A 144,179-nucleotide genomic window follows, 5' to 3' on the forward strand; every position below is an offset into this window, starting at 1 on the left:
CTGTCTGATTTTGCCATGCATTTCTTGCATCTCCTTTGGCACATCATTTAATCTGTGTTTCCTTCTGTGTTTTGCTAAGAGTTTATTTTCTGAAGATTATTGGCTTGTTAAAATGGACTAGTGAATCATGAGCATTTATAAGGGAATGCTGTTAGTTCCTTTGGTATTTGTAAGTAGCCTCAGATACGGAAGGGATGGACCACTTGATGCTTTAGGGTAAGTAACTGCTGGGGCACCTGACAAACAACAATAGCATTGCTGCTTTACTTCAGCAGAGTTCGTCCCTTTTCCTGAATGCTTATGTTGCACAAGCAATTGCTGCATTGCACTGCATCAGCACTGTTCCTAATCCTGATTTGGAAACATCAACTGTTAACTTGACAAAGTGTGACACATGGTATGTTGAAGTGTTTTCAGCTGCACTAACACAACAAATTGTAATGGCTCCAGAAGAGCCATTTCAGTTGATTGTGTCATAAACTACAATCCACAAAGAAAAAGACATGTGGCCAACCTGAATAAAGCATCATCAAATCACAAACAATAGGTTAATGGTCACAATTTTTGTCCTCATTTTTAGAAAAAGTATTTTGCAGGAAAAAAAACCCTCTAATTTCTTGAGCTTTTGCCTATGATGAATCGTAAGTCCAGCCCTATGGCACTTACCAGTTTACAGTATTTCACTCATTTCCATATGTACAGTGTGTGACTTTATTCTTCATACTTCCGCTTCAAAAGATGGACTTGGCACGTGTTCTTGGTTTAGGTCAAAATACAGGCTGTCCCACGTAATTGGTCTTTCTCCAGCTTTTGTGAGACACAGGCCTATCACTATTTAAGGAAGACTCCTGTATCGTTTCCCAGACCAAGTGCTAGCAGACACAAGCTTAGTGTAACTTCCTATTTTTTTCCTCCATTGGTTAGTTCATTAGGAAGAACTACATCTGCTTGACAGTAGTGCAAGTTTTCCACTTTCATACTTAGGCTGATGGTACACACGGAGTGAATTGTAACCTCACTGAGACCATTAACGTTTCAGAGTAAGTAAATCAGGGTACAATATCTGACTTAATGAGACTAGCCCCTAGGTCATCAATTCTGTGCATTGGCTGCTTTTTCTGTTGCCTATGTACCAGTCAAAACCCACAAGGAGCTATCGTGTTTCCTTAGAGATTACTAACATTAGATAAAGATTGCTGGCCGTGACACTTAAGTGCCTCAGCAAGGATGTGCATTATTTGTTAAGCACCTGGAACTTGAGTGACTCTGTGGAAGGTACCGAGCAGGACAGTCCTTTCCCCAAATTTACAGCCTCCTGAATAACGATAGCAAAATGCCTTACAGCAGGAGCCCTAGAGGAAAGAGGTGTGCTAGTTTTGAAAACACATTTCTTTTCAAGTATTCTTTACGTTAATATCTAACTTTTTGCATCCTTAAGGCAGTAACTTCTGACTAGGAAGCATGCCAGTTTTCTTAGTAAGTTAACTCATTCTTTCTTCTAAAACCATCAGTAGCAAACTATAGTTGGTTATTTGCTATCAGAAATGAAATCCTCTTAGCTGCTCATTTTGCGTACCTGGCAAATAAAGACACTAGTCACGGGTTTTGTGTGTATTTATGTATATGCACATCCACAGGCAAATACGTATCTTTTTTTTGTTACATCATAGTATATGGGGTAAAATGCACTTAAAATGAAAAACAGTAAGCCAAGTATTTGTAGCAGTACTGCATGGCAACAGTGCAGTATCTAGTTGCTTAACAAAAATGCTATGTAAAGATTTTTCCATCGAACTAAGAAACTGGGTAAGACTATGCCTAGTTAGCATTAAGTTCACATTAAAGAAATGCACAGTGCCCGAGTAGAGTAACTTACACTGTAGACAGGCCATCTAAAATTCTCTTTCTCTCTACAAGGGACACTAGAACAGAATACCCTGTGAACATGCTCAAATAACTGAAAAAAACCCACCCTACCAGTCAACTGGGGAATTTATATCCATTCATCTTAACCTGATACTGATACTTCCTCAGGCACGCACTTAACACACAATTGCCCACTGCTTTTGACCATCTTCAGCCAACAGAAGGGCTCAAATATAAAATCACAGAAGCTAAAGATGAAAAGACCTAGTCAGCCAATTTGTTAAACCATTTGCTGTGTTATTTTGGCTCCCTATAGTATACTGTCAAATACACTTCTGAACATCACTTGGACTTTTGATGTTATTTGGATTCTGAATGGCTTTGGCTTCACATACAGATGAATGGATTACACTCATCCATCCATGGGTTATTCATCTGTTCTGTTCAAGAAGACTCAAAGACAAGGATGTTGCCCAAATTAAACACTTAAAGTGCTTCTTAGGTCTTCTGAGAAACCCCTTCATTCCCACTTACAGATGCGATTTTCTATAGAAAATGAGTAACTTTTTTTTTTTACTTAACTCGTCTAACTATGATTTATGAACATCAAACACGCAAGACAGGCTTATTTTACACATTATTTACTCAGAACAGAACACTGATGGGAGAAATAAATGAGATAGACAAGATGATCCATAGTCAGAGACATGACTTGCTTTATGCCACAGCTGGGAAGGCAATCCGGGCCTCACGCATTACAGCCTGTTGACCTCAGAAAAAGAGATGGAATGCATTTCAGATCGGACAACTGGCACAAGACACACAGAAGGGCTGCTGATGCTGTCATCTGCGAAGAAGCTGGCTGACTGGCCCTAGGCTGAGCACCCGCCTGCCGCCCAAGTCACCTGTTGCGTCGCCGACCGCGCTGTGCCCCCCGCCCGCCGGCAGCGGCACACCTGCAGGGCAGCAAAGCGGGCATGCGGCGGCCTCGGGTGTTAGGAGCCCGCACAGTGAATACCAATCACTCCCCGCCCCGAGCCAGCCGAGGCCGTAAGACGTCCTCTGTCACCGGGGCCGCAGAGCTCTGCAGTACGCGTTTACCTCGAGGTGACTGAGCGCCTGCCCCAACACTCGCGTTCCCCCGCTTTGCCGGCGCCAACCCGGCCTGCCCGCCCGGCAGGCACCATCGCCCTTGCCCCGCCGGGCGCCGGGCGGGCGGAGAGCGGCGGCGCTAAGCACGAAGCCAACGGCCCGGCGGCGAGACCCCCGGCCCCGCCGGCGCCCCCCGCCTCACGCCCGGCGCCCAGACCCGCCGGCAGGGAAGGCCAGGCTGGGGCCCCTCGCTGCCGCCGTATTCAGCGCGGTTTCCCCACCCGGGGCACCGAGTCTGCCCTCGCCGGGGCTCCCCTGGGGCGGCGGCCGCCCGGCCGGGAGGCCCCTACCTCAGGGACAAGGGGCTGCCGTGAGGGGCGTGAGCGGCGGCTCCCGTGTCCACCGCCCGCCCCGGGAGCCGCTAGCGCAGGGTACGGGCAGCCACCGCCCCCGTGCCGTGCGGCTCCGCCAGGGGAGGGGCGCGGAGGGCGGCGCGTCCCGTCCCGGCCCGTCCCCCCGCCGCCGCCGCCTCCACCTGCTGCCGCTGCGCCAGTAGCCGGCTGGGGGGAGCCGCCCGCCTCATCCCCGCGGGGCCCCTTTGTGCTGCTGCTCCAGAGCTGCCCTCAGCCAGGCGGCGTCTGCGACACGGCCCAGGCGCTGCGGCCGCCCAGAGTCACCCCGCGGAGGGAGAGCCGCCGCCTCGCCCCCCGCTCCGCCATTGCTGCGCGGGCCGCGGCGGAACGACGCCTCGCCGCCCCCCGAGGAAGGCCGGGAGCCGCGGCGGTGAGTGGCGGCGGCGCCGCCCGCCAGCCCGGCGGCCGCGGGCGGCCCCAGCCCCTGCCCCTGTGAGGGGAGGCCGGGGCGAGCCATGGCGGGGCGCGGCGGGGGGAGCGTGCGGGGGGCCCTTGGGCACGGCCCCGCTGCGGGGGGCGGGCAGCGGGGGCGCCGGGTCGGGGCGAGCGGGGGGTGTGGCGGGGACCGGGGCCGGGGCGGGGGCCGCCACCGGAGCCCCCCCGATCCCGCGGGCCGAGGGGCGATGAATCGCCGGGGCCGTGCGGGAAGGCACCGCTCGGCTCAGGCTGACGTGCCGGGGGGTTGGGGTGCTTCTGGTTTTTTGGTGGGGTTTTTGGAGGGGTTTTTGTTTTTTAACTTTGACAATAAAAGCCCTGGCTGCCGTTCTTACTTACCCAAAACGTAACCGAGGCACACAGCGACCAGCCCCTAATTTTTTCCCAGCCGTGAGGTATTTGGGGTTCCCCGGCGGCTGGGGACAGGGCTCATGCATTCCGGATTTCTGACATTTTGCGTTTCTGTGCGTGTGTGCCTGTGTGTGCCGGCAGAAAATCCCTCTATCCTGGAAGAATGGTGAAACTGGGGAATAATTTCAGCGAGAAGAGCACAAAGCAGCCCCTTTTGGAGGATGGATTTGACACCATCCCCCTGATCACACCCCTGGATGTCAATCAGCTCCAGTTCCCACCTCCCGATAAGGTACAGTAGGCTTTAGTTTCCACCCTGGAGAATCACACCCAAATCTCAGGCAAACAACAAAAGAATAGGTTACGTGTAATGAGCAGCTTAGAAATGTCAAGAAATACAGGGTGTTTTAAGGCATGCCAGTTCCCTCTGGAGAAAAAAACCTAACAGTTAAGTGAATGAAAATCAGTAGTAGTGATTCACCTTTAAAAAGTGGTTGGAGATGTTAGCAATAAACATACATAGATTTTAGTCCTGCTGTATGAAATATATAAACATGCAAATGCAAGCTTCTCTATGCTCTATTGTTATAGCCCTTCCTGTTCTGTCTTCTTTCTTCTTTTTTTTTTTTTTTTTTTTTTTTTTTTTTTATCTGGAAGGTACTGTGTATTCTCTGTGAATGACATGAATTTGCTCTCTCCAGAAAATGCCCACCTAACGGGGGGATAAAGCAGTGCTTTATTTCTCTGCAAGATGTGCATGGGCAGGCTGGCCACAGAGAGAAAAAACTTCCATGTTCCTTCTGCGATTCCATAGGAAATTAATACTAGCCCCAGACAAGCTGAAATAATGAGATGAGAACAGGCCACTGAGTTTTTGCCTTGGCAACTTAGTTGGTTCAAACCCCTCCAAACAGGCAATTCAGGTGCTCTGTAACTGGAAGGGTATAGTCAGATGTGCTGCTTACAGGTTGGAAGGGAAATGGGCACCCTGCATTCCTCATTACACGGCTTGATTACTAAGGATTTAGGAAGGTGATGTGATAGCCTGTAAATACATTTATTTTCCTCACAATAAAGAATTCAGTGTTACTTACAGGTAAGGCATACAGTAGTAAGATACTTTTTCAGCTATTTCAGTATCCTATTTCACTAGGATACTTGCAAATTTCTTGCTACACATCTGGCAAAAAAGCTTTGCAGTCTTTGAAACATACAGAATTTACCTGGGAAATGGTCAGTAACAGCTTCATGCTGATTTTCATTTTTGGCATTGTGTCTTCTCACAATTATACTTCTAGATAAACTGATAGCTATACATTCCTCATAGCTCAAAAAAAATCACATCATCTTATTTCGGGTTGAAGAATTTTGGCATGTAGAATTTGCCTCAGCAGAGTGTTGCTTGTAGACAATAAAATAAATTTGTGACCTCCACTTTAATTGCTATCCACATTATTCTGTGTTGTGTGTGGTGACCAGTTGGCAGGCATAAATGCAATAAGCCATAACAGCTGTTAGAGAGCCTGAGGGTCCATTTTCTGCCCTTGGTTACATGGGTGTAAATCTTGTAACCAAGGACAAAACTGCACCCTAAGGCTTTAAAACAAGTTAAGTCTTACTGTGCCTGATGAGCCTGCCAACTGGTGACTGGATTTAACCAATTACCAAGGACCAGTGACTGCAGCGCTAAGCAGGAGTCTGAACTAGGGACCTGTATGGTGCTCGCTTTAACCTGAGCAGAGCTTCTGTAGTGAACCCAGGAGGTTCTGTGCCAGCCCGATTGCTCCTGGTAGAATGGGGTGGAACTCCTCCCACCTTCGCAGCATTTGTCTTGAACAAAAGCAAGTGAATAACTAGACTGGAAGCTTAAATAAAGGACTTGGATTGCCTCCTCTATGCTATTTGTATATTAGCTTTTCTTTCCTTCTGTGAACATAGAGGGGAAAAAATACGATCATGTATTTATTGGTCCTACTGGCTTCATTCTGTAACTGGTTAGTCATGTCGATGTATATTTACTGGTTGCTGCAGGCTCAAAGGCAGTAGTAGAGCAACTGATAAGAAAAAAGGAAACTAAGTCAAGATGGACACACAGATCAAATTCTGAAGTATGAAGACACTCATGTATAATGAATAGGAGTGTATACTTCATCTATCTATGCTTGTTACTCACTTACAAGGCTCCAGTGTGGCAGTGAAGCATAACTTCTTGAACAGTAGTGACTACAGTGCTAAGAATTTGATGGTTTTGACAGCTTCTAAATTAAAGGGATGAACTGATTTAAATTCATATTTAGGTATGTTAAACAAAAGAAGACATTACATAACCAAGTAGATAGAACTGTACGTTCAGTGTCAGCTGAATGTGATTTGAGTTGCTTGAGATTATGCAACGTAAAGGGGGAGGAAGGGAAGTAAAATGCTAAAAAGCGTTCCAGAAATCTTCAGGCAGTTTACTTCCTTGATGCTGTTGGGCAGCTGTAAAGTTAAATAGTTAATAATTATTATCTTACTAGTTATAGCTGAAAATAGGTAAAGTAGTTTCTCAACCTGTGTCCTGCACGTGTATGTGTAATGCTGTAAAAGCATTTAATAAGCTTTGTGGTACTGAGTCTAGGTACAGTTACACATTCTAGATACCATTTCAGGGAAGGAAGGAGCGGGGAACCCAAAGCTTTAGTTTCAGTGCCTGGCTACCTGCAAGTGCCACAGTCTTAACTTCAGAGTAGTGTAGCTGCTATTGATACCATGGGCTGCGCTGAAGATAGAATTTGGTTATAAAAATCTAGAAGAGACTAGATTAGAGTCTAGAAGAGTCTGTTTATTCTTTGAAACAACAGAGAAAATCAAGCAAATCTTAATACCACTGTCAATACAACAAGCTGTACCCTGTCTTGAGAGTGATACTTTGAAAAAGATCCTGAAAAATTGCAGAAGACAAAATGAGGCAAATAGGTTAGGTATGTGAAAAATTCGTACAATTAGAATGCCTAGGAGAGCACGAGATATGACTGACGTAATTAATATTTTAGGAGTACAGCAAGGTGCTATGTAGTGTAGCTTGGGGCAGTAGCTCATAGGAAGGAATAAAGTGAAGTTAAAGAGCCTTGGGTGTTTCAAGAAATCTCATTAACTCGAGGGTTTATGTGCATCTTTCTGCTTGCAGTTGGTGAATGAGAAGTTAGATGTTAAAAATAAAGAGTGCCAAGAGCTGTAGTCTAGCACATAGTGAATAGCAACTAGATGGGTCATTTCCTACTCTTAAACTCAAAATCCTGCCTTCACAGAACATGGCTACCGGCAGCATCATCGTCTGCTAGATTTCTGTGGGTACTCTTCAATAATTCTCTCATCCTATTTGTCTCCAGTTTGAAATGCCGTTAATGGGATCTCCTGAAGCACATGGAGGTGGCTATTTTCAAAATGTACAAAAGTGGGAAGCTTCATGATTTGGATTTGAACTGAGTAGATGTTTGCCTAGTATAGCAGCACAGTGCCACCACAGCTGAAAACATTGAACACTTGTGAAACTGTTGCATAACAAGTCTTTCTGTAGGTCCATCAAAACCCGTTTGAGAGATAATTTTGTTGATGATTGCTATGACAGAAAAAAATAACAACTTACAGCTTCCGAAAAAGAATTACACAAAGCGTGTGGGGGAATTCTGTGCTAGATGCGCTTGTAAGCAGGTAAAAGAGGAGTTAATAAAATACTTGTGGCTAGTTTCAACTGACAGCTTTTTTTTTTTTTTTCTTTTAAAAAAGGTTGTGGTCAAAACAAAAACAGAATATGAACCTGATCGCAAGAAGGGAAAGTTCCGTACTCCTAAAATAGCCGAATTCACAATCAGCATCACTGAAGGGGTTTCAGAAAGATTTAAGGTAAGCAGTGAATGACTCACTTGTGTTCACAGAAGTGCTTAAAATCAATTGCTGATTGTAGTCAAAACTGGGTATAACTAACAGAGTGGCTGCTGTGGGTAGCTAAACATGAGAAAAATAAATTCAGCATTATAATAGTTCAGTATTCAGCAATTTCTTGCATCATTATTGCTTGTAACCCCTCACTGGCAGATGACTTCAGAAAGCACTTCTGTCAGCGTGTGTGTTTCAGAACGTGGCCAGCCAAGGGTGTATGTGGTGGTCTTCATGCAGGTAGCTCTTATGACGTGGATAAAGCTCCTGTTGGTTTTGAAGGACAAGAACCACAAGAGTCTTTATTTTCTTTCTGGTTCTTATTTTTCACTGTGGCCAAACCATTCTCTTAAAAGCACTGTCATAGTCCATTATGTATTTTTTTATAGTTAAATGTATGACTTGGCAGCCTAGGGATGTATACCAGAGCTCTTTGCTATCAGTTTTCCGGGTCCAGCTGTATCTCACAGCTTGGTGACGACTGGCAGTTCAGCAAGAATCTGACTCGGATTTACTCTTTAGTGTCCACACCCCTAATACTCTCTTCCTAGTCCCAGAGGAAAGCTGAGAGTTTTAACTGGTGCAAGGATTGAATTACCTTTCCCCCTTCTCACTGGAGGATAGGTTTTTTTGCTCTGTGTAAGTAAAGCAAAGCAGGAAAGTTGGCACTTCCAGAAGTGGCACTTCTGTGAAGGTTTGGATTCCCTCCTAACCTCTGTTTGCATGATAGTAGTTTTAGGGCACACCCAAAGAATCTAGTTCTTTTGTGCCTGACCAGTGGATCTAAAAGCTGCTTCAACCCAAGCCCACCTTCGACATACACAGCTCTTTGTGGAACTGGAGTGTTCTAAACAAAGTGAAGGCTTGAGCGGTTAGACTTCAGGCTACATTTGCAAAGGGACTTTGCAGAGTGTTGCCAGGACAAATGTTTTAAGTGCAGGTCACCTGGTGGAGTCTTCAGCTGTACAGTGAAGCATGTAGGTTCCCAGTGAGCTGTGCGGGGAACCCCCAGATAGCTAATAAGAGATGTTATGGGGTGTGACAGGGATTTATTAAGGAGGTAAGAAACCTAGTTCCCGTTTTTCTCTTCCCTGATTTAGAGCAAGGACATCCCATCCCTCAAGGAAAATGCTACATTTTGACTAACGTTTTCTCCTGCTGGCACCATAGTACCAGTTCTTGAGAGTAATCCCCTTTCTCTCAGGTGAGGGTTGTGCACACTGTTGCTGTAGGGTAAGGTGCAGATGGACAGCTCAGAACAAGGAGGACTTAGGTCTGGCTGTCTTTTGTTCGTGTCTTGGTCACGCTAAGGTGATCTGAAAATGCTTAACGATGTTGTAGAAGAGAAAGGGGAGAAAGTGTTTCATTCAAGTACCCTGCTAGGACTTTCATTCCAAGCAACTGAGCAGAACCTATACCTGAGGAATTTTGCAGTTCCCCACTAGCTGTAGGGACTAAAGGATTTCATCGCTCAAATCTTAAATTGTAGATAAGGAAGGGTTTTTAATATCTTAGTCACATCTAAATGTTTTGTGCATCCCTTTGTAGGTCTGGGTTCTTTCCGTGTTTGTTGGGAGGGCTGAGCAAATGAGACCTTGGTGAACAACAAATAAATAGTTTGTGCTGTTGGGTAGTCTTGTGTAATTTGTATAGCTGTACAGTTAGAAGCCTGAGCATTTTTTCGTTGTGTTTTTATATACCTTTGGATGGCATAGTTAAGTATCTTTTAGATACTACTTTATGATGATCATTCTGGGATTAATCTCATGCTACAGGGTTGCTAGGTTTTGCTGCTAGGTAACTACTGCATCAGAGAGAGGTTTCAGTAAGATTTGGCATCTCTTGGGAATTGCAGGGTGATTCACACTGTGGCTGTAAGTCTAGGCTTCTAAAGAAGATCGTGGGGGTTGATCAATTAGGAAAACTGTGGTTCAGTTAATTGAAAACAATAGTTTCATGCAAAACATGCAAGTCCTAAAAATGTCCCTTAATCTCTATGTAACAGTTTTAGAATTGATTTAATCTGCTTGCAACATTTTAAAGAGAACTGACTGGTTCTCCAGCAGAGATGATTGTCATATTCACCACTCCCAGTAGTAAATATTACATGAATAATTGATGAAATTTCATAAATATGTAGATGAAAAGTACTGATTGTGTGAGGTTTTTCTCCTGGGTCCTTATTAATTGTGAACCATCATGGTAACTGCTGCTGTTGATTCTGAGAGAGCAAAAGGATATTTGTTTGAAAATTAAATATTTGCTGTAATTATTAAAGGCATTATTTAAATGGTGGGATATTGACTTTGGCTTGTGTTCATGAAAAAAGCTTCAGATGCCATTCTAATGACTAATATTGTACATCATCAATGCATAAGCTTGCCACAAGACTTAGCCCAAATGCTGTGCTAAAAATAAAAAAAAGTCAGTCAGTCATATTTACAAATAGTTCACATGTGTATTCTAAGATGTATTTCTTAAATAAGGACAAAGCAGATTGCATTTCTGGGATTCAGCAGTGCAGATCATCTAAAGCTGTTCTTTTTGAGAAATTGTACATCATAACAAATGAAGCAACTCCAGCATGTGCATATGTCATGTAGATCATTTGGTGTTTTAGCAGCTGGGTGAATAAGAAATTGTAAAAACGTATTTTCTGCATTCAGTCCACATTACTACAGTTATTACAACAGAGCTGAGAATGTTTACAAAGAAGACTGCAAGTATAATTTTCCTGTATGAAGCCACATTCTGAATTCAAATCAGAATCGGTCAGAAGAGTGTGAAGACTTCCTGATTCTGAGAACCCCGTCTTAATTTAGTTTTATGGCACTAACCACACCAAGGAAGATATGATTTTTCACTGAAGATTATTTTCGATTGAGAATTAAAGTCTTGCTTTTGTTCTTTGCATGGCATAGGCTAGTGTGGGAAGTTGGTCCTTCACATCTGGAAAGCAACTTTGAATGGGGCAGGTTTTTCTGTCCTGTAAATTGTCTGCTGTACAGAATAACACAAGGGTGGACATACCATTTCAAAGGAGTCCTATGAATCAGAACATAGGAGGAAGCTATTGCAGGAGTAAATTGATGGTATCAGTTGCCCAAGGCCAAACCTTGTTTCCCCTGTTGACAGAGCAGCGTTTTTACAAACTCCACTTGGATTTTTGTAGTGGGATTTCTGTTCCGACACCCATTGAACTGGGCTACAGTTGACAGTTGTGCACAAACACACCAATTTATAAAAATGTCTGTTGTATGAAAGCATGAGATTTTTTCTCTCTTTGGGGAAACCTGAATAAGAAACATTCAGCATTATTTTGAAAACAAGTATGTTTCCCGATAAATTTCAAACCCTTAAATACACTCAAGCTGTAGGATGCTTTCAACCATTTGGTTTATTCAAAGCAGTTCAATTCTTCAGAGTTTATCCTTGGTATCTCTACGTACAAGTAACTGCAGAGCCAAAGCCTCAAGGTTATTTCTGTGGTAAGACCATATGGTGCAAGCCACGTACTATCAAGCAGCAACAGCTGTTGAAATGTCTGCATGAGGTTACAGAAAAGGAATCGAGACTTCCTTTGAAAATCAGTTCTCGCAGTTTTACCTGGTTGTTTTAAGACTGAAAAAAATGTATGCAACATATATTTAAATATTCCATTTTGTGATCTGTCTTAAAGGGGCATCCTTTAAAACTTACTTCTGCCTCAAGACTTTTTTACCTGTTCTTAATAATACCAGTGATTATTATTGCTGCAGAAATAATCAGAGACAAGGAAAATACCTCTCTCTGTTTCTGTGTGTTTACTCTGTGTGTTAAATAGCTCTCTTTGCTTCCTCTGTTAGGTGCATGAGATGTCAGCTGATGTCTGTAAAGGGTATCACTTCCTTAAGTATGTTCTGTGTCTGTCACTTAGTGCTGGAAGAGTGACAGGTACTTACTACCATGAGTAGTTCTGTTTTCTTCAGTAGAACTACTCACAGGGCTGAAGTTGCTCACAACTATAAGCACTTGGCAGGCTTTTAGTTTTTCTGTTGTTATTCACACAAGAAAATTAAAGGGAGATCCTTTCAATGTAGCTGCTATTTTATTTTTAAAGTAATTGAGGTAAGTAAAGGCACTGCATGGCAACTGTCATTTTCCAATTTTTTTAAAATGTTTGATAGTTCACTGATATGACATTGACAATCCTACTAAATTTTTGGTTAAAAGGAATTTTTTTACAGTCAGAGCTGGAAGATTTAAGTAAAGTGGATGCCTAACAGCGGCTCCCCTGCTTTAAGTCAGATGTCCTCTGTCACTGTATCCATTAGAAATCCTTTTCTTGGAGCAGAACCAGTGACACTGGTGACACAGAAAGCATTTTGGGTCTCTCCAGATGTTAATTAACACTTCCATAGACTTTCCTCTTCTGTAGTAATCTTTTCCAGCCTTTCTCCTGGCCTCAGTAGTACCTTTGGGATTTGTATGGGAAGGTAACAATGTTCTTATCTCAGGGCCACAGGGTTGTTGAACTCCTTTCTCAGGTCTCAGTAGTTAAGAAGCTAATACATGGTGCCATGTGATGGAAGATAATGGCAATGTTGTCATGAACAGCTGTGTTAAGCCAAAGTGCAAGACTCTCAAGGCCACTGCCTTGTTATCTGTTTTTGTTAAGCCATGGTGCTAGATGTTCAAGGCCCTGCCTTTTAAAGTGTTTTTGTCTAGCAGTATCTCCCTCAGGTTTCATTAACAGACTCACTTGCAGGCTGCTTCTGTTGTCTTGCACTGTCGCTGTTAATAAGCACTGGGTCTGTAGCTTTTTTTCAGTTACTGTCCTTCATAAATTTGTCTGCCTTGCTGCTACTTCCAGTCATCTCCAGGTAAGCAGCCAAACCAGTTCTCTCTTCCTCTTTGTCATCTCTGTTTGAGGACAGTCTTTTATTTCTCCTGTTTTTTCTGTACAGTCTACCCCAAAACTGTAATTTTCTTTGAGGACAAAGGTTTGATAGCAATGTTCTGGTGAAGAAGTTAGTTTAATAGATAGATACGAGTCATGTAGCTAAGTGTGACACATGATGTTAGAAATACTCTTCTGAAATGAGGCACCTGGTTGTCTTTGAGTCACCAGTCATCTTGTGTGTGTATGTATGTATGTATGTATATTCCTATAGCAAGTATGGGAAGTTGTGCCGAGTTTTTATGTATAATTTGGATTGCTTCACAAATGAATACGAGTCAAATGTGTATGTAGATGTGAATGTTCCTTTCTTTTTCTTTCATGTTACCATTTGCTTCAAATTGAACATTTCTTAATCCTTAAGTGCATTGTTTCAGGCGAATTTTTCATGGCCCAAGTAACAGCAACCAAGAATGTAATTTTGGAAAAGCAGGAATGTTAGGGGAAGTGGAGAGCTGATTTCAGTGTTCTGTAACACACTGGTAGAGGGCATTGTGCAGCTGGAGATGCAGGATTTTAGTGGAGAGAGGTGAAATGGAGGTCACGGCCATTTGCAGGGAAGTCAATGGGATGTTTTACAAATTTTATTCTGTGGGATGCAGCCAGATGCAATCTATTGTAATTACAGCCTGCCTGCCTAAAATTCTCTAGTAGTTTAAATTGGATAGCAATAATCTTAATTTCCTGTCCTAAATGGTTGTACAGAGTTGCTGTATTTCATTCCAGAAGGCTTTGCATTTCACTGGTGAGCAGAGCATAAGGTGGTTGTAAATCACTTCATATGAAAGATGCTCTATAAATGTATGTCCTCACTCTTGTCGTTTGGTGCTAGCACCAAGTCTGTGCCTAGCACTTTACAGACAAATCAGAAATGAAAGTTGTGTTCTCAAGAGGCTGCAATTGAAATAGATAACGCATAGATGTAGAGCAGAGATAAAATGTGACCAAGTGCCAGTGATTGAGCAGTGAAAATTACTGCCTGTCTTCTTAGTTCCATTTAGTTCCACTTCTCATAGTAACAGGAATGCTCCTAGGTGGGTTGTGTGCTGAAAGGTGCGCAATGGAAGGAAAAGTATGAAGGAGGGCGGTGCAAAGCAGCACAGTAAGAGTGGGTTAATGAAAGAGTTTCAGGCAAGAAGAGGAGACATGATGAGAAAGGTGGAAGTGAAGGCAGAGGAAAACCAGATGGCACCCAGGCTTCAGTAGGACAGTGGGATACTGGCAAAATGGAAGGAGATGGAGGCTTTAAGACAAGCAAAAGGGGAGACTTGTGCATGCCTTGAAACATGGCTTGTAATTTGTTCTGAAAGGTACAGGAGCCAGGAAAGAGTCTGAAGAGAAGCAGGCATAGTTGGTACAATTGATGCATTTTTCTGTAGTGTTCCAACTTGAGCACAATAAATGTTAGGGAAGTGAGGAAGGAGGAGACTGCAATAGCCAGGCAGAGAAAATAACATCTTTCAGTGTTTTGCCACTGTAGCAAAGTAGGGTGGACTGACTGGGGGAGGATCTAGCAGATGTTGATAATAAGGTCTTACCGTGATCTGTTTATATGTTAGTATAGTTGTCAGATAAATGCTTACAGAGTCTGAAGATGGTATTTTTTTGCTGTGGGTACACTTAGTTCATTCATTAGTCATCTCTCGTTTTGATTACTGTAATGGCTTCTGGCTAGACATTGTCCTTCTTCTGCTCTTCACTTGCAATCTATTAAAAAATCTGCCACATACATAATATCTTGTCATCTTTTCTGTTCACTTAGTTTTGCTGCCAGATCCCCTTAAAACCAACTTGAAAGGACACTGTCAAGAATGAAAACAAAACCACGCTTTTGGTTCCTAGTTAAAATAAATGATTTGTTGTGCTATCTTGTAGTTATTTCATAAAAAGTATTTTAAAAGCTCATCATGTGGTGTGACAGTCACCTTGGAGTTCTGCAGGATGTACATGGCAGTGAATGATCATAGCAATGCAAAAGACTTCTGCTCCCACTGTGTGGGGCCCTGCAATCAGCCCGTTGGCTACCACAAAGAGAAGAGATTCAAGATTTCCTTCCAGAAGAGAGGGACTGGTGATTGTGCATGCACTGCATCCTCTCCTGCCACAGAGGAAGAGGGCAAGTTGCTGCTAGTGCCTCAGTAGGAAGAAGAGAATCACTTCTCTTTATTCTTTAGTGGATGTTGAAAGTTGCTGTGAAAGAAAGCATTAAAATGGCAGTTTTGGTAGTGCTTATGGTCTAAAGAGCACCTTGTCGGCTTCCCTTTTTCCATGCTTGTATTTCTGAAAGGCATCTGGGAGGAGAGGGCTCAGAAGGTGAGGCAGAGAGGTAGAGGCAGAGAGGTAGAGCTGTGTTACTGGTGGGGGAGGGAAGCTGACTGCCTCAGGCTCAGAAGTGAACCTGGGAGTCTGACAATTGTGGACCATCAGTGGTGGGGTTATGAGAATGAAGGAAGATGGCTGTTAGAACTAAGAGGAGGATTTTCAGCTTGTAAGGGAGAAGTGGTTTGGATTAATAGGTGATTGCGATCACCTTGGAATCCCGTGATGGATTTCTTTCCATCTGTGTCATTTGTGTGTGCGACTGTCCTTTACTTAAATAAAAGTTACTTGTATCCTGAAGGATGGTAACAGAAGGGAGCTTCTCTTCTAATAGGAAGGAGACAAGAGCTTACTTGATTAGGGATTTGCAAATGGAGTGTGATTGCAAATTATTGGAGATAATGAGAGTAAAAATTTACATTTTAATACCAAAATTAATAACATTAGGAAATAGTGTAACAGAGAGAAAGATTCCATCAGAATTCTGAACCAGGAGCCCTGAGAGCTCTTTCTAGTGGCTTACTGTGTGGCAATGGAAGAACCATGCTGGATATGACCTGTACGAGCAGTGAGAACTCACAGCTCCACATAGGTCACTGAACCAGCTAAATGCTCCATGTCTCAGCAAATCAGCTCTGAGGTTGTCAGGCTCCAGCAATTCATACAATGTTGGGCTTTTGACCTCTTTCAAAAAACACAGTTACTTTCCAAAACAGTTTCAGAGCCTTGGAGAGAGTGATCCTGCAGTGATTGTGGAAATATAAATCTTTTCCTATTGTCTATCTCATATTTGATCTCAACTACAAAATTGCTCGTTAGCTTTACAGTATGGTCCTAAAGCCTCATCTGTATGTCAAAATGGTGACAACTGGGAGATAACGTTACAATTCTACTATCCCCTGCTAGTAGGATGGCCAGGGAATAAGACTAAAATGCTTTGAGATTTGAGGATATTTTCCAAAGCATTTAAACTGTTTACTCCTATCTGTGGAGGAGACAAATGTGAGCTCAATCGATCTGAACCATAGCAATCGTTCTGCTTGGTGTCCGCGTCCCGTGACACAGGGCTGTGCGGCTGGAGAGAGCAGCCTGTTTCAAAGGCTGTGTGGAATATATCTTGTAGGGCATGGGTAGCCTCAGCAATAATCCCATCTGGATTTTATCTTTTCTATCCCTACTTGCTAGTCTCTCTTTGCTTTCTTCTGCAAGGGAAAGAGCAGTGACTGTCAGAGCAAAAGGAATGGTGTACCTTACACCTTGAGTCAGTGGGAAGTGGTGGGAAGTGCATGACCCAAAACCTGCAACTTGGAGCAGGCTCTGTGTGTGTTGTAGAGCTGCTGGGCAGGGTGAAGGCTTCGCCCTCCTTTCTGGTTCCTCATCTTCCCAGGCTGCCCAGCAGCAGCTGGAGCTCCATGGGGGAAGGCAGCCTTGGGCCCATGGCCCCGCGGGCAGCCAGGGCTGTGGACCTGCACTGGGGCACAGGCATGGTTAGGGCCCCTTGGCCTGGTGGGGCGGGAGGACCCTGGGCATCTGCATGTGGGAACAGTGTGACGCAGGCAGCGCATGGGACTTAGAGATACCAGCAAGGCATTAGGGAGGTGGGACAAGGAGCCCCAAGTGGGAGCGAACTGCGGGCTTAGAGGGGAAAGGTCGGTTTTTCTAGAGCCTGGAGTGCAAGGAGAATTTTGGGAGGAGAATAGACAATAAGGTGGTTACAGTTGTGGGGCGTGGAAAACGCTGGAAGATGGGATACAAGGTTTGGGCCAAGCCAGAGTGTGAAGGGCCCTGGCCATGTGTGTGGGTGGGATAGCTGAGGAAACGCAGGCAGGGGCCCCAACCAACCATAGAAGAAAAAAGGGAGAGGCCTGATTAGAAACGTACGAGAAGGGCTGAGCTAGGGCATAGCTTGGTCAGGAATGGGGCGGGGGAGTTACCTTGTTCCTTACTGAACTGAGCCACAGAAAATGACCAGAAAAGAAAATGCGCTTTATCTCTTGGATTCATGCAGCACATACTGAGACATGGACACGTGAGCAGGAAATACGAGGTTGGCAAGACAGAGTGATCTATCCATGTTAACTTCCATGTATGCAAACGAGTAATAAACTTGGGGAAAGACTAACTAAATTTGAAAATGGATCTCGGTGTGAGGTTTTTGGATGGTGATTAAGAATATGGTTTGGTTGTGTTTATTTTTTGTAATCTAGTGATGTTCTGAGAACGTTGCTATTAACCAGAAAGGTCCTTTTCTCCATATCTCATTTCAGTTGGCATTGTTACATTAATATATATATTTCTTCTGCTGAATTACTTTCTGATCTGCAGTTTTTCTTGTTTCTCCTCTGGCCCTCCTTTGTTTTGCTTATTTTCTATCTATCAAAAATCCTTACAAAATCTTTGGCTTCAGCAGCACACGATACTTACCAGCCTTGTTTCAGCCAGGAAATGTAGCATTTGCTGTTGTCTGCCCATGGTGAAGTTCCCTTCCCCAGCCTGAGCAGTCCCTAAAAGTTCATCTCAGTCCTTCATTGTACTTACTAGTCCTGCTGCCACACACAGTTTGCAGTGTTGCAAATCCTGTTAGTTCTGGGGTTTAGCATAAAGGGAGTGTGCGGTGGATTTTTTTAACCAAGAGGGATAGCTACAATTTTTTGTTCCTTTCTGAAATACTAGATTATTCTTGTTTGCATAATTGACCTTGATGTGCCCACGTTCTGTTTTTAGGAGATATATACAGCTGGCTTACTTGTCTTCCTTTAAAAATTAGATCATATTATACTTTAATTAATTAATCACATAATCTTGTTTGTTTCTGTTTGTTGTAGCCCATGCTGGCTTCTTTCTAACTTGCCCCCCAGAAAACAAGTCAACCACTCTTACTCTGTAATCTCCTTGAGCTACTCATTTCTCTGTCAGTAGTTGCTTTAAAATAATAAAACCACACACCTGGGACGCCCTCCTAGGTAATTAATGCTATTTGCTGAGCTCACTCTTTCCAGAAAAATGGGTCTGAATTAAGAGAGCTTTGCAATTTAACTGCTAGGCCAAAATCTTGGGCTTTCTCTTGTCAATGGGTAAGTTAATTCTAGAGGTAATTCTGTCTCCCATCTCACCTAAAAGGCTGTGGGTCTCCAGCTGCTTGGTTTATTCCCGGGAAAGGTTAGCTTGATACTGACACTGGCTTCAGATTCAGCTTAAGGTGTGTCTTGGATTTTCCGCCAGACCGAGTTCGGGACCAGAGAGGTGCTTACGGCCACAGTAAAAAGTCAGTGCCATGTAGGGCAGTCTGTAATGGCTTCTCTGTGAGCACTGTGGAGAGATGTGGAACAGAACTCCTCGAGGCTAGCCCTGTGTTGAACATGGTGTATTCCCTTACGGATCTGGCAGTGAACTACTCCTGTACAATCTCTGTGTGATGAAGAAGTACTGTTTCAACCTATAAATCAAGGGGAATTGAGCAACCAAGCATGCAGACTACTGATGTAACTGTCCATACATTCATAGCAGGCAGACATTACTTTTTCCATGCCCTGCCAAGAATCACCTATGCATTATCTGGATGACACCTGTGCTACTTACTGTCACCTGCCTCTATTCCTGGACAGGCGCAGGGAAAATAAACATGCTTATCAGCTGACATAAACTAGACTTACACTTACATCATCCAGATACTGAAGAAGCGGGAGACCCAAGCTACCTCTGCGTGTCCTGGCCCTGTGTGCACTGAACAGAAGAAATGCAACCAAAAAAGCCTTTGCCGTACAGAGGCAACGGGCCACTGACCAGATGATCTGCTTGCCTTCTGAGAAGGGGGAGGTAGAGGCACTTAAGTGCTGCTTCCTTGTTCTCCCTCAGTAATTAAGAAACCGGTTTTATCTTTTGCTTGGTTTTACTGTAAAGTGCATTCGTTGCTGGCTTCTGCTGCCTGCAGTAACAAACAGCAATATACTAAGCAGTGCATTACTAACATAAGCATGTTTTATTTTTCATTACAGGTAACTGTGCTGGTTCTTTTTGCCCTTGCATTCTTAACCTGTGTTGTATTTCTGGTAGTCTACAAGGTTTACAAGTATGATCATTCCTGTCCAGAAGGATTTGTTTTCAAGGTAAATTGCATACACATTCTAGAAAAATAGGAGAGTATGTAATATTCTTCACGTTGTTTTCTGCATAACCTTGATTAAGTCATGCTGTATTGCATAGAAATTGGTGTTTGTTTTCATAGGTTACTGTGCTTCCTGCTATGTTTCTTTCTACTTATTTTATAATTGAAATTATACTACTGCAGTGTTTTCATAATGTTCTTATTTTGCTAATGCTTTAAACATTGAAAATACAGCAAAAGTCCCAACACCAGCATCCTTCAAACTTACTTCATATGCAGTTGTCTGGAAAAAGCTCTCATTTATTGGGGTATATGGTTTAATGTTGCATGTTTGTCCCAATTCATGCGTGTTAGGAAAGCAGAGAATGTTAAAACCTGGAGAAAAAAAAATTACTCTGGAATATGTGTCAAAGAAACAGTAGAGTGATGTTCTCATTAAGAGTAGCAGAGTTACCTTAGGGTTATTTTTGTAGAAAGAACTTCTTGTTCTAGAACAGTGACCTCTGAGCCCTACTGCCACAGGCCAGAAGTGATGCCAAAAAAGGGAAAACACATTTATTGGAAAAACTACTGGTTCTAACTGAAAGGGAGGCTGGGGCTCACATCATTCACGCGAGATGGTAGTGCAGGCTCCTCAGCGATGACCTGGGCTGCAAGTCAGAAAAGTAACATTGATTTCTCAGTTTAAATTTAGCAGGGTTGAACTTGGCTGTAATTAGATAAGTAGCAGTGATGATGGTGTTCTTCCCTCTTAATTTTTTAAGACTATTTGCTCACGTAATGAATCAAATGGGTACCTAGTATGATCTTTGAAAGGATTTCAAAAGGAGTGGCTCCCGCAGCACTCCTTTGACAGTCCTGTTCAAGACTGTCACTTCAGGCACGTAAGTATCTTACAAGAAGCTGGTGCAAAATTAGTGATGCCCTGCTGGATTAACTTAGCTCCAAGCATTCAGTTTTAGGTTACTGCTTTCCCTTAGTTGAAGGGCAAGAGATACTGTAGTTAGAATATTTGGCTGTAACTCAGGAGATCCAGCTTTTGCTTCTGCTGTTGTTTTTTTGTGTTGTCTCAGAAAAGCACTGAAACTCCTCTGTGCTTGTCTCATGGGACAAAGCCTTTTTTTTCTCCTAAGCTTTCTCTTGGCTTTGAGCAATTTGGAATATGGACTGTATGTTGCTACCGAGCCTGTCTTGATGTTATCCTGACTTGACAAGAATGGCCAGTTATTGTGCTCTTGTTGTAATCCTGGTTAACAGTCCGCTGCTTCCAGTTCCTTTCATACCATGTTGTTCCCTGCTTTGAATTGCAGCCTTCTGGCTTCTTTTGTCTTGTCTTCCTAGTGTCGCAAATACTTAAGGAGAGGATGTTTTCCTAGCTGTATTTCGGTTGCACTGTGAACAGTCTGGTGGGCTTCTCTCCTTAGGGCCCTGCATTTGAAATAGAAGTCCCATGATTTGTTTTTAAGGTGCAGCACATACACAGGGCGGCGTCGGTGTTACTCTCCCGGTGTTGGGTGCCAGGAGACACAGCATCTTTAGTCATGTAACTCCTCAAGAGTTTTACAGGATAAACACATCAGCAAATGACACAAGGCCTGAAGTTACTAGTGTTCATGTGAATTCATATTTTTTGCCTTTGCATCTTTTTTGGGAGAGTCTGTAATACATCATGGCATAGCTTGGCACAGATGTCCTAAGAGACATGAAAAAGTCTTGTCACCTTGTGACCAGTGTCTCTGTGGACTGGCTTTGTCCTTCAGGTGGACTCAACAACATTCCCTGGCCTGGATCTCCCCAGACTTTGGATGCTGGTGTGATTTCCCCTGGTTAAGGGCAAAGGCGTCCCCTGCCTCAGGAAGCCTGGTACCATGGGAATCTCCGCATAAAGGCTGAGCTACCGCAGCTCTGAGTCAGACTCACTCTTCTCTGCTTTGATGCTCTCATACATGGAGCAGTTCCAAAGGTTTCAGTGTTTTCAGCCTTTCTGCTGTCCTACACACCCAGTACTTGAAGCTGTGCTTAAAAAGGTGCTCATCTTCCTTGGTATAGCAATCTTAAACTGCTTGAGCCTTGAGTTTGTGCTTGCTGAAGCCTTCTGAGACAGCCCTGGTACTGCTGTTGTGTAGATCACTCCTCTGAAGTACTCATTACAGGGTATTGGTGAGACTCACCAGAGCTTTCCTCAGAGACCTGAGTGCACTTACACCCTGAAGGAATTTCTCCAGGGCATCACTGTGTTCCATACTCTTAACCTGTTACCTGTTAGCTTTCGTTGCCACAGCACTTCTGCTCTGTCAGGCTTGTGGACAGTGCAATGAAGTAATTTCAGGGCATTAAAGACAACACCATCATCTGTTAAGTTTGGAATTACTGACCCAGCAGACTTAATGTGACAGAAGATACTATTTGTAAGTGAATACCACTGGGGTCTTCATGTCAAAGGGACAGAAGGAGTCATCTTAATACAGTCAGAGACTGGCAGCCATGATTTTCTCTGGCATCGAAGTCTTTAACCCGTAACTAATTTCTGAAATAGAAAGGTTGTGAAAGAAACAAGAGACTGGCAACTCGCTGTGGAGCTCCTTGTGGCCTTCTGTATTACTTCTCTCACCTGGGAACCATGGAAACAAATAAAAAGGATGGAGAGAAATACTCTGCATAAGCTGAAGCTGTCAGGCAGGCGGCAGGATGAGAATCGGCACCAGTTCATGTCGCTCAGTCACCCCCGAGTGCTGCATAGCTTGCCTCGATTAGGAGCTAAAGTGAAGGGGGCTGTCCTTGGGCAGAACAGAAGGAGCAGTGAGTAAAAGAGGAGGTTTTTCCTGTCTTCTCTAGAAACATGAAATCCTGGCAACAAAAATGCAGTCAAGATGGAGACTCTGCTGTGTGTTTCTTTAGGCTGTTCTGTCAGATGTTGTGCATGTTTGTGAATACAAGAAATAACATTACTGAGTCATTTTACCTCTTAGAAAGAAAATTGCTTTTAAAAGGCATTTTTTGTAAGCTGGCAGTAATCTTAGCTTGTCTTCAGCACTAATAATTGTATTTGCTTGAATCTCCTTGGCAGATTTCATGAGATCAGTGGATGGTATTCCTTCCCCCATTTTAAATATTTAGAATTGTGACTACATCCCGTGACTGGGTGAAATAATCACTACAAAGATGTCTGTGTCTAGGTACTTCTTAGTCATTTTATTACATCAGAAGTAGTGTCAGTTATCCCAGATAAAGCATGGATAATCCTTCCAGAAGATGACATGGTTGCTGTAGGTAAACATGCATATCAAATAGCTCTATTCCAGATTCCTGGATGATTATTTTTTTAATCTAGGCCTCAGTCTTGCAGCTGGTATATACGATGATTATGACCATGGGGAGACCTCTGTTGACTTACACAGTGCTGAACAGGCACAAGTGTCTGCTTAGCTGGGGTTAAATCCCATCTGCTTTGTAGTGCTACTTCAAACAAAACTGTGAGGGAAGATTTGCCCTGGCTGCTGTGTTAACGAAAGATAACAAATAGACGGGAGCTGGATGGATGTGCTAACTTCGAGCACTGCTGTGAGTCCGACACATATTGAGGCTTCTGTCACAGGCGGGTTAGAGCCGATGAGGTGTTAACTCCGTGGGAGGGCTGTTGGTCTTGTAGCAGCGAATCTTCTCACAGCAGCCAAATTTGCCACAAGACGCTATTTACTGGCGGCAGGCAGGTTCGTAAGACTACCCGTAGGCCTGTTGTTTTGGCAAGTCTTCCTTTTTTCTTTCGTACCTTTTGATGCTTTTTTTTCACTCTTTTTCACATTTTTAGGATGCAAAATTTGTATTGTCAGGAATTTTTGCTGGATCTTCCCCCACTCATTTTGTGCTTTATGATTTAAACCACTTGAAACTGTTGTTACTGGTGCTTATTTATGCCACTTTCCTTTTTTTTTTTTTTCCTGACAAGGACAGGAGTCAACCCAAAAGTAAATGTGGACATGTTTGAGATAAGTGTCCGGTCCTAAAAACTATTGACATTTTTGCATGTGTTTTTGTGGTCAGAAATTTACAATATTAAATTTTGCTTGCCAACTGCTATGAGAACAGTAGCAGTTCAAAGTTGCTGTGCTATAGTGTTATAAATTCTAGACTTCTCGTGGAGGAAGACCAAACCGCCTATTCTTTTTAAGACTGCCATAATAGAAATTATTAAACTTAATTTTCCTAAAGATGCGGCTACTCATGGCTTGTATTTTAGAGGATCAATTCAGTCATCCATACGGCTGCCCCAACACTGAGGTGTCAGGCAAGACTGCCTGGGCTGGCAGATATGGCAGAGGACCTGTGGAGAGACCCGTGACCTACTGGAGCAAAATCTGAGGGGGTCGCAGGATCCAGCTGCGTCATTTTTTCCTTCAGTGCAGCTTGCTGCTTCGTAGGCTTGTGCCGCATCGCTGCTGGAACGGTTGCTAGATGATACCTGCTGACTAATGCACTGCATGTGTGCATTGACTTTGGTTTTTAAGATGACAGCAAAGTTTGGATCCCACTTAGTATTTAACTCTCTAAATCATGTATTTCCCTTTCAAAAGCTCTGAGCTTCTAGCAGTTTCTATGTAGTGCTCTTACACTTCTGGGAAATTAAATAATGTAGTCCCACAGCTGAAGATAGCTTTTGAAAAGCCTTCTGTTGGCTACATCTTTTTGACAATCAAGAGTCCAGTATTTTGTACGTGTGTACACACTGGCCACCCATGATGTTTTCCCTGTATGTCTTCTTATTTACTGGGCTACAGAACTGTTCATACCTTGGCAGCAAAACACATCTGTATTAATTTCTGTCCCTCAGACTGAAACCACTGTATTAAAGCGCCTGAAGCGACTCTGACAGTAGGATACAGACATCTGTAATCGCAGACCAAACAGGTGGAATAAGGTGGGGAGGAAAAACCAGCGAAATATGGCTGGAACTAGAGATTGAGTGCTTTTAGAAAAAATTCTAGGCAAGTGTGTTTCGTGTATGTTAATTATTCTGGTGTATAAACCTGGATTGGTCTTCCTGGCAAATCACTCGGTAGTTTTAAGGATGGCAGGGAAGAACACTTTAAGCACAGTAGGACAACACTGTAGTTAATTGCCCTGTGTTGTATGTCAACTCACAGAAATTGAACGTTGGCTGAGACTAAAAGGAAAAGAAGAAAAAACTTAACCTCCTTTCTGTGTGTATGGGGCTGTATCTGTAATCTAAGTAATGGATTTTCTTTTCAGAATAATCAATGCATTCCAGCTGGGTTGGAAAACTACTACTCCGAACAAGACTCCAGTGCTCGAGGGAAATTTTACACAGTCATAAACCACTACAATCTGGCCAAACAAACCATCACGCGCTCAGTGTCCCCGTGGATGACAGTACTGTCAGAAGAGAAACTATCTGAACAGGAGACTGAAGCTGCTGAGAAATCAGCCTAGTATGATAAGCTAATTATTAACACTATGTCATTTGAAGGTAACTAAGGGACTTTAAGGAACTTTTCATTAAATATAATCATGGATAATTTAGAGGTTACTCATGTTTATGGTGCAATTGCTTCTGTTTGCTGATACTGCTTTGCAAAAAAAAAACCAACCCAAAACTTGCTGCAGAACATTCATGGGCATAAACCAAGGTGCATATCAGCATTGCTTTAGAGCTTTGACACCATTTTCAATGTTAAAAAAAAATCCGATGTTAGATATGTTCTTGCAGTTTATTGGATACTGACAGATTTCTTCAGTGGATTTTCAGGGCTTGGACCTTAGAGAAGTCATGTGTTCTGTTGTCTGAATTGATACTTTATTTATACATTTTCTTACTCTTTGTCACTTTGCAAACTGAAACACCCCAGCCATAACCAGAGTGATCTCTTGTTTAGCTGAAAGTTGTATTTAGTATTTAGTTGGCTGAAGCAAGAATAATAGTCAGCATTGATGGCAAAGGCATAATGTAATGACTTGTACGGAGAAAGAAACTTGGTAGCATTTTTCTTACATTTTCTTTACTGTTGTTTATTTGTAAATGATAACAAAGTTCTCTGCAACAAGGCATGCTCAGTGTTTTGTTATTGCTGTCAACAGGATTTAACTGCATTTCCACTTTGGCTTTAGCATCTTGGTAAGGATGTGCACTGAAAACACTAACTAGCTAGACATTATGGAAAACCACGGACAGTTTTAGTGATGGATGTTGAGGATAGCGTAAAAAAAATAAACAGTTCAGGCTGTTCAAATGAGAAATGACATCTTTTGGTCATACTTAAGAGGCAGAAAGCCCGTTCACAGTATGTGTGGTCCATTATGTAATCTGTTGGATACAACTGAGGGAGTAATATGTCTAAATTTTCTCTTCTGTTGCATTAACATTTTCCCTTTTTCTTAATTAGAAGGAGCTTTCAGTTGATGTATGCTTTGCAGTTGGATAGTTCTTAAAACACAGAGCATCACAAGTGAAACAATAGCATATTAGTTAACAGCACTGGCTGTTCTAAAGCTACATGTGAAACAGAGCGAAGAGTAGAACTGTTTATGTATGGCTTGGGAGGGGGAAAGATGTAGAACATAGTATTGTGGATGCACGTTAAACTTCCATTGCAATTACAGACTTACCTATTCTTTGTGTGAAACCATGTTTTCATTTTTATTACAAATCTTAAATACATATTACAAAAGACATCTTAATTTAAAAGCTGGACAAAAGTGTGTGAAGCATCTGGGCAAGTCAGTCACCTTTTTGTTCATGGAGAGGTTGAATCGGACAAGGTGCAGTGGACATGTCAAAAGTTTGTTAGGTGGTTTTTTTTGGTAGAAACTACAAAAATGAAGGGAAAAGATCAGGGATTGTTTCTCAAGATCCATAGTAGAACAAGTATGGTCAGCTCTGATTTTATTTTTCTCCAGTAGAACTGCTTTATCAACAACCTTTCCTACCCATACAGCAAAAATAACCATTACTGCTGAATTTTCCAGGTTTGATATGAAATGTGCATTACACAGTATATCTGTAAAAGGCTTTATTAAGTCATTATGGTATGTGGAATGCATAAAAAGCAATAAATTATGTGCCAAATTTTTCTTTGCATTTAAAAATTTCAGGCTTTTGTTAAGAAGTTCAAAATATACCATGTTTGCATTTTCTAATAGGGATATGCTTTATTGCATGTAATTAATTCATATGTAACTTTGACATTTTCACTCTTTGCAGAGTAAAGATTAAGGAGGATGCTGCTTGTTGCATATAATGTATAGAAATATACATTTCAGAAGAGAGATAGTAAAAGACACATTTCATATCAACGTATTTACAGAGGACATTCACATTCTACAAGATGGAAAGATCTGTTCCCCGAGACTGTCCTACATAGAAACTATTAATGATACACGTCCTTCCCTTAAATTCAGGACAATAAAAACTTTAATGCACAAGTAAATACTGATGAGAAACAACTTATTTCTCTCTCTCGTAACAATAAACATTTAAAAATACTAAGCTTTATCATCTAGGAGAAACAGATTGCTTATGCTTCTTGAAGTCAAAAGCATTTTTTTTTTTGTCTGCTTTAAGAGGAGGCAGTTAATTGATTCATGTTTACAGCTGGTTTTGAGACTTTTCATTTTAGTTATCAAACCGCTCCCAATTTTAGTACTTGGAAGAGTTTGGCTTCAATATTGTCTATCCTTTGGCTTTGTTCCAACATCCCAGAACACCCGTTTCACTGCACAATCTGTATTGTTATTCTCTCTTTTCATCTAGAAGTAAAGCTCTTTAGTTGACTTTTTATCATTAGTACTACTATTAAATCAATGTGATCTCTGACTCAAGTAGTTTGAAAGGATTTGAAGTAGAGGTCATACATGTGCGAAGTGTTGGCTCTGTACTGAAGTGGTATGGTTAAATAAAAGCCTGAGGCAGCGTAGATGCTTTTGCACAGTAACAGTTTTCTCTTGATCTGGTCTGCACACTGGGAGCTGGACTTCAGACATCACAGATGTGTGGGTGACTGATGCAACCATTGGTTTTGTTCTTCTGTTGGCTGTCGTCCAGCTTGTAGCTTTCTTACCAGCTCTTTCAAAGGTTTCTGTGTTCTTTGCAAGATTAAGTGTGGTTTTATGTTCGATAAAGGGATTTAAAACAAATGCTATCAGCTCCCTCTGCACCAATGGATATATACGCCTGCTTATTTATTGGAAAATATGCCCATCGTAGCAGTATGAAAAAAACCCATAAAATATACAGATATACCATATATCCTACTCCACTGGAAAAAAAAAAAGCTCAAAAGTTACAAACAAAGCATGTAGGCAGTGTTATATTTGTAATTAATTATCGTACCAGTCCAGGAAAAGCAAGGAAAATGAACACATCACAAGGAAGAAGAGGATCCATACTCTAAATCCAGCGTTGTTTTTGATGGCCTGTGAGGAGAAGGTTACCTCCGTTACCATCACCAGTAAATATAGAGTAGAATTTCAACAGTGTCAACACAGGATGACTTCTAGTGGCTTCACACTTCCCTCTGACAACAGAAAGAACAAAACTTGCCCCCAGTTTTAAGTGAATAAAAGTCAGGTTGGCTATACCTTTTCAGATTTATCACACTAAAATTTATCTCAGAATCTTAAAAACTGGTCATATAAAAAATAAACCAAAAAAGCCCCCCCTAAAATCCCACACAGTGGAACTCAAAAACATTAAGAACTACACCAAAACGTGGATGCCTAAAGGTCAATTTTAAGTTCCAAAACTTAAATTCTGTGATTAGAAATAAACATTCTAATAAACATATTCTGACTAAAAAAATAGCCCCAAAACCTGACAACTCTTTCTGGAAGTTGATTTAGCACTATCAGTCATGTATTTCAGTCTTGGAGCAAGGATAGCAAGTATTTTTCTGGGATTCTCCTTCCCAAAACTGAGACTGGCATATAACAGAGGATTTCTTTTTCCCCCTCTCATTTTTCAGATTTACACATGGAATAATTTTTTTAATGTGATACAAACAATGTGAGTATTGAGGTTTTGTATTTTTCACCTTTCTCTACTGTTTCTCAGCGTGGTTTCAGATGTGAAACCTACAAATGTGAAAAATTAAGCAAAAAAAAAAACCCCTTCATGCCATGTTTGTTGCACTTTTTACGAGAGCTGAGCAGCAGGTAACTAAGTTATATATTCTATGTGCTTTCAGGAGGGAGAAAAGAAAAAGAAGAAAAAAAGAACTGAAGCGATTCACTCACTAGCCTAATTTAGGAACTGTTTTTATTGAAATCTCAGTTCCTGAAAGGAAACATCATTTCATTCTAATTAGTGAAACAATGGGGTAGATTTGTTTACTAGCAGCATGGGTACTGTGCTGAATGCAACTCAAAGAGACTCTTCTGGTAACACTCAGCATTTAACTCCAGTTTCAGCAATTTCAGCGCACTTTTATTCATAGTCTGCAATTTCCGCACCTCCCTTTTTTAATAAGAAAACTTCACATATGCTTAAATTCATGCCAGGTGACTTTCATATTTAAAAAATAGGCGAGGCCAAGATTTCTGCAGACCTGTATAGCTACTGAAATCATGGTTAGCGAGACAAGCAATGCTAATACTGGGAGCCTCAGCTAATTAGGACAATTTTTCCAAAATCATGCCCGGACACCCCAACACGCGCTGCACTTGTGCCATGGGTGAGCTTGCACATGCTGGTTAAAGCAACACTTGGGCAAACCTGAGAGTTAAGAGAAACAAGCAACACAACTTTACCTCTCTTATGTCTTCATTGCCTTCTTTGATGTTCTCTGTTGCGCCCACGACTAATTGATGGATATTGTCAATATCAGTTTCCTGTTAAAAAAAAACAACCCAGCATTGAGAAACCAACAAATGTTAAGAAGAAAAGGACATGGGAAACAAGCAGAACTCAAAATCTGGTATTGTTAACATCTATGTTTCAATGATGCAAAGGTATAGAGACAACTAAGTTGTAATTTCTTTGCCTGTGGTTTTATGAGCCTGAATGGAAGCTATCAAGATCAATGGGAAGTCTCCCATTTATCTAGAATCAAATCTAACCTGGCTGATGCTTGCCAGCTCTTTCTGGAAGAGGTGCCACCATTTCCAGAAAAGGTGCTGTTAACTAACACATTTAACAGGACACAAGTTCCGAGGCAGAGTGATCATTCTAACACATACGTTGCATTTTTCATTCCCAGTATGCACTAGGAAGTAACAACAGTATCTTGATTTTGCATTTGAAAAAAACAAACAAAACCAGTTTCCTTCACATTTGCATCAAAGATTCACTATGTTTACGTCTTGCATGCAACCAAGACCAAAATCCCCCCAAGAAAATCTTCAAGCTGTATTTGCTGCTGTAGCATTAAATTATACTAACCTGTTGCAGGACTTTTTCAGTGAATATCTCTTGCAGTCTGGAGATTTCCACTACTTTTCCTTCAATTTGTCTGGGCAAAGAACAGAAACACTCCATTAGAAACCACTGCAAACATTTCTTGCTTCTGCAGGTTCAGGTTCCCAACGCGGTAAGCAGGCTATTCAGAAGGCTGCTATTTTGTTAGCTGCTGTTGGGCAGCAGTAGCCAGTGCCCAGTGCTCAGACAGTCCATGGCTGGGAGATGACCAGCCCACAGGGAAGCTCTGGGAAAGGCACCACCCGGAAATTCTCAGCTAGCTGCCTCCACTGTGAGCGGACCGCCTGTCTGTCTGCCGCCTTCTAATGTAACAAAACCCACGGTGGACCCTAAGTAGTTAATTGTGACATACCCTTTTTACAGGCTAATAGGAAGCGTGGAATTCGCCTTGCCTAGTACTAACCCAAAAGTAAATTTCCAGCTTGAGTTAGCCGTTCAGGTTTTCCGCGCAGCAAGCGGCGAGCAAACAACCCCGACGCTGCCATGAAGACAGGTCTGTGCACGGGGGCTGGGGGCTGCACCTCCCTGCCCTGGCTGCTTGTCTGTATATGCAGCAGGCAGTGTGATAGGAATGGAAGACTTAACTTTGTAAAACTTAGGTTGAGACAGAACGTAACCTTCCAAACGTAACCAGTCCTGTGTTGGACAGTTTGTGCATCACTCAGAACCATCTTTACACTGTGGGACAGCACAGTTAATGTAACACAGTGCATTTCATGGACGCTCCTGTTTTGTCCCTCCTACGACACCTCTGGAGTTCGCGCAGCTGCGTGTCGTGGTGGGTGTTGTCCAGGTTACAGGACCAGCACGTGCAGCGGTCTGTTAATTCACAGAAAACTGTACCTGACTTCGTCAAAGAGATTATTCATTTCCCCAACAAGTCTCTGGTTCTCCTGTTCAAACTGGAAGAAGGGAAGAAGGAAGTCACACACGTGAGTTCACATGCTTGGATGCTGGGAACTTTCTTCAGCCCCCACCCTGATCAATCAGTTTCCACCTTTCCTGGCAATCCATTGACAGTACATAACTAAAAAGATCTTTAAGAATTACTAACAGCAGCCTAAATGAACAATATCGATTTGCTTATTTGTAACCAGTCACTGTAACAGTCGTCTTTCTCCTCCAATTAACGAAACTAACCCCCAAATAACTTGAAGATTTTGCTCACGTTACTTCACAGTAACAAAAAAATACAGTTGATGAAATCTGTCCTTTTTTATTATTTTAGAACTTTGAGTGCGGAAAGCTTTCATGCTTGTGAAAGCATGATTCTCTTCATGACGTCTTTGCACTTTCCTTCACATTATTCATGTACTGCCCATGGCATGAAGAGCTTTTAGATTTTGCAACGGATCTAGTACTTTATACTTTACAAATCCATTGGCTTTAGTTATTCCAGTAGACCTCTTCCATTTAAAACTCGTGAGTAATCAAGGAAACGTTTAAATAAACTTCTAGCACTACATTTTTCAAATACAAGCATAAGTAGAATTCTTTATACAGGAAAATATGCTTTGCCTGTTCAGAGGTACTTGCCAGGTCATTTGGGATTCATTACAGAACAATTGATCAGGCAGCAAGTACAATGACATGATTTGCTGAAACAAAACCTGCACAGCCACAACACAGCTGAGAAGGGTGTCCCATGTCACAGTGGAGCCTGTTGGAAACCGCATTGTAAGGACTCTGTTTTAGAAATAACCCTTTAGGACATACTGAGCTGGGATTTTGTAAGTGCCTGAATGAGCCTGACCCTGCAGCCTGGCAGCTCCCGTGGGTTCCAAGCCCGAGGGGGGCTGCAGCGTGCCACTGCCTGCCCCACAGCCAGCCGGCTCCAGGCAGTACGCGCTCGGGGAGCTCTGTGGGCTGTTCCAGCTGAAAGGCCCCTGCCTCGGCGACACCAGGGCACCTCCTATCAGAAGGGTCAGAAGTCCTGTTTCGGAGGAGGGAGGGAGCAAGCTTATTCAAGGCATTCTGCCAATTAATTCTACACAGCCAAAGCCTCGTTAACAGCTGGACCTTTGCGGTATGAACACAAGTGACTAGGTCTTTGCCCTTTTCTCAAAGCTGGGAAGGACCTGGTCTACGCAGTTATACAGAAACAGCACACAGGAGATATATTTCTACTGAAAACCTTACCTGCTACATGCCTCTGACAAAGCCAGGTGATGCATGCAGCAGCGCGAAACACCAGAGAACAGGGTTCAGAATGCAAAGAATTTGACACGAGCTGTGCAAGACAGCAAGCCCTGTTCTAGTTCAGTTCATCTCCTTATTTTGAACTAGCCTACATAACTCCATGGGATTTTGGCATAATTCAATCACATTATAATTCCATGAGCAGTAACAGTGCAGCAGTCCTCTCTGCCACCTTGCAAGGTCTCATTATCCTTCTTAAGACAGAGCAGTGTGTTGTCCAACTTGGTTTTGCTCGCTGTCTGAGCAAATGGCCAATGCTTAAGCTGGCAGGAAAGGGAGGTGTTGCCCAGAGAAGACAGTAAGCATTTGAAAACCGTGCAAAAAGCAAAGTAAGGAAGGAGAGAGAAAAGGTCTGAATCACAGAGAATTACCGTAAGAGTGAGGGCCCTGTTACATCAGTGAAGGCAAATGGGCATCCTGCTTTTAAGGGCAGGGCTACTGAAACAGCTGAAAACGAAGCACTTGGTATTTCAACACAGTTTGTCATTAAGATGCAACATGAAAATTACGACGTACAGTTCATCTGACCCATAGCTTCTTTCACAGTCACGTCTGTAGGAGTACATACATTTAACATCACTGCGCTGCCACGTTTGGTGATGATCTTTGGCTCACCACTGTGACCCCAACCCAGCCCCAATCATGCCACCAGCATCTCCATTCCAGGTCTTTTAAGATTTTCCTTATACAGATTGTGTAACTCCTTGTGCCCATTGCTTCAGAAGCAGATATACCCTTTGAAATGATCCGTGATGTTCCAGCTGGAACTTCTGCCCTATCAAGTACGTTCATAATACGAACGCAGAGAAGAAATAGAAGTGTTTATACTACTTAGGATGCAGTGAAAAAGACTTAGTGCAGCCACTGAGGAATCTGTCCTGCTCCTCTCTCTCCCCTCAACATAATACAGTCCTAAGCAAATGCTGCTGCCCATCTCATTTCATGGTAGGACATTTTAGCTCACTAACCACCTTTTCCTCCTGAGTTTTCTGGTAGATTAGTAAACTGAATCCCACCACAGGACCAGATGATAGGGTTAGCTTAAGGGAGAGTAGAGAGCAGGAGCTGAGCAAGACTTTTGCACTGCCACAGAGCAACACAGAAAAGCAAGAAAATGAGAAAAGGCAAGCCATCTTTCATACCCTTCACCTTCAGTCCCTCCTCCTCACTCCCCACACTATTGCCGCTGCCCCCCACGCTTCGTGCTGTAACATTTTTCATCTTGCTTCAGGCCCATCAGGGCCTCAGAGAAACAGTACCTGACTGCCAACAGCAAATGAATTGTCAGGCTGCATGACTTAGGGGGAAATGGTTACTGGGTTAAAAATCAGGAATCTGTAGGTTTGATCTGGCAGAAGTGAGTGTGAAATGACAGGCATGTTTAAAGAAGGGTAACCGTGAATCTCACAGAAAAAGGTTTACTCTTATGACATAGGCAATTTATGTCATGAAGAATAATGAAAAATGATTTTTTATTTCTTTTAAAATACAAATTTCTTTTTGTAGTAGAGGTTCACTGTCTACCTGATTGGCAAGAACAGCTTTCTCTCCTTGGTTAAAGGACTCCACAGAGTCACAGAAGAGGAGGAAGGCTGTTGGGCACTGTCACATCCACTGTGGGGTAGAGGCCTTGAGGAAAGAGCCTAGCTCCATGAGTCGAGAGGCAACAGAGAGGAACATTCTGCACAGCTCCCTGAAGTCCCAGTGATTTCCACCCTAAAGGTCCAATGGTTTTGTTGAATAAACAAGTATCAGTGTTGCAATACATTTAAGCGTCATTGTCACTGCTGCCTGCAGTGTCCCCTATAGAAGAAAGCATTTGTTAAAATACAATTGACTAATATAGTGATACTTAACAGCAGTGGATGGTTAAAGTTATTTTATCGCTGCAATCCTTTATGTTCACACCACCCTATGTCTCCGATTTTAGTGGAGTCACCTCAGAACAAAGCCAGGGTGCAAAGCAATGAAAGAGCCACAGGATTTAGCACTGAGCCAACTGGTTGGTCCTTAAGTGACTAAATGGGGCCACCAAGCTGTAATTGTTTTTCTCACTTCCGTAAGGATAAGTATTTCGGCACAAATATTCAACATTAAAAAAATCCCTATTTTGCTGCCTTAGTATAACTGTGAAGATAACTAATTTAGAAGGCAAATTTTCAATAAAGAAACAGTGAATGATTTTAATCCCTTACAAATAGCACAAATCCACTTGAGAAAGTATTCTTTAAAAATTCCCTTTGATATTTAAAACCCTCCACTGGCACAGACTGCCTTTTAAACTGCTCAATGATCTTTGCAATTTGAAATCATGGCTGATGGACCGCTTGGCGCAGACAGCAGTAAGATATGCTAAAACAGTCAATTGAACGAAAGGTTAGAGCACAGAACACATCATATACCAGTGTGTCACAAAGGGATTTACATGATGGGAATATAAACCAAACCAGCAATCAGTACAGCTCAGTGATTTATGGCTTACTAAAGTAGCCTCTTTTATGACAGTGAAATATTCTGTTACCAAAGTATTGCATTAAGTGACAAACTGCTCAAGATATGGCTAAAAACCTAATGCGTAAAAGAAATAATCACAGTTCTTTTTTGTTATCCCATGGGTTAAGTCATTATATGTACTGTACCTGAACTTAAGACAAAACCCAACAATAAAATCAGGGAAAATTAGCTATTTTCACAACTCAAACAGAAAAGCCAGATTTTTTTCCCACTCAATGCAACCACAAGGCATGTGCTCACAATAAAAACCATTAATATACCTGTACTCAGGGTTATAAACTGAAATTTACTGTGCAAATCACGCAATAGCCTGCAAACATTCTGAACAACGTAAAGCTCTCTCCTGTGGGTAAAATACTGATAGAAATTCCTGCTGTAGTGATATGATGGGGATTTAATTCCTTATTTTACCCACAGGAAGGATCGTGGAACCACGACTGAAAACTGTTAAGTGTGATTTGACACAACACATTCCAATTTAAAACCAACACAGCAGTTTCTACACTGTAATTGGCCCTCTTCTGAAAACTGCTGGATTTCCCAGTATTTTAAATGCGGTCGGTCCATGCTTCACAAATCAAATGTTCAGAAAGTAGAAATTCACTGCTCTGTAACAGCAAACATAATGCAGAGAAGAAATAATTAACTGTCCTTTAGTGAATAAATTAACTAAAGTGGTGAGGGTTTGTTATGCGTTTGTAAAGACCCTTTGATTCCTGCGTTAAAAGTACAATGAAGTCATGAAATATCAAGTTAGTATGAAGGATTTATGTGAGCAATGAAAAAAGCAATGAACATTCATATACTCAAATTGTTCCCCAGTTACACCTGTATTTACACCCTGGACCCAAATTTACCTGCAAATTAGAATAACAGATCCAGTGACTTTAAAGTAGGTTAAGAGTGAAATTCTACAGTATCCAGCTTTTACCAATAAAGGCCAACTCTTAGCTATAAGTTTCGTCAAAAATGCACTGAAAGAGCAATTTCGCAGTGGAATAGTCACCACATACATCACTAGCCTTTAGTAATTAGCTAATTACAGTGTTCATAAAACAAACACACACCATACCCCCAAAAAATCACGTTAGGTCCACAGACCAGAGCAATGGCTTGCTCAGCCTTGAGCATCAACATATCAGTGGTAACGTTTACATTTGAAACCCTGCTGTGCACATTTACATATTATATAAACATACAACACACTGTTTACAGTTTGACAACTCCAATAACATGCAATCCAATCCAACGGTAAAAAAATTACCTGGCAAGAAATGACCCTCACTGGGGGGCATTAACTGTAACTAGAAACAATCGGCTCGCTTTCTACTTGACAACTGGCGGAGAAAAGAAAAAGATGCCTGTATTAACACTGCCATACATGCTGACTCACTTCTCCTCTAAATCATAATAAATGTAAACTCCTACCATGGCATAATGTGGAAGTAACTGATGCTTGTTAATTTTTAGGAGAGGTAGAAAGCAAGCCTGTATTTCTTCACAACAGTGCCAGAGGCATAGACTCATAGTGTGAGAAGAAGCTGAGATACAGACAGCCCTGACTACTGGGGTTTGTATTGTCAGCCTGCAGCGAGGTGCAACAGGAGGGAGCAGCAATTGGGGAGATCAGAACCACAGCAAGACTGAACAGGAGATTCAGATACCCAGTCCAGAACCAGCTTTCTGCAAAACTTAGAATAAATTATAAGCGGAGAAGTGGCTTTTCCAGCATTAACTTCCCTTTGTATGCTTTTTTCAATTCTAGGTTCCCAATATCAGTACTAAAACACAAGTACTGAGAGTATATAGAAATTTTTTTAAAATTGTAAATTCACACATGGAAATTTAAGAATAAAATATGGCACAAGAGCAGCAATCATATTTCAGTGTATTAACATATATATACAGGGCTTCAAAGAATGCTATTTTTATTTTGGTAGCATTTTGATCTTCTGCTTCCCTAAACAGACTAGTAAATTTGTCTCTCTTTTCCCATGAAGCAGATTGATAAACTTAAAGCTGAGATCTGAAGTTTCCAGCACGTCATTTTTCTAGGCTTAATCATGGCACTGACATCAAGGCACTGTCATACACTATAACTTTTCTTCCAAAATATAGGCAGAATATATATAACTAGGAATAAGGACATATTATAGCCTGTCTGAACTAAATTCGTTTAATTTGGAGCATCAGCGTTATTTTTATACCCCTTTTCACAGGAAGCGCAACTCCTGAAAGCACAACAGAAGTAAGTCAGTGTAAAACAACCAATAAAAGTTAAAAAAAATATACAATAATAAAAAAGAAGCATAGCACAGGAAAGCTCTGAATGGGTAAAGAATAATAATGGGTTTTAAAAAAGATGTCTTTTGGTTCTCCCCTAGGAAGAGTTGTCCGAATGCCTAATAAGAAGCAGTTTAGGATTGGAGATTTAGGAGTCCAGAAATCCTTCAAACATTAAACTATGAACATCGATTTTTCTCTTATCTGGGGCCTTACTCTAAAAAGTATAGAAGGATTGCATGAAAAAGAAATGTGCTTATTCCCAAAGTACCATGGCAAGGGTTGTAACGTGTTTAAAACTTAATTACAGTGTAAGGCCTGCAAAAAGCAATCCAACATTTAGTAGTCATTTATTAGTAAGCCCTGTCAGAGCCATCACTTCTGATGCTTGTTTCCTCCTGATCCTCTGGAAGCTTACAGCAAGGGGGCTAATAATATTGTGCCTAAACACAGAAGAATGAAAAAATACAAAGAATTCTCTTCAACAAGAAAACAGAAAGCAGGAGTAATCCTTTAGATTTCAGACTGGCACTCAAGAACAACGTGAGAGCATCAAGAGCAGCCTCTGAAGAACCTTTTCTCTTTGACAAACCATACCATAATTATGTGCAGCTTATGCATCACTTCCCATCAGAGATGAGTATTGTGTTTGGGAACATCTCTCATCACTACCAAGGAAGCTTCACATATTCATACTGCAGCAACCCTCTGCCTTAGTAAAGCTCACCGCTTCAAAAACTGCACATCTACTAGCTAGTTATAAATCTGTTTTTCTTTCTTTATATAAAACAAGGAGATGCAAGCTAACGTAGAGAGGTTTTCTAAGAATTTGGAGCCATGTGCGAAATGATAAATTTTAGGAATATCAAAAAGTCTAAACAGATAGGTTGTCAGCAATCATTCCCATGTCAGAAATTCTGTATTGCATCAATTCAAATGTAAGTAGAACTGGATCAAACAATATGTAAATGTGCTGATAACAGGGAAATGCAGAAAAGGTAAAGTTAATGAGATACTGTTGTAACAGAAAGCTTGTGGCTATTCCTTCTAGTAAACCAATATTAATTTGATAATCCAAAAAAATAAAAAAAGAATACAATGAAGTATAACTTCATAGCTATACTTCCATAGAATAACTATTTAAGGTGTGTTGTAGAAATACTCCAAGGGGGGGAAAAAAAAAAAGTGCAACTCTTTATTCTTTCAGAAGTTTCATAATGCTTTTTCTGATGTTGCCTTGACTACTATTGTTTCCTGACAAAAAAAGCAATTCGTAATTGTAATTTTATAAACAATGTTAATTTCAATTGTTGAAAAATAGTTATTACTGCTTTCGTGGCTCCAAGTTAAGTATTTTGTAGCAATTTTCAATATTACTTGCTACCAGAAGAACCAGGAAGCCATGTGCAAAAGGTCTACCTTATTATGGTATTATTCTGCATGAAATGAAAGTTGAAAATTAATTTTTATATATATATAATAAAAATATAATAAGATTGACAATAAGACACCAGATAGACTTACCATTTGTATTTCTTCAGGTGACAGCTCATCTTCACCTTTGCCGTCCCCCCATAATCCAACATTACTTTGGGCATCAGGCAGATTCCTGTCTGTAAAACAACCAGCAAATACTTGAGACAATGCAGGGCACTGAACAGTAAGGTGAAAATCATTTTTCATCCATTTCAGAATGATGATGAAATTGTTATATTTAATTTGTGACTAACTGAGATTCACCCTATATTTTCAGCACAAAATTACCAATAACCTTTAACTTCTAAACTGAGACAAAAGTCTATGCATTATGTTTAATCTTCTGAACTATGAAGAGTTGCACTAATATATTGACAGTGAATGGTGTAAATCAATTCACATTGCACTAAGACTTGTTACGGCACAAAATACTGTAGAATTTGTGTTTTAACAGAAGAAAACACATTGTTTTCAAAATGACAGCCTATATGCAAACTATTACCTTCCAATGAGGCTTGACAGAACCACCACCTTCCAAAAAAGCAAAAAGAGATTCTCAAACTGTTTCCTCATGCTGTTCAAACTGCCTAGCACTGTGCAAATCCCACAGCACACTGTGCAAGGGGCCTTCCTGCACATAACACGAATCTGATCTGATCCCATAAACTAACCCGTACACATCATAGCTGCTTCATTGATTTCCATAGTACTTGCCCTTTGATTAAAGCTAATCATCCACATAAACCTTAGCAGGAGTTGGGCACAGATCCTGAACAGCTATTTCTGGAATATTCCCTTCTGGAAGATTTATTTTTAGGCTTAATTATGTACTTCTGATTATAGACTAAGAAGTCAGAATGAGAAAGAAAAGAAACTATGCTACAGGAACCTACTGTTTCTGAATCTGTCCTAGCATCAGTGTTTAAAATCCTAATGATACAACTGCACTCTTGAGAAGGCCTCTCTTCTCCTCAGTGGCTGTGACATTTTTATAAAACCCAAGGGAGATGTGCACTACCCCACAGCAGATCAAACCTGAACCTGCATTGACTTATCATACGCAGGCAGCAAATTAAAATACAGAAAGATTTAGTTTTCTTTTTCATAGATTTCAGATATTTTATTTATTCCAGTCAATTTTTTCAGGAACTTATATTTTCATTTGTTTTGTTATAACCCTCTAAACCTTATTTTTTTTTTTCAATTGCATAAGCAGAACTGATGCATCATCCCTCATTCAGATCCTGACTTGCCTTGGGAAGCCTCAGAAAGGAGCAGTCCTATTTATAAACAAATATATGAAAAGGATTGTAAGGAGAATTTTTCCCCTTTATCCTTCACTATGATACTTGTGAAAACTCTTGAAAAATAAATATTATAAAAAGGAGTATCACTGTGTACGTCTCCTTTATAAATGTATATTTTGCTTCTCAACAACCCAACAAGGATGTACGAATAATGACAATGTTATGAATGAGGGATGTGGATAAGGAATATAGTAGGTTTTAAAAAATTCTTACAAGTAATAACAAATAAGAATATATTTAAAGATTGTTTAGAAAGGATTTAATTCTATGTCTTCCATGGGGTATCATCAAGTCTATTTCACAGAAACACAAAACTTACTTGTTCAGGTATCAAAATTTTAATTATTTACTGGACTCAAAGAAAAGAAGATAATTAGTTTATGAAGCCAAGGAAAAAAAATATTCCTATTTTATCCCAGAGGAACCAATTACTTTCAGGCATTGTCACAACTGTTAAAAAAACAGCATCTGTATCCAATGTGGTTGCTAATAAGCTAATATGATAAGTGTTAAGTGAGAAACACATACCTCCCTGGGGTTCCTCCTGTCACTGCAGGATGTTTTTGGCTACTGGGAAAGGTGTTCTGCAGCTTTCATGGAGCTGACATTAATGCTTTTCTACAATTCATCCAGCAAAAGCCAAACTCCATTTCTTTTGCAGAAAGAGAATTAGCTAACACATGACAGAGATACAAAGTAATGATCAATCCTCTGAACCCTTTTCCAAGCTGAAAGGAGACAGACAGCTGTTAAGCTTGTGGACCACTTCAAAAGCTACTCATTATTTAAATTTATTTCCATAAACTAAATGTGAAATTTGTAATATGCAAATAAATACTGTCAGCATATAAAAGCACCTCCAGAAAGACTATCTTGCTGCAATGATGCATGTCCAATATAATTCTAATGTAAACAGGTGCTTTGCCTCAGAACAAAAGTAACCACATTTTGCTTTGGTTTCTGCCAAAAAAACCAGACAAAACCCAAGCTGTGCTTCAGCACACCAAGTAGGACATTCAGCTGTCCATCATAACATTCAAATTAAGGACATGGCCACAAGCTCCTCTTGGAACTATCTTTACAGCTGAGATACTTAACACAAGGGGCCCAGGTATGCTGATGATAGCTAATTCATAAATACAAATGATCACCATTCTCTAAACCACCCTGAGGATGAAATAGTTACTTCTAAATGTGGCAATTTCTCCAGTTTCTTAAAACTTTGAAAAGTTACTTAAAAAAAAAATAATTAATCAAACGCTTTAAGATTTAAACTGAGCTTCATTTCCTAGTCATCTTGTTCATGCTATTTCCATGCTATAACAACCACCTACCAGTGAAGTCACAAGGCTGATTTCTATAAGCAGCAGCAACCAACACTTACCCTTATGTGAGGAACCACAGGCTTTGCGTATTTACAAACTGTTTCAGACAGATTTATTCTGATATACACGTTTCATAGTCTTCTCAAAGACTATTCAGGAATCCCTCATAAGTACTGCATCAGCATCACATATGTGACAGACCCCTACTTTCTTGTAAAATTTAAAGCATAAACTAATAAAAGCAAAAACTGGAGTAATCAAAATTAACGTGCAATAAACAAAGTTTCATTTCTGTTTATTGCAGGGGTTTGCTGTGCCCAAGGCAATCAAAGAACAGCATTTTCCACAGTGTGGCACAGATTTTTGGAGCTAAAAATTACGACACTATGTGTAGGAGTGCACACGTCCAGAGACTGCAGAGACATTCAGCAACAAGGAAGAGCACAGGCCAGTGAAGATGCTACTACACGGCTGTTTCTCTGCTGGTACTTGCTCACAGCTGCAAAACACTGATAACATGCCAAGGTGAAACTCATCTATGTGCCTGTGTGCTGCATCACTTAAGACATACTATAAAAAAAGTAGTAAGCACTAGAAATGACACATAATCAAAACCTTCACTTCTTACAATAAATTCAGGGGGGTGGGGGGGTTGGCAGCAGCAGGGAGCATAGTGATAGGGCTGCAGAAGTATAAACTGGTTAGGAAGATAAGCAATGCCCTATCAGAAAATGAAACCACTTGCACACTGTGAGGCAATTCAGTATTAAGAGTCTTCACCTAGAAATGGAGTACCCACTTCACATGAATCCAGTCTTTGTATGGCCCTAAAGTCACCAACCCCAAGAACTTTACTTTTTTAATAAAAATCACCAAAGAAACAATAACCAATTATCAGAATAATATGGCTATCCAGCAGGTTTCTTCTATCTTGATGAAGTACTATGCTAATGTAATGTCACATTTCACACAGTTTTTGTTTCTCTCTCAAAAAAAAAAAAAAAAAATTACACATGGTATATCACAGGGTACCTTTGACTCTTCTAGACAGCACAAGCAGGGGAACTCAAGCCAGGGAAAGCAACTCCAGAATCACAGAACAAGATTCTTCTCTTTAGGTATGAAACCTGAAATTATCTGCATAGTGGTGATACTCCAAAATGCACTCTGCAACAAAGTTCTGCCAGCGTATGCATCCCAGGACAAACCGAAATGGCCAACAGAAGGGACTTAACATTGCTCAACCTCAGAAGCAGGCCACCAAGGAATCAGAAGTGATGTTCAACAAGTTCTGTCAAGAATAGCACCTGCTATTGACAGTGGGGTCAGAGATAGTGCTTTGGATTTCTGGCTGCCCCCTACCCACGGAAAGATGAGATGCAATCCTTCCAGCAGGGACACTCAGTGCTGTGGAGAACATCATCCCCAAAACTACTGGATCTGGCCAGCCACTAAGCTCCCCTCTATGACCATATTCTGCCTTTGGGTTCATACCATAGGAGTGTCCAACTCAAGGTCTCTGTGCTTAAAGACTAGAAAATGTTCCCAGAAAGTCACTGAGCTACTTTCCAATTCCTTGCCATCAGTGACAGGAACGTGGAAAAAAAATCAGACAGATTTGAGAAGATATGTAAGTAGATGGATACCGATAAAAATAAAAATGGAAGAGTTCACACAGAGTTTGAGAGGATGAGGAATCTAGCAAGGCCTGAAACTTTTTTAGCTGGTTGGAAAAGGCATATAAAAAAGTTTAAGATTTTGCTTTCTCAGTCTCACAATATGCTTCAAAAAAGCCTGATCAACTAACAGAAGATGAAAATAGAGAAGGTGCAAGTCACAGGAACAGGCCCTTGTAATGGGAAGGAAGTACTATTGACCAGACAGGCCTTACCACAAAAAGTAAAATTTAACTACATTTTTTTTTTACCTTTGCTCTCCTCAGCAGAAAGTTTTTCTTCAGAATCATCGAAAGGATTCAGTGAAGATTTTTCAGGGAAAAGAGGTGATGTGGACACGTTGCTCTGCTCAGGTTCAAGCCTGGATCTAGAAGCACAAGAGCCTACAGTTTAACTGGTATTACAAAGCTGAATTGCTCTAAAATGAGAACAACCAACAGATTATTAAATTTAACATGAACTTTTGCAAACTTCACATTAAAGATTTCCCAGTCAAGATACAAATTATACTTAGCAACTTTCACTGGAATACTATCACAAAAGCGAAGAAAGCATGAGTAGTACTCCTGAACAGAACACAGTACATGTTCACAGTTGAGGAGAATTTTGAAAGCTATAGCATAAAAACACACACATTTTATGAAATATCTTTTAAAAAACCCTGTATTACTGTATATATTTTTTAAAAAAAACCCAACCAACAGCATTTTGGTCATACTGAAAATTCTTTTTAGTAGGAATAGCCAACACCACTACGTCATTTTTTCCAAGTAATAATTACAACTTTATATTGTCAGTTATAATAAAGGAAAAGTAAAAAAATACAACAGAACTAGCTTTTTCCTGAAACAAGTATTTTTATTTAACTAGGTTGAAAGAGTAGTTTAACCAGGATGACAGTGATCCTTACCTTGGCTGCCAGAGCACTAAACAGACCATTTAGAAGCAAGGGAAAGAAAAAACGTATGCAGTGGACAGATACATACTACATTTAAGTCCCTGCTATGTAATTTTAATACAAAGGCAATGCAAAAAATCAGAAGCATATTCAGTGATTATATATTAAACTTGTCAAGTATGTTTCATTATGACATTAAAAAAAAAAGTTTAGAAGTTAGTGGCAACATTTTTTCCCAGTAAACTTATGTGGTTTGTTGTTGTCTACAGTGAATTCTATAACTACTATGTAGTAGACAGTTAATACTTGGCAGTTATGCTGTTAGAGAAGCTAAAGAACAAAAAATCAAAAAGCAATGAGGTGAATCACCTGCTGTACCACCTTCACCACTTCCTCCCCTCTCAAATATAATCAACAGTTAATCTCATTACGATCTGCAATCTTCCCCTGCTGCTTAAAGGAAGGTATTGCATTTTGTGTTCCTTTCCTCCTTTATATTGTGTCTAAATTCTAACGCATAATTAGAAAATTCTGAGAAAAACCAGAATATAATGCGTTAGTCATCACTGAGTGACTATGCTATTTAAACAAGAAAAACAGTAACGGGAAACGTTTCTTAGTTCTAAAAACTCTGCAAGTACTGGGCTTTTGGCAATTTTACAAATAAGAACTCTTCTCTCGCCTACTCCCTCTCAAGTCCTAAATTTGCCTAATAACAAGGGAAAAAACAGACTTATCTGGATGTCCATGCAGTTCAAATAACAGTTCTGATGCTAATAAAACACCAATTCCCCAAATAATAAAAATACCAGCTTGAGTAACTGCATCCATAAGTCACAAAATATTCTAATGGAAAAATAGGTTTACAATTGAAATGAAATATAATTTTGAATATCAATAAATATAAAACCTGAAAATCACAAAAGAAGTACCTTTACAGAAAAAAAACCTGCTTGTGCTTCCATTTCTTACCTTTTCATTCTGGGGAACTAGTTCTACATAATTGGCAGAACTTTTTGATCAAAAAATATGACTAAACACACAAAAGCAGCTTGCATAAGAAAACTGTAACACTCAGGTAATTTGCTGAAGAGCTTAGAATGGTGATCAATATAAAAGGAAACATGATGAAGTATATTTCTATTGCAAACCTTTCAATATTGTCTCATATGCACATATTTTAAGTTGACTGAATCGCAGGAAAGATGATCTGCACTAGGATTAATTTACTTTTAAAGAAATGTATTCCTTTATTGTTTGTTGTCCTTAGTTTGCACAGTATGCTAATGTATTAAGTTTTCAATTAAAAACTAACAAAATGCCTGGGGTGCACTATTTAAAGAATGCCTAGTTCTTTTAAGTGATGGAACATGATCGTATTACCACATAAAGCATCTCCTGAAATCCTTGGGGAAATTACAAATAGCTCGTTGAAGGCATATGAAAAAAGACAATTCTTCTTCAAGTCATCATAAAAATTGGTTTATGCCCCATGATTTATTTAAATTGAATTTTAATCCAAATGACAATTTAGCCATTATATCACATCTGCAATGCATACAGACTCCACCTGGTCAAAATCTGTCTTCTAGTTCTTATGTCTGTAGATAGAGGCAAAGAGGTGGTAGTCCAGTATTCCATAGAAGGACTGCATCTTCTGGGTTATTTTTTAATGCCTCATCGCTCTTTATTTAAGTGGCATTCTAACTTCTGAAATAGCTTTTCATTGCGTCATGTTTAGCATACATCAAATTGAGTCATTTTCTCTGTTTAGTTATCTGGGAAATCTTGAATCTAGGATTTCACATGGAAACAATAATATAAGAGTACAACAAACAGAAGAGCTGGTATTTGTTAAGCCAACTCTGTAACTGCAGGAACCATGCCATCTTTCTTTGAAGTCCTTCAGTGTGAAGAATACTGATAAGGTTATGTATTTTACACATGACAAAATACCACGCAGTTTGTTTCTGTATGCTTTTCCTGAAAAGTTACGAGTTACAAAAATACCAATGCCTCACTTTTCTCTCATTAATTCTTACCAAATTTCAGAACTGGTTTGGGGTATTTTGTTTACCTGGTTTTGGCTTATACTACTATTTATGTCTCAGGAGGATATATCTGAGTGAATCTAATTGTGCTTAATCACGCTGAATCACTCCAAATAAGATGTACTTACGGACTTGTGAAAACATCTCTCTAGTTTCAATGTAAATAGCTGATGGAGCCAAACACCAAACTGATAAAGAAGCATTGTCAAGCCTTGAAAACACATTCAAGAATTTATTTATGGAATTTATTTATGTTCTAGATTTTGTTATTTTTAAAATGTACATAATAGAACTCAAGGTTAGTATTTAGATAATGCAGATTGAGAAGACACGGAAAGCCTTTCAGGTATTAAGTAAATTGCAAATGTGTTCACTCTCCCTATCATTCTTATACCTAGGAGTGTGCAGAAAGAAACTGTAAAAGTATGTTTCTTGATATTTGACAAAAAAACCCAAAACAAAACAAAAAAAAAACCCCAGCCCAAAAAGGCAGCAAGCACATCATCTTTAACTTCTCCTAGATATTTTCACCTCAACATTAGCAGCCTGAATGCATGCCATGATAGGAAGCAGAAACTCTTTTGTTTCAGTTTAAAAGTTACATTCAAGACTTATTTTTTCCGCTTGCCATGAAGACTTGCCATCTCAAGAAGCTGTTATTCACAATATATTCACTTGCTTTAGCAGAAAGACAGTGGCTTAATAAAAATAATCTATCTATATATCTATAAAAAGAATGAGAATGGGAGAGTAAAGCGAACATCCCTTGTGTACCTAAGTAGACAGTATCCTAAATAGCATCCTTGAGACATATTACCAATATGCAGGACTTCATTCTAAGATACTTTATGGAGAATACTACTTAATGGGACACGTAAAAATACTTTGTTGCATTTGTAGAAGTCAAATAGATTTATTAACCCACATTTTACTGATTTGGTGCTTTATTCACTTCCATAAATGAGAAGTACAACACTATATTGGCAAGCTGCCATTTACAGACTTAACGTCACATGCCAGAAGTGTTTAAGAGCCCTGGAATGCATGTGCTGACAGCAGAAGTTGCTTGTCCAACTACAGATTTCTATTAAAACAATCTCTCTAGAATCTAAACATGAATAATAGTTTTGTTGAATGTCCTACAAATGAAAAGCACAGTTAAACTATTTTTTGACACTACTCACAGTCTCTTTTTATCTATCACTCGCTTAACTCGGATGGCTCTTTGTTCAGAATACAGCTTACACACTCCTGTTGAAGATCACAGTAAACAAAATTTCAGGTTAGAAATGCATTTCTTGGAAAATACAATAATTCATTTTTAACTATTTAATAAATACTAAGTACTTTTTAAGTAATCTTCAATGAAGTCCAAGACAGCCGTTCTGTGTTCTTTTACTTGAGCAGACTGGACACCCTTGTGTGCTGAAATAAAAAAGAAAAACAACACAATCTTTTAACTTTTTACTGAATTGCACAGAAGTTTGTGTTTTCAGTTGATATGCAAGCTATATTCAAGAGCCTATTAACTTTTTATATACATTATGTATCCGTATTTATTTTAAACATAGCTATATTTAAATACAGGTTCTGTAAAACGTGTCATTACAACACAAATCACTACAACAACCCAAAAGCTGAAAACAACTGTGTCTTACAATATTTATGTTATTGACTTGTTATACATGCCACTGAGTCATATTACGTCAATTACATTTCTAAACAAGAACAGATGTCAACAAGCTAACATAGGAGAAGAGATCTAGAGATTTATCTTGCTTAAAATATTGAACATTTAACATTTTAAATCCTTCAGTGTGCAGACTATGTGGAAACCTTTGGGATTTATTGTGTGAAGCATCCTTTTAATTCACATATATTAATATTTCTTATTTTGATACTATGTAATTCCCCTGCATGACTGACTTTCAGTTATTCTGAATAATGCTACAACTATGCTTAGATGGCATTTTAAAGCTGATGAACATCTTTATTATATTGAGATACACACACACACAGAGCAAAACAACTTGAAAATGGCAAAACAGAAGTTCTCTCTAAAGTATTGTAAAAGTAGGATCCCACACTCAAGCTGTCCAAAACACTGTTACTTTACCAGAAGTCTGTTAATTAGTTATCTCAAACGTGGAAAGATTATACTTGTAATACCTTTACAGGTGGACAAGCTAGAAAGAGACATGTAGTGAGCTTTGGTTCAGGCCTCTGTGTCACAGTGTTAAATTACTATTGAAATAGTACATATTAAAGACTACCTTTTTAACACTTGCTAATTAGTGTATCTGAACAAATAAATAAAATTCTGTGTTCTGGCTTCTCCTTCTACTAACATTAAAGTACACTACTAATTTGCCAATGGGATTACACAGATGCAAACAAAACACCAATGAGACTCTTTCCAAAACACCCATCTCTTTCCAAAAGCATTTCAGATTCGCCATGCAATATTCAGCATTATATATTAGCCTTTTAAGAAAAGACATTTAAGAGTTGTGCAGTTTACCTTCAGTTCTCAGCTGATGAATGGCATCGGCACACGTCCTCATAAATACCTGAGCATCTTGATCTATCTGATCACGCTCTGTATCTGTCATCCTCACATATTCGGACATAATATGGCTGAGAAACAAGACAAACTGTCACTTAAGAAATCCCCAACATAAAAACCATGAGTACACATCTTAGACCTTCTCATTCACCACCTCCACAGAAACTTTTCAACGTGGATGTTCACACTAGTAGTAAAAAGTACAATAACCATCAATGATTAAAATGCCACTTCTATAAAGCTGAAAGGTTTTAAAAACATTTTTGACAAGTAAAAGATGTAGAAAAAGCAATATATCCTATAATCTCATACATTTTCAAATACTGAGCAGATAAGGAGAAAATACAGCTAGAAAACGTATCATTAGTCTCAATATTCTGTATTTCAATTCTAAAAACACAGAAACAAGTAGGATAAAAGAATAGCTTGAATGTTGAAAGAAGTACAAAATATTGGAACTTATTTCATTTAAATAAGTTTTCATTATCCTAAAATTCTCAGGCTCATGTTTATAGTAGATATACTATGAAAGCTGTGAATCCAAACCAGAGTAAAGAATAATACTGGAAAATAATGCACATATTTAATATCAAGTGAATGGTAAGATTGACTAAAACCTGTTCCTGTTGTTTATTTCTATTTTAGATTATACATTATGTATTTAATAGCTTCTAGATAGGATTGATATATCTTTTTGTTACCAAACTAATAAAAATGGAGGCCTGTCAGTAAAATATCAACACATTGTAGATAACCACCAGAAAAGCATACTATATAAAGGTATTTAACAGTGTTTCCACAGCCACAGATGACAGGATGATAGAATTTTGCTACAGCAGCTTATCCTATGTTTATCTTGAGTTTCCTGATGATACAGTTATCACAGCCTACTATATTTGCTTTTTTAAATAGGAAAGAAAACCTTAACTTACACTCCCATTTTAATTTAGATTTTTATTTGTACGTGAAAATTTCCCCACTTCTTCAAGGTATGTATAACACAACTATATTAATGCAGTAACACAAGCAAAAAGAAGGGATCTTCAATTTGCAAAGCTAGCCTGATAACCTTAGAGATAGATCTCTTACATGCTTCACTGTAATAATGCCAACTCTTCCCTGCAACTGCTACAATCCCTGCCACAGGAATGCCTACAATCAATTCACATCACCCCAACCTCACCATCTCTCATCACATACAAAACCACCAATGCCTTCCTGCATCTGCAACGTACTGTCAGCATGGGTCTCCCAGATCTCCTCCATGTTTGAAGTGTACTCTAACGTCCCCTAGTATTATACCAAAATGTCTTCATTCCCATCCCATGTGACTGGCTGCACATGAAAAAAGCAGCACATGGTTCACATGGCCTGAAAATTACTTTCTGCTTACTGGCCAGCTAGTACACAAGCACAGATTAGCCAGCAAACAGTATGGAAAACTAAGTAGAAGCAATGAAGTAATAGTCTATTGTTTTATTTCCTTCTTTCCAACACTGGCATGCATTTGACATCGAAATATCAGGGCTCCCCCAGCAGTTAAAACTATTCTAGCTCTTATAAAGTTATTTTTTTATAACTTACAGGAAACTTGCAGAAAAGCAGCCATATATGGTGTTTCCATTTATACTGTACTAGCTGAACTGCTCTCCTTTGGTCAGGCCAGACAGCTTCATAAATTTGTGGCAAACACCCTATTACAGCTGTAATCAGTGGTCTTCTAAGCTGTAACTCCAATTTGCACTCTCTGAGAAAGCAGCTTCTGAATGATGAAATATTTGAAATTGTCTCATTTTAGAGACATCTGATGGAGAGGCTTTCCACAGCCTGGTTACGATGATATATTGATAGTTACATATGCAATGTAAGATAAGTCATATTGTTAAATATATTAGGACACTCCTCTCTCCCACTCCCTTGACACAGCTTAAATAGATGGGGCTTTTTTATTATTAGTCTGTGGCATAAACAAGTTCTCAGCATGTGTAAAGCCAGAAAATCCATTCCTACATCCATCTCCACACAGGCCCTGACAGAAAGATTAAGATCATCTGGTATGGGATAATGCGTAACATTGTTCAGCGAGCCCTGCCTAGAGAGTTACTTGAGCATGTTAACACACAGAGATTCAGATGGAAAATGAGGGTGGAGTAACAGTTTCATGATGGCCCCCTGATGAAGCAAAAAAATCTCCACTCTATTTCAGATTACAATAATAAGTTCTGGCTGGGCTGCTACTGAACAGTATAAAGTTCTTGTCTTTATATGTCTATGTTCTTGTACCCTATCCAGCTTTGTGGTATTTGCAGAGTTCTATGCTTTCCATGCACTTTTTAACATTACAGGGCAAAATAAAGATTACAAAATGCAAACAAGAATTTCCTTTTAAATCAGAATTAGAAATACATATACAAAAACTGCCTCAAACATGCTTTATTTTTTACTAACAGTGTAACTAGTAGTAATATAGTGACACACTGAAGATAACTGCAACAACATTGGGAAACAAGTTGCTCAGTTGCTTTTCATAGTTGCCAATACAAAAATATGGTAGATCGAATTCTTAAATAGGAGTTTCACAGCTTCAAAGGTCGCAAAATGCTGCTTAATCCAGTAAACAAGAAATAAAATACTTTTCCTTTTATAACTGCTTACATCTTACATAGTGTTTGGACCAGCACTTCTGAACAAGAGCTGGTCAAGCCACTGGGAGGCAAGGATACTTGAAACCCAGTTTCCTTGGGAAGGCAAGAATGAAGTCATACAATCACATCCCATTATGTCAAAACATGTGGCATTCAACTAGTACTAACAGGATACTGAAGTCCCTGTTGCACTGCCCAGTAAATCTGCACATGGAGATTATAACAAAAAAATTCATGTAATCACCATCCTTTAGCCTTAAAAAAAAAAAAAAAAAAAAAAAAAAAAAGAGCCATTCATCTAAAAAGAACAGGCCAAGGAAAAACAAACACAGAAAAAACTGAACAAAACCCAACTACACAAAAAACCCCAGCTGTGTCCTGTATGTCAGAGATACAAATACCTGCTTGGAAATAGAGCGGCAGTATCACGGCAATGGACTGATACATTACTAAATCAAGAAAGGTCAAACAAACCAGGTTTTTCAGAAGCGGTCAGAAGAATTAGCCAAGACACACACTGGCTAATGCATGCAGATAAAGAAGGGAGAAGGGGGGAAACTGTCCTAATCAATAGGAGAAAGCTTCATGAGAAACTTGGGCTGGAAGGCAACTTGGGTTATTTGTGACTTTTAAGAACATGGATGAAGAGTAAGAAGTAGGCAGACTTCAGTAGTCTAGAAAAATTAGTAGGGTAAATTGCATAGAAAAGGGAAACCTAAAAAGGAACAGAAAATAATTCAGGTGAACTAGTTGTTTTCATATAAAAATTACACTATGATAATTTGCAATTCTGCCCTTGGTGAAAGGGAAGAATAGGCAATACAGTAAGAGATCATCTTAGCTACTTCATGACCTCTAAGCTCATCACTAAGCTGAAACACAAAGAGCAGAATACAGAAAGTGCAAATTAGGTCTGATTGCTACTGACAAATCTAAAGGAACACAGCATGTAGGGGCACAATCAGGAAAGGGTCAAGCGCAGCATGAGACACAACTGGCAAGGGATGTCAATGATAACAAGAGCCTGCTCTGCAAATATTACTATGAGAAACTCCCAAGAATGTGGTGTTGGCTTGTTATTAAGTAAAGAAATAGAATTATACACAGAGTACGAATAAATTCTAGGTGTTTATTGCCTTTTTTCCTCCCCTGCGTTAAGTTTCATCACAAAGATCACTTCTAAGCTGCAGTTACTATTCCCTTTAGCTTACTGCTGCTAAATCATCAGGGCCCAATTTACTACCTCTGCCATTAACAAAAAAAATAAATCATAATTATTTGTTGATATTTTCATCAATAATAACAAGTGTCAGAAGATATATTAATAACAGCATGCTGAGTGAATAGTGTACGAGAAAGAGTGCTAGGCGAACAAGGTTATGGCATGAGTGTACCTCAAGGTGCAGTGCCTCCTGGGGTAATGCTGAAGGTAAACTTGATGAAGTATATATCCCTCCTGTTTGTAAGCCAAAGGTGTGCTCCTGAAGGGAACTAACTGACCTTCAAAAAAGCCCAGGGTGTATGTACATCCCTATAGCATGCAGAAAGAGAAGAGGCCCAGGAATAAAACAAGTAATGCATCAAATAAAAGGTTGCATCCTCACTGCCCAGAACTAGGGGAGAATAAGCAAGTCCTAGGTTGATGGGAAAGGTCAAGTGTAGCAACTATCTTTAAAAAATACGTTTAAAGAGGAAAAAAAAGCAGAGGACTTACAGACCACTCGGCCTAGGAAAATATAGGAACAAATAATCAAACAATTTTTAAGTGCTTAGGAAACAACAAAACCAGTATTATCAGATGTATCAAGAATAAGTCATATGCAGTATAATTTATTTCTGGGATGCAGTTAACAGGTCTTATGGATGGATGAAAAGCTATACCTTCTCTATAGCGTGGCTTTTGTTACCATCTCACATGACATTCTCAGAAGCTACCAGTGAATAAATGCATTAAAAGAAACAAGCACCATACAGATGTGAAACTGAATAGCTGGACTCGGAGTAGTTATATATCAAAACAGAAGGACACACAGAGTTGTGTTCCTGGGAGTTTGTTGTGAATCTGACACTAATAACTTCACTAACAACTCAGACACTAGAATAGAGTATAAACTCACTAAATTTGCAAAGGCATAAAAGCTAAGCAGTTTAAAACTGTATCAAGAGAACTAGACTTCAAATCAAAACAATACTGCCAACTTGGAGAAATGACATGAAGAATTTGAATAAGGCACGGTCAGAGGCTCTTTGCTGCAGCAGGAACAATTATCTGAACCCACAGAGAATGAGGAACAACTGATGAGGGACTAGTTCTCCAGAAAGTCATCTGGGATCATAATTAGGTCATAACCCAAACATAACAACATGTTATTGCATAAAAAGTCATCATTACAATGGGATGCATAAACGCAGTAGCATAATCCATTACAAATTTAAGGTGATCTTTCTGCTATCCTTGGCTTTGGGCAAGGCCTCAGCTGGAGTTTTTGTTTCGTTTCAGCACCTCACTGCAACAAGCAACTGGGACAGTGTCTGAAGGAGAGGAAAAAGTACAATCAAAGGTTGAAGAGAACACCTGTGAGAAACCAAAGATACTGTAATTGTTGATTCTAGAAGAGACTGAGGCATTACCAACGTAAGTTAGTGTAAAAAAAAAAAAAAAATATTCTAGTATAGGGAAACAGGATAAAGATAAGGAAACGGGAAAAAGAAGAGGGATCTCCACTGAAAAAAAATATTTAAAAGCAAGCAAAACACGGTGGGAGAATGACCTAGTCATTCTATTTTCTAATGTGTCAACCATGCTCCTTCCAGCCTATCATTTCTAAGATCCTGTTTTGCTGGCAAAGCACAAGGAACCAGAGCTGATGACGGTGTTACATCAGGTTTTGGAATTAGTAACTCTTTCTGCTGGTGTACAAAATATTTTCTGCTTACTGATTCAATAAAAGATAGCAGATCAAGCAGACAAACTTCATTTGCCTCCAACAACGTATTACAAAAGAGAGAGAAGCAATAAGCTGAAATAAATCAGTTCTAAAAGACTGATATGTACTGTTTTAGCAGAGATGTGCCCAACTTACCACCTGCAGATATTGCCTTACAAATATATACATAAACGCTCACACACACAAGTGTGTAGGTATATGCATGTATGTACATGTATGCATAATCTTAGTTGTAAACACAGCAGACATTTTAAAACTTCTTCCCCTTGGGCATCTAGTATGATTTAAATTATTTTACTTCTTATTTAACAACAAGATTTAAACATGTTTTATTATGTTTTGTGTGTTTTTATTTACTGCCTTTTTCCATCCAAATGCTGTCTGACAAATCCAAGGTAACAACTTGTCTACTCAAATGACAGAACATTCCACAAAATATTTAAACAGATTTTTTTTAAGTCTGTGGAGAAGCTTCAGCTACTAGAACAGGCAGTACAGGCATACCTGAATTCGTATTTTGTTTTGTAAAATATTGCTGAGAAATTCCAGAATGCTACTATGAAGAACTAGTATTTCTAAAAAGTGATATATGAACTTAGTATAATCAAAAAAGAAGAGAAATAATTTGAAAAGAATTCCCTGGAGAACAAGAAAATACTACACACTCCTCCATGAAGAAAGTCCTTACAGACCATCTACATGTTTTACTCTCTTAGTACAACAAAGAAAGCCTTGCTTCTTGTAAAAAAGCAATTAAGTCAAGGCAAGAAAGCATTCCGGCATTGTATGGGACCCGGCAAGACACTTTTTAGAGTCCTTTAATGGCTACTTCTTTTCTTTTATTGGTTAAGCCAAAGGAACACTCCACAAAAGATGGGGCAATCATTCAATGATTTTCTATTAGGTGACAAACATAACTGATTTACTGCTACCTCACATCAGCTTTACTAGGTAGACAAATGCTAGGGCAAGAGGCATAACTACTGGGCATCAACATTCTTTTTTAAGACAGAAAGATAATTTGTTACATTTTTTTCCTAAATATATCATTTGCAATAAACAATATATGAAATGTTTATAAACACTTAACAGCACAGAAGGACCACAGAAACATGTAATGAACACAGAAGCCACCCATCCAGCATTTCCTGGGGAAAAAACATTATTTCTACTCAGAACCAATCTACACTACACTGATGAACTACACAAGTATCTCTGCAGTTGCAAAAGACAATAAATTACATGTCTAATAACCCCAGATGGAAAGGGAAAGGTCTTTCAAAGATTTTCCTTTTAAGTATGAAGTGTTCTGTGGTCAAAATCTAGAATTCTCTCAATTCCTTTCCAATGTCTGCTTAAAGCAGTAGGAATAACTACTGGTCTTCTAAACCTTGAAAGATCCTTCAGAGAAACTAGAGGCTGTGGAGGAATCCCAAGAGGACCATTTTAAATCCCCAAGTGTCAGGGCACTACAGCTAGTTCCTTGAACTTCATTTAACAGAAACGTACAAACTACCTTGGTGGTTCAATAAGCAAAAACATGAAGGAACCAATGATGAAAGGCAAAGGCAGAAGCTGTTCACAGACGAAACAACAGACAATTTACCAAAGACTGAAGATAGGATCTCACACAGTGCAGTGCAGAAAGCAATGCAGGAATGCATTATAGCAAACTGACTAAGAAGAAGAATATATAGAATGTGTAGCAGTCATACACTAAAAATGGGAAGGTAAGTAACAATTCTCATCTGAAAGGAATGATCATAGTCTGCTTAATAAGTAAAAATAAAAAAAGCACCCACATCTTGTTACATCTTCAGGAATCAAGAGTCTTTGCCTTCTTTCCAGGAAGAGTGACCAACTTGTTCTGCTGGAAACAGTTTATGGCCAAAGGCAGACAAAAGAAATAGCCACCTACCCTCACAGGTAAGTATCTACAGAACTGAAAAAAGGAAAAGTACTATCCATTCTTCTTCTATGCCAACATATAAGAAATTATTCCAGTAAAGTCAATAAAGTCTTAGCATATCACTTACGAGAGAAGAATCTGATAGTCAGACTTTATATAGAGTCAGGAACGGGCTTTATATTTTTCTTTTGCCTTTTTTTATTTTTTTAAGGTATTATTCATCACTAACTCACTAAAGTTAGTTAGCCAAATGCAACATTGCTAGGAAAGTCTTTAAAGGTGATAATTTAGCAGGGGTAATTTCCTAATATATTAATGTCTGGTGTTTACCATATTGATTCATCAATTGAAGATTACTTTTGTAATTATCTAGTAAGCTTATCTTCAAGTTCATCAGTTCTAAGAAGTCCTTGGTTATTTTTCTTACACATTGCCTGAAGGACTACACCCCATATATGCTTTCTAAACACCATTATGAAGCTTAATAAGCCTACTTGAACAAGTTGGTAAAGAAGTCCTTGAGATAAACATAAACCAGATATGAACAAATATCCAAATACTGTTTACTGTTGCTGTTTTACAGTATTGTCAGAGCATTTTGCAATAAAAACTAATTCATTTTCAAATGCTCTGAGATGTCCTAAAGCATTTCTTGACTGTTGAGTTTTACTTCTCTCCAAAGATTCTTGGAGAGAGACTGCAGTTAACAACAGCTCAGAGGGCTACTATCAACAGGGACAGTGATGATGCAGGGTCCCATGATTTAGCTACATGTTTCTTATAAAGTACCCTGCCACTGACTGTGTTCACTGATCATAAGTATGACACCCAAAGGCCTTCATTAGGTTTGAAATGTGTATACAAAGCCAGCAAGAATATAATTAAAATTAAGTTGCTTTTCTTTAAGACAAGGCTTTAATGTTAAATAAAAGCAATAATGCGTATAAAGTTAATGGTCCTTCCCTTAGTAGGTGTAACCAATAACAACATGTCTTTGCTAGTCACTCAAGTTTTCATTGTTTATTGCTTTTCCTTAAAATGTGTGTCACAGAGAAAGCCCAAGTTGTCACTATTATTGCCAGTACAACCCCCAATTTTGAAGCCAAATGAAAAGAAACAACCATACATTTGGAAAGAAGTCTGAATAAGGAGCTTCTAGATGTGTCCCTCTAAATCAGTCTTCTAACTGGTTTCGTGTTTCTTTCCATCACAACTCATGCTGTCAGTGGAAGATGATAGCACATCTCTGAAGCTCTCAGAAGTTCTATCCAGAGGAGAGAATCATGGTAGACAGAATAAAACAGGCAAGAAGACAAACCAGAAAAGTTCCTTATCACAGAAAACCGAAAATTGGTGTGAGAAAGCAAATGAATCCTGATAAACAGGACCAAATGAAGGTGCAATGGCCTGTAAGTCAGCAGGCTTAGATTGCTGCATCACTAGTTTCATATGTTTTGCCATTCACATATTTTAGAGCTGACAGTCAAATCAAGAAGAAAGAAGGTAAATAAGCAATTACTAATTCTTGAGCTTTTTGGACTCAATTTAGGTATTTCGGTCAAATATTTAAAGTTTGATAAAATGGGTCAGGGCCTTTGTTCCAATTAACTCTTCCTCTAGTTGTCGTTACTCATTGCTAAAAATCTTCCTCTAAAAATGAATTAAAGACATACCCTCTGTAGCAGGGTATTTTATGCATGCTAAAAATAAAAATTCTATTATTAAAGAATTTATAGTCTGCAAAAGTAAGGTCAAAGAAGCAATCAAGAGCCTGTATGTAGCACACTATGAAGAAGTTTTAAAAGGCATACAATAATTCAACTTGATAACTCAAAAGCTGAGTCTTACCAACACATGGTGCTATAGTTAGAAAAACAAATAGCAGGATTAACAAAATACAGAGCAGTCAAATTTAATGAACAAAATTAAACGTCCTACATAAATTCTAGTACAGCCTTTTTGTATTAAATTGTTTAAAAAATTTCCCCATAGCTTAACTATTGAAAAGTTATTAAAACTGCTGTCTTCAATGAGTGAGGCATTTGCTAAGGCTGTAAGACTGACAACATAGATGCTATGATCCTCTTTGCACCCACAAAGTAGGCCAGTAAAAGCAATCTAGTATGGAATTTGACAGTACTATCTATTTTAAATTTAACAACAGGATCATCTGCAGTCACATGAGAGATCTGGAGTATTATTTTACTGTTTAATAAAAGAAATTTATATTTTTTTTCCTCTCCTTTGTTAATAACTGAGGTGTAGGGTGGTGAAAAATCACCGAGATTACCATGGTAAGTGCTTAAAATAGACTTTACAAAAAGAACATTAAAAACTGTCAGAAACCAAAATAGTTTGGACAAATTTTTACTCCACTTATCACTTCAATTTTATGCACACAAATAGTACCCAAAATTTAACCGCTACTGACTATTTGCTCTTACTGAAATTATTTGCAGTTTCTCAGCCTGTGCAGTCCCCTGAAGTTTTCACACAGCGAACACAGTTATTTCAGTATTAAATTGGTGGCTCCACCTAGTGGTGTTCATGACCTATTCCAACAGGAACTGAAAAGCAGAGCTAGGCCCAACACGTAGGTGTAACACTGCTCCTGCTCGGAAAAGCAGCTCCTCGTACACCTTCCACACAGAATTGACATCGACACCCTCGAGCTTCATTTTCACTGGCACTGACTGTGAATAGCTCTCACGGCCTTACATGCCAAAATCTTTTGATTTTGTTGTTTCATTTTTGAAACAAAATGTTGCTTTTAAAATCTCAAGGAGACAAAAAAAAGGTGCCAGAAGTCTTCTGACAACTTACTTCGGGACGCATTTTGACATCACTGATTAGACAGTACTGCTAGTACTGTGACAGACCCTTCCAGGCCTAGAAGTTGTTTCTCAGAAAGGCTGTTCCTCCAATATTGACCGAGCCTAAGGAAGAGCAGATGGCTCATCTGTTCCTATTGTCTTCTCCTGGGTGGATATCTGTCTGGATAACACTCCTGTTTGGTATCTCTGAGGCCTTTTGCAGAAAGGCATTAAATTGACTTGGGACTCAGCGTCTTCAACCAAGATGACTTTAGACTGCATTTTCTCTACCTTGGTCATAGCAACTGCTTAGCTTTAGGCAGGGCTGTGGCAGAATTGGAATGCAGACAGGGAGGACTCACCCCATGCAGTCCTGCAGTTATGTTGAGGGACTGCAGAAATACAACACAGGAAATCGTGAGGTTTCAGAAGATCCTTTAAAAGGGAAAGCTTACCTGCACAGTTTCATTTGAATATACCTCACTCGCCTAGCCCCTCAAAAAAAGTGGGTTGTGTGCTTCTCAGATGAGTGTGAGAAAAAGACATTTAATTGTTGCCACTGTGATCCACCTTTATCACATCAAGAACAACTTGCTGACATGCTCTTTAAAGTGGATGCTTTGCATCTTTATAAAGATTGTATCCCAGTTCTTTAATGCATACCAGTTGGGTTTCAGTCTCTATTGTACACACTGTGCATTCTTCCAATTTTTCACCTGGTTGGAATTTTAAAAGTTTTGGTTTTGAACCACCAATCTCAAAATAAAATGGCATCCCAAAACCCTGGAGAACATCTCTTTCCCTATGCATAACCAGGGTGGCAGATCAACCTGTTTCAAATGACAGTGTGACGAAGGCCAGGCAGTTTTGGGGAGCACATTTCCCCACACAAATATACTTCCCTGAAAGACAGCACTCACTATGTACATTATTTTGCACTGTTCATTTATCTTAGATATACCTATAGACTGAGAAGGAAGAAAAGGAATGATTAGTTAGATGTTGTGGGGTCTGCACTGTGCAGACAGGATATCTATTTTTTTCAAATAAATATTTATAGCAGTCGTTAAGTGTGTCACAAAACCATTCCTACAATATGAAATAAACTGGAACTGTTAAACTTCTGTTTACAACAGCAAAGTTAGTTAAATGGTTAATTAGCTAAAAAGTTAGTTTCCTATGAAGTATTTTCTACTTCTGGAATTAAATACTGTGCAACCTCTAATACGACTACTAAGTTTGCACGTAACAAGAGCTTCATTAAAAAGCAAGTTTTCCATTTCTCAAATGGTATGATTGTTTGTACTCAGTCCACCAAAATACAAGTTGCAGTAACATTTAGATCTTAGAATAACTCTAATAATTTGTTAAGAAAGTTAAATCTGCAGATCATAAGATACTCTTATTTTTCCTTTCAAACACCAACCTGTAAACTTGTTTTAATCTTCTAAAAATCCTACTACTAAAGCTATCCGCAAGTAAGCAGATACAGCAGTTTTGAATGTTTCTTAATGGCTGAAGAAAATCAAAACTTTCTCCATACAATAACAGCTACCAGGACTGAAGCCTACAGTTTCTGTCACAGAAAAGCAAGTCCTGTGCTGCTGTCCCCTGGCAACATGTTCTCAAAGGTGTCCTTCACACTTTTCATGTCTGCAGTTCACACTCCAGAACCTGAAGTTTGCATCATTCTCCTCTAGGACCTACTGATGCTACTGACTGTATACTTACTGTTAACAGGTAGGTTTTATGTCACAGAGTGAAAGGGAAAACCTGGATCATTGAAACTATTATCCTGCTGTCTCAGGAACCAGTTCAGACACCTACTCTGCAGGTCCTTAAAAGGTGCTGGACTCAAGACTGCCAGGTTGTTTTGTTTCAGAACGCACACCTAAGAGCCAGAAATCTTCAAATTCTGAGTCTCCTTTTGTGTAGGACCATTTTCTTGTGACAGCACTATTCTTCATCTTAAGTAGCTTACAGTAAGCCAATTAATAAGCAATCTATGTTTTATTATTAGTCATTATACCTATAAAATTTTAATCAGTTCACTTTCTAAATCTGAAAATAAATAAATCTATTTAAACACAATGCACACTTACCTGTAAGCATTAATGTAGTCCTTTCTGTGTTGCAGAAGAAAATCTTTCAGCTTTCCAATATGAGAAATCTAAAAGAATAGAAATCATAATTAAACTTCAGTCTGATAACTGATTACTTTTAAGTTTAAAGTTCAGTATTACACACTTGAAACATGAATTTGTAAAATTATTTATTCTGTAATTAGAATTATAAAATTTGCTCTTTTGTATTACAATTTTCACTTCTTGCAAGCAGTCAATACATAAAAATAAGCTAAAAAGATCTGCTGTATGAAGGTACAATTCAGACAAAAGTAGTAAAAATACATCTTCTATCCAAAAAGCATAAACTAAACACTAAATATAACTACAATATCAAACATTAAAAATATTAAACATGATAATAACAACACAAAACATTATCTAAACTGGAAATCCAGAACCTAATGTACACTTTAGAAAATTAATTCATTTTAGAAGATCATGCAAGAAAGTTTAAAACATTTTACTGAAACAAATACTCAAGTTCAGTTATCAGAACTTGTAGAGCAAGATGCTATCCCTCTCTTTTCTATTTTTGCCATAACAGAATGATCAGTTTGTGCCCAAACTAAAGTAGTACCTCTATCATCTGATAATCATTAGTAAGTTTTGCCACAGCATACATCCCTACCAAATTTCTATTTCTAGATTTCTACTTCACATTACATACATTTTACTATAAATCCACTTGACTTTCCTTATGAAAAGTCTTTACAAAGATCCTTTGAAAAAGATGAAAAAACTCCTGAAAATCTGAAAGAACTTTTGCAAACGTTAGTCTGATCTAAAAGATCTGATGTAGCATAAGACGCTGCTTATTTCAGAGACTAGAAGAACTGCAGAAATCTAGTTTAACTGGCCACAGAAATGAGATGATTACCAATATGACTTCCTTAGCAGGTCTTGAAGGAGACATGATGGGAGGGAGGAGGAAGGGGGAGAATTATGTACATTACTGGTATATATTTTCAAGGGGGAGGGAGGGAGAACCTTTCTAAAGCATATTGTGAAGTATTGATTAATAATTCAGTGTAAAAATGCATGCATGGAATTTTACAAAACAACAGTTGTTTTAGTTTACAAATACAGCAAATGGTTTACTCCATGTATCTGGGAAAAAGCATCAGAAGCTGTTCAAGTCTTAAAATCCTATTTTCATGCAAATGTTCCTTGTAATTAAACAAACAAAAAAACCACAGAGAAAGAACACAGAATACTTTGGATAAATAGAAGATTAATTCCCCCAATTATTTTTTTCAAAAGATCAGCATCTCTTAGAAAAAAATAAGAGGGAAGGGGAAAAAAACGTACTTAGTAAGACTGCAGTGATCTGTACAACTGAAAATAAGTGTTTCCTTGTGCAAATAAATTTCCTTATTGTTATTTGCTCTTTCATTTTACTACAATTCATTGTACTGGATAAGAATTTTCCCAGTTTTCATGTTTCAAGTTTTCCATGTGATTAACAGCAAGGGAAATTTCATCCCATTCATAGCAAACAGAGTTCTGTTAGTACCACCAATATATACCAAGTTTCCTAAAGTACGTTAGCACCATCATATGCAGTAAGAAGGGAAACACTGAAATCTCTACAGGATCAATGAGGCACAAAGGGTAAGCTAAACTATTCTACAGATGTTCCTTCTCATGACCACTGGAACTTATTTTTTGTATAGTGATCTCTTTCTCAGCTCAGATTGGGTATGTCATGAGATTTGCTGAATAGGTAAATCAAGCTTGACTATGAAAGCAAAACATTTAAAACAGTCATACAGTGTTTCAGTAGAACAATAACACTTAATAAGCAGAAAGAAAGTACTACAGAGGACAAAGAGTAGCAATGTAAAATAAGAAACTCATTTGAAAACATCTACATTAATTTGTCAACAAACACTAAACTAGAAAATAGATTAGCAAAATTTTATAAGTAATAAATCTTAATATTACTGCAATAGCTACAATTTAGGAGTGATTAACAAGCAGAAAGAATCAGAATGACAAGCAAGAACACTGTCTTACAGTAATTAATTCATCTAGTCACAAAGAGCATTCTATTTAGGCTAAAATTGTCATCATGTATTTGAATTGCAGTGACCCCACTTTGCCTCTCCTTCATTTGTAAAGCTATGTTCATGAATTTAGAATGACACCATTATGCCCATACTCGCATCAAGCTCTTAGTTCCCAAGATTTGCATCAGAAGTGAGACTTCTTGTCCTACTTTCCCCTCAAATTCTAACAGCATCTTCTGCAATCCTGCACTACTGCTATTTCTCTTTTGCCTTTTCTTACCATGTACTACTGGCATATCTTCAAATTCAATTTGTCATTACCATATCAACAAAATTAAACATTTTTTTTAATTAGGTCTCAATAGCATTAAAAAGAATGTGAATTTTATTTTTAAAATATTTTTTTTTGGTACAATGCTTAAGCTTCTGCAGACACGAGATATCCCTGATCATACAAATATAAATCTCGAAGATATCTCTAGGGTCATCAACCTGCTATTATTCTGAGGTTATCAGAGGCACACCACATACTCTGCAAAGTTATTATGTTCCAGCCTAAAGGCAATAAAGCATCTCCCTATTCCAAATGCATGGTTTTATTATAATCCTACTGCTCTTATTATGAGTAAGAACCATCAAATTGCCAGGTTTACTGATTAACAACTTTTAGCCATCTGTTCTTGCTTCAAAGTAGTTCTTTCCCTTTACAGCTCTGCTTCCCTGCATGTGTTTCAGTTTTCCATCAATAACCCTATCTCTCTCTAACTTCTGTAGCCCCAAAAAAATGACCCCAAGCTTTTAGTTTCTTCTCACAAGATAGTTCTGAAGTTGCCTAACCCATAACTTTGCAGTTGCTCCAGTTTACATCCATCCTTTTCCAATGCAGATGACTAGAAGGGTATTCGCTGGTGCTAGTTACTTTGTAACTCAGCTGGAAATATCTTTTCTTCCACCATTTTCATTGGTTAGTTTCAAGCTTACTCTTTGGTTTGGTTCTAAATACCCATTCTTCTGCTTAATTTCTTTATTCTCTCCACAACTTCCAGACCCCAGAGTCATTCAGCACTTGCTGTAACGTATCATGCTCCTCCTTCTGCCTCTCAGTATCCCCTCATCAGTAAATTTTACCAATCCATCTTACCCTGGAATTAATTTGAAAACTCATCTTGTTTAGTATTGTGCTTATTTTGGGGAATGCAAAAAGTAATTTCACTATTAAGCAATCTTCAGCCCAACACTTTTTTCAACACAGAAACATTGCTGATGTCACTATTAGTTTCCCTCTGCTGACTTAATTATAGTCAATACATTTGCTTCCCTCTGATCAAATGGTACCATCTTCAATTCAATGCATTTTCATTAAAAACAGCTGCCTTCAGAACCTGAGCTTTCCCAAATCTGCTGTGTCTGAACTCAACCCACAGACTATCTGAAAATCACAATATGACTGCATTACAGTTCTAAGACTTTGTACAAATTTCCAATTCCAAGCTCTGGTTCCCAGTATGTACCTTGCTTTTACCCTGCTGGTCCATGACTTTTTGCTTATTAATTTAGCCTGGAGACCATGCCTAAACTATTCCTAATCTACACTCCAGCTGCATGACAAAACCACTTTTTTGCTAATCCTCTTTTTATTTACATAGCTAAAGCATATTTTAACGTTGGGGATTTTTAATACCATTAGTTAACTTGTGAATTTTCCCAAACCTGACTTTATCTATACAAAGCCTTCCCTTCTGCAACAGTTTTATTGGTCAGTCAGTTTCTCTCTCCCCACTGCTTTTTACTGCCTCTGAGCTAATTTTTTTGTATCTTTTCTAATTAGTCTTTCAAGCAGACCTAGAATAACTTTAAAACCTACTTGCATTTCAGCATATCTATTTGTTCCACTCCGTTTACCCATCCATCAAACTGCAACTTCCTATTTACTGTATATGCCTGTTTTCAAAACAATTATACTACCAGTTGAGACAGTTGTCAAAAGGATAGATGAGAGCAATTTGAAGATGAAGCACAAACACATCTGAGTATTGGCCTCTTGTCATGGTCCCCATTCTCCTGCCTCTGGAAATCAGCTTTCTTCTCTGAAAGTCTGGAGTTGAGAAATAAGCCTCTCTTTCAACCCTGAAATGATGAAATTCTTTCCCTTTTTTTTTTTTTTTTTTTTTTTTTCCCCCTGATGGGATAAGAAGGCTTAGAGAAATGCCCTTCGCAGTTACAACACTCTTGCACTACATTTAGTCTTAATGTACCTTATGGGGAAGAACACTACTGAATTTCCTGATATAACTGACATGTTTATGAGAATCATGGGAAAAAAAATAACCTTCCTCCCAATATTGCCAACATATGTTATATCATTATACTAATGGCATGTTCTCAAGCTTCTGCTCACTACCAGAATACAGAAAGTTACATTCTTTCTGATGATGAAAACTACTTAGGAAACTCCAGGCTCTTCCTCTTCTCTTCCCTTTCCCACTGGCACTCCCTTGAGGGTCAATGCCACACACCAGAACACTGAAATGACTTTTTTATTTTTCACATTACTCTTCTGGAAATAGGGGTTAATAATGCTTAAGAACAAATATAAAAATCAGTTGCTTTCATTTCAGCTCCACAAATACCTGTATCAGCACAAGAGAGAGCAGAAGCTGGATAGCACCAGTAGGGAACTTCCTATAAGATGCGTCTGCCATGAAAGGAGGTATATTTAGTTACAACTTAAGAAACTTGACATGATAACCTCCTAAGCTCAGGTAATGAAGCTAGAGACTCCAGATGTTATTTTAAAATTGCCAAGTGTAGCTCTGATCATGAAAAAGCAATTTATTCTCTTAAGTGAAGCTGCAGCAGTTTTCCACTGGGTGGCAACAAAAGTGTCAGCATCACACAAGTAAAAAACTATGAATTCACATAAAAGGCTGTAATCTAAGTTTTTTTGAGTTACTTTAGGTTCCAGTTTGCACTTCACGAAGTTTCTTCAATGTAGACTACCTCTTTAATGCATGTATTTGGGTTTTTTTGCCACTGTAGATTTTTTTAAACAACTCTTATTAAAACATAAAAGCAAATATTGCATATAATGCAGGTCCAACATAAAAGGAAGCTGTGAATGGCTGCCATCTGCTACCACAGGTGGCATGCACAGCTCTATTTATACTTGGGGCCTTCACTAGAAATGGTAGATGTTCCTCTATTTAAAAATTTTTCTTAGGATTTTGGAGCAGGCTATATTTTTAAATAAGAAGAGAAACAGGAAAGCATTCCCTCCAAAGCAGCACCTTCAAAAGATGCATATACTTCTGAATGAAGACACTACGTTTTCTTCAGTATCTTAGCAATACATACAGCATTTCTCTCCACTCCCAACAAAGAATTGATCACTCATGAAACAGTAGGTTCCAATTTGCATACGTTTAACCCACTGCAAGAAGCAGCAGCATTGTTTACGATTAAAACGATTGGAGTAGGTTCCCGTGACATATTGTAGAGAGAACTCCACAGTGCTGAATAATCATTTTCATTGAACAAATGTAGCATTTTACCAAGTTTACTCTTCTACCCGAACAATAAGTATACTACCTTATAAAATTGACTGTTACACTTTGCACTACATAGTCACTCTCAATTTTTAGAAAATGTACTTTAAAGGACACTTTAAAAATACTTAAAACCAAAACATCACAGAAAGGCTCTTGCAAAAGTTTTAAGAGACATGGCATTTACTGTTGATTCGGCAGCACTGACAAGCACGGCTGATGGAAGTGTCTTATTACCCATAAAATTAAAAAAAAAGAAAAAAGTTTTACATTTGATTTTTCAGTATGTCCAAAAAGCCTCATCTACAAGTATCTTCCCTAAATAGATTCCATCTACATATACACAAAGATAACTACATTCTACAACCCCCTCTGCAAACAGCAGAAAGTTTAAGATTGTTATAATATTAATATCTAGACACCTAGCATATTTTTGATTCCAAACAGGCAACCCAAACATTTCCACTGCCTATTTCAGAAGAAATTAAGAATTTCACTAAGACATTAGGTGATGTACAGGGACTGCATGTTTCTGACCAAAAAAATACGGTCTCAATACTATGAGGAGGTACAGTAATTGGTGTAAGGACATAAACTTGTTATTATTACAAAAAAAAGTTTCCAATGTCTAAACTATTTAAAAAAAAATAAAAGAGGAAATTTTCCACAGTTAATGCATGTAATGAAGGCAAGCGTTTTGAGAAATCTGAAAGAAAACTCAAACAATAAATACTATAAACAAAACCTTGATTTATATTAAATAAATTTTAAAACCAAGAGCTTGGGCTCTTACCCGAACTATTACAGTTTGGAAACACTAGTTAGAAAAGTTTTGATGCAGAAATAGCTCCTATGGACAGGTTTCCCACTACAAACTACCTTTGATTACATAAGATTATGAACTTTTAAAAACACAACGCATGAAAGGCCAGGTCCCACACAGCTCCCTTCTAGGTTATATTTTAAACACTGTCAGCCCATTGAATTTGCGCAGACTCCTGCAGGATGTTGCCTAAGAACAGACAAGGTTTTGGTCTTTAAAATACTCTTACCCAGATTCTACAATTCAGAAACTGGAACCTTCTGAAGACAAAATTTTATAATTCTCCAATACAGTGATGAGCAACAAAGATCAAACCAACTAAGTTAAACCAAAGATTAAATTCAGAGCTGGAGCTTCGGCTCTGAATTTAACAGTGTGAAAAGTGTTATTTAGAAGGGTGTGGATGGTGACTTCTTAGTAGGCCATGAGGTGGTGCTGTCCTACCAGAATTCATTGCAGAGGCGCTGTGGCTGCCTCCAAACGTCAACTGTCCAGTTTTCAGCTGATTTGTCTCTTGAGGGCATACATTTGGTTTAGGTTTCCCCAGCAAACGTGAAAGTTTCTAAAATAGGTCACACAGATCAATTGCTCTTGTAATCTGAGACCCAAAGGAGCAAATAATATCTAAACCGTGGCGTGGGGGTGGCCTGACACTGGAAGCGGGTAGCAGGAGTCCAGGAGACAGCCAGCCTGGCTACCTCTAATCTCAGGAAAATTGTGACTTTGTTCAGTTTCTGCTTTACATCAGCATGTATGTTACAGCAGCAGCAACGGGCAAGGAAGCATTTTAATTGCAATTTATTAGTAGTCTTGCATTCAGAGCAAAGGAATTAATATAACTAAGAATGGAGGTGTTGTATTAATAAAATGGGAGAATTTAAAAATTGATTCAATTGAATTAAAAGCCATGAAAATTAAGACTGAGGCATTTTGACTCTTCAGGATAAAGATAGTTCAAAACTTGCAAAAGATTTTAAAAATAAAATGTGTAATATTATCTGTATTTTTCTAATTTAAAAAAATGATATTTTTTTCTAAAACCAAAGTAAAATTTTAAGGAATCACTGCAAAAATTTGCATTAGCCATTATGGGATATTGGAAGATAAACCTGTTTGCAGAATACCACTGGCAGTATTTGGTGATCATTAGGAAACCAATTAAGAAACCTCTAAACTTCATTAAGAAGCAAAAGTGATTTCCTAACTGGTCTGGAGCAGAAAATGTTTCCTGTTACTTAATATCAAACTGGCAGAAAGGAAACAGTAAAAAAAATCACTGTCTTGCACCATAAAGAAAAAAATAATTTGCCTTTAAATTAAATACTTTTTGGGTTTTAATTAGCATATATTTGTAAATACTACCAATGGCTTAAAAACTGTGTCTCATTGATTTTTGCTACTGTCAGTTCACATTGGAAATAGCCTCTAAAGTGCACTTTAGATCTGCACTTGGTTGTTTTCATTTTTTATTCACTGTTTATTACACTAAGTGGAAAATTTGGTTGTAAATAACTCACTATCAGCCTAAAAGCTTCACATTTCATCTTACCATGCTTTCCTTAAAAATAATCCACAGCTGGTATAAGATTTGGTCAACTGCATGATGAAGAGATTATTTTTGGAATTTTGTGACACAATCTGATAGAAGTAAAGCAAATGTAAAACCTAAGAGCTCGAAAGCTCCAGTTCCCCACTGACCACAGTGAAGACTGAAACTACTCAGTAATATCACTGGATGAAGGTTTACTGGGGTGTTATTTGGGTGTGGGGTTGTTGTATTTTTTAAAAATGTGTATGGTACTGATAACAAACTCCAACTGTACAGAAAAATTACTCTGAAGCTATGTAAGGGGTTTTTTTTAAGATTGAAATCATCCTAAAGCATATTGTATATTCTTAAAATCATTTTAATGCTTTGTATTTCAAGCATTTATAAATATTTTTTTTTAAAAATCTGTCTTTACAGGACATTTACTTATAAACACTGAATTTCAATTCTGAACCAGAAAACTGCAATACACGTAGAATTTAAGATGAAGGTATTTGCGTTAATTTTGTCACTATTTTCTTAGATCTTGGGGGAACACACTGGTTTGATACCTGCACATACAGAAGCACAGCTAAATACTCTGAAAATAGTATGTGGAGTCAACAACAACATGAAGTGACCCCCAGAAAAAATTAACAGTAGGCTTTCTACAATGTAATGTCACGCTAAATGTTTTTAGTAACCAGTCTTCATTTATTCTCTGTGGCAACAAATACTTTGAACAAAAAAAAAAAAGCAAGCAACATCTGATTTTAATAAAACTTACTATTTCCCTTTTTCTTGTTTATTGTCCAACTCTAATCATAACTTTCTTTAACGTTTATACTTTCACACAGTCATCCAAAACCTCACTGTCTAAAGTACAAAACCCACAACAATTGTGGGGAATGTTTTGGTTGAGAGATAAAAGTAAATTGGCCAAAATACATATTTGCAGTAATTGGCCTTTACTATTGCTGTTCAAAACGCTCCATTTACAGCCTTTTGGTGACTGCATTCAACCTTGCTTGTGTCTTTCTGTAAGACGTATTTTGTTTGTCCCTCATTCTCATAGTCTGAACTCATTTAGCACTATGTTTTCTTGACTCATAGATGCTTTACAGTATAGATTTCCAGTCTCATTTAACAGATATACAGTAACAAAAGGTTACTTTATCTGACCATCAGTATGAAATTCAGAATCCAAGTGTTTGCAGTGCAATTCAGAGAGAGTTACGTGTGCTTTACTCTGGGACTACATCGAATCTGCTTCAGCAGAAGCCATCACGGGGCACCAGCTGTGCTGACGAGCTTTCTGCTGAAGCCGCAGCCGGCCTGGACGCGGCAGTCCCTCATTCCTCTGCCAAGCCTTTCTCATTCAGAGTTCTACGTTTCAGTGTATTTATACTAATACACCTATACATGATGCAGCATGAACTGGCACAGCACTGTCTCAAAATCCTAATGCTCTGTCAAATATGATTCATGGGGACAAGCATCATTCTGCTTCCGTGTCTATTTTTTCTGGACTTTCGTCATTGGTGTAACAGTGTTCTTAGCGCAAAAATCGTGCCATTATCTTTCAACACCTTCATTTGAATTATGTAGATGAAACATTACTTTAGTGGTTGCTCTAGCATTTACGCCAAATAAGTTTCTCCTTCACTAAAACACTAAACTGGACCAAGAAAACACCCAGCTGAAAATGAGAAATTTATGATTCCTTATCTAAGGAACACATACAGATCAGGCACACAAGCAAATAAATAAATATACTGGAACGAAGTTAAATCTGAACACATTAAGATTTTCATCCAAGTGCTTTATGGTTTTGGCAGAAAAATTAAGACAAAGCCCCCACCCCACCTTTTTTTTTTCTCCTCCTCCTCATTTAACAGGAAACCCCAAGACCTGGATCATTTGCCCTACATCTTAGGAACTCGCTGGGCTCTGGTCACTCTAAGTCCTTAAATCTAATCCAGAATGATGCACTGATAGAGGCTATTCACATCTTAGGTAAATCTAGACAGAGTTTCTTGATCGGACACATGGACCTCTTCCATTCCAACCCACTTCAAACAGACTGCTTTGCTGCATTTTCTGAGCAAGCTACTATTTTTCTATTACAGCACCTAGGAAGCATAACAAAACAAAAAGTTCCTTCCTCCACCCCCGAGAAGAATAACTCTTCTCCATTATTCCTTATAACAGCAAAAATTTTGGCTAAACTGAGGTGAGGAAAACAACAGTAGCAAAAAAAAATTATAATCCCTTTAATAACTCTTGGACCAGACACGGATACTAACAGAGTCTGAAATCCAGTTTGCTAATATTATCTCATTCCCCCCACCCTGCCCCTTTGTAAGGAACCTAAGTGTCTTACAGAATGGAATCAAGGCAAAGCACATCAGGTTCTCAACTACTACAGGAAGGGCTAGAAGTTCATCAGAGCATAAGCTGGCCTAAAAGCATCACTGAGAACAAAAGCACCTTACCTTGTCCCCACTCCAGAATCTTCTGATATTACCAAAGTCCAGCCGTAACGTCTGAGAAAAATCCTTCCCCTACAGTACATTGATCTTTCATATTTCTAGTAAGTTTACCAAATAACCATTCGCTTCCCAAGGTAACATATGATGTGGCATGAAAAAGTGTCTCTGGACCCCTGCATTTGTTTACCACAACATGCTGTTCGTGTTGGTTTTGATCTACCTAGGGTTATCTGCCAACTGATTTGGCCTGTGAAAAAACTGGTGTCCCCTCCAATCATGGCTGAGAATAATTTCTACTTGAAAAAATCCATGTAGATAGTCATGTAGAAATTTCTCCCGAGAAAGTGCTTTCAGAATTTGGGAGCAGTAAGCTTTAGCTGTTATTAAAAGGGAAATCAATGCTATTCTTTCGCATCTGAGTAATGCTGCCAATTCCAAAGTATATTTTTAATCACTGAAAGCAAAAACTCCTAACAAGAATTAAGTTGTAAAGTAAAGGCACTTTTCCTTTCTCACTTTTTCTCAGCCACGAATCTCAGTAAGATTTTTTAAATGTCCATTTCCTGTAATTTTGGTAATTTTAGAATATAATTATTTTTACATTTTTATGATGCCTTTGGGGTATCATTACAAATATTTTTAAGCATTTAAACTTAGAAAAATAAAATTAAGTAATAGGTTCTCTTAAGGAGAGACTGTCAGTCCTGTTCTGAATAAACAATCCCTTTTAGAAGCAATCTAGAGATTTATATCTGCTGTAACCATAGAAATTAATCTTGAGTTTAAACAAGAGTAAAACATAATTTATTTAATGAAAATCAGAACACAGCTATTGCAAATGAAAGTTGAGTTTCTGGTTTTTTAATTCAGACAGCTTTGTATGCAGTCATAAGATTTTACTTGATGGGCTACTCCTTACAACTTAATCATACTCACTTAAGCGTTTTGAACAAAGCATTCAGATTTCTGCATATTTTAATTTTACTCAAGATAGATGTCAATCAGTAAGATAAAAGTTAAAGACTTTTCAGATTAAAGAACCTGAAGTTAAATGTAAGAAACATTTTTAACAATAAGAGCAGTCATGAGAAACTGTTACGACATTGTGAGGCCAACAAGACGACAGCACACAAAAAATGTGAGTTTTTCATATAGAAAGTCTGGGAATAGCAGAGGAGAAAAAAAGCAAAAACCGGGAAACATTTTTATATGACAGCATAGCTAAAAAAATGACATTGTGTTCAGAAAAAAACAGTGTTTCCTATAGACTAAGAGTATTTACTAGGTTGCATGAAACATTCCTGCATGCAGACCCTCAAAAACTGATAACACATAAAGAACTTCAAGATTAAAATAATTAAATATTTACAGCTCAGTTAAGCAAGAGCTAAAAGAGCATCAGTGTCTGCCATATTTTCAAAAAGCAAGGAAAAGAACTTGAAGTTCATGAGGAAACACTGATATGCTTCACAATATAACATCAAGATAAAAATCATAGCCTAAAAACCTAGAAAATTCTTCACATCACAATAGATTCAAATAGTTTCCTGTGGGAACACCTGTAACAGCCACATAAATTTAACAGAAGTTGTGAAAAAGATGTGAGTATCTAGTAGAAGGAATCTTTATCAAAAGAAATACAACCTAACAGATAATTTCTCTAATTCCCATATGTATTATGATAAACTATTACATGGCACTTCCAGCTATTACATCACCTGCATACAAGGTCTTCTTCTAGAGTCTCCCCAATGATATCAATAGGAAATTATCAGACCATATCAGAAAAAAAAAATAAAATTTAACCTTATTTACCACTACAAAGCTAAACTCTGAATTCTATACTCTAAACCAAATTATTCTATTATACAATGACAGATATATAACTGAAAAAGAGGAAGAAAGAAAATTAAGGTGCTTAAAAGCCAGAAGTTTCTAAAAAGACAGTAATCATTCATAAGCCAGAGTACCAAATCTGAAGTGTTCAGGAGATAGAAGCTTCTGGTCTTGGCCTCCTCCTCTTATCCCTGTCCATAAAGGAGAATGAACTAGGAGACTCAGTCAAACTCAAGGCTCACATGGACGTAAGAAAGCTTGGCCTCCCCATACAAATGAGAATGAAGAGACTCAGTGAAGTGAACTTTCCAAGGCAATACCAGATACCTGAAAATACAACAGTCCATTCCTGTCTTCTAGCTAACTCACCTATTTACTATAATAGGCTACCTCTCTCCGCAATGTATTACTCAATTGTCAAAGCACTATCTCTATCTCTATAAAACCTCAAACTCATAGGAACCAGCAACTTTATATAGTGGGTACCTTTTTGATGGTATGCATCCACAGAAAAGAAAATATATAGTGTGCAAATAGGGAGAGAACAGAGAAACAAACCAAAAAAATCTAAGGCAAATACTTAGCACACACACACAAGAGGAAAGAAAAGGGTTGACTGAAATAAAAGGAAACAGCATCTGTACTGAGACGTACCACCACTGTATACTGCTGCATCAAGTCTAAGGTTTCAGCCAGTAGTCAAGTCCAAAGGGCCTCCAAAAAGAAAGGGCTGAAAACTATGGTGTTATCTCCAAGGCTGCTCAAGAAAGCAACACAGTCTCCATTTTGAAATTATCAAGTGACTATAAATACAACTGAGCACCCAGCAAGCTGTGAGACAATCTTAAAAAGCAAGATTATGAAACACATGCTGAGACATCTTATATTTATTGACAGATTTATGTTCACAAGCACTTTGTAGTGAGAGCACACTTCAGTAACCCATCACCTTAAATACACTGAGATAAGATCATGTTAACTACCAGTGGGAGGAAAGAGACTGTGCTTTTTTGGTAAACTGATGAATCAGAAAAGCTCCGAAGACAAAATCCATTAAAACACTATTTTGAAAAATGAACTGGAGTTCTGACTTGACTTGGCACAATCTGCTAGAAAGAATAAAATGGGGACTGCTTCACGCCCCACCCCCAATTTTTTAAGGTGTATTTGACGGGCAACGTCAGGTTTTCAACACCTTGTGGCACATGAACATTTCAAAGATGTTAAGAGTTTTCATAGGGGCCATATTCTTCACAATCTTCTGCTAATCTACACACGGACATTGCTGTATGTAGGGCAAGAAGGAACCATCAAGTAACTAAACCAACACCATGTCAACACGTAAACACGTACAAATTCTCTACGAGTTTACTGATTAAGTTGTAAGAATTCCTAAGCAGCTCTGTGTTAAGATTCAGTGTCCATTAAGCAGTTTACTGTGTCTCACCAACCTGTTCACAGTGAAGAAGTCACTGTCACTTCTGTGTCTTTTGCCATAACAACTAGATTGCCCAGGTTGGGCCACAGTATCTAGATGCACTGCATTGCAGGGGAGAAATAACAAAAGAACTGGATAGAAAATACTTGTGTTTCAGCAGATACGCATATGTAGAAATAGGAGTATCTATTGTAATATGGATACTGGTTTGTATACAATTTTCACTCAAGGTTAGGGAAAAATGCTACTGCAATCTGCCACACCACTGTTTCACAGCTCCTACCTGAATTCTGTGAACAGTCTGTCACGTCGAGGACAGAGGTGATGGTATGTTTTCCAGTTTTCATTTGGATTAGGAACACCTGATTACAGATGCCATACCACTGGTCCACAGTTCTGCTCTGCGTTACAGACGAGTCAATGTTACTGAAATATCTTTCATCAGTACTTCAGTATTCTGCCCATGCACTGGCATGATGTACTCAACACGAGAGAAAGGTAAACATGAGGTACCTTCCCCACCGGGGAGCTATCTCACAAGCAACTTTCAGATGAAAATTTTAAAGCTATCAATCAGAATTAAAACATGAAAGCTTAATACTGGGAAGAGAATTTATCATAAGGAGACTGGTCAAGATTACTTGATAAATATCAAGCAGATACCTGACTGCATGAGTAGATGTAAAGCTCACTGTGGCATAGAGGTGAAAAAACAAAAGCAACACCAAAGAGCAAAGGAAGGGAAGAACTGATTTAAGAGAGAATAAAAACCAGAGCAGAAGATCATGGTCTAAGGTAAAGAACGAAAAACCCCAAAAGATCATAAGATACATCCTGGTTAAAGCAGCAACTATTTTCAGAACAAATGTTAGATACCAGAGACATAAGACCTACCATGTACTTGGAAGAATGGGACCCTTATGCAGGGTAATAAAACAAACCCCCCCACTTAATAGTGGGAATAAACACCCCACCCCCCTAAACCAACAATTAAATCTACTAGGATGCAAAACATTCTCCTTGAAAGTGCTCAAAATAGCGTAAACAAAACACCGTATGCTATATATATATACATATATGCTGCACAGAGAGGGTTAATATGACCTCATGTTTTTAACAGCATGTTTTACTCTTTGGCACATCAGCATTAGAACCAGAACATCCTGAAATTATAGTTTTTTGCCACAGAAACACATAACAATTTCAAATGCCTGCAGCTCTAATGTTATACCAATGGAATGCAGATTGTTGAATGCACTGTATAACTGTATAGCAGCAGTGCAGACACTGAAAGCCATGATATCTAAACCAGTTTGAAGTGGTTTTTTTCTTTTTTGCCCTGTATGTTCTCCAGTCCCCTTCATAATGATTCAAATGCTGTTTCTGCAATAAGCAACTCAAGCATCTGTCTGACATGAATACGACATCAATAAGTACAGAGGAGGCAGACAAAAATGCCTAACGATAGAAAAACAGAGAAGGAAAATAAAACCCATTGCCTAAATAGAAAGTTTTACTAACGTAACTTTGTTTAGTTATATTTAGTTGCACTGCATCAAATTAGGTGAACTGTGTCTTTTGATGAAGTTTAAGTAATTGAACATGATCTTCCTTTTATTTAAACTGATTTGAGGAATTTGCACTTTAGAAAATAAAAAAAAGGGTAGCTTTAATGACTGCATGCATGTTTTTATTGCTTTAATTAGTAGCCATTATAAACACTAATTAATGATATGAATGGAGTCAAGAAAAGGAAGAAGTGCAAAAAGCCAGAGCTGGACAAGAGAGGGGGGAAAAAAGAAAAAGGAAAAATTAATTATATAGATTAGAACTTCACATGGAGTGCCCTTTTAATTTCTGCCTTATAAGACAAATCAAACAGCAACAAAACGAATAAGCCAGACATCTGCTATAGAAAGACAGTAAAACAACTAACTAGATATTTGTGGGCAACCAATTTATCCTTCCTGCAGCTAAAGTTTTCTAAGCATTTAAATAAACAAGCAACTATTAATACTGTAATATGTGCTGGCAGAAAATCAGGAAACAAATACAGTAACAAAGGAATCAAATGGTGTGCAAACAAATAAGAAAATAATTGTGAGCGAGATTTCAACAGAGAGCTATGATGAAATATGACACACAGAGCCAGAAATAAAAGCACACATTGTCAAAAACAAAAGTAAGAGCTGGAAGTAACAAATGAAGGCAAAAGAAACCTACTCCTTTTAAATGCATGAAACAGAAGAAAATGGGGTGACTCCTGAAGAGCCACTATTTTTTGCAAAGTCAAGTCCAGGGATTATAACATAGTGAATATTCCCTTTAGATTTAAAAATGACCTTTCAAGGAAAATTAAATGTGTTTATTTGACCAATGGCAGTTTAAAGATGTGTGCTTTCTGCCTGGTTTGGAGCGTGTGCTCTGAGGCAGAGGACATACATACAATAAGGGCTGACTTAAGCAATCTGGTTTGAAAACAGTCAACACAAAAATGTCCACTGAGACACAATGGTCAGATACTTTCACCTTTAAAACTTCCTCTTCTGTTAAACTGAAAACAGAGTTTCTTTTTACAAAATAATAGTATGACTGGGGTTTTTTACATCACAAATACAAAGTGTATGCAACGCACATGGCAGAAAATCTATTAGGCAGCGTTGCTGGAATGAAACTAAGTGAAATTTGGTAGTTTCTTACAACAGTCACAACACAAAGTCCTTTGCTAATGGGCAAAAAGGTGGAACTGTACTAACCAACCCTCACCTGGGACAAACAGAGAGTTGATAAGGTCATGAAAGATTCTGACAGACTATAAAAGGGTTTTTTTTCCATTTTTAGTGTAACATAATTTTTGTCTATTGCAGCAAGCATTACTCTCGATGATTACTGCTAGTAGCCTTAGCATTTGGGGTGAGAGGAGATGTCGCTACACCTCAGTATTGAAATCACCTAGATCTGAGGGTACACACTGGAAAATCTAGACTTCTCATTTCAGCAAACCTACAGACTAAATGCATTGCCTTATTTTACTCTCAGAACATACTCGTTTTATCTGTTGGTCTAAAACGCCTTGTTTCTGTAGTTCCATGCAACACTGAAGCCCTATAAAATGAAATGGAGCACAAGTAACAGATTCCACATCCTGGATGTAGTAGCCTTTTCCTATGAAGCTATAACGCAATTTTATTACATGAATGAAAAACTAAGAAATTTGTATCAACCATCCTTACTTTCAATTACAAAGCCTGGTGGTATGTTGAGTGGCAGCATAAACTTTACTAGAATTTCCAGGTTGAATTTTTTATTTCTTATGGCCATTATGGTAAAGAGGAGAAGAAAAAAAAGTGCTAGCAGGCTTATCGGAAGCACTCAATGTTTTTAGACAGCATATAGTCCCACCTTCTATGATAAATCTACTAATACAAATCTGATTGTACAACAGAATATAACATTCACCATTAGCAACAGCTGAAGGGTCTTAGCTCCTGATGTGGAGTTAAGGCAGGGAGGAAACAAGTTCTCAGTGCTTTTGTGTAAATAGGATTTTGATGAAGGACTGAAATTGAAGAGTGGATTTCCTGACTTCTGAGTGCATGAAAGTTATCCTTTTTTTAAAGGAAAAAAACCCCAGACTGATGTTATATACCAAAACTTGCTACGTTTCCTCATCATACACTATTATAGATTTTGCTTTAAAATTACAACTATGAAAATTTTATCTATTTCCGTATTACCTTTTCAGAACACTATCATTCATCCAGAAAATACAAAAAAATTGTACTATACACTACAAAAACCAGAAGACAAACGTTAGAGAACTCCTCCCATGCCTATACTGAATGTATTTTGTCTCTATAGTTTTATAATCAATACAATCTCTTGGGCCTCTCAGCTTTACAGTTAACGCAACATTTCATTAGATCATTTTTTTCTCAAGTGTTACAAGGAAAACCAATTAAACATCAAAAGATTCCTGCGTGCCACATCAAATTTACTACTCATTGGAACAGTATGCCTTATTTGCTAAATACGTGTTGACTTGGAAGTGGTCATGAACCACATTCTTAACTAATTACAGCAACTGCTACAAAATGCTGATTACTATTAAGAATCAGTAAGTTAAACTAAACACACCAATTACCATAGCCTTCACTTGCCAAGAGACACTATTCCATCAAAAGCACACTGCATAATTAAAACTTAAAAATACAGTGTTTATTCTGTCCTTAATCACTGCTTCTCCACTGCTACCCAAGAGATAGGAAATGCACTATTGTAACAACAAAAGTCTTGCACACTGGTTGGTTTCTGCAAACTACACACATCTTTATTGCAAAGAACGTTTTTCAAGTGAAGGTTGCACATAAATCATTGGACAAGGAGTAAGAACATTATGCTGGCAATGTTACTATGTCAGACAGTGAACACAGTGCATGATACCTCTCAGCAAGATTTATATTATGTTCTCTGTTTTGTTTGTGGGATAATATCAAAAGATGCCTGGGCCTCAGCTTGGTGGTCAAAGGGATAACCTGTATTAGCTGCTACAACTTGTAGCTGTATATATACTCTTCAACTCTGTCCGTATGGCTGAATGGATAGTCTGTCTGCTTTAACTGAAATAAATTAATAAAACAGTCAAAAAAATCTGTTTTCAGCATAGTTTTTAATCAGTGTCAACTACTGGTGATATTGCAGTCAGGTAGGTTTGGGGTTCATTTTTCTAAGAGAGCAAAAAACATCAAAGTTGGTGTGTTGTTTTTTTTAATCTGAACATCAAATATACGGATACAAGCACAAAGAAAAAATTACATCATTTTGCTCAGAGTCTTTCGTAATTTCATTGTAGCAATATTAAAGACTCAGAAAAGCTGGTTAACCCACTTCCATTACATTTAAAATGGTTTATCCTGTAAACTCTCAGGACTTGGTGTCATTTTATTAACTGGGATAAAAATGTAGTCGTAAACACTATATCAGGAAGTAAAAACTTTCATGATCTAGCAACTACGTAACAAAATTAATCCTTTAAAATCTACCAAAAGAAGCTAAAAATAAAACTAGATATAAATTCAAGTTTTAGACTGTGGTCAATTGAGGTCTAGACAAAACCCTATGTTTGTTCATTGCCTAGTCTCCAGTCTGCTCCAAGTTTGAAAAGGTAATTGAACTCAGTCTGTAATTACTGGATTAGATACAGATGGGCTCTGTACATTTCAGGGGAGGAAAGAACTGTTTTGATTCATTTTATGATTGCCTGTAAGGTCAAACTTTTCAAAATGTACTTTCATCTGTTAAATGGTTTCTTAAAGTCCCAGGGGGACATCTTCAATAACTGATGTTTTAAGCAATTTGGGTCTATCAGATCCTGTCTTTGAATGTAATATGCTGTCCATTTTCCAGAATTATATATGTGCATGTAGGTTAATTGCTACAACTCGTACATATTTTCAAAACTACACCTCATTGAATACTCACAAGTTTTGCCCAAAAACTGTTATGCATAAATATTTGTAGAATTATTTTGATGTAGGGTACAGAATACATAGGGAAATATGAAGAAATAACACAGATTAGACATGTCCTTACTCATAATTCCTCCCCATTTGTCAGAAGTTTCTGAGAATGTTCTCTAAGGACCCAATTCAACAATGTATGAATAGTGCCAACAAATTCTGTTCACTTCTTACAAAGCAAAAAAAAAAAAGCAACGTATTGAAAAAAAAAAAAAAAAAAGTCCTAAAAAGCACTTAAGAGACTTCTCTTTTGGTACTGTCTTATTTGAGCCTTCATCCTCACTCTCAAATCACAAGATAAATTACGGAACAAACAAGAAGCATTAAACTTTCACTCTGCTAAGAATTCTTTACAAGAGCTTTTCCCCAATTAAATCAACCATAACTCTGCAGCCTGTTTCAGTACAACCAGGATTTCATCTTGCAGCTTAAAATGTCTTGTTTAGTTAAAAGTTCACATGCTCCATGGAGGATATCTAGTTCTGCTCTCAGTTAGGGACTCTCAGAGCTACCGTAATAGCAATTTAAAGCAGAAAACTCACCATGCAATCAGAAGGCAATATAATAGTTCAGTTCATAAAAGAGGTAGGAAACTTAATTCCAAACAACTTACTATTCAAGAATTTCAGTTTATTTGCATTACAACAATCTCCTTGCTTATAAAATTCCAATAAGAAAGTGGGTTTTGTTACAACATATATTTGTGTTTAATCAACAGTATCTCACTGACAACAGCCTCAGTCAAAGAGTTATCCTTGTAGGATCAAACACCTATACAGTTGTTCTGCCACAGTTTTAATATTTAAGCACCAGTAATAAGGATAATAGGAAATACATTAATATAATCTCCCCCTGTCTCCCAAGTGTGCTAATGAAAGAGGCTTAAGAGCATAGCAAGTTCTCTTGCGTAATTTCCATGATTAACATTTTATTCATATTATTTCAAAGTCCTCCACAAAAGGGACAAAACCTGAAGTCAGAACCAACCACCACAAAGCCCCAGCAGAAAGATGCATGATAATAACTGTTATTTGTATGCCTGCTTTGACAGAAGATTGTACCTATCATCAGGCTGTGTACTACAACTTACAAGTCTCACTGAAAGAAGAAACTTCTCCCATTGTATTTTAAGAACTGATTGATACAAATTGGTATGTTCAAAATAGTTCAATCCATAAAATGCCTGCAAACAAATCATGGGGCTTTGTAATAGTAGCCCTTTTTTAAATGAAAAAGCATCAGTAACAACCATGTATAAACAAAAAAAAAAATGGTCTTTGAAGTAAACTTCTGATTCTTATTAGTGTCCAAAAACAAGCACACAAATTTACTCAAAAGATACAAATCCATGTAATATTTGCATTATCTTCCTTCCCATATCTCTAATGGATGCTTTTAAATGTATTTCTTTAAAACTGAATACTCAAATTAGAATTTTTCATAGGGTACATATGCTTAATTCAGTAAAATAAGACTTGATCTTAACCAGTTATACAGAAAAGGCTTCTTCTCATTCACTATAGGCAAAGAAAATCTACATGCCTTATTTCCCTACAAAATAAAATTATAGTAAGTATTTCAAGTGTATTGTGTGAACCCACAAACCACTCCTAAAACTACTGTTATTTTTCAGACAATAAATTGTGAAGAAGTGGCAAAGTAACAGTTAGACCACAGCACTGTGCATTCTGTATGCCACATCACAGAAGCAAACAAGATATAAAAAGTTATACTAGGTCACATTTTAGACCAACTAATTAACTCTTCGATATTTTTTCCCTTTTTTCTTCACCTTCATATTTTGATTATCTCTAAGAAGTATTTTCCTCTATTTGCTGTATGGTCCTTTACATCATATTCAAAGCCCATAAGAAACAGTATCTGATCTCTTAAGTATTTCCCTTCTATACTTTAAAGGGTTCCACAGTGAGCTAAAATTCTTAGGAATTAGAAACAACAACATTAACAGAAATAAAGTGTATTCTTACAATAAGCTCGTCTCACATTATGGTGTATTGTGTCTTTACACAAATTTTAAAAGACAAAGGACGTACTCAATTCACACACATGAAACTGAGTCAGTATGCAGACTACAGAAATGTAGTAGTATTTAATCAATGAATACCTCACATTGGTTAATGACTTTAAAAAGTCTTTTAAAAAATTCTTTAAAAAAACACACCATACAGCTCATTTAACTGTCTTTGTACATCCATTCGTCCTCCAAAATTTGTGAGGAAGAAATCAGAAAAAAACCTCCTATCCATTAAAAAGTGGTTGCTTACTTCATGGTAAGTAACTTATGTGGTACATCATTAGATTAAGCACCCTGTGAAGTCAATATGACTGTTTTATTTTAGAAATATGTTAACACATTGTTTCCTGGAAGATCATTTATTATTAAAAATGAAGACAGAACATTCATACATTCACACAGTCTAAGGTCAGATTGATCAGAGTCATAGGTCACTAGAGCAGTAGTCTGGGATTTGGAAAACCAGTATCCAACTCTTTGCTTTGGTATGAAGCAGTGTCCCATATGTAAAAAGGAATTCCTGAGTCATCCCTACGCATTAACTCCTGCATTACTTGTTGAGTCTCGTATGTATTTTGGAACACATGCACTTGACTTAAGAGATTTCAAGTGATACAGAATCTACCAAATCAAGGATCAGCTGAATCTCACCACAAATAATGTGTACTTTTTTCAGCACTTTATCATCTTCTTGCTTTTTCACAAATTGGAGACTTTTTCTTGTGATCATGTCCCCTAACAAAATAGGATGAAAAAATTCACACCACAAAGCAGATTTTTCAGGTTTTAGATTTTTTTTAGCACTTTTACATAAAAAAAACAAACAAAACAACCTACTACCACCACATTTCAGAAAAAGGTTGACATCAGAACCGGATACAACATTTTGTCATTTTAGTATGTTTTTCCTTTAATTGATAATTCCTCTATGTTTCATTAAAACTTCCGTCTTTTAAAAACTGACAAGTTTCTTTATTTTGGTATTGGCTCCTAGGTGCAGTACTTACTAGGAGCTGAAGAGGCCAATTATGCCCTGCCATATCCACAACCAGAATCAATACATGCCCTACTTACACATGCAAAGGTACTATCATGCTCAAGAATCTTTGCATATGTAGTAAGTTTTCTATATAGCTGAATGAGCTATGACTTAATTTAAGCCTACAGAAAGGATCACTTTCACTTTAGTATCACAGCAGAAACTACAGTATACATCACACTGTCCAGCTGAATCGACCTGAAGAAAATAATACAGAACAAAGACAACTGAAGAAAGCAGAATTTAAAATTAATCAAAAATTTGTAGCTGTCACTTGAAAATGGGTATGCAACAAGGTTCTGAAAGAATACCCCAAGAACACACACATCTGTTTAATATTACAAGCCAACTGTCAACATCCTAAGTGAAGTTTTAATTTAATATTTTTTCTTTCTTGATGTTTTACCTTTAGCGAATGCCTCATGAGAGTATCAGCTTTCTATAAAAAAACTGTTAAATATAAAGAAATGTTATTGTAACATGTTTATAAAATCATAGTTCGAGAACTTTTTATTTTTCTAAAGCCTGACCACAACTTAATTATCTGCAGGACATTCCAAGCTTACAATTGCAAGCTCCAGTTCCCAAGCAATTTTCAACAATATCTACTGTACAGGACATACAGTATTGCAAATACCACAACATGGTACTGTTTCCAAAAGTCAGCATTAGAGCCTTTAGACATGGTTTTTATTTTCAGTAAATATTTGCCTCCCTACTAATCATTAAATGGTTTTCATCACCATTACATGTTTGTCTTTCACACGTCATTTTGCTATCACCATTTATTTTTAATATAAATGAACTCATTATAAAAAGGACAGATATAATGTATAACATGCCTTAAGTTATACATAGTGTTGTAAGAGTAAGCAGTATGTTCCTCTACATCTCACACAATGTTTTGCTTCTTTTCCAGGAAAGGGCAAGAGTAAAGGCAAGAAAAAAATTAAAATGGAGATAGGTGGGGGTGGAAATGAGACCATTAGCTCAGCCAAAACATCTCAAAGGAAAGCTGGAATTTCTGTAAGAGACATCTCAAAAAAAATGGAAATTCAAAATTTTCTACTTCGTAAGAACATCCAAACCACCTGAAAATAGGAGAAAAAACCACCCACAAACAAAAACCCAACAAAAAACCATGATGCAATTGCATCTATATTTTACACATGTAAATCTGAAAACCAGCAGATGATGCAACACTTCTAGAACTACTCAGAACTCACAAAGCATATTTTCCTCCCCAAAATACCAGTGCTCCTTAGAACACCTTGGTTTCAGCACACTGCTGAAAAACTCCCCTGTCTTCCTTCCCCTTTAAGCGACTTTTCCCTTCTCTGGAGGCTGAGGACTCTTGACTACTTGGCAGTCCCCCACACACTGCTGCCATGGAGCCAGTGGGTGAGGAGTCCCCACCACATCCATGGTGGGCTGCTGTGCAACCTGGTGGTCCATTCTCAGCTCCTCTTTTACCTGCCAGGCCCTAGATATGTATTTTACTCCAGAAACCCTCACAAATCCTGCAGCAAGATTATTTCTGATCTTCTAAATGTAGTGATATTTTACTTTCACCTGGTCTAAACATTTGAGGACTTTTTTTTCCGAAAAAAAACCCCACAACACTGAATGACCATATTAGAATTCTAATTAGAATTCCACTCCATATTAGAGATCTAATAAATTTATCAGTCAAACCAAAACCCTTTCTCTTATTTTCAACCACAGAACCTCATAACATTTAAGAGCTTCTGGATATCCTCACAGAACCTCCACTGACGTTCACTTGAAACCCATTTCATATTTGCTACCCAACTGAGGCAGGGAGAGGTTGCATCTTGTACTACAGAAATGAAATATTCAATTCAGAATCAGTGAGATTACATCCACATTCAAAGTTGTTTAAAATTCAACTAAAAAAGGAAATATCCAGTCAAGCAGTGTATTAATAATGGAAAAGCAAGGACCGAAAAGAAGCAGGATTACATTTAACTGTATCTGGGTTTTGGTTTGTTTGTTTTGTTTTTCAAATGCTGGACAATACCTACATAAATGGAAGAGATTTAAATTTGAGCAGATGCAGTACATCCACTTCTCTATTGCTCTCACCACCCTCCATGAAAAGGAAAGGCAGAGTCAGAATGAAAAGGTAAAAAGGGACAACAAACACCTCAAGGCTGGTACCTGATGACCAATAAAATATCTTTTTTTGGCAGACAGAAAGCTTTGCCACACCACCCTGAAGTCAGGAAACCTTTATTTTCAAGAAAGTACCCATCATTTAAAATTCTATGCAATTATAATATGTAATATTTTCAACACTAAAGAACATTTTCCCAAAATTGCTGGAAATTATTCATAGCTCCAGTTTTCACCCTTTAATTGCTTTCACTGCTGAAGCTATCATATTAGGTTTTAATATTTGCCCGTCTGAAAAAAATATTTCAAAGACAGAGCATATAATTACATAACCTTGCACTGTAAAATTATATCCTTTTGTCTGTGGTGACACACACAGAAACTTAATCCACTCATTACCAAAAATCACAAGGAATCAGCTCAGCGTTAAGCAATAACTAATCATGATGACCAAACCCAGCCCCAATTAGCAAGAACATGTGTCAGTGCTACTCACTGAAAGCAGTGATTGGTAATTGATTTTTGTGAGAATCTGCAAAATCTTTATGCTTTGAAATAGCTGTTCTCTGAAATTAGGTTTAAACTTTTTTTTGCTGATCACATCCTAAATTACAATTTTTCCACATTTTATTAATATTCCGATATACTTCAGAGCTCAAAGCTGTAACGTGTGATCACTCAGAAATTCTGTTTGCTAATTGCCACAGAGAAGAAAACATCTTAGTCCAAGTCTAGATTTAGCAGAAGCTAACAAAAATAGTACTTTTCAAGTGTACAAGAACAGCCCTTTTACCTAACTTATCAAGCAGGAAACAGCATCCACACAGAAAATGAGAACTGCAGGATGCTGGGAAGAGTCACAGGTAAGTTCTTCTCTCCACCAAACTTGTCCTGTTTTCAAAAATGAGAGGGAGGAGGAGTATCGGAACCTTAAAGTTACTAACTTCCAGAAAAAATCAGCTTTGTTTTGGCCTCACTGCTAACACCTGGAAAAATAAATGCCAACAGTTAAATCTCTAACAAATCACATTGATATTCTTTTAAGTCTGTTTATGTTCATTTCTGTCCCAAATAAGAGATTATGTTTTAAAAAAATATAAATACAGAGCTCAAGGCTTCTAGTGATGACAGTGTATCAAAGTACTCAAAATAATAAGCTGTTCTTGCTCCAAAATCTTTTGATGAAGAACTCAGAGAAACAATAAAAAGCATGAATGCAGCGATTAAATTCACTAACATGTAAGTATTACGTTTCACTCTCGCTCTTCCTTCTTCCATTTCCCTTCCTTTCTTTCCTAGTTGGATGTAGTCTATCATAACCTCCGTATCATTCACTGGTATTAATTTTTCTTTTTTATGCATATTTCTACCTCTCATGTTAAGACTGTCTATTCTGCAACCTACATCATTCTGTTTTCTTCCAGCTAAGCCTGCTCACTTTGTTAACAGTCTTTCTGTTCCATTGCATCTCTGCAGCTTTTCAGATGCCACAGGACCCATCACGCTGCCGCTAGCCCACCTTTCTCCTTCTTCAGATGTCATACCGATATAACCTCTGCTTGAGAAAAGGAGGCTAAATATGATAAACCTCAGCTTTCTTCTGCTTTCATATGCACCACAAACTTCAACAAATTTTATGTTTTGTGGCAAGATGACAAATCAAGAACTCACATGAAGTGTCAGTTTAATGGACAACCATAGTCAGGAAAGAGTATGTAGTGACCAGCTACATGATATAACAATTCCTCCAACAACTGTAAGTCAGGGAAGAACCTCCCACAACCTGGAAGGAGGTGAGGTGGAGGAGGAACGCAACATCCTCAAAACAGGAATTTCAGCCTTAGAGACTTCTGGACTCCTCAAGCACCGCATGAGGTTCAGTTACTCAAAACAAAATTAATAGGCAACTAAGGAAAGTCATCTCTCAAGCCAACTTTCAATCCTGCTGTTCAGTTATGTTCAGAAAATAATTCCCATGGAGTTAAGAATGTACTTTAAAACAAACAAACAAAGCAGGGGGGACAGCAACAGACATTTGCAGAGACATTTCCCAAAATGTAAGAGTTCATAACTCTTCCCCCAAGACCAACCTACATGCTCACCACTGTTACGGATGTGAGTTTTGCTAAAACCCAAAGCATCACATGGGGAACATTAGGGATTTGGTATTTAATCCTATTGCATTAAACAAGGTCAGCATTTCACTCGTCTCCAAAAATCTTCTAAAAATTTTTAAAAACAGTCTTGCCTCTGCTATTTCCTTAAAGAGTCTTTTTATGTATTTCTCCTCTACTAATTACAATTATCAACTTCTTTCCTTTCCATCTCTCGGGCTAAATTTCTTCTCTAAAAAGGATGAAGGAAATGAGGAGTAAAAACAATAAATGCTCATAATAAAAACCTAACATTAACCATAATTTGCAGAGAGGAAGAGATAAACCTGAAATATTAAGAAAGCAGTATACTGTAAATCCCCATTTGAAAAGTATAATTTAGAATTGTATTTTCTGCCTAGAACATGGGGGAAGGAAACCCACGTGCATGTAAATGACTACAACATGCAGCACCATCGATGAACTTTGAGGAAAAAAGTGACTGTTCATAACTGTACATGGAAGAAGTCAAAATTAATTCTAATGACCTCAGCTATGGGCCCAATTTATTAGAACTTACCTCTCATTAAAAGTTAAGAAGTGAACTGAAATATCACTTGCTGTCCAAAATTTGGCACAGTCGTTAATTTCTAATAAAGACTATAATTGGCTATACCATAAGCAGTATATATTTCCCTTGCATCCAAATATTCTCTCACAGGAGTTATTCTTATGTAATCATTAGAGTCAAAATGACTGTATAAACTAAGTTTAGTAAATCAGGTTATAATTTTTTAGTTTGAGTATAAAACCAAAAACATTAAAGCATACCATTTTAACCACTTCTAGCCACTTCCCTCATAGCACTGGTTAGTACCAGCTACTCAACTACAACAGAAGTAAGTTTACTACATGACTATGCAGTCTGATGCACTGCTTGTGTTCTGCCATGGACTTCAACGGTACCACTCTCAGATATGGAATTTTTCAGATTAATCCCCATTCAGGTCTATTCTAGACCTATCAAATACATGTCCCATCTTATAAAAAGTTAATATAGCAAGCTGGCTATTTCACTATTTTGAATATTTCTTGGTCTTTTAAAAAGCTTAGATATAATTTGATATGTTCTGGAGACACCAACCTGAACCTGACTCAGAACCAGCAGCATAGTAATTTTTGTCATATTCCAACAAAACATTTAATACTTGGAATTTTTATTTTCATATAACTTTTACTTTTTGAACAGGGACCGTGTTACTCCCTGCATCAGCAGATCAGTACCAGTCTACTACCAAAGCTACTATTCATCTGAAAGTAGGCAGTGGAAAAGCTTGTGACCTCCCAGCCTGCAAGCCGACTCTTTTTTCTTATGATACTAAAACGTAATAAGCACAAGGAATTCTCTGTTTGAAGTCCAGATCTAATAATCTACTAAAGTTTTCCAAACATTTTTTGATTTGTAAACCCCTAGAATTTTTCCAGTAACTGTGCAGACTTGCCTTTATTAGTGCTGTGTACCAGCTACTGATTATATACTGTAACCAGACCTGTTACACAATTTCAGTGGCTGAATTTAATTCTTAGTACCTCTTCAAACAATCCTGAATAGTCTGAAAGGGATCAGAAAGCATGTATGTTTAAAACCACCCACTTTCAATTTTACTATGTCAATAATTATGTTATGCTGTTCAAGGTGGTCCTATATGGTCAGTCTGGGGGACCCAGCTACTGGTTTGGGCATTCCCCACACTTTTTTTAGGCTTTATTAATGCAGCGACAGTGGCAATGATTAAGCCACTGTGAACACCGTACACAAACACACCTACCCCTTTTTTCTCCTATGAGAATATTCTAAATACAAAACTGCCAAGATGTGCAGGAAGATCCCATGTTTGGGACCAAAGACAAAACATCAGCTCTCCACCTCTTCTAATAGCAATGCTATTTTGAATTATCCCATGGGCTGCATCCAAACAATGAGATACGTTGGACTTACGCAGGTATGCATGAAAAGCTGTTTTACTAAGAATATGTGAAATTAAAAACAAACAAACAAAACAACCACAACAACAAAAAAGCAAATCAAAAAACCCACCGCTAACCTATGAGTACCCAGAGCAGTACACTATGAAAGTCAGGTGGCCTTGCAATTAAAAGGTTTGCTCAAAATTTATATTCCATGTCATTTGTTCTGGCTTTCATAAGACCTAGTTTCAGAGTCAAGTTTTATGTGGGGATTTTTCCTCCTCGTTACATATTTGTACAGAGCAGCTGAACATATTTTTGATGTGACTATTGGCCTATCATACCAATTTTTTTTAAGAATCAGTTAATCATTCTACAGAATCCATACACAGAATTTATATGAATAACAGATGTTGTAGCCTCATGAATCTGGCATCCTTATGCGTTCAACAGCTTCAAACACTGACATTTGATCATTCTGAAATTTTGCATTTAACCTTTCAAATTTTCCGTTCTCAAGGATATGTTTTCAGATATGTCTGGTATTGCTTTTGAAGAATTATGCTCCAACACTTAATTTTTTAGCTTTTTCCAAAGCCTTAAAGAAGAAGAGAATCTCCCTTGCAAAACACAAATTTTCATTCATGGCTGCAGTCAAGCCCACCATGAAATTCTGCTTGGTCATTAATTTATGTTTATTTCTGTCAATAGGCTGTGTCAGCCCTGATTCCGTTTCTCCAACACATACTGGACAGTCAGCAATGATAAAAAATTCTCATTCCTTCCATATTTTCAAATAACTAAGAAAGAAGCATTATTTGACAGATGATATTCCCAATCGCTCTTACTTGTCATAAAAAAGTAACAAGAAAGGCTTAGTCAGATTTCCTAAGATTGTCCTAAAACAGAAGTTCAAGTCCCAAACGCCTTTCAAAACTGATCATCTTTGAAAATGTCCGAAACTGCAGGTTTAAGACCACAGTGAATCTCTGAACAAATGTCACATAAACTGGGCCTATGCTATAGCTGAACTGCTTATGTTTGTGACTGAACACTTACTTCACACACAATTTTTTAAAAATATTTTTGCTCTAATCCCTAACATTCTTCAATCACTTAGCACATTAACTCACCTTAATCTCCAATCTGATACCTTACCAAAAAACTAATGGTTTGTGTGGCAAGGCTGGGGGGGCTACAGGGTGGCTTCTGTGAGAAGTTGCTAGAAGCTTTACCTATGTCCAACAGAGCCAACGCCAGCCAGCTCCAGGATGGACCCGCCGCTGGGCAAGGCCGAGCCCATCAGCGATGGTGGTAGCAGCAGGGGGACAAAGTATTTAAGGAGGGGAAAGAAACGGTACACAACAGCAACTGCAGCCAGAGAGGAGTGAGCAGGTGTGCGAGCAGCAGCCCCGCAGACACCCGGTGGGTGCAGGCAGGGCCGGAGGGGCTCCAGGCGCCGGAGCAGAGGTTCCCCCCCAGCCCGCGGTGAAGGCCGCGGCAAGGCCGGCTGTGCCCTCAGCCCATGGAGCCCGCGGGGAGCAGGGACCCACCGGCCGCCCAGGGAGGGCCCCAGGCCGGGGCAGGGGGTGCCCAAGGAGGCTGCGCCCCCGGGGGGGGCCGGGCTGGGGCAGGGGCAGCGTGTGGGGACCCTCCCCCTGGGGGGAAGGGGCGGCAGGGGCAGCTGTGAGGGACTGACCCCAGCCCCATTCCCGGTCCCCTGTGCCGCTCGGGGGGAGCAGGGAGAGACATCGGGAGTGAGGCTGAGCCCGGGAACACAGGGTGGGGTGGGGGAAGGTGGTTTAAGATTTGGTTTTGTTTACTCATTATTCTAATATGATTGGCAATAAATTAAATTTTCCCCAAATCGAGTCTGTTTTGCCCATAACAGCAATTAGCAAGTGATCTCTCCCTGCCCTTACCTTGACCCACGGGCCTTTCACTGTATTCCCTCCCCCCTGCCCAGCTGAGGCGGGCAGTGACAGAGCTGCTCTGGTGGGCACCTGGTGTCCAGCCAGGGTCAACCCACCAGAGCTAGGTAAGTCTGCACAAGCTGAAACACAAGCTTTTGTATCGCTGTATACTACAATTTAAATAGCCGTGTCACTGTAAAAGTTTAAGGGAAAAAAAATGCTGCTTTTGTTTTAATTGACCAAAAAGCTCTAACATATACATAATGAATCCTGACAGTCTTCTATGAATTGCAAGCAATGGAAAGTCTGTCACTGTTACTATAGCTTTCTTGTAGGGAATCCCTCAACAATCATTTCTTACTTGGTCCTAGTCAATATGCAACTGGTGAACAGGTGGAGAGATGCCAAAAACATTCACCATACAGAGAGCATTAGTCATTTTTCATTACATATCAGACAACGCAATGGCTGTACAATGCAGCTGACAGACCAAAAAACCCAAACCAAATAAACAGTGATGGGTCAACGCTGGAGCAAAGAAAATCCTTTCAAAAGTTCATGGCCATTAACATTTGTCTTCGATTTAGAAGAGCATCCATAGGCAAACAGATTAGTTGTCACAATTTAACAGTATCACCAGCAACAGCAGTCTCTACAACTAACAGTACAATGGTTTGAGATAACCTCAAAACATCCTTGTGTTACCAACTTAATCTCAAACAAAAATACCTTCATCAGCTCTGCACAGACTACAGCAATACAGTACACCTGAGCATAAAAGTCAGCTTTGAAAAAATACAAATTAATACAGAATGTTGGAGCATGGTTTGTGACTAACAGAAATTACAAGAGCACACAAAATATATCCTCCCCCTTCTGAACCAGTTTCTCTACACAACACTGAGGCAAGTCAAAGCTCTTATATTCCACATTCTCTGTGCCTACTTTAATTCATCTAAAAAAATCATGTTAATTTTGAGAATGTAAAGCAGGACTTTATAAATGTATCTCCCAGGTGCAATGAAACTCCACCATAAATTCAGAAGCTCATTGTGCAGACACAGAGCCTTCGTAGGAAAGAAAATTGAAATTCAACAGAAAATAAGAACTATTCCAACTTTGCCAGCCTCTTCTCCACATGCCATGGACCTTCAATCTTTCTTCTTAAAGACCCTTAGAGTCTGTCTATGAAGAAGACAAAAAAATAAAAAAAGCAAACATTCCCAAAGTCCTCATCAGATCCTATTGCAAAACTCATAGTTCTTCAGGGGAAAAAGAAGGAGGAAAATATGCTATGTATGACAAGAGAGTTACATCACTTAATACAGTTCAGCCAAGTGCTCAAAACACATTAATAATGTGATATAAAACCTCAGTGGGATGGGCTAGAAAGAAGAATTCTGATCCTACAGCTGTGTGGCTGCTACAGGCACAGCTGAGTGCCTGCCCAGCCCACACTCCAGCTGTGCTGCCGTCTGTTTGGACCAGGGCCGGCTACTGCTCCCGCAGCTTGGAGCGCAGCTGTGTCAGCACATCTCTGCCTGCAAGAAGCTAGGCAAACCCACCCAGAATATAATAACAAAAGGAGCAGGTCTGTGTGTAGACTGCCTATGTATTCCAATATTTGCATGTCAAATGGAGATCTTCAACTAAGGACTTGGTGTTTGTCTAGTTTGGAGAAAAGGAGGCTGAGAGGTGACCTCATTGCTCTCTACAGCATCATGAGGAGGGGAAGTGGAGAAGGAAGTGCTGATCTCTTCTCCCTGTTACCCAGTGATAGGACATGCGGAAATGGTTTAGAGCTGGGCCAGAGAAGGTTTAGACTCTACATTGGGAAGCATTTCTTTAGCAAGAGGGTGGCCAAACACTGGAACAGGCTTCCTAGAGAGGTGGTTGATGCCCCAAGCCTGTCAATGTTTAAGAGGCATTTGGACAATGCCCTTAACAACTTGCTTTAGCTTCTGGTCAGCCCTGAACTGGTCAGGCAGCTGGACTTGATGATCATTGTGGGTCACTTCCAACTGAACTATTCCATTCTGGAACCAAATACAGCATAATGAAAGTGGTGACTAGGTGTAGGTTTTTCAGAGTCTTCACTGTTATTCTATACGGATTCTGACCAGTATCTTTCACAAGTTTTAAAAACAAACTAGTTAACCATTTGTTATGTTTCTTAAACAATAAACAAAAGACCTATACATAGACATACAAGAATTCACTAGCTTTGGGGGAGCTTTTTGAAAAAGAAATGTTAAAGAACTAATGAATGTATCAAAGATTACATTTGCATGGTCTCGGCAGAAGCAGCTAAATTTTTAATTGTGAGGCTATGATAAATTATTTGAAAAAGAGTTTGGCATATACAATCAAACCAAACTGCATGTGGCTGAAACAAGCAATTAAAGTAATAATTTATTTTACTACAAAGCTTATTCTTCTAGCTGCAGTTTCAACGTTCTATTCATACGTTAAAATGCTGGTCTCTGGTCTAGCAGGTTGTTGGCTCCCTCTCAATCCTACTCATTGATCAGCATGTTGATAGAAATCATGTTCAGACCTGCTTCAGCACACATTTTAAGCCTTGGCTTCTTCTCCAAAGTCATTGTTTATGTAAGTACCACTAATTAAACCCATTCTCCCCCTCAGACAGACTGTTCAGCTCATCCACGTTGCCATTAGGTGTTTACTTCACTTGAAGCTCCTGCAATTAAAGAAGTTACTTTTATTCACATCTTTGTCGTTCTTTCTGTTGCCATGACAGTGCCCCAAGGAAACTCAGAAATGACAAGGAGCTCAAAAAGGAGACAGGGGCCAGCAGGAAACAGTAGCTGTGAATAGGGGAAAACAAAGGACTACAGTGGGAGGAAAAGGACGTAGCTATAGCACGCCATCGCTACACAGGACTATGGCTGGGCAATAAAAATATAAAGGTGCGGCTAGGCTTGAGTACAAACATAATGACAGAACAGTCAGGGTTGGAAGGTGCCGCTGGAGATCATCTAGTCCAACCCCCTGCTAAAGCAGGTTCACCTAGAGCAGGTGGCACAGAATTGCTTTTGAACATATTCAGAAAAGGCAGCTCCACAACTTCTCTGGACAGCCTGTTCCAGTGCTCTGTCACCCCCAAAGTAAAGAAGTTCTTCCTCATATTCAGATGGAACTTCCCATGTTTCAGTTTGTGCCTGTTGCCCCCTGTCTGTCGCTGGGCACCACTGAAAAGCGCCTGGCCCCAGCCTCTTGACACTTGCCCTTAAGATATTCAAATACATTGGTAAAATCCCCTCTCAGTCTTCTCCAGACTTAATAGGGGCAGCTCTCTCAGCCTTTCCTCATAAGGGAGATGTTCCAGTCCCCTAATCATCTTCACAGCCCTCCACTGGACCTTAAGGAAGAAAACCAAAACTGGCAGAAAGCAAAAGCAATGTTGATGGTAGGAAGGGAAGAAAGAAAAACAGACTAGGATGAAGAAGTGGGTGTGAGCCTAGTCTAAGGTCGTAAATTGTTTGGAATAGAGACACTGAAACTGAGGAGAACCCAAAGTGCAGACAGAGACAGTACTGGTGGCAATGGGGTAAAAAGCTTCAGAGCGAATGACCAGAAGTCTGTGGCTGTAAGAGTATCTAGAATGTAACCTAAGAAAACCTCTGGTTTCCTCTTGCTCCCTCTGCTACCACAAACAACTGTGAAACACTTCAGCAAACCATCCAAACACTGTCTAGTGCTAAACCCTTAGAGGGCAACAACCTGCCCTCAGCATCAGCCCAAGTGCTAGAGTTCTGAATAGCAGATTTAAAAGTTACAGCCATGTTGACAACGCAGATAAATGTCAACATGATGCCCTGTGATAAAGTTTCAATCCTTTTTAGAATTCTAGGAATTCACTCACACAAAACTTGTGTTAAAAATTAAAAAGGCTTCAGGGAGCCTGTTCTCTCTAACACTGCAGAATGTGGAATATCTTTAGTCAAAATCAGGAGATGGGGGGTGGGGGGGAAGATAGATCTCATTGAAAAAGATCTTGAATGCTTGAATGTAGTTTTGTGGACTGTTCTGACCACTGCAGATAGATCCCTACCACAGAACTCGCAGTTGACAAATCACTTAAATCAGCTTTTTGTAATGGTTAATGATTATGTGTTCATTTAACAGGTACCCAACTTGCTACCCTCTGCTTAGGCCTCAAAGAAATCACTGAGTTACTGAACATCAAACACCAAGTGTTATAAAACACATTAATTTTTTAGTACTCATTCTCAGAACTGGGGAAAGTAGAATGAGCACAGAAATGTGACATTAATATCTGTGCTTGAAAACTAAATTAATCACAAGTTCGAAAATGACCGAACAAGGTCACTTGTGCATTCTTCATTTAGGCCTAAACTTGTATATGTGCTCTGTAAGCCTGTCTCCTCAAAAAGTGTACTGAGAAGTCTTTTTCCCCTAGTTTTTCAAAATATGGTCCAGTGCCTTATTAAACGTGATAATTCAAACCCTGCTTTGCTGTCAGACTTTTCCCCCTGCTTTTTACCTTCAACGTTTTTACAGCATGACTGAGGATTATTATTAATGCTCGTAAGCCTACAGCTCTGTAACTCCTCAACTTCTCGGTGCTTGCCTTTTCAAGTCTTAAAATGTTCCGATTACCCTTTCACGTGCCATTTGTACAGAACTGGCACTTCACAGCCATACCGCGTGACAGGGGAAAACAACAACACTAGAGACTTCGGTGCAACGTTACCGCCGCTTACGCTCGTGTTTGCTACGGAGGCGCCCTCTGACGTGGCACCGGCATGAGGAACCAGGCGTGTGAACGCAGGCACGGCCGCGGCACAGCCCCCAGGGACACCCGGGTCTGGGCGACCAGCAGCGCCAGTCCCCGCAGGCAGGGCCGCGGCCAGCGCCGCCCCCGGGGGTCCCTGCCTGCCCCGGCCGCCGAGCGGCCCACCCCCGGCCGGGCCGCGCCGAGGGGGCCGCGGGCGACAGGCGGGTCGGAGCCTCCCCCGGCCGCCACACCAGCCGCCGGGCTGCCGGCGCTCCCAGTCCACATCCGTGTGGGAAAGAGCTGCCCCGGGGTCGCTTGCGGGCGGCTCCGGGGCCCGGTCGCTCCCCCGGGCCTCCGGGGAGAGCTGGACGCGGCGGGCCGCCCCGAGGCGGGGGTGAGGGGGGCGGGCTGCCCGCGGCGGCGCCCGGGCGGAGCCGCTGACGGGGGGGCGCCGGGGAGCCCGGCTGCCGCGCGCCCTGTCCTCCCCCCGGGGCCCGGGTGCCCGCCGCCGCACTCACCACCTCCCGGGCCCGGCTGGTGAAGTCGCTCTTGCAGCGGGCGGCGCTCCGCTTCAGCAGCTCGTCCTTGGCGCTGTCACCCGCCGCCACTCCCAGCGCCTTGTTGCGGGTCTTCACCGTCTTCACGCTGGCCTTGAAGAGCAGGGTGATGTCCACCGCCATGGCGGCCCGCGCCCTCCGCCGCCGCCCGGTGCCGCCGCGCACTCTTCCCCGCGCAACGCGGCCCCGGCCGCCGCGTTCCGCCCAGCGTGGGCCGGCGGGCGGGGGAGGCCTCGTCGCCACGCCGCCTTCTCTGCGCGGCGGCGGGGCCGAGCTCCTCGTCAGCCCCCGCGGAGCCCGCCCGGGCCGCGGTGGGGCGCGCAGCGCCGGGCCCGGGCAGCCGGGGCGCGAGTTCGGGGGAAGCGCGTGGCTCCCGCCGCCGGAGCGCGGCTGCTGCCAGCGGGGGCCGGCGCCTCCCGCGTACGCGCCGCCGCGGGGCTGTGCGCGGCCCCTCCTGCCTCACCGCGGCTCTGCGGAACGCAGGTGCCGTTCCAGCCCAACTTGGCCGCCCAGACCACCCCCCCACGGCGCCGTCGCAGGTGTCGCCAGGTGGTGCTGTTACACGCAGTCTTCCGAGATTTTACATCGGCCGCTTAGCCACGGAAAGACACGTTAACTGGAGTTACTAATACATGTTAGCAGGTCTGCACCGGGGTGTGGGATTGGCGCTGGTGTGAGATTCCCGTGGGAAATGATGACACGTGTATGCCCCCTGGTCCCGTGTCCCCGAGCTGTATGGGTGGAGCAGCCTGGTTCACCTGGAGCATGCAGCCATGGTTGCTTCTCTGCTGAGGAGCTGGCCGGCGAGGCCCTCTGCTCTGCCACCCAGCCCGGGACAGTGTCACCCCGGTACCTGGGAGGTGTGTTAGGCGCCGTGGTTGGTGGCCGTGCGGATGCTGCACGAAGCTGTGTGAGATAGTCCGTGTGAGCAAGGGGGCTTCGCGGCCGTGCGCCCTGCAGGGGGCTGGCTTTGTGAAACTGCGTGGCACACGGGAAAACTTTTGACCCTATAACCAGTGGTGATGTTACACACATATATAAGTGTGTATATATGTAACGTAGATGTATGCATATATATGTGTGTGTGTATATATATATATATATATATATATGTATGGCATCTAATGCTCTGGGATCCAGCAGATACCATGCAGTTTTTAACTATCCTTTCACTGACCAGAAGCACGTTCCCCAAGACAGTCTCCAAAGAGCACAGTTTCAAAACCCTGCCTCTCCCCAGTGGGCTGGAACCGCAACTATTTTTCCTATCTACTCCAGAGTACCTGCTTTCTTCCCTTGCGGATTACTACTCTTCTTTCAGTTCAATTCTCATCAATTCAGCCTTAGCTGTACGTTAGTGGTTCCCTCATAGTTATATTGTGATTAGTATTCTTTCATACTTTGTTATTAATATTCTATTTAAAATTGTGTTTTTATTGTGGTACATACATTTGTATTTCTAATTAAAGGGACAGACTGTTTTAAGTCACTGTCCTCGGTGCTGGATTTACCGTGAAAATATATTTAAGGTATTAAAGAAGTGGACAATGATGGAAATTAAACTTTTCATTCCAGGAATGCCAGCAGTATTCAATTGAACTTTGAGCCAAATGCCTTTGCTCTTTCAAGATTAAGAAATTCAGTATAAAGATACTTTAGCAAAAGACTTATTTAACGGGGCTGTGTGGAATTTACACATAGTAAATCAGGTACTTTCAGGTGTGTTTCCTAAAACTGGTCATTTTCCTTTTCTTTGCATTACCAAAACCAAAGTAAACACACAATAAAATTCCAGGAATGTCACACTGACACCCTCATTCTGAAACTCCCTGGAGACACTTCTGAGACATGTTCACCAATGCTATGTGTTAAGGTAATTTTCATATGCTGTGGTTCTGCCATCCTTATGGCAACTAATGCCTCACTCTGCAAACACATTATTTCACAGGCACTTGCACAGGTAACTTCTTGCCAATAGAAATAAGAAATTCACAGCTTAGCCCATGGTAGTATGCTCCTGAAAATGTAGATGACAAAATTATCTGGTTTTGTGCATATTCAGCTGTATAGCTTATTCCAACATATAATGAATTTAACATTTACGCTCCCTTGAAGTATTCCTATTTAAGTGGGCACTGGATAAGAATCTACAGATTTTTGCTGTTAGAGTGCTCCTTCTTTACATTTAAACTATAGATATATGAAAGTTATTTTGAACTTCACCTCCCCTTCCTGCTTTTAGAAAAAACAACTTATTGGTGACTATGTGATCTTATAGTTTACTGACTTTTTAATGAAATTTAGGTACTTTAAAATAACTGGAATACTCTATACATTTTTGGATGAAAAAAGAAACCACAGTTCATTAAAGCAAAGTAAATTTTAACAGACATTCTATTGTTTACCTCCCGACTTTGCAAAGATTAACACACATACTAAACCACTGTGAATATTGTGAATACTCCCATTGGGGTCAACAGAACCACACATGGCACATGCACTTAAGCACATAACCCCTTTACTGGATCAGGATCTTAGCTGGAAATTCTTGGGAACAAGATCATGTCTTTATTTCTACTTTTACTTATTTATTTGTGCTTTAGGTATGTGACCAGTAGTTACTGAAAAACACCCCAAAACAGTAAAAGTAATATTACACAGTCAGTTTTGAACCTCAACAGTCTTAAAACTTCCATTTGGGCACAAGGAAATAAACAGAGACACATTTAAAAAGAAACATAGTATTAAAATTCCATAGAGCTGATCTCATCTGTCAGAAATGGACTGAACAGTTAATCTGGCAAAGGAAAAAGTTAAAGTACCTTTTTAATGTGAAAGAAGGTTGCTCAAATGGTCTAAGTCATTAGGTATATAATACCCAGGGCCTCTGCTGTAGAGATAAATAGATAGCTTTGAAGATTACAACTGCTTTAAAATCAGTTGCTAAGAACTGGTGCCCAGAGCTTTTATTTGAACTTGATCCTAGCTTCCTGTATACAGTAACTGCATCTACTCAGTAGTTATTTGCACTTCCACAGCCACCTTGTTTTGGAAGTTTAAAGCTTACTTTGGAGCAGATAGGTTTCAATAGTACATGCTGGAGCTTCCTGTAATTGCTAAAAAGACTAACCTTGAAATTTAAGATTTGCAGGTTGGAGTAAAATTCCAAAACACACACAAAGGACTACAGTCCCACCAAAAGCAGTGCAGGTAAATCTGTAAGAACACATACCCTGTGCACTCAGTCATGCCTCAGCAGTAGTATATCTGGCAGAGGAGGAATTAGGAATTTGCAGGCTACAAGTTTTGTGTGCAGTGTGAGGACAGCATGCTGACCATCAGGTCTTGGTGTACCTGCTTAATAGACATGTCCAGTAAAATGTCCTGGACAAATCTGCCAGCAAAAAGGCATCAGTGTTTCCCTGTGGTTATCAATCAATATACCCACTAAAGAGGGGCCGGTGAGGTTCATCTCTATTCAAAAACAGGTAACTCCTCAAATTGTAATTTCCTTTAGTGTGAGAGGTAAACAAAAGGGATAACGCTCCTGAACATCTTTTCAGTGTGTTGCAGCTACAAAGGTCCTAATTTGGCATGGCAATAGAAAAGTGCATGCGGTCCATTTTATACATTTTATATTTTTTCTGGCATAAACCCAGTGACTAACTTTGTGATGGCAGTGTGGTGAACTGAACAAAATATCAAAAGGAAGGCAAGTTGTTTACAGTGCATATTTGTAATCAAGACAAATCAAAAGGGGAGGAGCGGTATTTGATGACTGTTTAAACTTTTAAGCCAATAGCATGCATACTTATTGGCTTAAAATCTTCAGTAAATGGAAAAACTTTATGCATATGTAAAGAAAACTTCTTTGGTATTTAAAAGTAGGATTGGAAGATAGTACAACCTGTACATAGGAAGTATTGTCACTGTGTACAATGAAACAAAGTTTTGTGGAAAGAACGTGTATGAGCTACATACCTATAGGAACTTGCATTGTCTGTGGCAACAAATATTGACTGCTAGAAACCAGTCCAATTGGCAGTAATGTCAAAGTTCTGTTATTCCTCTTGAAACTAGACCATCACACCAAAATTTACACCAAAAATAATTTTTAAAAATAGAAACCTCTCATGTAAAATATATTCTGCCTTAAAATATATCTGTATATATGATGTCTAACAATAGAAATTCAGGGGAAAAAATGATGACTTGATTTTCTTATTGTTCAGAAGCATGTTTAATTATTAAAGACATTATGTATAAACCCATTCTTTAGTTGTAGTGTACATTCTAACATGATACATGCTATCCAAATTACATAATAAAAGAAGTGTGTGTGTGTTTGAGGCAATTAAGCTTGAACTATGAAAGTTATGCAAGAATTCTCAGAGGTGCCAATTCTTCCTCACATAAATGGAAACACTGTCCCTGCCTTTGGACATTGTGTGTAAAAATTCCATTGCGTGTGAAATTCCAAGTGAGGAAGAAAACTGTAGGTCTTCATCAGAAGAAAATTACCTTATAGTCAAGATTTTATAAAAAAGAGTTACTTGGGTTATATACTTAACCAATGCACCAAAAATAATGTTAGTTTCCAAAGCAGCAGACTTCTGAGGGTAAAATCTTCAGTTCTTAGCTCACAACTCAAATTGTAAACCTGCAGCTTATCCTACAAAGCTCTGAATCTTATAGAATAGTGTGTATTAGGGGGTTTTGGCCTTATCTCTAATGCTTCTTGACTGATCCAACAGCAACAGTAGTTACAGCAAATGTATTTGTGCAACTAATAACCCTGCTGTATTTTAAGCAGATTACCATCTAACTTGGATAGCGCCCAACTAGTGGATCCAAAGCAATGGTAGCTAAGAGGAAGCTTAGAATCAAAGCCTTAGATCAGATTCCTCAAAGGCAGTTAGGAGCCTAACTACTAAAGACATCTGAATCCCATTCAAGGTGTTTATATATCACTTGATTTCAGTGAGTTTTGGGTGTCAGGGTTCACCAACAGCCTTCACTGTCCCTAACCAGTCACCTGTCTTCTGGGTGACCTCCCTGTGGGCTGATGTCAGGGGGTGCTCGATGCCTTGGGCTGGGGGTGTCCCTCTCATGCTGGGGCAGCAAGACAGGCTGCATTGGTGAGGCCTTGCTCTGCTGGCTCTGGCATTGCAGCCAGCTCCCTATCCCTGGGCAAGAAGCTGGTCCTTGCTTTGCCCTGACATTAACACCTAAATATCGTGATTATGACTCTCATAATTAGAACAAATACAGCCAGCAATACCTGTGGCAGTCATTTCCCACAGCCATCATATATGCCTGGAAGAAATCAACAGAGACAGTGTTCTTTGTCTTAAATTTTGCTGAAGAGATTTTAGCTTGCTCAAAGTCTCTCTGCTTTGAGAACTTCCAATACCCTCCTAGATGCTTGCAGACCGGATGGTTTCTTCTATGAAGCTCTGCAGGAAAAGAATGCAGCTTACAGAAAAAAAGTTCAGTCTACTGAATTCTGTAGTGAACACTACCACAGAGACTCACAAGCCGTTCTTTCTCAGTTCTTCAACAACATCAGTCAAAATTCGTCTAAGAAGTTGAAAAAAAGCTTGGCCTCTACATATGTGAACAAGGCCATGTGTTGTCTACCAGGCAAAAAGAAAGAGCAATAAAAATGGAGATAATTTTTCAACAACAAAAATTATACACACAATGACAACAGTCATTATTTCCCCATGTACTTGAATAATCTTAGTAGATAGTTGATGAAACAGCTGGATTACCTTCTAATTTTCAACAGTAAAGTAGTTTTTGAGAGCAGCCGCTAAATATTAGCAAGATAATACAGGAAGGCTTGCACTGTCACTACCTCAAGCTGTTATTCTTCATGTGCCTTGAAAATGTTATATTTTGGTCTCCAGGAGCATGCATATTACATGTAAAACATTTCATATTTTATTAAAAGTGTTTTTAGACCTTCCTCCAAAAAAAATAGTTGAGCAGGTACTCAGACTAATTCTACATTGCCTATACAAGAATCCCACATGTCTCTTTGCTGCTAGACCTGCAACATTTGCAGACTTGCATATTCTATGGTTTAACATACTGCTATCTGAAGAGTGTCTTCGTTGGACAAATGATGGCAGTTAGAAGAATGGGAATTTAAAAATGAGAAGCGAATTGTAATGAGCTTAGAGGAAAGATGAAAAGTGGAAGAAGAGATGCAGATAAGATTTCTACTAATTCAAATATTACAATAAATTCAAGCTGGGAGCAAAATGTAATACAAAAAAGTTAAGAGCTTGTAAAACAAATAAAGGACTCAAAGGTCTTGGGGCAGGGCACAGACAATTCCATGTACCTGAATTTTAAGAACTGTGGAAATATATGAGGCAAAACCCCATTCAAGATGAAGTGAACCCTTTGAGCACACTCTAAATGGCACTGATGAATGTTAACAGGCACTTAAAACAACACGTGCTCACAAGTTTCCCTGGGTAGACAAACCCTTATAAATTGAGCAGCAGCCAACACAAAGGAATCTCAATGCAGAGTTCTTACATCTATAATTTAATATAGGTAGTGAAGAGAATTAATATCCCTAACAACTACATATGTGGCTGTCAGCCTATGGGGCCTTAGAAATGGGATACAATGAGCACGAACCAGACAGACCTGGATTTTGCACACCATTGCTTAGCATATGGATGCAAAATGATTTGGCTTGAAAATATATATGCAATAAATATGGTATATGTGGGATGTTCATATTGTCCCACAGGCTTTAAGTTTTTGGTAGTAAGAAGAGCCAGAAGTACATATTTGCAAGAGATCCTTTAGAAATTCCCCAAGAAAAATACTGTTGATATGTCCACTGTGAAAAGAGTAGGAGAGAGGTTGCAAAGGAACACTTTTTCGGGAACCATCCTACTATGAGACTGAAAAGCAGCGCAGACCCAACAGTTCCCCATAACATAGTCAAGCTTCAATTAATTTCTCAAGATTTAGGGGTTTTGGAGTGAAACCAATGTAGCTACTCTCTCAAATTCCAACCCCTTGATAAAAATGCAGAAGAAAAAAATCTGTTATAAAATATCGAGATGATCTTCAGTCATGGAATACAGTACAGAGCATGCCAATATCTTGCATTGAAGAGGAACTGTATTTAAATGTGTTTTTCCATCGATTACATGTTAACAACATGCAGAAGTGATGGTGGGGTGGCCCTTACAAGAGGATGGTTAGAACAAAAATGCAAAAAGGGTACAAAACTAAAATGTAAGAAGAACCTATTTAAAGAAATGTTTTAAAGGAAGAGGAAAAGGAAAGAGCTGTCTGACATTATTTACAGACAATGGTATAAGAAAGGGAACTGTGAAATATGGACCATTTTTGTTCAATTTTCTCATAAGAAACTCAAATCGTGGTGTGTACATAACAAACCATGATGGTTGAATGGGCACTGAATTTATCTTATTATGAGTACTTTCAAAGTAAAAGGAAAAATCAAACTGGGATTTTCATTCTTTCTCATTTGATGTTAACTGCAATGACTGACCGATATGTCAAAGAAACAATATCTTAATGCCTGAGTGCTCCCCACATTTATAGGGTCAGAAATAACTATAAGCCAAATCAAAGACATTTCCATTGTTGGGATTTGAATCAGACCCAGCATACATCACTAGAGATCCTACAAAGTCTTTGCCAAACCCACAAAGGACTGGAGTAATTCCATAGCTTCATTCTGACATTTCTGAGGTTAGGCAATGGCTTGCTATCTGCTGAATAGCATGCAGAGTAGCAGTACAGTGGCTTGTTGTAGCGGCTTTCGCAATAAATAAAGCACCATAAAGACACCAAATTAATTGAACTGCAGTACTAAAAATTAAGTTCTCTTTAGTTCTATTGCTTATGACATTAAGCTTATGTATGTTCTCAAAATATTTGCCTAGTTTTATTGCAGCTAACCTCCCTGAACTTTTTCACGGCCCAGTTGCACAAAGCACGAGTGTGGGTACAAGGGAAAGGATGGGAGCAAATACCTTGGGGAAGAAAGGGTAGAAAGGGACTGCAATAGCTCCAGCTTATATTGGTTTATTCTGTCAGTGACCAGACCCAAGAAACGAACCAGCAGAAATAAACCAGGCAGACTAACCTTACAGAGAATAACTTTATTCTCATTTGTATCAGCTCAATTTATTAACTCCACAAATCCATGAAAGAGGCATAGAAAATACAGTGTCTAACTATATTCTTGCTTATTTTGGTAGAAGCAAGAGTTAAATTTGATGTAAATACTTGTTAGAGCACTTATGACATGTTTACAGCCTGCATAGCAGCACTGTATGGAGATCCCTGAGCTGGCTCCAAGCAGGCTAGCATGTCCACAGCATACTGGATTCAGTGCCCTGAATGCTTTCTGCCAGGGTGTAATTGTATCCCCTTTGCCTTTCAGCTTGGACTTGTACAAAGGCATTATTATTGCTATACAGAACGTACCTTACCTGATAGCGTCTTAGAGCCAACTTACTCTTTTCATGTTGAAGACTGAGAGTCAGCGTCCAGGCTTTCCCGGTCATCTCTCTTTTCCAACTGATGAACCTCCAGTTTAGAGCAGAAAATCTTGTTAGCCCCTAAGGAGAAAAGAAGGAAAGAACTGTTATTTCTTAACTCTAAATAATCTCAAAGTTGGTATATAATCTCAACTCATTCTCTAGACACCTCTACAGCCAGTACTTCTTTTAGCGTAGTGTGCCATTTGTTTTAAGGACTTGTGATGGGTGAGAGGCATCTTTTTTTTGCAGTGACTATTTTTACAATCTAGTTCAGGCTAGACTTTCAGCTTAAACTGGGCACCTAGTTTTGAAGAAGATGATTTTACGTTAGATGAACGCAATCTTTCTTATCATAGTACTTGTGATAAAAATGGAAAATACCAAAATGAAATGATTCAATACTTCCTTGAGAACACTGGAGGGAGCTCACAGAAAGAGACAGGAAAAATAAGAGAAAAGGTGGCAAGAAAAAGTTGTTCCAGTTATGTGAAAAGTTACATGAATATTTACATCTATAGACTGCGTTGCATTTTGATCCATGTACAAATTAGGAAAGAGGTATTTTCTTTTATATTAAATGGTGATAATTTTTCTTTGTATTTGTATTCTGGCATCATTGTAACTTTCTATTTTGAACACGTATACTTAGAAAACATACATAACAGGCCTTTTCTTTTTCATTTAAATTGATGTTTATTTGAGTTCTCTTATTTCTGTTCACTTGGCTTCATGCTCTGATATTCAATCTAAAATGAGGGAGAGGGACTTAGGCAAACTGTAGTTATACATCCCCTAGGAAAATACTATCATCTTCAGTGAACGCAATATAATGAGGAGGTGTCCTATTACATAATTGAGGAGGCATTGTCTTTTATATGCATTCTGGTTCACTTTTCACACTAAATTAATCTTAATAAGCATCTGCTTTGAGTAAAGAGTTTTGTGATATTTCAACCATGACCTCTCTGGAAGTCCAAATGATTTCACTTTACGTTTCAGACTGGAATATTCTTTTGAAACATTTCCCTTTACTATATGATAATCAGTATGTTAACATGAGCTGATTAATCCCATCAGTCCAACACTGATACCATGGCTCTTGTGCCCTTTCCCCAATAACCTCATGGCTGCAAAATCACTGGCTTCTTAAATGAATTCAGGGCAAACCTACAGATTATGTTATACAGGAGGTCAAACTTGATGATCACAGTGGTCCCCTCTGGCATATAATCTATGATTCTGTAACTTAAACTGGAAGAAATACAAATAACTGTACAATAGCAGTAACCAAAGAAATAAAACTAGCTGCTTTTAAGACAGAGCTTGATACATTTATGAAAAAGATTATACGAGCTGGTTGTCTGCAATAGCTGAAGCATGGACTTGGTGGCCCTGCAGTCACTTCCAGATCTATTTTACTGTTTCAATTGCTATCAGCTTGCTCTTGTTTTTAACATTTATTTTAAAACAGTTTTTGATACAGTTACTAGGATAACAAATTAAAGATGGATTTTTGCTTTTTAAAGAAAAGCTCTCTTTCATTTCAGACGACAGCCTGAATCGAGGCCTATGAATAATGCTTGTGTTGACCTGCCAGAATATGTCTTAGCAGCGATGAATTCTCAAATACCCAGGCTGAGCTTATTCATTTTGAAGTCAATGGGAGGGAATGCAATACAGCCCAGTGCTGAATCAGGATGCATTTTAACCTAACAGTGATTATATACTGTGTTTTCTTTAAATAATAAGAAAAGTATTTTCAAAAGCCACATTTGATTTTCTGAGTGCGACTTTTGCTACAAAGTTTATCTGCTTAAAATCATACTACTGTACAGCATGTGTTAAAGAAAATACTCAACATTTGTGCAGAGGTCCACAGTTACAGTTATCTCCTGCCCTAGCAGTTTGTAAGACTTGACAGATTTGCAGCTCAGGGAAGAGCTGGACTGCGTGAATGTGGGAAATGGAGACAGTTTTAAGAAAAGTAGTAAGTGGGTTTGGTGATTTGTTGAGTAACACACTAAGTATACCTGGTCCAATTAAAATAATTTGTAAAATTTATGCTAGCTCAGAGAGAATAAACACAGGGCTATCTTAATTACGCTGGAGATACATCGCAGATGAGACAAAAGGAGATTCCAATTCCTGTTTGTCATTACCAGTTTCATGGCACTTTTTAATAGGATTGAGATTGGGAAAAGGATCATACACCATCATGTCTTTGCCAAATTTCATCTTCAGTAACCATTTTTAACCACCTTAATTTCTTTCCTTAGTTTCCACTATTTGTAGGTTTGCTGTTTTACTACCCCTGCTCTGTTTTCCTCAAGATGTACTTGCTTTCCACTGGCAGGTGAATAGCTCCTGGTATACTTTGCTGCCTCATAGAAAGATTATGGAATTTTCTAGGTATTAGTGAAACACTTAGAGCTACTTGTTTGAGAAAGAGCTTGGAGATTCTGGTTTAAACACATAATCACTGTAAATCAAAAGCATAAAGCATAAAGCAGGGGCATACTTAGTCCACATTCTTTTGTAAGCTTTCCAGTCTTTTTCTCTTCTGCTCTTCTCACACTCTAACATGAAGTTAAAGTATTTAACTTATTAAAAGTTAGCATTTATTGTATTGTTTGTATTTCTTTGCTTATGGGCAAAGCACCAGCAGATTGCTTACATAGCACAAGAAGCAAATGCTCACAGACTCAGGGTGTAGTTACATCATCTCTTAAGGTAATATAAGTTCAGGCTGGTGCTGAAAGACCCATCCTGCCTGTTGTGAGCCCTGGCAGCCTATGCCCATGTGCTGTCATTACCACTTGTGTGGCTGCCCAGTCAACCAGATCACGTTGCATTTTCTGTAGGCTTATATTTCCATCAGATTGGCTTGCTCATGACCATGAATACCAGCATATTTAATGCAGTGAGAGTGCATAACCAGAGGCAACCGGGACATTGTTTCCTTTTTTCAGCAGTGACCTCATGAAAGAGTGACATAAATTGATAGAGAAACCACACATGCAATTTTTAAAGATCACTAGTGATTATGTCTGCCTGTTTCTGGGTATCTAATTTTAAATAGTTTTAGAACGTGTGAAATTCAGAATCCTTTGATAACTAGATCCCTTTGAAGTGCTCAAATTGAGCTCATCCAAAAAACCCATTAATTTCTGAAAGTCATAGCTATAATTCTTTCTCTTTGGGCTTTATTTCTAGGGAAATCTTTCAGACATTACTTGGTTGCTACCTGTAGAGCTGAGCATCAAAAACCCCTTCTTTATGACAATGAGATGCAATAATACAAATAGGCGATATCAAAATATTAGCAAACTCATATCCTAAGGTTACTATCAACTGCATGGATTTCAAAGATACATTAAAAGTCCTGTTTCTAAATTCCTTGCAGTATATCATGTCACATGAATTTTAACATCTCTACTTACAATCCAAATTTTGAATCAAGATTGCTTGAGTGGATTTCAGCTATCAAACATCATCAAACCCATTTATTCAATTCATTGTCCCCTTTCATTTCCAACCCATAGCTGCCTGCAACATACATGCTTAAACTTGCAACTGTAATTCATATGTCAACACATTTCCATTAACTAATCACAAATTATCAACCTCAGTTCGGTAGGTCTGAACACAAGTAAGTTTTCCTTTTGTCCAACACACTTCAGAGCTCAGACAGAGATTTTGGATATGATTATAAGTGATATGTAATGGTACCAATATTTTGTGCTTGAAAGAGCTTTTTTAGACTTGCAGGCTGGTGAATATATTTGTGTTTACCATCTGCATGAACCTCTGTTGTGCATATAGTAAATGCATATAGGGTTATTCAGTGATTTAAAAAAAATATTTAATAACTTTATCACTTAAAAAATAAATTGGATCACATGAGCTATAAATGTATAAGTTAAGATGATTTAAAAGGAATATTATCTGTAGCAGAAGTATAGCTGTGGGTTAGAGTTTGCCTTGGAAAAGAATATTACTTCAGTATGCCCAGGCTGGTCTTTCCTAGCTGATTCCCCAGGTCAGAAGGAAGGTGAAGTGCCTCTACAGCTTGAAACCTCTTCCCCAAAGTTCTGTGGTAGCATTGTTAGAGAAGTCCGTTCTCTGCGGTGCTTTGCCGGCAGAGACGAAGGGGCAGTCAGTCTGTAGGGAACAAGCCCACAGCCCCAGCTCACGGAAAACTCTTGTGTCATTCACAGCTGCCACTGAGGGAGCTCAGCAGAGCTCAGTTAGCTTGACTACCACAAGATCAAGAGCACAGTGTTGGCAGGCAATCATATGTGTTTTCAGCTTTGTGAATTCAGGAACCTTAGGTATCCTGTGTGATCACCAGCAGCTTATGACCGCTGGCGGACACGTGTCTCTGGAGTTCCCTTCTGAATTCAGTAAAGTATTTTCTGTTTCATGTTCTTTATCGAAAGAACTACACTAACTCCTTATTGAGAATTCAGTTTCAGATAGGTTAGGTTGGTCTAATTACTGATATTAATTGTAGCAGAGAGATTGAAGACATAGGTTTCCATACGAACATATAGTATTACTAGACATCACTTATTAGTGAACGCTGTCACAAAACAAAAATGCAATGCAATCAAATAGCTCTAAAACCTTTTCACTGGCACTTCTGTTATATTCCTACATGAACTGCGAGAAATACAAGGCTATCTTTTCTGTCTATTTATAACCTAAATATTGCACTTTTCTCACTGACTTGAAGATAAGAAGCAAGGCAGATATACAGCTGGTAAAAATACGTAAATGTGATTGTTTTTACCTGAAAGAGGCCTTATTCTGTAGTTTTTTAAAAGACAGCAATAATCTTGCTTTTCATTTCAAAGGGTTAGATTGCTTTTAAAACAATTTCTGTTTCTCATTTGGTTTATCACAATTATTCCTTATTTGCATGACAGGTTTTACAAGCAAAACAGTTGACTACAAAATACTAAAACCTCTGACAGCTTCTTGTTAAAACAGAGTCAAACCCTGAATCCACTTGTTCAGCTTTTTCACCACCTTTCTGTCCCTGACTCACAGTGAATTACTGAAAACTAGTGCTAAGAAAGTGAATACAAATTGTAGCATTTGTCCCTAATATAGTTTTTATTGTTACATTCCAAATGTTAAACATGCTAACCAGTCCATTTATACACATTCATATATTTCATTTGTACTTTGAAATCAGATTGGTGTAATCCTACAGAATCTCAGTCTTTGTGTGAGACAATTTTGAAGCCATGTCCACAGTTAATTCTTGTCAACATTTAGCTAAATTGGTAAAGGACTGTTAAATCAAAACAACCCTTTTATATCAAGGCAGTCATATTAGCACAAACATGGTCACAGACTATTTGGTCAGATTTGACTGAATTTATGACAGCTTAACTATTTTGACAAGAAAATGTCTTCGTAATAATATAACTGCATCCATACTAAAGGATTATAACAATTTAATTTGTCTTTCTGTTTGTTTGTTTGTTGCCGGTTTTTTCAAATTATTGATTTGGTCAAATTGTTGGGTGCCAAAATTGAGTGTAGATCAGGCCTCAGATCATGCTCTTATTAGCAAACCAAACACTGGTTTTGTTTTTGTTGCTGACGTTGTTTGTTTTCATTGCTGTCTGAATGAGCCTTTTATGGTCTCTGCCTCTGCCTGGCTGACTGCACCCGATTGTATTTAATTCCATTTACTCAGTAGTTTTAGCCGGGATCCCCGGCCACTACCTATCAAGTCCAATCGCTATTATTTAAATCCAACGACTCAGAATCAGAGAATTTATCTTTTACACAGTTATTGCCTAAACATCCAGCATAAACATGCAGAGATCTGGAGGACTTGTTCTGACTGTGCTGATTAAAGGCAAAGAGCAAGATGGATGGAGTCAGTTGTGATCAGCAGGCTACAGCGTCCTGCTGTGCTCCAGTCTCTGCCATTGTGCTGGGCTCTGGGTACCAGACTTGCCATGGTCCTCTCAGGTCTAAAAGGAAAGCTGGCTTTGTTTGCCTGTAAGCATCTGCAAACTGTTCTGACACATGATCTACCCTCTCAGCAAGGCCACTCATTAGGCTGATTATCACTTCAAAGTTTGTATTATCATCCATCTCTAAAGGCAATTAGGAATGGGTGGCTTTGAGTATCAGACACTGGGTGACACTAAGTGACTCATCTTTATTGATTCTTTTGTGAGCAGAGACAGTGATTGAGATGATAGGATTGCAGCCTACCTGCCCCTTTGACTGGTAAATACTGAAGAAAAACGGTGTGTAATTAACTGACAGTTAATATAGGTTCTGTTTAGTGTTCAGAAAGCACAATAGTGGAAGCTGCCCAAAAGGAACAAAGTAATGAAAACTCCTTTGACAAGTTAAACTCTAAAGCCAACTGTGTAATTATCTGACAGTTAAAGGGGGGAGGGGAGGACTTGGTTTAGTATTTATGAGACCAAAGGAATTCCTGCGCCTGAACAATGGGGACAGTTACTGACAATAATCATAACAGCCACACAAAATATTTGTTTGTGCAAGCCTGGCTTGAATTTCAAGCAGCGCTGGCTGGCCGCAGGCTCGGAGCAGCCCGGCAGCGGAGCGCGGCGGTGCGGGGCTGGGGCTGCCGCCGGCCCGGCCGGTGGGTGCGGAGCGGCGCGGAGCCGTGCGGAGCCTGCGCGGGGGCTGCGTTCCGCACCGCCGCGGCTGCGGCCCGTGAAGTAGATGAGCCGAGCTGCCGTTGAGAAAGTCAGACTTGCATAAAAGGGCTCCGGCCTGGTCTGCGCGAAGAAATGTACAGGCAGAACTCGATCCGCCCCGGCGAGCGTTCACAGCAGCTTGTCCTGCTAACCAGCCCTTCGCTTGCCCGGCGCAGCTGTAAGTGTCGCTTTCTGTGTAGTGGCAGAACAAGTCGATCAACACCCATGTAGCTCAGAGGCACACTTACTGGTCCTCCACTGCAGCACGATAAGCTATCCTCCACGTACACACTCTCCCACGATGCAATATTCCCTGTAGGAGCAGCCTGTCCGGCAGCATTTTGAAATCTTCCGCATGAGGATCACAGAAAGCAAGGAAGAAAAAAGTCAAATTCATGTTTGGATATGAACCATACTATTTTGGAAAAGGGTATACTCTATCATTTTCTCCTGGAAGGTGCAAAGGAAAGAGCTACTTACTGTTAAAGTTCATAAAGAAGGAGTCTCATTACTGAAATGAACCTTCTGGCAGGTACTGAAGTACAAAAGAGATGTCAGCGTGTGCTGTTGGAAATGTCAAAGTGCTATCATGGAGTTTCAGAGGAGGTCCTTTCAGATTCTTTAGGGTGACATTTTGTGGACTGAAGGCTGTTTAATATTACTTGTGATTTCATCACCCTGGGAGTGTGCGGGGCTCCTTTTTAAATTTTGTATAAATCGTTAATGAGTAATGCTTTAAGTTTCTTTGTGAACTGAGGATCTCAATCTGCAGACTAAATAAGCCTGAGTATGTCTCCATGAGATGGACAAAGAAAAGGTGTGTCAAAAAAAAGTGTGTCAGCCCTGCAAATTTTAAAAAGTATATGTATACGCAGTATATAAATGTAGAGTGGGTAGCTTGTTGAAAGAACGCTGCTACATATTTTCCTTTCCTCCTCTCTCCTGTTGACTTCCCGTTGACCTTTTCCACACAACACAGAAAGGCTTTGGGGACACAGAAATGACAGCTAGAGCTTTTCATTTTGAGCTGTCTCTGATGTAAATAATTTCCCTACTGTTAGCACTGATCACATTTTGTTGGACATGCTTACAAGAGTGATGAAAAATGATCTGTGGAGTTTGTGGGCTTCAGTGAAGGCCCAAGCAAGGAGAGAATTAGGATGACATAGGGAGCTGTGAGTGTAGGCATGGGAGGGAATGTAACTGATAGTGGAGGGATTCATTTAAATGGGGTGGTTGAATCATCAGTAATATCAGTATCTTGTGGCAGTGAAGAGACCAGCAAGACCGTGTGGACAGAGGTCTGAGGCATGTACAGGTTATCTACTTTTAGTCATCATGGTAAATAACAAACTGAATATGGTATGGCTGGAAGATCTCTGGATGTGTCAGCAGAGGACTAGCCAAACACAAGGAAGATACTGCAACTACACATGGCCTTTCTGGAAACTGCTGCAGAAGCAGAATATTGGACCAAGTTTGGATACTCTTTCTCCTGACAGAAAATACTGACAAGGTAGAAGTATAGAAAAAAGCTGTAAAGATCTATGTGAGGGACTAAAAATCCTAATCTATTTAATTTATCTAAAAGAAGCTTAAGACCACTCAAACCCATCCATTCAGTTGGGAGATTTTAATCTAACAAATACTTAAAAAGGATCAACGTCTTGAAACTGAAACCTGAAAAATTAAAAATAAAAATAAAGCATACGTTCTAGAAAATATACCATTGGAAGAGGTTACGCAGGGATGTGAAGTTACGTAAGGGTGTCGTGTCTTTCTGGTTTTAAATCAACAAGTCTGTCTTAAGTAAAAATTAGGCCAAGAGGAATGGAAGAAGGACACCATAACAGAATTATCCAGCTTGTAGAATGTCAATATAACTGCATTTTTTCCTTTGGATTTATATTTATGAAAGGGTGAAGGGGAGCTGAGGAGAGAGTGAGAAGTGGGAAAATGCATATACTAGCAGCTTGCAGATGCTGCTGAAGCACAACAGATCTCCAGAATCCTGGCCCTGCAGCTGTTGGCCTTTGGCAAGTCATGATGTCCTGCAAGGTTTTTAATTCCCCAGGCATCCTTTGATTATCTTATCTACTTGAAATAAACTCATAAGACAGTGCTGCTTCTGAACAAAACAGAGTCCAATTCTCAGATACAGGTATCATTGCAACACAAACCCAAAGAACTTTAACGTGATTAGCTTCTCCCTTCCAAATCACATCCCAGACAGGTTTCTGAGCCTTCCTGTGAGAAATGTAGGATCAATTTCAAACACTTGCACTGATACAACAGTTAAAACAAATCAGTATGAGAAATGCATAGTAGAACAGAAAGTAATAGCAGCCACTGGAAAAACTGTCAGCAGGCAACAGTGTGACAAAGGGAGCTAACTATGTTAACTTTAATTGTGTTGGATTCTTTCATTCTTCCAAAGACACTTTCATATGCTGCAATAATAAGAGACATTTCACATTCATATGATCTAAAGAATTTCCTTTGGACATGCTGTTATAGCTACCCTCTTCAAAAAGTACGCAGAAAAGTCAGACAAGAGGAAGAGAACCCTTCAAGCACGTTTGCTAATTTGTTTTGACCTTCACTACTCATTTGTAAGGTACGTTCTACTTTCTCTGTCTCTCACTTTTGCCTTCTTTCTAATTTAATCTGATCCAAACAAATTATACATGAACAGTCATTTTCATTTGAGTCTTGTTCACTGAGATACTTAGCAAACAATCAACTGACAAACAAGATAAGGACAGCAAAAGAAAGATAAGCTTTTGTTTAGATAGCGGGGATCACAGATAAAGACCCAAGCAGGCCTGCACAGACTCAAGAACCAATGATATTATCTTTTAAGCTATGGCACTGTGGTTGCTTCCATTGTATTTATTTGCTACACATACTCATAAAGTTAATTTACAAATGATTTTGAATGTATGCAATACAATTTTTTTTTCCTCCCACTCCTTTTGGTTGAAATCGAGAGAGGTAGTCTGAAAGGTATATTATTTGCTTTTGAACCTTTGTGGGTTTTGTCTGGAAAAAGCAAAGAAAAAAAAAAGAAAAAGAAAAGAATCACTTGAACTGACAGGAAAAGATGAAACAGAAGAGAAAATATGTGAAAGTTAAAATATGGGAGCCACTCTTCTCATTAGGACCTAGTTGTATCAGTGGTGTTGGAGAGCTGGTACTGTAACTGTAAATGTAGTACCAGTTCTGTGGATATAAACGCCACCACAAGAGATACGCTTTGCTTTCAAGCCAAATATTTCAACATACTTTATGAACATTAGCAAAATAAGCCTCATAGCTTTCCTGCAGAGTATGTAAGAGATTAAGCCCTCCTCACGGATGGGCAAACTCAGTTACCAAGCGATTGGGTGCCTGGCCTGAGGTGCAGCAGTGGGTCTGGCAGGGCGATGGTGGAAACCTGACCTCTTGACACATGCCTCCACTCCCCAGCCACAGGCCCTGTTCTTCTTCTGTAATAGTTTCCAGATTAAACCTATAGAAAATTGCAGTCCCTGAAGATATTTACTTGGCACCTTTCACTAACCCTGCAGCCACACAATTATTTTTGATAAGCGTGATCACATTTAACCCACACCGAAAACTACAGCAATTCATTTATTCTGTGAGAAAATACATCTGTACAATTAGAATACAACCAAATAGTTAACTTGTTGAATGTGAACTTTACTAGCAAGTTTTGCTGAGAAGATACGTTTAAATGTTCTGTTGAACATATATACAATATATATTTGCATGAAATGTTGTGGGAATATGTGTATTGTGATAAGTATGACCTCAAATGATATTTAAATATGGACCTACGGATTTTTTCATATACAAGGAACTTAGAACTTGAGCCTACAGTTTCTCCATGTCAGAGAAATAGGTTTTTTGTGAATTGTTGTTGGGATGGCTTTGTGTACCTGAGATGTTTCTTTCCTTTAGTTTGTGTCATACAGAAGCTTTAAATCATTATTATTTATTAATATATTATTAATAAATTATTAAACACTTATTAATCATCACTGTGCAATGAGAAAGCTGACATTTCCTACAGACAATCTAAAGAGTGGATACACCTGACAAGAACTGTACTGATGCAAACCTTATGCTGTCTGCAAACACTTCACAATTACTGAGACACTCCCAGCCAAGGCACTGCCCATGGACACAGGTGTTCACGTGCTTTAAGGAACTATGAAAAGAGATGTTGTGCTTGTCTGCTGTCATACCTCTTCAGAAGATCAAAGCAAAAGCAGACATAAAAATTTCCCAGTGTTTTGTGCAATAAAACTCAAGGATGGCAATGTAAAATTTGGTTGCTGGGGAGCAGATTGTTGTAACTGATCAATGCAACACAAAAACAGAGAAGCATGGGAAAGGAGTTGAAGGCATCCTGAGGGGAATAAGGTGTGAATTTGATGCAATGGAATGAGAGTAACAAATGAAGGGATTCAAGGTGCCCGTGATGGATACTAAGGTCAATACGGTGGGTAACAACCATAGCAGCAGTGTTTTGAATGGGCAGATGTTATGTAGAACAGACTGGCACAGCTGGGGACAGGAAAGGAGGAGAAGAAGAAGCAACTGAATGTTAGAAAAGCCAAACATCAAGAAAGGAGGTGAAGGGAAATGTGAGCCACCAGAAAAAATTATGCTGTGGAAACAGGGAGAAAGCAATAATACATTTTATCTGCAGTGTAGATGTTTGAAATGAAGAACAGGGACGAGGTGAGGAAAAAATGAAATTTCAAAGGAAAGAAAATAATTCTGAAATCAGATCCAGATCTGGCTCCAGGTTTCAAACATCCTCTACTCTGGAGTTTTGGCTCAGCTCACAAAGAGAGGAGCTATTCAAGACTGGGTTCAGATTCAGTCACACTAAAGATGTAAAGTTTTGGTTTGACACCATCTTAAAAGAAACTGTATAAACCAGCTTGGAGTTAGGTCTATATAGAGGCCAAAATAGAGTATTATGGTGATTGATATTTGTTTGGGAGTCAAATTTGTTCTGCATGAAAAAGCCAGGGAAAGGGTTCCTCTTCTCTGATTCACTGAACAGAAGGTAATTGAAAGATCTCTTTATGGCAGGATTTACGACCCCTGAGCCTCAGTCATTTTGAGCTAAATAATAATGCATTTGCATCCTAAGTGTATCTAATTTGAATTTCGCTTCCTGCCTAAACACTTTGAAAAGATGCATGCCTTGAGGTATCTGCCTGAATAAAATTCCTGTGGAACTGAGGCTAACAAATAAAGTATGTCGTGGTGTGTTAGAATCTGCTCTGCCCTGGAGAATAGCTCCCCCGATAAACTGTCTGATTTATAATGACAACTGCTCCCACTGTTGTATACAAGTATACCTTACAGTAATGGGGAATTAAAGAGGCTTTCATGTGAACCAAATATTTAGCTTTGAAGTCAGTGGGAGCTGAGAGAGCCCAGCACCTCACAGGATTAGTCCCTTGGGAATTAACCTTTTCACCTTACTATAGAGGAAGGATGAAATTTTAAGAAGGGTTTTTAATGGTGTGAGTGTACTGAGTAACAGGAAGGATGAGAATTCATAACAGTGAGTTACCTTCTACTTCAGTGAACACTGGGATCGTTCTGTAAGACTACATGACTTTTTCAGCACCGTATCCCCACCAAGACTTACGCAGAATTAGTTTTTGTAAAGACTGTAGGCTGTAGTCCTTTGTCGTAAGCTCAATCATATTAGAGCCTCAGGAAGGGACTTCATGTTTTAAGTTGGTGTGTTAACTAACACGTCAGCCCACATCAGTTGTGCAAGAGCAGTAACAGTTTTAAAGTTTTCCTGTGAGAGAATTTACATCTGCCTTTTGCCTTCTGTTCGCTGTTTGAATTAACAAAAGTGACAATGGAAATTCAACTCATTCTGCAGTTTCTCAGTCAAAAGTGAGCGCATTTTTTCCAGGTATCCTTTTGTTGATGATGATATTAAAAGTGACTTTTAAATTGACTGTTGTGAAACAAACAGAATCTGCCACTGAGGGAAAAGACAAACTGCTTATAATTAGTTCTGGCAGCTGGAGGATGGCACTCCTGCTGTTTCTGCTGCTGGCACTGTCAAGTACATCATGTCACAATGCATGAATTATCTGAGGTCAGCTCTTCAACGCACCCAAATTGCTACCAATTATTAATTAATTAGTATCATTATGGGACTGCCTTAAGGGCCCTATCAGTCCCCTTGAAACAAATAAAGTGACTAAGAAGGAAAAGGAGGTAGAAGTGATTAGTAATGAGTAAAAAAGGTAATTCTAAGGACAACATCTTATGGGTCTAATCTTGCAAGATACCTAATGCTTCCCAAGTGATCTCAAATGCTCTCCTCATGATCTCCAAATGCATTTGAGTTGCCTGGGAATATAAATCACCTGTTGCATGTTAACGTATTTTTTGTGACTAAAATTTTGCTATTTAAACATTACTGTCCAATTTTATTGTTTTTATTATATCTTTCTTCACCTGCTCTTCCTCTGAAGGCATCATCTACAATACTTTAGGAGCTGTATCTCAGAAGACATGTAGTTATAATGCTAAAAAGTGTTAGAGCTAACATTTTGCCATCTGCCCTCTGAAATGAACTGAAGAACTTAATACTGCAAAGCTTCCCATGCAATTCAAAAGTTAAATTACTCCGAATGGGTTTAAAAGAACAAATGCAATGAAAGAGGAAGCAAGATATAGTTTATTAACTGGTGATTACAGGTTAAGAATGAGCGTGACAGAAAGTCTCTAATTCTACCTAAGTGCCACTTGAGGAGCCTAAATCCTTATTTATGGGAAAACATCATGATCAGCATATACTGCACTCATTGTAAATGTTCACAAATAAATAAATAATGCACATGCCTACTGCAGTGACATCTGGTTGTGCAGAATAAAAGATGTGCAAAATTGGTCAGATTGTGATAGCTTAGTATTATCCAAGTTTTCCAAAAGTCTCTAGTCATTGTAAGGTGCTAATTTTAAAATGTCTGAAAGTATGAGATGATGATGTCTAAAAATATAGTGAGTCAGGTGATATGGGACAAGAGAAAAAGCAGAGACTCTGTGGCTGCATGCTAATTGTATGCTCCCTCTCTACAGCACAGTATGTCTGATAAAAGTGCCCATCAATTGGTGTAGAATGAAGAGGAGGAAAACAACCTTGATTGACAGACATTTATAAGGAGTCAGTAGATAGTTCTTTAGTTCAAGCTAAATGTAACAATGTATTTTTAGGGGATAAACACCTGGATTTCTTCCTGAAAGTATTTTGCAGTTTAAGTCACAACAAACAGATATTAGTAACTTTTACATTTTTCTAGATCATTCATCGCTGGAATATCAGAGGATCAGAGTTTCAGAAAAGCTCAGCACCCACCTAGACAGATAAGTGCAATTTATATTTTCAAAAGTGCTTGGCACACAGCTGATCCTGGGGTAGAGTTTATGGAGAGGGATCTTCTGCTGTCAAGTGGTGCTGAAGTCTTGAAGATCAATCACTTATTTTGGCACAAAAAGAGTTTATATCTTCCTTAAACACTTCCTAAGGACCCCAGTTCTACATGTGGGAATAAGTAACTAAGAAATTAGAGCAATTCATAGGTGACTGTAATCTCTGTTTTTAAGTCTGCTTCTTGCATGTTTTGCCACAGAACTTCAATGGCAAGTCTATGCAGTTCTGCCTTAAATGTTTTCCAGAAACTTTTCTTGGAAATAGGGGAACATAAATAAGGCAAATAAACTGATCTCAGTCATAAGTGATTTAAACCATAGATGTTCATTATTGTTTCAGAACAGCTGTCTCAGGGAGACGTTTAAAAATATATATTCACTATTATATGTAATTACTCTGGTTGTATTTTGGATCCCTATCCAAGTGAGGAGGTTTGTCAATACATTCTTTTCTCCAAACACATCACAATCATGACGGGCAGAGTCATAGGCAAAGAAGGCCAAAAGAAGAAAGGAGGAGTGAGTTCTGGAGAGAATAAGCAAAAAAAAAGGAATCTTCCAAGTGAGAAAAGAGCATTCCCTGTGGGGATTCCACTTCCCTGAAAATTGGGTTGCTTTGTTTAGGTACTTACAAAATGTGGCTGTTCTCTTACATACAATACTGAAAATGTCAAGCTTAGCACAATTTATCTCCCCCATCCCCAAATCGGCCTCCTATGTTGATTTATTATTTAGTTATTACTTTTTAACTTTAATGATATTTTTGCTTAGAAAGGGTAGTAAGAAATGCATAAGGACTTCAGCATATGGCCTGCTGAAGACTGCAAATGAAAGAGTCTATTATATAATTTTGCCATTCTTCTATTCAGTATGCTGGTTTTGCTTTTCCAGTTTTCAATTTAATTGCTATTCAGTCATGGTTGTGCTCTAGGATGCCTTTCCAGGGAGCAGTTAGACTTGCAAATGTGTAGTTTGACCTGATTATTAAGAATTACATCACCTGAGAGATTTCATTACAAAGAAATATCACAGTGGTTTTAGCTACAGTCTTAAAAAACATATTTTTTAACAGATTAATTAATTACTGTAAAGAACATACAGTTTCTGTGCTGGATTTTGATTTCTGAAATATATGTGTGAGCAGTTCAGAAGCAGTATCTTCCATCAGCAAAATTGCACTGGCATTGGTTCATATGCACATATTAGACAAAAAAGAGTAGATGTGTCTGATGAATGATGACATCAGCTTGAAACTGCAGTGTCAGCAGTCTTCTTATATACCTTCCACAAACACGCAAGATTTTCCACCCATGAGCTATATCTGATCTCCAGTATTGTGATGTGAATCCAAAGCTACTTTTTCCAATACTTGCTAAACTAAATGGAAGAATATATTGTCCTGTAAGGCTGCCCACAGCACAAAACGGTCTTCTAGAACATCTGTTGTCCAAAACAGTCTGAAAGAGATCTTCATTATATTGTGACAAACACCACTAGGGAAGGGGAAAATTTTGGTGACTTTTGTAGAATGTAGATGTTCATAATAAACTTTTCTGAACAGGATTATCATCTGTGCCTTATGTTCTAATGTCTTGTACTTAGAGTGCAAACAACTGCATTAGTCATTCCTGTGGATTATGGTTCCTTTACCTGAGGTCCTCATTGTCTGGCTCTCTTGAATAAACCATCCAATCTTTATGCCCATTTCTGGGAGATCTTTCCAGAACAGCCTTTGGACACCAGTGTAATGCAGTATCTGCCAAACTGCACCTCATGGTGATCATGTTTGGATAGGCACACTCAAAGCACTGGGATTTAAGGCCAATTCCTTCAGGCAAATGTAGACTAAAGAAAAAGCCTTATGACATTCCTGTGGTTTTGATGTGGCACGTCAGGCATGCTTTGTCTTCTCAAGCACTGTGTACATTGTGCCACAAGTAACAGATCCAGACATGAGCGGTAACCTGCTACTGATAAGACCAATATTAGATTACTTTCAGAGGAGACAAAGGAAGAGCCACAGAAGGAAGCATACTTCAAGTCCTGGGGTTTTTTTCTGCATCGAATGCAGTGAAGTTAATGCATTAGCTCTTAGCAGAACCAATATAAGGTCTGCCTTCTTCCTCAAGAAAACAACTTTCACCACAACCACCCTCAACTGAGTGGAAATTAAAAATATGTGACACCTTTCAGAAATAGTAACTAAATAGGTAAAAGAACATTTTGTTTCAGATGGCTTTTTTACAATGGCTGTGCCTTGTGGTCTAGGGCCTCAAATTAGGTTTCATGAAGTTGGTTTTTGAAAGACAGTAGGAATGGAAATATTGCCATGATCTGTGCTCATTATAAAGGGAAATGTTTTGCATTTGAACATTCTCTTCCAGTGTTGTGAATCCAGCTAACACTCTAGGAGTGCCTGAGAACCAGACTATGAACCTAGCCAGAAAACAGCTATAAAAACAAGTAACATGGACTACTCTGTTTTCCATTTACATTTAACTCAAGTGGAAGGTAATAATAAGAAAATTGGATTAAAAAATGTTTTGGACCCAATTCTGTCTAGCATTTGTGCCTCCTTGTACAGGCATACACTAAATTGTACCTTCCCCAAAATCTTCAGAGAGACCACAGTCACTCCACAGAAGCTCATGAAACAATATCTGTGCTGCAGACTAGGAGCCAGAAACACGCACTTTAGGGTGTGTATGGTCTTGTTTGTCACAGCTCTATGTAGTCTTTTTATATTAAGTGACTTGTGCTCCTGGAGAAGGAGCCTGTGCATGGGCATGCTAGTTAGATGATTATCCCTACAGCTGCTCTTGTCAGCTGCACCTGATAATCTCAGTGCTCTGATAGAGATGGCCTAAAATGGCACCACCACACTGAGAGCTGTGGCTTCACTTCCTCAGATCTTTTTGTACTCTTTTTTGGCTGTCTAGGGACCAAGAGATTAATAAAAAAAGTTCTGCAACTGTGCCCCAGCAACTGTACAGAGGCTGAAACATCTGTGTTCTTTTCTCCCCTTCATATTAAGAAGGTTAATGTGGAAGGAAAACCATGGAGTCCAGAAATATCTCCCAAGTAGTTATGAAGATCCAAGGACTTATTAATAGAAATGACTCAGTTTCTTACCACAAAGTTTTTTCCTATCAGAAAGTGTAATTTTGTTGATCAGTGTCTGTTTTTCCCTGAGAAAATTGTTGATTGAAAGATTTTTACGAGAAAAATATGAGGAAAATGTATTTAATTCCAACATAAAATCCATTTATTGCAGTTCAATTAGAAATGTTTTACATTTTCTTTTAGAAAAGAATTAAACCCTAATGTTTCCTGAAAAAAATATATTTCTTGTTACAAGAAATTTAGAGATTTCCCCCCCCCCCGCAAATATATGAATGCTATGTTGACAACCTCCCTATAAACATATACCCTTTCTTATTTACACTGTCACACAAAAATATTGGGACTGACAACTCTTAAATCTGAAAAGGGCTCAACAATGCAGTCTCAGATACATTTCTGAAATGCCAAGAAAACGAAATGTAACCGCATCCTGTTGAATATCTCTGGGTAGTAATGACACTGTGCAAAACTTTAAGAGGATGTGTCCCAATTAATTAACCTCTTTGACCAGCTTCCTTTTGTTCGGTGCCAGTTGCCATATGGAACCTCTAAACGCTTCCCAGACCATGGATGGAGAATTTGCTATGTATGCTGCCATTATTTAACTCAAAGGTAAATCTGAATGTTTTTCAAAAAGATTCTTTCAGGTCCTACTTATTAACAAAATGCATTTTTCAGACATCAGTTTCAAAATAATTATCTCTTGGCAATGAAATATAATGCATTTTACTGATGTAGGGGAACCAGAATGGTCAAAATAGGAATAAATCTGATTTTTTTCCACAAAGCCCAAACTGAATCAACTATTTTCTTAAGAAAATAAATACATAATGATGGTGTGCCACCAGAGGTTTTCTCAGAGGATTTTTAAAGTTCTTGGAATTTTCACTTGTCCCATTTCTCTCTGACTAGAAATTATTTTTAGACTAGTGTTCTGTCAGTCTTGTCCCCATCTCAGCCAAAATGCAAAAAAATCTATAAGTTGCATGAGAACAAACCTGTTTGAGCTCTAGGGCCTGATGTCTTCCCTGCTGAAGTCAGAGAGTCTGTTAACTGATTTCAAAGGGAGCTGGATGAAGTCTCAGTATCAGTATAACTGTTTGGAGAGGTTTTGGGGGATAGGGTTTGGATAAGCAGTTAAACACTTGATTCATTACCTGAACCCAACTGAATTGCCAATGCATAAGGCTCATCCATCATTTCTTTCTGCTTTCCAAGTTCAGAGCTCAGGGATTTATCTGCCCCTCTTTCATCAGTGAATCACATTACTAACACGATTATTTAAAGCAATGCAGAAGCAGAGCTCTCCCCAGCGCTTTTAGTGAAGTCACTTGCTATATGGGTAGATAGAGAATACTGTTGAAGGAATACTGAGCACATCTGACATGAAAGGATCCACTGACTCCTTTCCTCTGGTTTAGCTGAACAGTCTGTGATGTCTAATATCACCTCAGCAGTCTTGGCTGAGTGTTTAAGCAAAGGACTTCAGACAATCCCTAGCCTGAATCCCCTAGAGTCTGGAAAAGTTCAGACCGGTAACTCCTAACTCCAAGTTTCAGCATTCATACACATGAAGGCTCTTATAGAAGAGCTTTTCTAACAGGAAAATCTGAACTCAGTTGCCCCATTTTTAGAAGTTAGACGAAGGCAAGACTATGTTTAAATGACACACCTTAAATTGCATTTTCAGTGAAGTGAAGCATTTGTAATTTCTGGTTGTTCATGTATGTTCTGCTAGCAATCCAATGTTCTAAGGAGCTTTATTTGTTTAAAGCACTTCAGGTCTCCTTTAACTACAACTATATAACACATGAGGATTCTGTTTCAGCTTCAGATCTCAAGTGTCTTCAGGAACTGGGGACTCTGGAGTCTTTTGAGTTGGACAAACCAACAATCAAGTGAGGCTGTAGCCTCCAGTCCCTGCCAGCCTACCTTCAAAACATCTGTGGGTGCTCTCACACTGCAGTTTCCTCCTCCATAGTCTGACAATGACAGTATAGCCATGGGACTTTCCTTTTTCTTTCCCTGTTCTTGATGCCTCTTTCAGCTTTAAGGCTGCTACACAGTTGTCAGAAGTCTGGCTTCAATGGTCTGAAGGGAGACAGATACTGATAAATTTCCTTTTGATCTCTGCTCTGCAAAACCACTCAGTCAGAAAAAAATAGAGGGGTCTGTGTGCGTAGGGGTTAGAGGATGTGAAAGGCAAAAAGCACCCTCTCATGCCAGACTGAGTATAACTCCCACTTCACATTAGATCTGAAAGATGAATATAAAGAGTTTGGTATACATTTTGCAAATCAAGACAATGCACTGTAAGAAAATGAAGCCAATGAGTAAAATGGGGGTAATGATACTGATCTCCTTTCTGAAGTGCTCTGAGATCAGTTGATGAAAAGGACTGTACAAGAGCTAGGTATTATTATAGTTAGATCATTGCAATTTCTTTTCTCAAAAACCTTATCTTTTTGTTGCATATTCATCAAGACCAGTGTTGAAAGGTTACAGTTTATAACAACTACTTTGTTAGGCTACAAATGAGACTTAAAAAGAACTTTTGTATTCATGGGGCTACAGAAATTTGCACGTATCATTTGAGGATGCATATATAAAGCTGTAGCAGGTGTTTTCCACTGAACTTTCTGTATCTGCCATGATCTAAGGCTGACTGAAGGCAGTGCTCCAGTGATCTGAACACTGTCAAGTGAAAAACACAATACTTAAAATACAAAATGTTACATAAGCTTGGTAGGCACAAGTCATGAGCAATTCATGGGCCATACAACTGCATTAAGGAGCACTATTCCCAAAACACTCTATCTGCCTCTCAGCAAATTAGACCAGCTCAAACACCATGTTGCACTAACAGCTAACCAGCTTTCTGACTACAGCAGGCCTGTAAGCAGCCATCTCAAAAACAGGGCAGAGCATACTCATGTCTGTTGTGTCTGTGAAGGTATATTCGTATGTTCCTTTACTCAACGAATCTCAGTGTTGGTAGAACTGACTAATTTGTCAGAAATAGAAAAGGTGCAAAATTCAAGGGGGAATAAAACCCCCAAAATGATAATGCTCCATTAAGATTACTAAAGCAGCAAAGGGCACCTCAACATGAACTAAGATCCAAGGAAAATGACACAAAGTATTACTATAAAGTCCCAAAACAGCTTTTCCCCCCCACAGTAGCAAGACTGTGACTGGGAGACATGTTATTGTACACAGAGTATGTTCACCAGAATATACAAACAAATGTAGAATTAGAAGTGCAAAGGAAAAAATAAAGCAAGTGACAAGTATCTTTCCTGACAGAAATACATTATGCATTCTTTAACATATCATCATATATTACACTTATAGAATATCTGGTAGTTGTAATGTGCTAATAAAAAGTGACAGCCAAATACTAGCTATGGAATGTGTGGGTAAAACTAACACGACTCTTACATATGGTTTAACAAGGCCTGTACTACATTGTTTATAGTTTATAATAAAGCCTGTGATGTGCCTTTTGTTCATTTCACCACAATATCACATGAAGTAACCATATAGCCACAAATGAGTCTTCTAAATGCAGACAAACAGCAAACCTACAGGTACATGCAAAGATTCTGGCTGGGTTCTTGACAAATTCTGAAATGGAGCACAGTGAGCGTTAGTAAAGGACTTCCTACAAAATTTCTCTATCTTATTGTATTAAAAAATATTTTTCTTACAGCCTTAAAATTGAGATGTCTCAGTGTCTCAATGTAAATGTTGCATTCCCAGTGATCCATGAAAAATCCTTTATGCTTTTGAGTGAAACAGTTTTTCCAGAGGTTTGCAGAGCCAAAATACAAGAGTAGTTTCATTATCTGTTAGGATTTTACAGATCATGTCACAAAATTCATAGTAAATGCATCTGTGTACAGTTCTTAAAAGAAAACCCAGTTTAATAGATGCATTACTGGGACAAGGATGAACTTGCTGTTTGTTTATAATAGTTGTGAGAGGTCATTCAACCCCTCCATGTAGGCAAGCAGCCGTCTCCAGACTCAAAACAGAAATCCACATAAAAACAGTGAAGCAGTTTTGCTTAGCTTGCACATGCATGGATTTATGTGTGTGTGGAAAAAACTTCAAACTGAGAAGTGGAGCAAAGCTCAGAAATAGGTTGAAGACATAAAAAGAACCAATGCTAGCATATGCCCTAGGAGAAGTCTACAGAATGTAAAGCAGGAAATTATTTCTAGGAAATAAACTTTCTCAGAAATAAACAGAAATAAACATCAATAAACATCAAAGAAAATTTACCTCATCAATTTCTCCATCCAATGCGAATAACCTATGAGATCTCAAAATATGGCTACTCAGATCAAAAAGAGTAGCCATGTTTCTCACTATTGTTAATTACAAAGAAGAGTAAATTACTGAAAAAGGCCTTAAATTTAAACAATTCCAATAAAAATAAGACTATGTTTTATTAACAGTTATGTGCATTTAGATAAAGTTGAAATTCAGTTAAATCTTTAAGGTATGGCTGTTATTACTGAAATGAAGTGATGGCTTTAGTCATGGACTGAGACCCCACTGTGGGAAGAGTTCTGTGAAGTCTGGATAAAACCCACAATCTTTACTCAAAAATCATCTAAAGATAAGACAAAGGAACAGATTCAGATAAATGAGTACAAGGAAAATTGTAAAAAGAATAGGTAATATTGGATTAATTTAGTAAAAGTAGTGATAAATAAAGGTCTCTGCAGGCCAGTAATGTAGCAATTGCCTGATTATCCACAGACATCAAGGAAATAGAAGACTGTGAAGAAACTGTTCTGTCAACACTTGTGGGTAGTTCCTCCTAAGCATAATGGACAAAGCAGCCAAAGGACTGAAGGTACTTCTTTTAAAAGTTATTATGTGAGTAGAAACTGCTGAGGACACCATTATGTTCCTGTTAATATCTATGACCCAATATTTGAAAATAAGTGAGAGATATTAAGCAGATTAAGGATGCTTGGTCTAAAGGTTTGATAAGATTTTGTCAATCATCATGTTGGCATAATACAAAAAGTGTTGTCTGGAAGTTATTCTATGATGGAAGCAGTGGAGAGAAACTATTTTTCATTCAGTGAATTTGTAAAGTAAAATTTAAATAGGCAAATTGCTGGAGAAAAAAAGGTGGGGACTTGACTCTGGGACAGACCGAAGCAGGATTGTACTGAAAGGAGAAAGTGACAAAAGCTGTAAGGGGAGTAACGGGTAAAATGGAAGAGGGTGATCAAGTGATGGGATGGGGCTGCTGGAGAAAGCAGAGCTCTGAGACAAAGAGAGCCACTATAGCATCTCCACCTCCAGGGAAAAGGAGAGAATGTTGGTGAGGAGAAAAGAAAGCAAGGCAAAGCAGCAGCCTTTGCCGATTTCCTCTCCAAAGATGTCAGGGAGATGTCATTTGAGGAGAGGGAGAAGTGGATACAGGAGGATGGAACACATAAGGAGTGAGTCAGAGATGTGGAAAAAGTTACTGGGATTAAGTAGATTTACTCTGAAGAATGTTACTTAGGAAAATGGCAAAACTGGAGAAGAAAACACATCTATGGTGCGGGAAGGCATCTAGGACACCAAGTCATACTGTGCTGTGCAAGATCTGGAAGAGAGGAAAGGAATAATGGGAGTGAGTTAGAGTTCTGCTGTCAGAGAAAGGATAAAAACAAAATGAAGAGCAGAGAACATGGAATCACAGAGGCAGGAATTATTGGATCAGCGAGAGAAGGGAACAGAGTGCAAGACAGAGAGCTGGATTCCTGCTAGTTTGCTAGTCAGGCTTACATATTGTTCTGGCCTCTGCTCAAGTGGTTCATTTCTGTGAAGCTAACCACATAGTCCTATCATGCAATCAGTCAGACCCTTAATTATTTTTCCCTGAATGCCAGCTCTCAATCATTATTTCTGTAGCACCTTTAAGAGGTCAAAGTTAAAGAACCATAGTTTGGTAAATGGCCATTTGTTGCTGTTTTGTCTAAAAATGTCTAAAGTAATACAGTTAAGCTTAAATTTGGAAGCAAAATTCTAACATCAAAACTCTATAGAAACATAGCAGAGAAAACACACTTTAATAATAAACAGATAATTAAAACCACTTGAAACACATGTATGTGTTTTATTAGTGACTAAAATCAATGGTATGTTGCAATTTAGTTATGCGGGCTGATTTGGTATCATGTTATGTACCAGTTACATAGACATGTGCTACGGGCTTAGTCATAAAAGTGTGGAATGCACCACTAACAAATTCAATTTTTTGCCCTTAACTACTCACAAAACTCCTCTTCTTCTAAAGGGAAACCACACATCATCTCTTATAAAGGGCTCAGTCAAAAGGAAAGCCAAAATAAAGACAGTCCTTAACGGCCCACTGGACCCTCACTAAAACTATGTATTTTGGGGGGAAAACAAAGAAAAGGAAAAACAGTCAGGAAAGTTCACCCCCATTCTCAGAAGAAACTGCAGTTCTTAACAGAGTTCAAATATTGCAATGAGACATCCATGTCACTTGGAAAAGCTGAATGTGTAAGTGTCTAAGAAAATGCTGACAGTTTTTCTGTCATTCTGTTTAAAGAAGCAAAGCACATGGCTGGCTCAGTAGTACATTAAGGATTTCCGTCTTTAGCTTTGTATTGGCAATTATATTTTCAAGTAACCAATTTATTAGGGAAGACATCTGAAAAAACAGGCCTTCCTTTGGAATGCAATGTCACTAATGACAAGAAAATTAAAGCATAGACATTTTCACAGGTATGTGCCCAAATGCCTAGCCTTGGCCTGCAGCCATGTGTGTTTTCAGCTGCTACACTGCCTCATGACAATTGTAGCTTAAGTGACTCAAGCCTTATTCTCCCTCCCTGGCTGAAGTTCCAGTATAAATGTCCTTGAATGCCCTGTGTCAAGCAGTTCCTGTGACACCTTGCCCAGTGAACTAGAAGGGAGATGTGACCTTGCTACATCAGGGAACCCTGACTTCAGAGGAGAATAAGACCTCTCTGAATTTTAACTCTAATGAAGCATTATAGCAGATGTATGCTCACATCAAATTGATCCCTGAACAAAATGTATGGCTAGAAGAGACTTCCTAGGTGTCTGAATACTGTCCCAGCAGCATTTCATACAAAAGCACTGCATAGCTTATCAGGTATGATCAAATACTCAGATTAAAACAGACCCTTAATTCTACAGTGATTGCACACTGATCACAGGCCCTGTCATTCCCCATAGATCACCTTTTTCCATGGGAGAAACCAGACTGTACATTTATGAACAGTGTGTGAAAGCATTACTTTTATTTTGCTTTAAAATATGTTTGCAGGTTAGAAATCTAATGACTATGTAAAATAAATTGCACAGGGAGGGATCACCCTGAAAACTAGTCGTCTAACTGCTGTTGGCTTTTGGTGGAAACTAAGTAATCCAGAGCTACTCATGCATTTGAAAACCTATGATGTCATCAGTTATTACAAGTTTACACTGGGACTGGCCTACACACTTAGGCTAATTCAGACCCTTGCTGTGCAAAAATCTGTACTGACCTGAGAGACGTCAGAGCTATGCTCCTAACTTATGTATGAAAACTAAGCCTATTTTAGCAAAGGTTTGCACCAATGCAACTACATAAATTTGTAAATATTGTAAATATTTTAAATATATTCACTAGGTTTCTTATGTAGGTAAGGTATTATACTTACTCAAATTCACTCACATTCAGATTTCTTCAAATACATGTAGGTGGTACATCTGAAGATGTTTATAAGTCATGTTTACTCTGATGTGGATAATACTGATACCAACAGAAGAGTGTAACTTCTGTTGAGGCACAGTAGCATGAATTAGAGCACAAGGGGAGTCAGAACTTAAAATATTTAGATTCAATTATACTAGCATGTGATATGTGCTAACAGGACAGAGTATAAATAAAGCATATTTAGCTTTTCCCTAGGCAAAATGTCTGAAATGTATCTCACAGGAAGGTTGTGAGCTTCTTCACAACCTGCAGCATCCATGCGGAAAAAATAACACAGGTTATTAAAACTGCATTATAAACTTTGTATTGCTGGTTTGTTGCTTATTTAGGTGAAAGAAGGAATCCCCCTAAACACTAAAAAGATTCAGCAGTCTGTTGTGAAGAAGTTGGAATGTAACCTATATGGTATTGGGTCCTTTCATAAACCCAGTATTATTACTTTCTATTTCATAGGTTAGGGTTTTTTCTGGGTTTTGTCCTTGAAATAAATAAACATATTTCAGGGAATGGCAGCAGTAATATAACAACAAAAACAAAATCCTGGTCAGTCTTTTTTTAAAGGTTTAAATAAATGTGTTACAGTGAAAGCTAGTTTCATGCACTTCAGAAGTTTATTGAGCTTAGGGGACTGGTCAAGTCAGGCTCATCATTTAAGTTGGTGTTTGGATGCTGAAATCATGGAATCCACTTGTAAGTTTCGCTCAGGCAGCCTTTAAGCAAACTTTGACTAACAAGCATTTTGCATGGCAGCAGCAGAGCTGAATCCTGGAATCTCTCACCTTTCTGCTTGCGCTTCAATACTTTCACTGTCAGTTTCTGTGACATAATGGTTACCAGTAAAAGTGATAAGAAAAGACATTTCCTATCTCACAGCAGAAAAAGATGAGACAACCAGTAGTTAGGATCTAAACCTGTCTTATGAGAAAACCCACGTCATGCACTGCTTGAGGTGGAAAGGACTTGAATCTAAAGGAGTGGAGGCAGTGTCCTCCAGCTCAGGCAACACCTGCTGTGCGCAATTTCCCTTCTCTCTGCCAGTGGGAAGATGGGTAAAGAATTACAAAAGCACTGTCACGCCTGTATCGGACAATATCAAAATAATTACACTAACAGTTCCATTTAACTTAACTGGCTTTTTCTGAGACAGCATGAGAATGATTCTTTCCTTCAGCAGAGCTCTGGGACAATAGTTCATAGCCAAAAAGGACTACTAGCATTTTCAGCTTGTCTTACTATATCTGTGCCCTGCCTCAGGCTCAAAATCCCCTGTGAATTACTCCACCATATGCTGCTTTTGAGGTGGATCTTCTTAATCTTTCTCATAGGAGCCATTTAAATTAAAAAAAATTTAAAAATTACTTGATCTAAATCCTGAGCCTTATTCTGTCATATCCCAGATACTGACTAGTCTAATGTGGGTTACTCTCCTTCTCTTATTCTTGACAAGAATTGCACCATCATTAGAACTGGTGAAAATATCCCACTGAGAAGTTTTGACTTTGACTGACACTGATTGAAAATGACAGGATGGGAAATCCCTGAAGAACTCTAGGTGTCACATTTGCTTCACAGGCACTGAGGATTCATAATGATTCAAAAGCAGATGAGCTCACAGGCTGCCTTCAGGAATTGCCAAACGATCTTTTTCAAATTACTTTTCTAAACAAAAGGAACTGAACCCCACACCCATTCTCAGTGCACCTTTTACTAAATGAACCCAGTGATAAACAAGTTACAATGAATTAATAAGTTATGAAACTCCCAATTTATCTTAAAGGGAATTTTTACTGCCAAAATGAGGTGCACTATGGATCCTAGAAAATCCATGCAATAATTAGGGCTTACTTTTAAGTAAACAGCCTTATGAACCTAAGGCAATGAACAGAAGTATGAACTAGAGGGTAAGTTTGGGAATCAGAACACTGAAGCTGGAACAGTTTCACACTAGCAATATAAGAGTAGAATCAAGCACTGCAAAGCTGTTTAAAGCTAAAATGATCTTTTCTGAACCTTGAACTGATTTATATTGTTACTGGATTACCTATAGCGGAGGAGTATTAAAAGCAGTTTTCACTGTGCAGAATGGAGTAATATGCTCCCAAATCAGGGTGTTAACACACCTGCACAGGACAGGGGGCTAGTATATCATACAACCTGGCACATACATGTATCATTTTGCTGAAAATGAGACCGCTAGATTATGTCCCTACTCTTTTCTATGAGCTTTTTCTTTTATTTTTCTTTTATCAACTGTTTAGTGTGACTTGGAAAGAGATTTGTAGGGTTAACTCAAGTGTTGAAAGTTGGATGGATTTGAAAAACACTCTTTATGATCTCTACTAGTCGTTTTTGAAAAAGCAGTAAATCCCTCAATACTTGTGGCATAGAAACGAAAACACAGAAAATCCCTTCAATGTAAAAAATAATAGACAGTATCAAATTAAACTGAAATTGACTTTATAACATATGATTAGTATTCTGAGAAAATACTTTCAAAGATTCAACATACTAGTTTTCTAGTATTTGAAAGTATATTTTAGTAACAGTGTACATGTATATAACCATCATCATCAAATAAGTTTTTATTTTAAAACATTGATTAATAATTTGACTTCTGAAGTGCTACAGCGGTCGATATGGTTTTGTTTATGTTTCACGCCAAAGAAAATTTGTTAGACTAAGTTGCTGTGTTTTTTGCATCTGGATTTTATGATGTTTGTCTTTGTAATGGCTGTATATAGAACTGATTCCAGTTCTTGAGATTCTGGATAAATGTGATTAGCTTAAGTGCCTAGAAGATGAAAGTTTATTTGCTTTATACTGGATTAAAGTGTAAGTAGTGAAGGTAGCATGAACAGACTGTCTAAGTTACCTCCAGCTATTCAGGTTCCAAAGATCTACATACCACTAAAGGACAGTGGTGGTCAGGAAGTCTAGGGATGTTTGAATTTATTAAATTTGCTGTAAGAAAACATTAAATATGTTCATGGACTAAAAAGGTTAAGTGAAACCACTACTTGCATAATGACTTGTCTGATCATATTTCTTCTCAGAAATTTTATCACGTTATGCATATCATACTCGGTTCTTGCAGCTTGAACAACATTATAGGTACATAAACTTGCTGCCAGGTTTTTCTCACCTTCTACACTGAAGAAGACAGCAGTAATTTTCACCATCATAAGTACTGAAGGATAAGAAGAAGGGAATGTACAGGTGATTACTGGCATTAAATCCCACTGATTTATCTGAACCATTAGTGCAGGAAAGCAGACATAACAAAACTCATTGTTAAGACCCAGACACTAGCAACCTAATTTTGCTTTTTATGAATCAAGTGTTAAAGTGCAATTGTAGCTAACTGAAAATAAAGTTAAAATTAAGTCAGAATGCCAAAGCAGTTCCACATGGGAAAAATCACTATTGACTGCTAAGGTGTGAAAAATATACAATAAAATAAACCCCCAGTCTTGTAGGCAGAGGCTACTGGCAGACGGAATAATTATCTTTATGAAAGAGATAAACATGCATGTTTCAATGTTATTTATTTACAAAAGCAAATTACACCGGTTTTAACATGCCTGAATTAATGTAAAACACACATTATCTGGTAATTTCTTCAGATTCTCTTCAGTGCTATTAAATCTTGGTTTATTTATAACTTCTGGGTTTTTTCTTCCTACTTTGATATTGGAATAACCTGCAACTTTTGCACCATATGCAATGATAAGTGATGTGACTATCAGAACCACCTGGTCTGTTCTTTCTGAACCTCTACAGAGACTTCTTTTTTCCATTGAGGTAGAAAGCTGATACTGCTCAAGAGCAAGACTTTGCTTCCTTTAACTCAGTTCTGCTGATTGTTTTTTCATCTGGAATTGAAGGCATGCAAAAATGAATGGAGACAGATACAGAAGCCATTTTAAAGTCCAGCTTTCCTGATCACAAACATTTTTACAAATTCAACATTTCAGTTTTTGAGGAATGTGATGGAAAAAAGCTAGGCAAATTATACTTGTGATGCAAGTCAGAAGTTATACATCTTAGCTTTTAAACCAGAATAAATTACTATAATATATATTTACCAAAAACAATGATATTTTGGGTAAGATTCTAACATAGAAAATTATCTAAACAGAAATGTAAACATAAAATTAAGATACATTAAAGTGTATTTTTATTCAACTTAATTTTTATGGAATTTTATGTGTGTGTGTAATTGTAGCTGTTATGCTTAAGAATGTGAAAGCATCAGTCCTTTTGGCTTCTTATGCTCCATTAGAAAATACATTTCCTCTCCTTTGACCCATGTAGAGTATCTCTATACCAGTAAATAAAACAGGCCACAAACTGTTTTCTGGCCCCGTGGTTAAGTGGTACGTCACAGCTCACATGGTTGAATTCTCCTGCTGGAACCAGAAGGCCAAATCCAAACTATCTGTTGATAATGGTCAATGCCCCAGATGCAGTTTGGGAGATTGTTTTTTTGGCACAGGCCAAAATTGTCCCAGTGTTTATGCTAATAATTTCACATCATGGTTAATTATATGTCTGCAGCCTGGGCCTGTGTTTGGTTCACAAAACAGACATAGTTCTGTATTTTTCATTGTAAAAAGAATGGATACTTACATACCTGTACTCTCTGAATTCGACAGTCAGTTGACAATAGCTTATTTAAATATTTAAAAATTAAGAAATATAATGTTAATCCTCTGGGTGTTACATTGGTGTTACAGGTATGGATACCTGACTTGCCCCTGATTTTTCTCCACTATTCATATTTTAGAGCTATTTTAGGGTGTGTTCTTAGGAGATGAAAGAGGCTAGGTAGTTTCTTGCATCCATGGACAGTTTTCTTCTGTGCTTCTCCATTATAAATCAATAGAAATTAAAAGAAATTAATGGCAGCATGGAAGCCTCATTAACTACTTTCAGGTTCCAGGTTTCCCCAGAACTGTTTCACAATGAATACCATGAAAGCTTGTAAAGATGAAAGGCCCCACAACATTATCGTTTCATATGTAAAAAAATGATAAGGAGCTCAGACACCTGGAACTAGTAGTAGCTCATTGCATCAAGTATCTTTCTGGGGCCTGTGCAGCAGAGAATCTGCAGGTAAAGTCCAAGGGTCATATTTTAACCATCCTTCCAGTTGCCATAGAAAACATAAGGAAAAGCTTGTGATCAAGCATTTTTCAAAATGTGACCATTTCATCTACAAGATGCAGACCCTTGGCTTGGAGGCTGTTGAAATCTGTAAGAGTGAATGCTGTACAGCCCCAAATTTCTCTAAGAAGGAAAAAAGAAAATGAAAGTTTACTGTCTGGTGGTGAGGATGAAGGAGTTAATAGTAAACATAAGTGACATAAAGGCTACAGATAAAATGTGACCTCATGGAAACTGACTCTTAATGAGTTAGGATTTCTTCTCAGACATTTTTCCTCCCTTGACATTCCTATGTCTTAGTTTTTTGTTTACAACACTTTCTGATTTACTACTTTATTTTCTGAGTGATTGCATAATGAGAAAGCTACTGTATTTAGTACCTTCATCCTTTGAAAGCATTAATTATTAAAAATGCCATTGTTTTTTTCAATACTGGTGTATGCCTATTTTCCACAATACGTTATGACAGGAAACAAAAGTTAAGAATTATTGAAGTATTAAAAGAATTGCACACAGGAATCCCCCTTTAAAATGCCTAAGGCTGATCATTATACTCAATAGATGGACTTAATTTGCAAAACTTAATTTTGCAAAACAGATATTTGGCAAAAATCAAAGACTTGTTTTATCTGCAAGCAACCACCAGAAGTGAAGACGGTACAGCAGAATAGAAGGTAAAGCTGTTTTAGCTGCAAGCAACAACCAGAAGGGCAGTCACTGAGCAGAGTAGAAGGTAAAGCCTCTCTGTCCCCTGAAGAGATTGAAGTTGCAAGAAATATCAAAGATGACTAGGAGGAAGGTCCTGAAAAGGTGTGAAAGAAGAGAAATAAAACTTTTTAAAAGGGATCACATACATATTCCTTATGTTTAACATAAAGAAGGAAGAAATACGTGGTGTAAAAATTGGTTACACATCTTACAAAAAATATGTCATGAAGCTATTGGCCTCTAATGCACATTTTGGGTACAGCTGAGTCCCTTGAGTATGCTATACTCTGGATTTATGCACAGACTCTTAGCAGAACAGAATCTTTCTAGGCCTGAAAAAAATGGCACCTTTTTACCCAGCGCATATAATACTGCCCTTCAGAAGCTAACTAGAGACACATTTTATTTCTCTGATCATTTGATTTTCCCCCTCCTTTGTGTCAGCTCTAGCAGAGTATGAGATTGTTCAGTGAACTGATGCAACAGAAAATTATTGCTTTTCTTTTTTCTTTTAGTGACATAGCATATGAAAGAACGAATGCAAGAGCAAGACAACCCCATTTGAAGATTACAAGTATAATTTCATGAGACTAGATATAACATCAAACTACACAAGAGTCATCAAATACATCCCTGATGATTTAACTACCCATTCTTAGGTTTATATTGCATTGATTGCTGTTAATTTTGAAAACTGTTAACACTAAGGATTCCAAATTTTTTTCTTTATAGCATCAACTAGAAGGTCCAGTCAAGGAAACAGGCTAGATGGTGTATGGATAAGCAGTTACTGTCCCATGGAGTCAAACATGAAGATAAGCTTCAATAGACCAGATTTTATGGTCCCTTAAGACTACAGTCTTTCTCTCTCCTTCTCCAAATGTGTTTGTAAAGGCTGTGAATCTTCATTACAGAAGGTATGGAGGCTATAAAACCATTTATTGATCTATGAGGAACAGGAGATGAAAGTAGCACGCTCTGGCATAAGAAGTTTTCTGTAGAAAAATTCTTCTGCAGAAGAACCTCAGTCTGTCAGGGGAATGTCTTTATCAAAAGAATAACGAAAGATATTAAGTAGTATTAAAAAGCAACTATATTCTAATTCCCAAACTGGATCACTCTAGCATGTCATACTGGTTTCCCCATTTGGTGTTAGCCAAATAAGCCCTCATATCCATACATATTGGGTACCCAGCCTGAGCTGCAAAGTGGTAATTAACTACTGGAAGCAGGAAGGAATAGTTTCTTAAACTGCTTGCTTAACCTGATATTAGTTTAAGTTCTGAAAGTAATTCAAGCTTACAGGCTTGACTTGGCTTTGAAAATGTGAAGTTCATATGGTCTAAGGAGGTGCTGATTTTCAGATAGTAGCTGCTCAGCTGAGAAATTTAGCAGTGATTGTGATGGCTTCAAGGCTGTTTAAGGGAAAATCAAACAGGCTAGCTGAAATAATTACTAAGCAGGAAGCTTTAAACTTACCCTTCTGTCTTTTATTTGAAATAGGATATAATTATTCATACAGTCAGAGCTACAGCGGAGAAATGGGTTAGGAAACTGTTGTGTATGACCTCTCAGCAGTTAGGTCTTAGGTCTCTTAACTGAATGGGAAAATGCAGCTCCCAAGTGCCTGGACCATGGCTCTGCTCTGCTGCCATTGCAATCATACAGTCTCATTTGCTCAGTCTTCTGAGTGCAGATCTTCCTTGCCCCTCTTAGCAATTTGTGCTTGACTATAGCTTAATATCTCATAGACTGCATCTGCTAAAAAAAAACCAACAGGGTTTCTTTGAAGTCAGGGGCATTTGTTGAAAAGAAAAGCTAGGTAGAAAAGGCCATACAGAGCTAACCTCACAAACACAGCACTGTAGTAAGCAAGAGTGGAGTGTTCTGCAGGCTTAGAGGAAGCTGGAAGAAACAGTGCATCCTCCATGACATTTTAGGAAAGCATAGCTATAGATTCATAGCTATGTTACTGTAGCTGTAGTAAAGCATCCAAAGTAGATGGAATTTATTTCATAAGAAGATGACTAATTTTTCACTGGCTATACAGGATATCTGGGTAAGAGGTGCAGACTGGACTTCTAACCTTTAGGCAGCTATATTTAGGTAAGATAAATCCCATCTGCAGTTTCTCACATTCTCCAGGGATATGAGCGAGGTAGCTAAGCTGGAGGTAAACTCCTAGCCCTTTTGAGGAGACAAAAAAAGATTCTGAGTGTATGAGTTTCAACTAAATAAAACAAATACAATTATTTAATGACTACCCCAGTCTTTAGTGCATAGTAACTACATTATAGTTGTGTAAAATAGCTAATAACTGTTTAGATAGTAACTAAAACTAGCTCAGCTACCATTTTAAGATAATCATCATATTACTGTCCTCTTCTTAGGTTAATTTCTATTTTTACATTCTTGCAACCCAGGAATATATTTTATGCTTTACTGTTACCCTGACAGCTTTCGGTGACTAGAAATAAGTGTGGGCTTTATGGAAAACATGTATTTATAAACAAAGTATTTATTTTAATGCCTTTTTATGAATGCTTGAATAATTGTCCTGAATCACTAGAACTCGCCTGAGGGTAGGGAAAATCTTGGTCTCAGACAGGGCTTTGTCTCATCATAGAGTATTGGATAGGCTCAGGTTTTAGGTATAATCACTTGATCAGCCATATTTTGTGTCTCTTCCAGTAGATTCAACACAAAATGTCCCAGAAACTGATCCCTAGTGTCCAGTCAAAGGAAGCAATACATACATCATGGAAAATGCTTGCAGAAACTTTAGTCTAAGAGCAGAGTCATATCCTAGCTTAAACTATGCTATGTTTCTTTTATATATCAAAAAGAGAAGGGCCTCAAATGTTTTTAAGTTGACTTGAAAAGTGCTAAAGTGAACAGAGAGTGAACAGCATGAACAACTTTTTGTTGTTCACATAGTCATTGTTCTTCGTGTTACCCAATCACTTGTATAATACTTCTGCCAAAATTAAATAATTTCTATATAGTTCAATGAATTGTGTTTCTTTATTTAGAGCTTGAATTATTTTTCCCATCCTCCCTATAATCTTGAGATACTTCTTTGTTTCCTTTTTTGGTCTAGTCCTGATTCAGCAAAACATTAAAGCAAGCATTACAACCAGCTTCACCAGGCTTATAGATGGTACCATTCATCTAAATTTCACCTGACTGAGGTTGAATTTCCCCTTTAAAAGTAACAGGGCAACATAAGAGTAGGGTACTATTGCCACGGAGTGGCACAGACTGGGTCATACTGAATTAGCAATTATTTTAAAATGGTTATAGCAAAAAGGGAGTCTACACAGGGTTATTTCTACAAGATTCTTGCTAATGGCTGTCGTTGTCAACATCATTTTCTTAACTGGGAGGCACTGTTCTGTTATACCACCTACTAACAAAGTCTCCAGAGAGCTTGTCCGTTGTTGCCTTCGCCTGTTCACCTTGCAGGTCTGACTGCATGACTGCATGTTCCTCACCTTGACTGCAGCAGGACCTGAGAGTGCTGTGCAAGTTAAGCCTTACATTTTCTGAGTTTCTGTTGACTATGACTCCACAAGTGTAGGTATTGCTACCACATATTTGGTCTAGACTGCCAGGTTTAGATAGAAAACCAAAAGTATATCCAGGACAGTTTTACATATGAATCTTTCAATGACTTTTCCTACACCTTTAACTTACTGCCTTTGCAAAATGCAGTGCTTGGTCGTTAGTCATTCAACGTTGATAATGAGCAAGGATTTCCCTCACAACCATAAGGAGCAAAACACATACTCCTAGTATTTTTTGTTTGTGATCCCATTTTTTACACTTTTAACAGCACCCCGCTTATTTACTGGTATCTTAGCTTTCAGTTATATTCCAAATCTCAGGCTGTTAGCAACCTTTTATCTCTGTTCTTATCAACCTTTACTATTGAGTGGCTTTAAGAAATAGATACAGTAATCAAAGGGTGGTGCTCCTCCCTAGATTTTGATCAAAGGCATTTATTGATGGAGCAATTTGTAGTAACATATGGAAAACTAACCTATTATAGAGTTTAGACAAGGTACTTCTAAGATAAAGACACATATAAACTACCATTTTGCCTGCTAGAACATTTACTTTTTGTGTCCTGCTTTCAGAACTGTGTATAAGGAAATATGCCATATGATCAAATTCTAATATAATTGTAATAATGGGAGATTTGTACAAAAAATATATATAATGTGAAAAAAAAATATTTAGACACTGATACTCATATTCATATTATACATTAAGATATATCTACTGAACTATAAAGCTCCATAATTTCACTTATTTCCTACTGCTAGCATATTTAATTCAACTGAAGCGAAGTATTTTCTAACATGCTGTATAACTATCTTGAAAAATGAGCTTTTCCGTTGATATAGGCACATAGCTACTCATTTTAGAAATCAATTACTTGGTGTGCCCTGATAAAAAACTAAATTAAAGCAGTGTTAAAACCAGGAAAACAATTAATTAAAGGAAAAATATTGCACAGATTTGTTTCAATTACATCAAAGTCAAAGCTGGAAAATGTGATTAAACTTAAGAGAGATCCATTCATTAAGGTAATCAATAAAGATTAAGGCTCTGAAACATCTTTAACTGTGTGGTAATTATATGATTACAATTAAAGCATTTTGTATTTGTAGTCCTGGATTAGATTATATTTCATTTTTAGAAGCACATGAGATTCCCAATCCTACATTTTCTCTAATTGTGTACCACTGAAGGGCAGAGTTAAAAATACTTAGGTGCCAGACTGCCCTAATCTTAATATGTTTGGATTATCATTTTGTGTGACCAGACTCAAAGAAAACACTGACACAGATGCTAAATTTCTTGAAGGACTGACCCAGTTTTAAACAAATTATGGGCTAAATAAAGATAATGTATTTACCTGGAGACTTTAAAAGGCTCACCCTGCACTCCAAAATTGTGTTGTAAATACAGGGTGGATTTGCTGCCTGGATAATACATTCTCTACTTTGGGTACACAATAACTGAGCTTTCACAGAAGAGTTACGGCTAGCTTCTCTATATTTACAATAGCATCGATATGCCCTGACCTAGATGGTTTATTGCACACACACACAGGGAATCAATGCTGTTGAAGACCATCAGAGTCTTTCTGTTTACTTCAGGGACTTTAGACTAGGCCTGTGAGCAGAGAAAGTCATTTGTTGAAAGGACTTACATTCTACATAGGGCAGACAAAACACAGGGTAAAGAGAGGATTCCCATCAACATTAAACACAGGGAAGCTGCCTTCAGGGTTTCTCATTTACCTCTCCTCCCCTGCTTAAATTGGCTTGAAGCCCATAAGAAGACAGACATGCCTGTTGGCATGAAGTGCAGGTAAGAAACATGGTATAGGAAACACCTTCTGCAAGGCAAAAGCTTTCTAATGGCAAGCCTCTGGTTATCTATGTAAAGAAAAAAAATTAAATAGCCTGATAGATAGCTTTGCAGCAAGCAGCAATATGAGAGGCTTGCAGCCAATAAAACACCTGCAAGCAAAAGCAGTTTCTTTATACTAGCATTTATATATTATTTCAAGTGAGTCTGTCGGAATTTTTGTGTGTTGCTGTCCATTTCCCAAACAGCAGGGATTGTTTATTCCATTGGCAAAATGTTTAGCAGAGAGCAAAACTACTTCCACAGTCACCTTCAACATAACCTTATTAAAGTGACATCTAACCTTCCTGTGCTCTCCTTGCATTATACTCCAAATCTTGTTTTGTTTCTTTCTTGGATAATGCTTGTATTTTGCACCTTCATTTACAACACAGTGCACTTACAAACAGGAATTTCTTACAGTCCAACTAATTTTAAGACTTGGCAGAAGTTGTGGTCATACTGAGTTCTGCCAAAGAGTAAAAGAAGTATGACAATGGAATTAAAGTTATGGATAAACAGTGAGCTTACAAGGCAATATCAAATGGGAAGAATATAGACTGATGAACAGGAGATAAATTCTCTTTCTAACTCCTTACCAAGTTGGCAGTTTTTACAGCCATTACAATGTGTTAGAAATTCCTGATTAAATCTTTTCACCAAAGATTAAAACCCCAGTTTGCACTGACTTATGAAAATACTTTCAATTGTTATTAACAGACTTTAATTGCACCAATATGCTTTTCACTTCTTAAAAAGTCCTTTGTTCTTTACAAATAGTGATACAAAGGTAACAGTGATACTTTAGTGGCTTTTACTGCTTAGATGCAAAATACGAGTCCTTAAGCTTTAAAAATCTTTTCTCTCAGAGATACCATCTTTTGCCTGGAGCTAAAGGAATTAGGGGATATTTACATGATTTAAGGCTAATTTTATAGCATATTATGTTCCCTCTCTGCCATGGAATCAAATACTAGAGGATTTGATTTTTAAAAAATGTAAATATGGGTAAAATGTAATAAAACTATTGTTTGTATGGGAAACCTCCATGTTAATCTGGAAGCAATATGCAATATTGGAATTGTGTAACTTGGTGGTCAGCAACAGGAAAAATAACAATAGCTCTGGGAAGATAAGTACACATGATAATGCATACATAATTCATACTAGAAACTTGGACTAAAGTCAGAACTGACATTTTAGCTTTGAAAATTTATTGTTTAGGTGACAGGGAAAAAGAAAACAGTCATAAAACCATTATGATATATATGAATTAAATACTACTAAAATCTGATAAATATAGCAGTTTAATCAAAAATTATTAAACTTATAATTTCTAAATATAATTATAAAATCATGTATTTCAGCTATGAAATCCAGAAAATTTCAACAACATTTTGGTGATGGAAAATGTGCATTTAGTATACAGGAGAAAGAGTTGTTGCTTTTCTCTGAAGATAATGTTTAGCTCCAGGCAACTGCAGGGAAAGACAAAGTTGCAAATATATAGAACCACTGGGAGATCTGTTCTATGTGGATGGGAAACAAGGGAATTTACTAAAAAAACCCAAAAGACAGTTAAAGATCCTTGAGAATAAAGTCCTGTGATAAATGTTTGGGCCAGTTAGAGTAAGCGATGTGTGGAGATAACTGTTGAACACAGGACTGTGGGAGGTCTATGAAGAGGCAAATGCAGTGTATGGAGTGAAATCCCAGTGACCTGAGTGGGCAGAGTATGTGGTTAGGATGATGGAAGACAGACCAGCGAGGCTTATTTTGGACAGCCATCATTAGGACTTTCAACCTTCAGGCCAATGAAAAACATGGAAAGATAATATTGAGCAAGACGTAACTGCTCGTAATATGAATCACCATCAAAGGGAAAAATATGCATTTGGCTAAAAGAGGTAAGAGAAAATCTGCCAAAGATGTTTTGGGTCTACAGAGCTGAGGGATAATAGCACACAGATTCTACGAAATTTCATGTCATTTCTCCCATCTTTAGTTTTGGAATGAATTCACAGAGAAATGATTGCCTTCACTCTTGATAAAACTTCTTAAAGAACATTTTGAGGATGATAGTAATGAAATGGCTAGAAGTTGTCTATTCAGAGCTTTTCCATGAGTACTTAGGAATGAAGCAGGAAGGGGATTGCTTTGCATGTACAGACACGGCCCTCATTTTGTGACAGATGAAGCATGAAACATTCTACACCAGCAAAAATAGCAAAAGGTGTCTGAGTTTTCAAATTGCATTATAACTGTTCCCAACTTTTTGGATAAGAAGAATCATGAAAGGGACCAATGCCACAATGGTGGACATTCAGGTCAAAGTCCTGTAAAACTACACTAGTAGGAATAGGGTTTTTCTATTTTCTTTCTTAATACATTGGGACAGACCACACTTGCAGAGGAATTCACATGAATAAGGATTTGTAAGAGCTAAGGCCAGTATGAGAATCTTGACAAAAGACTGAGACATAACTCTTATTGGTCCTTAGTCAAAACACTTACTGAAATTAATGAAGAATCAATAACAAAATTGACAAGGCCTGCTGGAATTGTCTGAAAAGTATCTGTTTGTGTATGTACTTTCTCAGTATTTCAGCAGAAGCAGATATTCTTCAAATAGTTAGAAACTGAAAAATGAAATGACATTTTGCAACATACCATGGAGCAACTTCTTCTGTTTTACCTCTGATTTGTCTGTCTAGTTATGAGCCTCCCAACCTGTGTTTATGTCTCCTAATCATTCCAACCAACCTCCTATCCCTCTCATTTGACTATACGATGAAGTAAAGTGGTTTTTTAACTTCTGTGACAAAAAAATGTTGCAAAAATAATATTTTACTGCAAAACTGATAGCACATACTTTGTCAAATGAGACGAGTGCATGGCTAGTAATGCCAACAGTATCTAAATGAGCAAGTTTGCATCTGAGTAGTTTGTGGATCAGATTTTAAAGAAACCTCAA

The 144,179-nt window shown here is 38.6% G+C and overlaps 2 protein-coding genes across 5 annotated transcripts; one reads left to right on the forward strand and one right to left on the reverse strand.

The window, feature by feature from the left end:
- Positions 1 to 3,509: 3,509 nt before the first annotated feature.
- Positions 3,510 to 27,363, forward strand: NSG1 (neuronal vesicle trafficking associated 1). Of its 3 annotated transcripts, XM_037384927.1 has the most exons (6): positions 3,514 to 3,741; positions 4,299 to 4,449; positions 7,923 to 8,039; positions 19,326 to 19,436; positions 24,683 to 24,920; positions 26,652 to 27,363. In XM_037384927.1, the coding sequence occupies exons 2-5, from the start codon at positions 4,321 to 4,323 to the stop codon at positions 24,881 to 24,883; spliced, it is 558 nt and encodes a 185-aa protein (XP_037240824.1). In that variant the 5' UTR covers positions 3,514 to 3,741; positions 4,299 to 4,320; the 3' UTR covers positions 24,884 to 24,920; positions 26,652 to 27,363. The 3 variants fall into 3 exon arrangements, with proteins under 3 accessions (XP_037240833.1, XP_037240824.1, XP_037240814.1); XM_037384917.1 differs by lacking the exon at positions 26,652 to 27,363 and having other exon boundaries at positions 3,515 to 3,741; positions 24,683 to 26,069; XM_037384936.1 differs by lacking the exons at positions 19,326 to 19,436; positions 26,652 to 27,363 and having other exon boundaries at positions 3,510 to 3,741; positions 24,683 to 26,073.
- STX18 (syntaxin 18) lies at positions 26,317 to 96,799 on the reverse strand. 2 transcript variants are annotated; one of them, XM_037384902.1, is made up of 11 exons: positions 96,252 to 96,787; positions 60,574 to 60,641; positions 48,112 to 48,227; positions 46,938 to 47,015; positions 46,775 to 46,841; positions 42,893 to 43,008; positions 38,382 to 38,470; positions 30,705 to 30,763; positions 29,826 to 29,895; positions 29,195 to 29,275; positions 26,317 to 27,862 (listed from the first exon to the last, which is right to left on the reverse strand). In XM_037384902.1, exons 1-11 carry the CDS (start codon positions 96,411 to 96,413, stop codon positions 27,767 to 27,769), a joined length of 1,002 nt encoding a protein of 333 aa, XP_037240799.1. In that variant the 5' UTR covers positions 96,414 to 96,787; the 3' UTR covers positions 26,317 to 27,766. The 2 variants fall into 2 exon arrangements, with proteins under 2 accessions (XP_037240799.1, XP_037240808.1); XM_037384911.1 differs by lacking the exons at positions 26,317 to 27,862; positions 29,195 to 29,275; positions 29,826 to 29,895; positions 30,705 to 30,763 and adding an exon at positions 30,770 to 33,776 and having other exon boundaries at positions 96,252 to 96,799.
- Between the last annotated feature and the right edge of the window lie 47,380 nt (positions 96,800 to 144,179).

This window comes from Falco rusticolus, chromosome 1 (genome assembly GCF_015220075.1).
Source record: "Falco rusticolus isolate bFalRus1 chromosome 1, bFalRus1.pri, whole genome shotgun sequence".
Taxonomy (NCBI): Eukaryota; Metazoa; Chordata; class Aves; order Falconiformes; family Falconidae; genus Falco; species Falco rusticolus.

Excerpts from the sequence above, each read along its gene's own strand:
- STX18 (XM_037384902.1), bottom strand. The coding sequence starts at position 96,413 with ATGGCGGTGGACATCACCCTGCTCTTCAAGGCCAGCGTGAAGACGGTG. Across the intron at positions 60,642-96,251 it reads CCAGCCGGGCCCGGGAGGTG|ATTTCTCATATTGGAAAGCT; the intron begins GTGAGTGCGGCG and ends CTATTCTTTTAG. Across the intron at positions 48,228-60,573 it reads GACTACATTAATGCTTACAG|CCATATTATGTCCGAATATG; the intron begins GTAAGTGTGCAT and ends CTTGTTTCTCAG.
- NSG1 (XM_037384927.1), top strand. The coding sequence starts at position 4,321 with ATGGTGAAACTGGGGAATAATTTCAGCGAGAAGAGCACAAAGCAGCCC. Across the intron at positions 4,450-7,922 it reads AGTTCCCACCTCCCGATAAG|GTTGTGGTCAAAACAAAAAC; the intron begins GTACAGTAGGCT and ends CTTTTAAAAAAG. Across the intron at positions 8,040-19,325 it reads GGGTTTCAGAAAGATTTAAG|GTAACTGTGCTGGTTCTTTT; the intron begins GTAAGCAGTGAA and ends TTTTCATTACAG.